This window comes from Sinohyriopsis cumingii, chromosome 15 (assembly GCF_028554795.1).
Source record: "Sinohyriopsis cumingii isolate HCF-2022 chromosome 15, ASM2855479v2, whole genome shotgun sequence".
NCBI classification, from domain to species: domain Eukaryota; kingdom Metazoa; phylum Mollusca; class Bivalvia; order Unionida; family Unionidae; genus Sinohyriopsis; species Sinohyriopsis cumingii.
The window spans coordinates 104,462,742-104,606,920 of NC_142975.1; the positions used below are offsets into that span (position 1 = coordinate 104,462,742).

Below are 144,179 nucleotides of genomic sequence, written 5' to 3' on the forward strand. Positions count from 1 at the left end.
ATATTATTATGTTTTTTATCTTATAGGTGTTGTCTAATGTTGTTAAGCGCTTAGAGCTTCTAAAGATTAGGCGCTATACAAAGTCCTCATTATTATTATTATTATTATTATTATTATTATTTCTCAATGCATTAGACAACTAAGAAAAATCTCTGACTAAAATTGATTACATTCTTCTAACCAGGAAAAAAGAAAGTCAATCATCTACGTGTGCAGAACAACACTTCTTGACCAAGTTGCGAGGGCTGCGATATATACATTGATCCCTATTCTGGGAGACGTTAGCTTTGCCATAATAGGTTGTAATTTAACTTGGCCTTTCCTGTGTATGTTTGGAACACTCGTGTATTGCGGTATTCTCTTTCCAATGAAACTTTACCCAGAACTGTCTACATGTGCATAACTTAGATTCAAAAGTGGCTTTGAGGCCAATGTCTGTGCGAATGTGGTTTGAATCATAGTCTTTGCTGAAGATTTCTTTTGCAAAATACAGGTGTTGTTTCAAATGTTTGACAATGATGCTGGCGTAGAAACCTCAATATACAGAGAATGATAACATCTACTGAAGATTTGTTTTACAAGATCCAGTTGTAACACTGACAGACTTTGTTAGAGGTACCATAGTAGAATCATATAATACAAAAATCATAACAATCATTTTCTTTATTACACAAGTTATATTTATCATACACATTTAAATTTCAATTCTGAAAATTACACTTTATGAAACTTTCTCAAAAAAAACATTTTAAAATTCTCAGGAAAATAAGTCATAGCATTTCCATTTAATACTGTAACCTATTTTAAAAAAGATTTAAATGTAAATTGGTCTAATCATGCTTGAATTTAAAGCAATCAATACATAAAGTATAGATGATCAATGATAGCAGTAAACAGAATAATTTTTTGTCAGAGTGTTCTATTCCTAGCCTCAGTTTAGCATTCTTGAAAAGTTGTAAAAATTCAATCATTATTTTCCATAAAATATTACAATTTTTTTTAACCTCTTATTATGAGTGCACAATTAATATCATTGGTCACTCTGATGATCATTTTGCATGAATATTGACATATATAAGTATTAATTGGTCCAATAATTATACACTAACAAAGATGACTTCAGACCCATTCATTTATTATGTCTTTTGAGTTTATGTAATAAACAAGCTACAATTTTTCAAAAATTAAAACATGGAACTATCTATCTAAAGATGGAACAAATTCACAATCTGTTTCTATTGTTAAGAATCTAATTTATATAAAGGAGATAGTGCCTTTTAAAGAAAAATAAATGAAACTGCGCAAGAGAATTAATAACTTGCTCATGAGAATTAATAACTGTCTCAAAGGAATAAAGCTTCAATGACATCTATATATTCAAATATACTTAGCCACTACAAAAGTTATCAATAAGCAAATAAATTTCAAAGAAATATTACACTACTTGTCAGATATTCCTGATGAACATCACCAAAATGTAAATATCATAAAACACTAGGACACACATATAATGATTGGAATAAAAACGGAGCAAATGAAGCACTTGCGCCCAGGTCATCACTTTTGGGGTGGGTGGGGGTGGACTTAACGCGGTTTATATGGCAAAAGATAGATTGGGGCAATCAGGGTGGGGTGCGCTCTTTTTTAAATTGTTGCAGAGCTTCCAGTTACATATTGACTGAATTGATGAAAGATCCCTAAGATTAATATATATACATATATATATGTACAGTAGTTCCCCTCTTGAACGGCCCCCTGACCAGAGCCACCCGCTCCTTACAGACAGAATCCGTTGGCACCGACAAGTTTGTGTTCAAAAGTACCCCTCACGAAAGGCCACCCGTCTAATGCGACCAGCGGCCAGCATATTAGTGCAAAAATATACAATTTGCCACACACAAGCGGCCGCATTTTATATGAATATGTATCAAGAACCAGTATTTTATTCAGAACGTGTGTTAAGCAATCCGATTTCTGTTTCCTGATGTTAGGTTTTCGTTACTGAAAGAAGTGTTGAATAAAGCACATTTACCACTAAGGTTAATATTATGTCATTTACGCCTCACAAGAAGCCAAATTTATTCCATAAAAACCGAGAAAGACTCAAACTTTAATCCATACAAAAGGGTACGTACATGTAATCCAATTAGCCTTACTGCTGTGTTATCATAAGATGTCCGGTTTAGTCACTCTGATAATTGTTAAGATTACAATTATCGAACAGTAGTAACAGCTGAGAAGTGGCAGTATCGATGTACAATACACAAGTGTGCATATGAACCAATTTTGCCAGGGTTATAGGAATTATGAGAGTAGTAAAGAGATGGTAGATTTGTTTGAAACCAGGGTGGAAAGGGACTTATTGAGAGTCAAGTGATTTTAGTATATTTACCAGACGATCATAAGTTGATAGGGCGATAGTGACAATTTATTGAAAAGTAAATATGGGGTTTTGATGTTACAAAACTGGATGCTGAATAGTTGTAGATTAATAGGAAATGCATATTCAAACTGTATGTTAAACACACATTATGGTGGTTTAATGTTAAATTCCTATTGTTCTTGTAATCACCGATAATGTTTGAGTTATCGATGTCTTTTTAACAATATATCCTCTTTGAACTCTAGATCCCAGAGCAAGACTGTCTGATTTTAATTTTAAAATGGACGCTATAATGAACAGACTCTTTTTGGCACAACATTCCACCCCTGACGCTCAAGTGGCATGTGATACAGGACCCCCCCCCCACCGCACTCAAGTGGCATGTGATACATAACCCCCCACGCTCAAGTGGTCTGCTATACTACTATTAATACACTTTAATTTTATGAAATAGCAGTATCGTACTAGAGAATATTAACCAACTGATTTATTGCACAACCTCATGTGTATTGTCCATTTGTTTCGGTTTTATTATTTAATATACAGTTATTTAATCTACAGTTAATATTGAGCTCTTCCTAGAGTGTAGATATTTCCCTTATGAGTCTGCTTTGCCCGCAAACAATTAGTTCTGATGTTGCTGGATGTAATGTGAATGCAACCAACTATTTATTGTACACTATTCACGTGATGATACACATACCTTCCTAACACATCAATGCAGTACTTTATACATGTGCTATGTACAGTGATGTAATTTCAAACTATAGTGCACATATGTTACATGCTCTTTTGGACAATTTGCAAGCCAGGGTGGAGAAATAAGACACTGTATTATATTTCTATGGAAAAAGAGTACATATCCAACTATGCAAGTAGTTTATTGATTTTTATATCTGAGCACGGTTAACACAATCAGTGTTTAAAATTGTGTACGTTATTGTTTTGTTGTATTTTAGATGCATTTTATCTTATATACTTTAACAAACTGTTTTAGTGTTCAGATTAAAGGTTGACACTTAAAATACTTGCAAACTTTGACCATTTTATTAATTATTCACTGTTTTTATATCAGAACCATATTCTACCTCTCATTGTAATGTAGCTTCTTTCGTTGCATTGACTCATTTGTGTTCGGGTTTGCATTCGTTTTCACATTTTAGACATAGTGGGTAACATACTATATGTGAGCAATTTTGAAATTTGACCTTTCCTTATCGTTAACAATGTTTATCGATCATGCACCTTCTTTCTGGTAATGTTGACAATAATACAATTGTTGCTTCTGTAATCTGGTATTGGCCAATATGCCTAATATAAGTACGTCAAGGCAACTTAAATGAGATGGATGACAGTTGCAAAGATCCCTGTTAGTGAAGGATAGAGTTATCGTGATTGTTAAATCGTGTAACATACATGTAAAATACACATGATACTCTGCTATGGATAGGAAGACATAGGTGAGTGGTTGCATTTTGAAATTGCAACAAATGCAAACAAGATTTATTTAATTCATTGTTACATGTGCTGCAGATTATTGTTACAGAAAATAAATACTTAAAAATAGTACGGATAAACTGTCAAGGAGTTATTTTCAATTCATGTAACACAATGTTATAGTTTTTCGTATTACTGTGTGAACCTTGTGATTGCTATGATTATAAGATAGCAAATATTTACCATTAGAAAGTGGATACGTGGATTAAATATTATACAAGTATGTATTAATGTTGTTGTAGTTAATTCATCACAATTAGACTATGAGTATGACTCCACGTTATTTATTTTAGTGTTCGTTGAAACAGTAGCTTGAGAAGTATTCCTTGATACATCTTTGGTGTCTCATTTTTGTATCCCAGCCCACAACCTAACCGAAACCCTTAATTATAACCCATAACTCTAATCCAAAACCTAACGCTATCAAACATTGTTACTATATCCAAGCCCTAGCAGAAATCAGCACATAATCTGAATTATACAGAGCATTATAAATTGTACAGATATATTTATAAGTAGTGTCTTTTTATCGTTATGGTAATAACCATGCATACTGTATAGCTTGTATGTCACTTGGGAAAATTATAACATATATCCGACTGATGCAGTTATCATTTTTGATTTACTCTTTCCATGTATTTGTATTTTTGTTGTCGTTAAAAAATTATATATTAATTCTCAACATTCACAACTGTCCAAAATATTTTCTTACAAATAAAAAACAACAAAAATGGAAATAAGAAAACTTGCTGGATAGAATACACGTGTCCTTGTTTTCATAGCAATACGGATATTGTTCATATTATGTAGTTATAACATAAGAAAGCTAAATTAATGGCCTTTGGAATATACATCCATCAAGACCGCAGACAGAATATGAGCCCTAGGAAGAATTCTCATGTATACACATGTGAATTACACCCCTCCCCGACTGTTGTGTGCCGGAGTAATTATATTTGTAGTTGCCCTATCCTGTCCGCCGCTGACACCCATGTTTTTTTTTTTTCGTGCACTTAGGCTTTGACTGGATATGGATACTTATCAGCAATTTAATCAACATGTGCTTCTTGTAATATATTTACATAATCCAAATGTCTTAACAATAGAAATATGAAACCATTCGGCTGCATCCTCAAATTAAATTAATCATTTCACACGATCCACGCCTAATGTTTCTTTAAAAAATGTTCGTTATAAAATTACAGCCGTCAATGTGTAACTGATTATAAAGACAAGATAGTGGTACAACACACATGTTTAAATCATAACTGAAGTTAAAGTCAGCAGTGATATATCATGTCTAGGTCATGACTGAAGTTAAAGTCAGCAGTGTCATGTCTAGGTCATGACTGAAGTCAAAGTCAGCAGTATTATGTCTAGGTCATGACTGAAGTTAAAGTCAGCAGTGATATACCATGTCTAGGTCATGACTGAAGTTAAAGTCAGCAGTGTCATGTCTAGGTCATGACTGAAGTTAAAGTCAGCAGTGTCATGTCTAGGTCATGACTGAAGTTAAAGTCAGCAGTATCATGTCTAGGTTATGACTGAAGTTAAAGTCAGCAGTGATAATTCATGTCTAGGTCATAACTGAAGCCAAAGTTAGCAGTGATATATTCATAGCATATTACTGATTAAAATATGTTTTGAATGCATTATATACAATTACTATCAGTGTCCATTTTAGTTCTTAACAGAGATAATCTATTCCTCAGCTCATATCATATATGGTCGTACATAGTTTTATCCATGCTGTCCTGTTGAAGCTCTTCGTAATGGGAAGGTGCGGGGGAGGAGCTGACTCTAGTATTAACATAGGTTTGCATATCTGTGGTCATATCAGCCTCACTGGAACAGAAATAAACTTCAAGATATTTCTTTTACATGTTTACATAGCGCTTGATGAAAGCAACATTTGTTTCTATTTGTTTAGCAGATATATCTAAAACGAATACTTATACGTGATTGTTAGTCACTGTAAAGAAAACTATATTTAAGTCTTTACCAACATTCAGGGACATACACACTACACACAGAGATAATATATATATATATATATATATATATATATATATATATATATATATATATATATATATATATATATATATATATATTGCTGCATTTGAAACAACCCCTCTGAGAAAGAGTTTCGTAATATTTTACTTTCTTTTATCAGGGTAGATCTATTTACAGTGATATAGATAAACGCGCTTGAAAACATGGCATATGTTTCGATGAATTATTCATAACTGAAGTTGACCGTTTAGTTGATAATAAAGACAACATTGCTTGAAATTAAATGCATTATTATTTTGTAGATGGTATAATCACTGACTGCTTTGTGTTAATTTTTTAAAAAAAAACAGTTAATTATATTTACAAGCTAGTCAATAAAACAGATCCAGATAAATTAACATATGATCAGCTAAACAGCAAACAAATAGTAAGACTATTTCTTAGTTCAATGTTCACACTTGATTAGTTTTTATATAGATTTTAATCTAATAAAAGACAGTTGATGAAATATAAATAGAATTAACATAATCAACCATGCATCAAGCTATTCATGTGGTTCAGTTGCATGTAGCATACTGCAAATACAGAGAAAAGTACAGATGTTGAGTACATACGACAAGAAATGAAAATTCCGATTTTACTCAATTAAATGCCCTGTAAGTTAAAACAATTGCCGGTACATGTTCGTAAATGTTGCCTTTGAAAACTGACCATAGCACAGATAAACACTAAGCAGACCCATAAGTTTGGAGAAATGTACACAAGCTAACATTCCGTACCACATAAAACATGTACAGGTCTAAAAAGATATGCAGATAAGTGAACTTGGAATTAAGCATCAAAATTAGTTCTTTCACGTATTCACATATCTTTTATTGTTATTATTCTCTATCATATCCTATCGGTCTTAGTGTTAGGTTGCAGAAAATAAATTAAATAAAGAATGATTTAGTAAAGTGTCAGAAAACAAAAAAGTTCAAGATTTTCAATTCTTTCGATGTCACAAAGGATAGTTTCTGGTTGAATGGGATTAATATTTGCAGGTCTATGTATTTGCAAAATAGCTTTTGATTTATTTGTTCCATTAGTTTGTACTGATCTGAGTGATATATGAAGTCTAAGTCTTGAAACATGATGAGACAGTTCAAGAAATGGTCATTATTCTAATCTAGGAGAGTCGATAAATGCCAAAAACTGTACAAGAAACTGACACCCAAAAGTGTTTTGCATCCTTTGGTAATGAGAATAAACAGTGAAATAATTGCATTAAAATGTGGCAATTGAAACAATCAGACATACAAGGAAGACAGTGATATAATACTATCCCAACTCATGAATGTTTTAAAATTAAAAAATATGGGTAAGAAACTTAAAAGGACATGAATGATTTTATGAGGAAACAAGCCAGGTAACATAGAGATGACAAATACTAATAAAAACAGAACCAAACTATGTATCAAATTATTATCTAACAGTACAAACATTTATTGATTTAAATGATAAAAAGAAAATGAAAAAAGCTGTGACTTTAGCACATCCCTGTGATGAGCTTACTGCAAGAATTGAAAATTTGAAAACAGCTCCAGATAATATCCTGAGATTTAATATAATTATTGTGTAACATTGTAGTACTGACAAAAACATTAAGGATACATCAGTTGAGAAAGGAGTTCACTGATTTAGAACAAAGATTTACAACTGAAACTGATGCAACCAAAATGAAAATAAACATGTAGACTCTTATATTAATTATTTCCATTTGGACATTGACAGCTACATAGATAGAATCGTCAGCATATATATATATATATATATATATATATATATATATATATATATATATATATATATATATATATATATTAATTGATAAATAGATATTCAGTATTTGGTATACTGCTATTAGCTTTATCTCAGTAGATTATATACAGACTAGTTGAGCATATTTATAAATTATCACTATGTTCTCTACTACTATTGACTTTTAGTGCTTGGAGCTATTAATGTAACACCATATAATATCTGAGAATTGGAAGAGTTTCTCTACTTTATGTTGAATATTATATTATGTCAGACAGCCATCTTATTTACTGCTGTGCAAGCAATACTTTCAGCCTTATAGTTACGATTCTGTTATCATGCTATGTTTCTTTGTACCTCTTATTTATTTGCAAGGAATATTAATACAGCCAGTAATATAATTATAGTTGATTGTGTTTATGGAGTATACATTTGTTAAGAATGTGTCACATCGTTACTTCTATCTAATTTATCAAACAAGTACAGAATGTATTGTTAACTATTATATTTGCATGATTGTTGAAACAACGTGGAGCCATGTAAATATTAGTTGTATTTTAGCAAATGAAATATAGCAAACAGGAATGATTTATGTTATGCACGGTCCTTTATGGCACAGCAACACACGGAGCTTATTGAGTGTCGCAGCAACTGGAGTTACGCATAAAGATGATGTAGTTTATTTATATATGGAGGCTGCAGTTACAAAATAAAGCAAGACAATAATTTTCAGAAAATATTTGATAGTCATTCACAACAACAACCAGACATACAATAAATACAATAAATGTTTAACAACATTAATATTATATATTAAAATCTCAACCACTTTCCCACTTCCATAATTCTTATTATATTTTTTCTTAATGTATCGATGTAGACCATATATTTCTTCTTGTAATCGTTGCTGCTTTCTTCCATATTGTGAAGGTAAAGAAAATATTTACATATCTTTTAGTGATGCACACAATAACACTACGGTCCAGATTGCATAGCTTTCCATTGTAACTGGTTGCAAAATTAATATTTACTTGCCAGTAACTATTGCACAATTCTTTATTCTCTTACAGTTCCTTATAGGTTTCTCTGTCTCTACATAATTTCAGGTACATCCATACTTAGTAATATTCAAGTTACCTTTGTTAAATTTTCTTGTTCTACTAGAGCATCACTCATCATTTTACGTCATTCAATGCCCGTCGTTTAGAAGATGGCTTAAGAAACATTAATGATGACTTATATTTTTATGACCGTAACTTCCTGTGTTGTTAGAGTTGTCCTGTCTAATGACCTGTTGAACGTTACTGGTAGGTAAATATTGTTCGACAATAGACTGCATTTGTTGTGCAATTTGTCTATAATATAGATTAAGAGAAGAACAGAATATAATGTGTGTTTTGTACAAGTGTATATTAAGTAATTGGTAGAAGTGATTTATTTGTAAACTTTTTTCCTAAACAATACCAAAAGCCTTCAGCAATAGTATCTACAACAAAAGGTGACAGTTCAAATAGTTTATTCTTAAACCTTGATCCAATGCTCACATATGCAAGTCCATATCCTGAGAAAAGAAAGAAAAACAAGAGTCCATTGAATGTACTGATGTTCTATGGTCTTGGAAGAAATTCCATGAATTCTAGATAAGACATTTTCTTCCCCTTAACTGAAGCCCTGTTTTATATTTTTCCACTATAAAAAGTATTTTAAAATAGTATGGATGGTGGACATATTGAGTGTCATTTTAGCATCCATTTCATTTAGGAACAACAAGGCATCATTAATATGTCTCCTGGTTGAAAACCCACATCAATATAAGTCTACATTTAGGAAGATATTTTGTCTGATTTGCTGGAAGAACAATGTCGATATGAATAACCATCATACAGCAGTTACAACAAGATTTTCAAGATGGTCTCATTGGCAGTCTTAGTATAATTAGAAAAGGAATGTTATCATGTGCAGCCAACTAGATATCATAAGACTTCCATCAGTGAAAACTTGTGCTGGTCATTTGGGAGAAGTAGTGGTACCAATATTGAGAGGATCACTTTGGCATGCATAATGAAGATGCGTCTGAAGAACAAATTAGGACAAATTAGACATCATAAGATGCTGCTTAGTAAAACATAGGATGCTGATAGAACCATATATTTAGAAGTAGCAGTGATAGCAAATATTTTTAAGATGGATGGTCTGGTGGTTATATTGAACATCAAATCAACACTATTTTCTTTTTGGACCAGCTATGCATGATAAGAAGTCTTCAGGCGAAAAATCAGTTTAGGATGATTACTGAGTTAACAAGATTATGAAGATAGCAACTATGAACATCTTTTTCATTTTGGAGTGACTCGAAATTATAAAAAGACTTAGTCAAAATGTCATGTTTTTTTGTATAGTTATCCATTCAGGAAAATTAGTGATAATAAGATTTGCTTGGTGGACAACATATTGGATACATTTTAATTAGAACAAATTAGACTAATGATACGCATTTTAATCAACACTATATGTTTATATGGCCATTAATTCCAGAGGTATGTTTAAAAAACGTTCACGTCAGGATGTCTGAAGTGTGGCAGTTTAAATTGATGTCTAGCAATGGGGCATCATGCCTCAGACATGTAGCATGATGTCCCACCCAGTCACATTATCCCGAGACCAGGCCGACCAGTTCTAAATCTAACCTCCAAATGCTGAGCCCTATTGAGGCAGCTGTTAGCACCCTTTTAATAAGTCTTAGGTTCGAACCCACGACCTCCTTCATCCAGGGAGGATGATCCAGCCACTGGCAATCTGAAGCAGTCCTAACTCAGATGATGAAGCTACAACTTATTTCATGATGGCCAATGAGACGTCCATATTGTATATATGAGCGGCATCATTTTCATTTGAGATCAGGTGGACCATGGGATCAATGTGTGCGTAGAGTGCTGTTGCAATCCACAAAAGAGTTTAGGAGGCATAGAGAATGCATACTTGTGTTAATGGAAGGATGGACGGCGTGAAGACAATGGAGGATGAACATAAGACTACCTCATAAGCTCTTGGGGGCAGGGGGGGCGATTGGTCTCAAGCGCTGGCTTGTATCGATCACTGCCATCTTACCTCTGTCCTTGTTAATTCGAGTCTTGGTTGACTATGTGAGAAGCTGGCAACTTCCCCTATGTTGATGGTTCTTACCAGAGTTTTGCGCTGAGCAATGGCATTAAAATATTAGGTCTTGCAACCAGTGAAGTTAGCAGATATAACTTATGCATTATAAGAACACTGACTCTTAAAGCAATTAGAGCTTTGAATCCATTACAAATGATGTGTAAATAAAGCAACTCTTTATTATACTGCCTAATACTGCTGCTAAGAACATGTTACTAATGATCTTTTTTGTCTTGCAAATCACAACTTCATCAGTGATTAATACTAAATGGTTCTTCCACATCACGGTATTACCTGATTCATTAGCAACACAGTCGATGCGCAACAAAACATACCTTGTTATGCCTGAAAAGCATTGACAATTTTCTAAGGTAGATCAGACAGTATTTCAAATTAAGAGGTTTCAGATCAAAGTGTCTTTGTAGAGACTGATACAGGAAACATGCTGCATTTACTTTTATTCAGCAATATAATGTTCACTTAGATAATTTTCAGATTCACTTTCCACTTAAGAATGTAATTTCAGGGACATTTTTACTACCATTAAAGGTCTTAGCAAAGATAACACAGAGAATACTGTTACAATATCAAAAGCTTAAATTATTCAGATTCTGAAACACTTACCTCGTGGAGCTGTATTTTGGTCTTGCTGCAAGTGAAAATAAAATTTCAAGCAAACATTCTACAATTCATTAAAATGATTAATTTTATCACTAAAATGATCTCTATATATGCTGAATTTTGTTTTGTTTCTTCCATCTGATAATACCGTTAGTATACTTTCTCATGAAATGCCAAATATAAAGTTATGCCCTACTTTAATGTATATAAAGAGTGCAATTGAGAAAAAAACATGATCAACTGATCGTGTCAGGGAAACAATGGTTGCATACATGAACAAAGCAGTTGCATGAAATAACTTTCTAAGACGGCTTGAAAGAGTTCAAAATTATGTAAGCCATATTGAAAGCATGCTATGAAAAAAGTGTGGAAATATGATAGAAGAAGAATAAAGTTCATTAAAGTGAAAATTTAGATTTATGTTTCAAGAAATGTCCACATGAAATGTTTTTGTTAGGGTTAGGGATAATTCCTTCTATCGTGCATTGGTTTCATTTACAGCAGGAAGTTACTTGTAATTAATAATATATATATATATATATATATATATATATATATATATATATATATATATATATATATATATATATATATATATATATATATATATATATATGAATCTAATTTGCTAGTACTGTCAGGTTTAATCAAAATTAACGTATTGTATTAGGATCTCAAAATCTCTTTACATACATCATGTAGCTCGGTTCTTGGGCCAGTGAATCTTGAACACTTATATGTTTGATTTTTAGAATTGTTAGAATCAATAGTTACTGCATTTCTGCTTTCTGATTCAATTGATTTTCCATGATTTTTGAAAGCCAATTTTGGACATACCATAGTGAGTGAACAAAAACAAAATACTAGTCATGCAATTTAGTTGCTGCTTTTGTCACCGATTAATCAGAATATGCATTTTACTGTTTGCATCTCTATTTTCTCAGGGTCTTGCATTAGTTCTCTGACGTTTACGGCTGGTTCAATCAGATATTTAGGATGCGCCTATACTGTTACTTTTTGCCAAAGGGTCGGACATTTCTTCCTTGTCTTTGAATTTCCTCAATCTATCTAAAATTAGTCAGTTATACAGTGCGTACAAAAAATTAGACCAGTGTTTATGCTTTTGTCTTTTCATTTTTTGTATGCTTCATATTATTCAACCTATCATGAAAGTCATCTGTCATGGTTGCAGTGTATCCACTTTTTGATGTTTCACTAAGTCTGGTAATCTTAATCCTCTCATACAGGAGTTTGTTCTCAGTTAAAATAACTGTCACGTGTTATATGACGTCGATGATCATTGACCTGAGACACATATTATTAAATGTATGGATACGCGTATCAACTTATCAGAATGTACAAAAATAATGTACTTGAGTTCTTCAGATCAGGTAATTAGTTATAGTATCAACATTAATCATTTGTACAACGTTTACAAAACTATTGTGTGCTCTTTCAATCTACTCATATGTTTCTTATGGATAAAAGTTGCTGGAAAAAATGTTAACTTTGCCAAACATTGGCTAGATCATTTTCTAAACTAGATTGTATTCCCTCAATGCTCTCAGGACAATTATCTAGACAAGATTTGATGAATCCATTCCTTTTGATTGTTCCAAAATGTTATTGCTTCTGTATGCATAAATCGTGTCGTGTATTAGGTTTTCGAGTCAGAAGTTACTATGGATTCAATGGAACATTAGTTTAAGCTCTCTGGGACTTTAAAAAATGTATGTATCAAGCCTTTATATTTACGTTTGAATTGTATTTTTTTTATATATGTTTCCTTAATCCATTATCATCATGAAAATGTCATAAGATATAGCAAACTTTACTTACCAGTGATTCGTTTCCTGATGATGATGGCAGAAATGGTTCCAATGACTCCAAGAAAAATTCCCCCAAAACCTATTCCGAGGGAAGCACCGATATCAAGTGAAGATGTGGATTCTGTAAAATGATAATAAAATGCACATCTGTAAGTATAGCTCAAATCTGATATGATATGAAGGGAAACTAAAATGTCTCTGTTCTTGAGATTGTTGTTGTTGTAGTTGTTGTTGTTGGGTTTAACGCCATTTTTCAGCACGATAGGCTATATATGGCGGCCAGTATTAATGGTGGAGGAAGAACCCGGAAAACCCCGGAAAGAACCACCGACCCACGAGAAGCTACTGGCAAGCTTTCTCACTCTTGAGATTGTTCTAAGTTACTTATCTTATTATAACATATCTTCGCGACGTTTTTAAAGATAAGCATTATCAGGCTTTGTTTCAAAGGAAGAAAATACCCAATGTCACTCAGTGAGAATTCTGTGTTAACTGTTATTATTATATTTTTGATATTATGAAATTAAGATTATACATATTCTTATATTATTGTGTTATCGATATCATTTTGTACTTTATATAATACACATTTATAACTTTGTCCTTATTTGAACTAAGTCCACTAATTAAAATGTACTTATTATTGCATCTCTGTTGCACTTCTGTTTGCAACAAACAACATAAAGATGGATATAGAACTAAAAAATGCAAACGATGAAATGATCGTTCGTATAAGACATACTGCTATCATACCATAAACCAACAAACAGAGGATGACATATAAAGTCTTCCTGGAACAGAAACGATCCAAGTTTAACCATATATCTGATTTGCATTTCTATTCCTGGTTCTGAACAGACTGACTGTCAGACATTAGCATGCAAAGAAAATAACATTCATCGCAAAATAGGGATTATTTGCAACCTAGTACAATACTCAATTTAAACTAGAATCAGCAATTGAGATATGGAACATTTTGTGACATTTTGGCACAATACGTTCAAAAGTTTGTACTGATGAAAATGCTACACAAAGCACCTTTACATTTCATTGTAAACTCAAAATCAGGAATGACAGGTAATTTCATGCAAGACACAATACGAATTTGCTAAAACAAATATCAGTGTGGATTGTATGCTTCTACTAGTTTGAATTGGACACTGCTGTTGGTAAGTGGTGCCAGATTCGTCTCTTGAACGACTTGTGGGAAACTACTGCGAGAAATATTGCCTCACAGAGTACAATACATTGCTGTGTTCAATGTTCCATTGATTCATTAGTATTTGCAGTTTAACCCATTTATTCGTGATACTTTATTCTAGTCTGGTGGATGTCATCTAGTAAATAGGTATGAATAATTCAAAATCAACTACAAAATATTTTATGTTAACTTCTCTGTTTATAGAAAACTGCAGAAACAAGTTTCACTGTGTTTTTTAATCATTGGTATAAGGAAATAATCCCTAACCAGATCCTATACTACTAATGAAGTGTCAGTTAGGCATTTTGTTTACAAAATAAAATCAATACAGTATTCAATTGGATCTGCAGGCATTAGTCACCAATTAAGGAGTTTTGCAACAATATGGATATTTCGTTGTGTGTATTTGGTATGTATGTAATCGTAAGAGACACATTGTGCATGTGTATGAATGTAATAATATAAATGGTGTAACAAGGAATATTAAAGTAAATTTCATAGAAAGAAGTTCCCATTGAACATTTTAATACTCTTATGTGATAATTGTCTGGGTATCCAAAGTACAATAATCCCTCAACATATGTAGAGAGTAAAGATAAAAAGATCATAATCAAATGCTTAATTGATCGGGAATATGTATATTTTAGGACTAAAATGAGTGACAATTCATGGTAACCCAAGTCACTTTGAAAATCTGGTTTAAATTGATTCTATTCCAAAATCAAGTATCATTCCAAGTTTTGTTTGCGAAACACATTTCGTTGATGTAACACCAACTGCAACTGAATTTCTTACAGTAAAACCAACTGCTCTGTACTCGGACAATTTTAAACCAATCACTGCACAACCTCCGAATTAAGCAATCATGTTATGCATATAGCCATCAACTTAGGACAGACTGACAATTCAGAGAGCTGCACCCATGCATGTCAAGTTCAAATGTCAAGGGAAACATTAACATAATTGGCATCATTGTCAACCGCGAAGAGAATGCTGTTTGTACAATTGCAATGAGAAATGGAATAATTCACGTTTGTGCTTTTGATACATATTATTAACATTATTTAAATAAACAACTATATTATTTAGATCAGATGTCCTAATGTGGTTGACAGAACATTAGTCATTAGGGAATACATTACCACCAATGTGCGTCATGTAAGTTGTGGTCAATCATGATTACATATAAGGATTGGACCAATACTTCAAGTCCCACAGAACTTAGTGTTAATATATAAAAAATAAAATGAATTTCTTCATTAAATTGACACAAAAGCCTTGCATGCCTCCATTTGTTATAGCAAGAGATTTTATCGGTCTTAATACAGTGTTTCCCAGTGTTTTCTTGCAGCTCGTGGTACTAAATATCACATTATATGGTCCATCCATAATAATATAGACTCGCAGTTTGTGTGTATATTCCATTTTTCAGGAGAAATTGAACACAGATATCAAAATAAAAGTAAATATCTTGTCATCTATAGCACATATATTCAAAAAATCAAATTAATAATGGGAAACTTATAATAATCAATTTGCATGTTAATTGGTACATAGCAAAATATTTACTCTATTGTAACCCCTTCCCTTTTCCATAGCAGACTGGTTCTCTGGCTAGAAAATAACTAGTGGTTAGATATCTACACTTGGAGACAAAACATTAAAGTTGCATCTAGGTCTCAATGGTAAGCAGTTACTTTGTTTCATTTAAACAACTATTGAAACATGACTAAATATTCCACAACTTAGCAATATAATGAGTTTTGCAAGCAATCAATTATTCAATACAGACTGAATTATAACTGTCAACTGCAACTGGAACTTTTAACTCAGAGATTGATATAAATGGCGATGGTTTTAATAAATATTCCTTGCCCTAAAATAATCAGAACTCAGAGAGAAATCTAAAATCGGGAGCTATGTTCACTTTACCTTTTCGTTGCCTCGGGGGGGGGGGGGAAGAGAGGGAGAGAGGAATAATTGGGCATGTTCAAATGTATGCTGGTTTACCTTTAAGTGTTCTTGCAGCAAAATTAATGTCAGCAAAATCGCCCTCTCCATTTACATTGAGTGAATATAATCTGAAATAGTAGATTGTGTTGGATTTAAGACCAGTAATAGTTGCAGAAAACCATCCTTCCTTCTTTCCAGCGTTTATTAGAGATGCATTAGTCCATGCAACATTATCCATGCTGATCTGAACCACAAACATTTGATCGAATCCCCTATGATCGCCGGATAGCCACTGAAGTGTAATCTGTTTCTCTTGAACATCTGTGATATGGAAATTTGAAGGCTTTTCTGGTTTTCCTGCAGTACAAACATGTCTTTTTAAAACGTGTTATTTTCTGGTTCACTCAAATATTTTATAGTACAAAATGACTGGCAGAAAACAAATACAAATAAAATGCACTTATTACATTTATATCCATAAATAAAAGACTGACATTACCAGCTTTTCATTAGAGAAAAAAAAACAATTCATATATTTAACTCGTTCTCTGCTTTTTGGTGTCTTTATTAATGCCGTGAGTGAAATTAAAATAGCAAAAGAGACAGGAATACACGAACATGCAGGAAAATTGACTGAACAGAACCTTTTTGAAGCAAGAAACTTTAGTTCAACATCCGCATTAAAAATATGAAGTTTTGCAAACACAACACTTTTATTCCATACCTGAGAGATCTGTCCCAAAGTTGAAATAGTTAAGAATCCCAATGTTTAATGAACCTATTCTTGACAACTGGCAATCAGCGCAGCTACATTGTGTATTGGAATAAACTGAATTACATACTGGTCAAACTTTGTATTGATAATAGTAGTATCCCAAAGGCAGTTAATCTTTCATTAATCTCAATCAAAACCTTGAATATGTTGCAAATTATTTATCTAGGTTAGGAAACAGAGCGAACAATGTATTTTACGTGCATCATCATGAATTGGTTGTAAGAACACTGGGCCACAATGAATATGAAACAATTTGTAAATAATGAATTGATGTTGTTTGTCAGTTAAATTAAAATATGACTGGATCAAAGCAAAATAAGGTCATTACAACTGGTAAAAAATAATCACTTTCTTAATGTTTTTTTATTCAATCTGGAAAATTATCATTTCGATCTTGGCTTTTTAAATTAATACAAAGCATTAAGTCTTCATCTCATTACTATAAATTATAATTTCGAATAATGCATTTCGCAACATCGTCAATCAAATTAGTATTCAGGACAAGAGCAGATACATCCAGATATCCGTTCAATCTGCTTTTTTTGATCCACAGCATGTCCTATCATGATGCTAGGTATACTGAATTAAATAAAGTAAACTAAAGGATTCATATTGCTATAAATATCTTTGCAAGTGTTTGTATTATTTTATGTTCAATGTTTAGTTATATAAATGGCCTCACTATGGGCATATATTCATATCCACTCACATAAAGCACGAGACATTGACTAAATTTGCCTTCTTGTATGATAAAATGCCAGGCCATATTGTTTTGGATAGGATCATTTTAAGACTATTTCTCCTGTAAGAGTTCTATGGCAAGTGTCATGAAATGAAATGAAAAAATGTGTGAGTTATATATTGTCACAAAAATAAGACATGCAAAAAGTGTTCTTTCAGATAATGCAATGTAATAAAAATACGGCATAAGATAAAGCCCAGAGTGAAAGTGAGACCCTCACCTATTCAATATCTGACTAATAGCCGAATGTAGTAGTGCTTGATAAGAAATCATAATTAATAAGATGATTGTGTTAAAATTTGCTTAAACAATCGGTTGAACGATTATATTACTGTTTGTTTGAGCACATATATATTTTATGCATTTCAGCCCATCTTTTGTAACAGACTGACATCAAATGTAAACTAAACTGAACTCCTTTTATGAACTCTCTTTCTCGTTCTCTTTTTCTCTCCATTTGTCTCTACCGCTTTGGTGGCCTAGTGGTTAGAGTGTCCACCTCGGATGCGGGAGGTCATGGGTTTGGTCACCAGCACAGTAATACCAAAGACTTATAAAAATGGTACTAACAGCTGGCTCGCTGGGCGCTCAACATTAAGAGGTCAGTGTTAGGACTGGTTGGCCTGGTGTCAGGATAATGTGACTGGGTGGGACATCATGCTACATGTCTGCGGCGTGATGCCCCAGTGCTAGACATAACTATAAACTGCAAACTGCAGACATCGTATATATATATATATATATATATATATATATGATGGATTGTGTTCTTACTTTGTGAAGTTAGGAGGGTTCTTTTTGATTGTATTATGATTATTAGTATTATTTCCCGTTGTCTATTATTATTTCCCATTGTCTCTTTTTGTGTTGATAGCGCGTACCATTTATTGGCGCCATGTGACCACTATTGTACGGACGTGCAGTGGGACCCTGGGACATACATATATACCTTCTTTAAAATTCAGATACCCTATCTTTTAAATTTCTTATAGAGAATATTAGACAAGTATATAAACCATATGAGGTGGATACACCATATTAAACACGATTTCCTCGACATGACATACATCTAGATAGGTCACTGAAAAGCGCTCAGTTTCATTGTATATGAAGACTATATGAGGCTCTGGCACTGTTAACATATTATTTTGCTTTACACAGTGTGAGTGATCATGTGCCGTCGTTTAATTATGTCTAAAAAGGCACTAGTAGATGGATACATGAAACAGATTAATTTTCTGAGAATGTATTTTACAGAATCAAATCAAACGCTAAGATATTTTACCATAAGGTGAATGGCTGGATCAGATCCTTAAAGAAACATTTACTATAATAGTTGATAAGCCTGTGCAATAGACGTGACAATACAGACCGTTGCTCGATCTGTTGCCAATTTTTGTTAAAGGTGTGGCAGAGGAGGATCCGAAAGTGGAAGTAGTTTTCAATCAGAGGGTCAGTGTTATTTGTACATTGACGAAATCACAAAAATGATTAATAAATGTTGGCAATTATTTAGTTCAGTTAGCCCAAAACCAGGACAATGTTAAATTGCCATTGTCCCTATAAATACAGCCCCACATAACTACTGGCAATTAGTTTGTCAGTTAGCCCAAAACCAGGACAATGTTAAATTCGCATTGTCCCTATGAATACATTCCCACATAACTACAGGAAATTACTTATTTTGGACAGCCTGAAACCAGGATAAACATTGCCCATAATTAGTGTATATATGATACGTTTGTTTTGCAAACAGAAGGACAGGTTGTATATTTCTTAGTCGATCGTGTACATGTTTATATACTGGATCATGTTTCTTACATATTCTGAAAATTCTTTTGTCTCTAATTGAAACACTACAGATTTGCTTAAATACAATACCATAAACAATTGTCCACTTGATTTACATTTATGTTGCCAATGATCTCTGAATATTTGAATGAAAATATTCCATTTCATATTGTAAGCAATATAAAGTCCTCTCATACAATGTTAAATTAATTTAATTATAGCTTTGACACTATTTATTTTTAAGTGTTCTAAAACATGATTAAAATAAATGAGTTACCTGTATTCAAGCTGACTGTATTGTTCTTCTATGCACAGTTATTATGTATATTAGCTAAACAGTAAGTACAATATCAATGCTATAACTCATTCGCTGAGATAGCTATGCCACGATACCTGACAATGTTATAAAAGTTGGGTAGATGGAAATATTGTTCAGGTAATCAGACCAATATTCTGTTGGTGGGCTCTTCACACAAACACAAGCATACACATACACACACAGATATATTGTGCTGGGGAGACAAGCAACGAAATGTCCATTTGGATCTTGGACTGAATCCCAAGAAAAATAATCAAGTCGCGATGATGGAGAGTTGGGGCCATCTTGACAATACAATCACTCTACCGACCACTGGACAGAGTTTTGGTCTACCTTAAGACTCTAATGACTTATCAGGTGGGAAATCCACTGACAATATAGACAATTATCAAAGTCGACATGTTGTGCTCGGCCACGTACTAGAGTGATACGATCTTATGTTCTCAAAAAATTATATTGTCACAATGTCAATGACCCCCAAAATATCTGACAAGGACAAACAAATGTATGAATACAGTTATACTAGCTTTTATCCTTTAAGTTAGGTATTTAAGTAATACGACAACTATCAATTCAATTTTTCAAAATACTCTTTAAGGTGTGCTGGAAGCAGTCATTAATGGTACGTGCGTAGTTTTCAGCCTACTAGGTAGTGTAGTAATGAATGTATAAAAACCTACCCGCATGACAATTGAAAAAGCCTAGATTGGTGTGATCCGACTGGAAATGATCTGCCAATATAAATCTAAAAAATAAATCACCAAGTAGGCATGTGCTTGCTTTGGTATCAATAATTAGTTTGGAACCATATCTTGTCCTTTGCAAACTGTGCAGTTTGGGTGAACTGGTCACTTTTTTTACTAGACAGATTATGACATGCCCGGTTACATTAAATTGTCAGTTCGTCTTCGCGGAACTTCCAATTTTATTTGACCTGTTGCCAATTTTTCCAAATATATATATTTTGTATTATTTTGAATTATTGATAATGCTTGACCGTTCTAGATCTGCTGTTAATGTGTATTAATGTGTATAATCATGTTTTCTTTTTTGATCCATGCAGAGTCTTTCCTAATAATGTGCAAAACTTTGTTGAAAATAGCATATTTGATTCCAGCATTTAGCATTCTGAAAAAAGATCATTAAAGATAAAAACGATATTTATTATTGAATATTCAGCTGATTTCCTGTTTCATCAGTTATTTTTTGTTTATCAGCATTATTGCGGTTGAAATGTCGACATTTGTGCCTGTATAAGTAACACCTATACAAAAATGAATTCCTTTATAGATAGATAGATAGATAGATAGATAGATAGATAGATAGATAGATAGACTGAGACAGAGAGAGAAACAGTCAGACAGAAAAACATAGAGTAATTTGTTAATTAGACATTAACTCGCTGCGATTCATATGTCCAAGTACCAAACTTATATCTATCAATGTTCTATATGCAAACAGCAAATTTGTTCTCATGTAGTGCATTATTTTCTTTTATGCAGATTTTCAAAGTTCTTGCACAAAAACCTCTCATTTGTTTAGGTAGAAAATAGGCACCATTGAGAAGTATTACAAGTACTTTCCAAACTTGTTGTGAGTTTTACAACCTATTCAGGTATTTGTTGTTGTTGTTGTTGTTGTAGGGTTTAACGCCATTTTTCAGCACACGATAGGCTATACATGGCGGCCAGTATTAATGGTGGAGGAAGAACCCGGGAAAACCCCGGAAAGAACCACCGACCCACGAGAAGCTACTGGCAAGCTTTCTCACATATCCACATTAGCCGAATCCGAGACTCGAACCCACGCAGACAGAGGTGAGATGGCAGTGATCCGTAACGAAGAGCGCTTTAGACCACTCGGCCACTCGGGGCCCCCTTCAGGTATTTGTAAGATTCCAAAGAAAGTTTTAATTAAATAATATTAACATGCATATTTCTGTTATATTCATACCTTTTCTAACATACAGTTTGATATTGCGACGGTGAATGAAGATTTTTTTTCTGTTATTTGCAATATACACAGAGATTTAAGAAAACTAGGTCGTGTTGCTTGTGTCTCATTGATAAATATCCAATATATCTCTTTGGTCCATCCACCTAAAAGTTTGAACTGGTTAGTACTGACAAACTGTCATACCAAAGACTTACAAAAATGGTACTAACATCTGCCTCGCTTGGCACTCAGCATTAAGAGGCTAGTGTTAGGACTAGTTGGCCTGGTGTCAGGATAATGTGACTGGGTGGGACATCATGCTACATGTCTGCGGCATGATGCCCCCATTGTTAGACATCAATTTAAACTGCCATATTTCAGACATCATAGCGATATGACTGAACAATTTTTAAACTACGGTTAAACCCAGTCATAGGCATCACTGTAAATTTCCACACTGCAGACAACGTAGCGATATGACAGAAAGATTGTTAAAGCTATGTTAAAAATCCAAATCACACACACACACACACAAATTATACTTGCACTGTTTGCATTAAGACAAATAATGCGATTTTTCTGTTAACTAGTACCTTGCGAATTAATTACTTTTTAATTGCTACATTTTTCTTTTGATCTCACAACGTTTACTTTTGTTGTAGCTGACGCAAGCATAAGGGTGATGGTTGAGGATTGCATGATGATGAGATATAATACTCAAATCACCACGATTCATCAGGAATGTACCGTAATCGTTCATATATTCTGATTCGACTGTCTCATATATATATATATATATATATATATATATATATATATATATATATATATATGTATGTATGTATGTATGTATATATATATATATATATATATATATATATATATATATATATATATATATATATATATATATATATATATCTGTATAACATATAATTACCTGAAGACAACACAATATGTCGGTATGTTTTTCCCATATCATTGCACAGGACAGCAGTATATTCACCATAATCTGCCGTTTCTACTGTTCTGAAGTGGAGAACCACAATTTGTCCAATCAGCAAAACTTCTTTGCCGTAGAATGTGAAAGTGTTGAGAAAAGGGGACAAAAATATCAAAGTATGAGATGTATTTGTAACTTCCACAGTTACTGTATTTGCATCCCTGTAGAATTTAACTGTTGTTGAAGAAGGGTTGCTATAAAAAGGAATCTCAATTCTCGCCGATTTATTAATCATTCCGATAAAGATGCTATTTTTGTTTTCTATAAAAGGGGTTCCTGAAATAAAAAAAATAGCATATTATAAAATTTCTACTCCATTTATTTAATACAATATTTTGTTAGGCTGCTATGTTTTATGACCATGGAACCTGTATGAAACTAATGAGACAATTGTATACAGAAAGTCATTCTAAAATATATCGTGGCATACAAAAGACGAATTTCCCTCTTTAGTACATGCATTTTGTTTTTTTATCATTTTCCATCTCGTTCCTACATCAATTGCTAATCATGTTTTTGCGGGAGATGAACAAGCAATTGAAGAGTATGATATCCGAATGGTAGAGTGCAGGCATCTTGTTTCAGCCAGGAAAGACACGTGATATATATCTAATTTATGCTCTCCTAATTTTCGTTATTTCATATGCCCCAATAGTGCAGCAGATGGGGTATGGTAATTTTCACGGTGTCTCGGTGTAATTGAATGAAAGTGATTTAAATATTGATGAAGGAGGCAAAAACAACAAATTATAGGACTGAATGTTATGTGATGAGCATAAGTAGTTATGGAGGTAGATGAGGATAACCACCAGCCATCAAGGATTTGGGGATTATTTCGAAGTCCATATGATGAATATTAAAGACCGCTGTCCTGATCCATAGAAATTAACATTACGTCAGCATGCGAGTGGTAATTAGCTCTGATATTTTCAATATAGCAATCAAAATATGATGGGAAACTTTTTTCTGGTATATATATATATATATATATATATATATATATATATATATATATATATATATATATATATATATATATATCAGACTTTATAAATGTACAGGAGCAGAAAATTAAGAGATCAGGATCATGAATGCACACACACACACACACATATATATATGTATATTGAAAGTGAGCACGAAGATGACATTTCCATAGTACTACCTAACAACAATATTGTTACAAAGACATGCTGTATGTGCATGGGATATTTAAAAGTATATGGTAGAATAATGACTGAACAAACAAACGATAAGGAAAATAAATTTGATGTAATGGTTATTAATACTCCTAGTTACAATTCAGCACTCAACTTCACCATCCAATACTCACCATTATAACCCATATGGATTAAAGGGGAGTGATATATATGTGATGTTCAGTTACCTACATACCCTCTAATATACCATTCTCAACCATAGCATCACGAATACAGAAAAGGGTTAAGGAATGTTACTAGTCCACTTTCTCTCTCTGACACACTCATGAACCTGAAAGCACTGACCAAGAGATGAACATGGGTATAGCGTACTATCACTGATCCCTATGTGCCATCGGAGCCCACATCTTCATTAGGACCAAAGAATGGAGGGGTGAAATTTTCAATTTTTTTTTTGTGGGGGAGACAAATATAAATGGACAATGCATCAACGAATACACACACATGCACACCACTGACAGCTTATACATGACAAAGAAGAAACAAAATCTCAGATACCTATTAGAATACACCATTGTACAAAGAAAGCAGGATAGGAAAACATATATGCAAACAATAGACACAAACTAGTCGATTGGAAATACTTTATAAGGAGCAGAAAATGAAGAGATCAGGATCATGAATACATTGCTAGTAGTGACCCTATCCTTATAATATTTCACGCACAGTAAAGCGTATGATAATGCAGTTAATCTGCAGGAGCCATCTGAAAGTTTCAGAAGTAAAATTAAATTGACTTTTGGCATTATAACACATTTGGAGAACACTTTTCGAGACAACATGGAAAACATAAAATTCCAAGGTTGTGAAAGCATTAGAATTAGGCATACAGTTGATATAACTTTTAAAATTTAAAACGTTATATTATTACATAGTTATGTTTTGACTATAACAACCTTTGTTCCAACTTTGGCATGTATGGTAAACGGTTTAGCAAGATGCGGCAGAGGAACAAATGTTATTGGTCGTGCATCACCTTTTTGTGATTAAGGAAGCATTGTGGACAAGAACAACAGTACAAATTTACAACTATATGTTAGGCTCGATAAACGTCTTCAACTATTGGAAACGTAATACGATGCATTTTAAAAACAGTTTTGATTTTTTTTTTTTTTCTGTTTTGGTGGATCATGTTGTTTTCATTTCATTGACCTGTTTGGAAATTTGATCAAAGTAACAAGCATTATTAGACTTTCTATTTCCAAATTAAGAAAAGCAGCTTGAGTATCGGCAAACTCGATTGTTTAATTAAAGGAATCAAAATATTTCTTTTCATTGCTGCATTCTCCAACAAAACTATGTGTTATAACGATGCCACTTGATAATATCATGGTATTTTCACCATCATAACATAATGCAATTTTAAAAGCTTGTTCATCAAGCAAAGGAATTTCATATTCAAGCAACAGGTTTGTATCTGAAAGTCATACAACACAATCCCTTTCCTCAATAACGATTCTCATCAAATTTATTATCTGTGCTATTGACTTCTGTAAACCAGTGTATAAGTCTTTAGTTTTCTTTGCTGCAGAAGATATTTTGAAGTAAAATAATTCATCAAATGGACAAAAATCAATAATGATGCTAACAAATATTGTTAGTATGTTAACTGGATTTAACGCTGATTTCAGTAATATCATACCTTGTGTTCATATGATTCACATATACTGATCGTGTTTGATTGCAGTCAAGCTTTCTAATTCATATATATATATATATATATATATATATATATATATATATATATATATATATATATATATATATATATATATATATATATATATATCATTTAAACTATTACAATAATAACTGCAAATTAATACGATCAATGGTAAGGAAAAGTACTCCATTCTAATTTCTTATCTTTATTCCCATTCCTTTCAGACATCATTTTCAAATAAAATTATATATAGGCTCTTTGTTGTTTATCATCATTTCAATTGTTAGCTACAATCATCACAATATTCAGATTCAATATGATTTTAAGAAATGATTCCTTCAAAATGCAATAGGGAACAAAGATAGAAAGATTGCAAACTTCCATACAAATGACTGTCTACATTTCAATTCAGTTTTCTTTAAAGGAAAATAAAGCCTTCTTATGAAAATATAAATTAGATCCTTTTATCCTCTTACTGCCTTGGATTTTACAACGTAAGAGTTAAACATGTAGTGATAAGAAGATATTCAAGACTGCCATTTTGGATATGAGGATAATTAAGTAGAACACGGATACATGCTTGCAAATGCAGATATAGTTTTCGAGCAACTTAGTTGTACATGAACTTGTATGGTTACTTTGAATTTTTGTGCATCATATGTTTGAAAAAATGCTCACGACATTTGTGTGAAGTGTCAAGTTAAAACAGCCCGATGAATCCTTAGTTATTTAATCCCATCTGTGGCCTTCTTGCATTCAGTCTGGCTGTTTCTGCTCCACATATGCTTGGACAGTAAATTCTTTGACAAATCACTGATATTGATGCTCTGTTTCAGCCATATCAAAAGGTGCATTTAACTAGGTTGTTTTAACTCTGTGTGTGGTTCTTGTCCCAATGAAAAGTGACTCTGATAATTAAATTGGGAATTAACAGGTGTTACTTTTTGAAAGATTATAACCCATCACCAAAAGAGTAATTTAACTCCATGAGGAAGATTAAAATTACTCTGAAATTTCTTTCTCACACCATTGCCAGCACAGCATGCCATAACAATCTTCTCCACATGTATGGAATTGTTTATCCATTAATCACTCTCATAGACATATATGTATTCATGCACATTCTTTCAGTTCTTTTATTTTTTATTCTAAATTAGTTTCATAAGCATTACAATTCTGTTGAAATATTGTCGTCAACTCACATCATTATCAAACTCTGACAAAAATAATTGATTTTGCATGTGCAGAATTTTAAATAAATTAAGGTAAAATTATTACACGCAAGGTCACCACATTTACATCCACAGGTCTTGTTCATAAGCGAATATAGGTATATCTAACATCTTGATGGTATTAATTAACATATTTCAAAAAGTATTTTAGTGAAAACCCCTTGTCAATACAACTATTTATGTATGATGGAGTAGTGATAACAAGATTCTCAATAGGTCTATGTGAGGTTGATGTGCCATTTCCCTATGGGCCATTTTAAAGGTCAGGTCCCAACAATCAGAACAAATCACAACCTGTAAGAGTATTTTAGTAAAAGCGTGATGAGAACACCCAGTGATTAAAAACTATTTTTACATTATTTTGGGACCAATTTAGAAGTTTGCTAATCCTTTTTTGTGCATATGTATCAAATCTTAATCAAAGGACAAGGTCAAATAATGACTGATTTACCACTAAATTATGTGTTTGTTATCATTATTACTTATCAACTATAATATGCATACATGATATAATAAAAGTGTGGAATTAACAGTTAATTTTGTTAATACATTAACAGTCTTCAATCAAAAGCTCAAATTTTGCCAGATTTCTACCTTTTTGAAGTCCTCAAAGACTAACAGAGCTTTCGAAAACATGTATGACTTTTCGACGGAAGATACATTTTGTAACCATCTAACATGTATGAAGTGTTTATACGCCAGTTCTTGTTTACTCTCATCACTAACGAGCAGATAAATTAAGGCAAAATGTGTATCTTAGATCATTTGAAATTTGGGTCCCATTGCAAATAGGGTCTCACTTCACTGTAATATATCCACACATTGATACACATATCGATACAAGAGATGGAGAATCGATACAAAATGATACTCATGTATGCAAGTTACTTTAGTCGTGAGCAATCATGAATAATTATTCTTAGTTTACCTTGTTATTCTGTAAAATAAAAATTAATCTGAAACAGTATTTGCAATCACAGGCACTCATTTTTATTAATAAAATTGAAAAAGACCATTGAGAATACTTGCTCGCCATTTACAAATTAACACAAAATTATATGGTTCATAATCAGCCCCCCCCCATGCTAATTATCTTGACACAGCAGCATTTTCAACATATGCTATACATTCCAAATGTGTTCAACATGTATAACAACTTTTACGCAAAATTTCTATGTCAGTACTTTGGATGATTTGAAAGCCACACTATATGTTACTCTGAAGTCTCATTGGAGGTTACTGATCATTCCAGTCTAACTTAAACAATAACCTTCAACTAGAAATTAATGTAGATTATTCCATGTGAGGCAAACTGGAAGCATTGGCAAAGCAAAAGAAGACATTTCACATGAAAGTCATTAACTGATATGTAAAGTACTTTAAAAAGATACACTGTCGGGTGTGTGATTGTGTGACTCATGCAAAATTTTTATGAATTCGTGCAATTGGAGAACAGTGATGCAAGAGAACTCCTGCAAATTAGTTGAAAGTTCTGCCTAAGAAAATGTGCACAGCAAATAATACCATTTTTATCTAACCATTCTTGTTGCAACATCTGGTTTTTGGTAGGCAACTGTTTATACATCTGGGTTCTTCAAGCATTACATGAATGCTAGTTAAACTAAATTTGATTGGCACAACATACCCAGGAATAAGCATTATGGCATAGTTTGAACCTTTCATGATGGAAATTATACAAATGCATGTTTAAAATACATGCCACCTAGAAAACCCAAAATGTTTGATTACTGGCATGGTGCATTACGATTTCGTTTTTCAAAATGATGATGCTGGTAATTTTCAAGTTATCAAGTATACTTGATTACTGGAGCTGGGAAAGTGTTAAATAAATGGAGATACCAGTGAGTGACTTTGAGCCCAAAAGTGGTGTTAAATATGTGTCCGATGTACATGTTGGATGGACAAAAACAGATGGCATGACAGTCAATCTATCTTTCAGCTGTATTTCGAAATTAATTGTAGAAAATGCAGAATACTTAGCCTCATTAAAATAAAAAGAATTTAAAAGTATAATGCAATTTTCAGTTTTTTTAAAAATCAATCAATTTAGCTACGTGGATCATATGCTACAAAAACATGTATCCTTATCAGGGTTAATATAAATTGAATACATATGGGTTTAAAATATGAAATTAAAGAAGTAAAGATATTTATTTCAATACCTCTGTCTGTACAAACAATGACATTGATGGACATTGATGCTCTAATACAGCATTATGGAATCAACAAAGTCAGTTTATCTTTGTGGAAAATCCCATTTTGGAGCAGATGCATGCAAAAGATAATATGTATGAGCTCTGTTAAATTGTATAGCTTTATCTTTAGATATATTTTGAAAAAATAGGAGAGTGTACCAAAAAGCCAAATGGTTGACACACAAGGTAACTCTTATCTCCCTTAAAGAAATGAATTATTAAATGTAGAGAATGATAACAGCACATAATTTAAACTATTATTGTCGTTGTTGTAGGGCAATTTTCAGCACAAGATAGGCTGTACATGATGGCCAGTATAACTGGTCCAGGAAAACCCTGGAAAGAACCACCAACCCCCGAGAAGCTAGTTGCAGGCCTTCTCACTTACCCATGTTAGCCGAGCGTGAGACTTGAACCCACAAAGACAGAGGTGAGATGGAAGTGATCCAGAACGGTGAGCGCTTTGGACCACTACGCCACATGGGGCCCCAATGTAAATTATGAAACAGTTAATGTAACACCAAGAATCCAGATCAACTGCACAAGTGCGACTGCTAAAGCAGTAAACACTCACCAGAAGCAAATTTTCTCGGGTAAATATTTAGGCATGATGTCCATGCAATATGGCTTATTGAAAAAGATGACCATTCATTATATGCATGTCGCAGGCTAGGTGCTAGAGTTGACTGCATCATACTGACAAGTTGACACATTCAGTGGAAGGCTGAATTCACATGAAATGGATGGTGGTTTTCAGCACCAAAAGTATATAAAGCTGCATAATAGTGATGCTTCAAGTTATTGATGCTAAAAAAATGAAGCTTGTGTTTGTAAATTGGATGAATGTTAAAGAGTTGGAAACTACTGCAACTTTATTTTTTTTGTATGGGATACTACTATTCTATACAAGCTATAGAAATCATAGTCATTGTTCAATTTTTATTTAACTCAAGTACATACTGCACAAATTATTCCATAGTTTGCTTTACAGGGCTTTACATAATCTCTTTACATACCTGTAACAGTTAGGTTTTCAGACCCAGTTTGGTTAATATGCCCATTTATCCCAGTGATTCCATTGTTGGCAGTACAGATGTAGGTACCCATGCTCTCCAAGGACAATCTGTCGATAGTCAGTATGCTCCGACTGGCACTGATTACTCCCTGTAACCCAGTCCTGATCACCATGTCTTCCCACATGTGGACCCATGAATTAAATGTGTACTGTGCAGGAAAGCCTTCAGCCTCACAAATCAGCACAGCTGTCTGATTCTGCTGGTTGGACCCAGCAAGTGTTACTTTGACATCAGGAGCATCTGCAAACAAAATGTACAAACCTTGAGTCAATTCTCTGAGATCTGATTTTTGTGTGAGGTTGATGTGATACACATTTCCCTATGGGTTCACTTTTACTGAACATTGATATGTTTTGGACTGCGGATACGCACATAATGAAAACATGGAATCCATGTTGAAGAGAACAGTACCTAATACGATTGATTCACAATTATAGTTTCTGCCAACAGCTGACTATTGATAATGTGAAATCTTTTTATCAACTCTTACAGACACATAGTAATAATAAAATCATCAAGTTGGCCATAGTGACCATATTGGACGTCCAACAATTTTCATTTATGACCAACAAGAGAACAGCAAAAATCCAATTCTGACCATTGGTTCAGCAGCAGGACCATACCAAGGTTATCAAACTTGCCCAGGGCACCATACTTTATGTCATATTTACTCCATTTTCATTTAAGGCTACCTACATCTGCCAGAAAAATCCCCATATTTACAATTTACATAACCATCCATTCAGGAGTTCAGTAGTCTAACAATTTTTAAGATGTCTGCAATGGTGGACAATAAGACATCAGAAGACATTTTTTAGTGAACAATTATGTTGATACGACCATCTCTTCATGGTCATAAAAATATTCACGATGGCTAACATGGTGACATAATCATTGTCATAACCTAAACAATGAACATCAAACAGAATTATTTAACCAATCCACTGAATCATAAAATATGGGTCACAATGTTCTACTTCTACAATGTGGGAGTGTTTAGCATGATTCATACCCTCCCCAAGTTAAATCATTATAAACGGCACAGCATGTACACAACACACAAAATACCTATGTGATTGAATAGGTAAATGCAAAAGTTTAACTCAAGCCAGTCACAACATCCTTTTGTTGTACAGGTGTTATAATTATAGCATCACATATAACAATTATCTTGTTTAACGATTCTAGTATGAACAGTACTTTGCTACTTATATTAGAAAAACAAAATTTAACCAAATTTAACAAAGTATGAAATATGAATTATAGTAACCAACTTTTTGTATCGGAGTGTAGCAGTTATCTTGAAGCATCTTCCCACCAAGTTTCATAGTCCCAGATTTAACAGCATGTACACAGGGTACAAACATCCTGTGTGGTGATAAAAGAAAATGCAAAACCCAAACTGATTAGGATTCTGTTTAGTGGTTGCTAAGTTATCCTGGTTACAAGGTTCTGCTGTTACAGTAGTGGAATTCTAAAAAAATTTAAAAAAAACAGAGCAAAAAAACTGTCAAAATCAAAACTTAAAAGATGCCGCATAGGACATCTACATGTGATAGGGAGCTCAGCTATTAAATGGCATCCAATTATGGTGGTTGCAAGAAGTGTGAAGAAAAGGATATATGGCAAAAAGTTATTAGCACAGAGTGCCTGACAACAAAAGAGAAGCATTAATAATAATAATAATAATAATAATAATAATAATAATTGAATCGTTGTGATTGAGTGAAATTAACTTACACTGCACAATAATGTCCAGCTGCTTTTGACCTGTTAGTGTTCCATACTTGATAGAGCTGGCTGTTGCCTCACATGTGAAGGTCCCTTTGTCCATTCTGCTGATGTTATCAAATCTCAGCATGCTGCCATTCAGTTGATTTTTCCATTTGACAGAATGTGGATTTGGATTGCCTACTGCTTCACACAACACTGATAAAGACTGTGTTTCATTTACAAAGAGATGGTCACTGGCATTGTATTTTACTACTGGGTGATCTGAAATTGGATATGTCCATTAAATAAAAAATAAAATGAACTTTTTCGCAGGAAAAATACACTATACATAACATTGTATGTGATTTTATTCTGCAGTTTTCATGTCAAAAAAGTACATAGTTTTGTTTTACAAGTCTTCAATTTTATACTGAATCACAAGAAGTAAAAGTGTCAATTTTAAATTTTTATTTCCATTTGTCTGTCTCAGGATCTTAAAGCAAAACTACCCCAGATTACCCCCATGACCAGTTCTGACAAGGGACCCTATCTATCATACCTGGTACTATCGACATACTATCAAATGGAAATAGCAGAAGGAAATCAAGGGTCAAACGTGGAACAAAGTTTTGGAAGTTACTTACCTTGTCTCTTTAATAGTATGATAGACAGGGTCATATCTCAGAAAGGGTCATGGGGGTAATCTGATCCAATTTTGTAACTCAGTATGATATTTTTTCTTCAGATTATTGCTTTTTCCGACATCAAGCTCACGTCAAGTACCTGTGACCAATACTGTCTTATTTTGCAATATTTGGAAGTAACGCAAGTCCCTTGAGGAACTGAGTGCCCTGCTGCCTGATTTGTCGTCTTGGGGTTTAATTCAATTTCTCATTGCAAGATAGGCTATATATGGCAGAAGGATTTTCTTTTGTGTTAGTATTTTATTGTTCACCTCAAGCTATTTTTTTTACTAATACATTTGATGTAATAAGTTGTTTTCACATCATAACATCAAAGCAAGTATATTTTGTATTTGAGTGCCAGAATTTGTTTGATAACCTCTAACTGGTTACGTGGCAGGAATAATGACACCGATGAAATAATGGTGGGTTCAGGGGTTGGTGGGGTACACACTGGAACAAATAAATTTGTATTAATCTATATACCCTTCATTTTGGTGGTCTATATCATATAAATTAACAAACTGGTGCCTGTCCAATCATCATCTTCATTATGAATGTATCCATATTGACATCCTCAATCTGTACATTAACAAAACCGTGCTATACAGAAAACACAAGTGTGTTGCATGCCATATGCCTTACAGCTAATATTTCCCTTTGTCTTATAAAAATCATACAACAGTATCCAATTTCATTATCACTGATCAAAATAAGGAATAATTTTACTGAATTGGTACTAAAAATAAAGTACAATGTAAATTTTCCCCACAAATGCAGTACAGCTACATATATTTTAGGAACTCTACAGAACACAGTTGGGGACTTAATCCCTCCAATTTTCACCCCATCATAACGCCATGTTACGGAGCAATAAAATACTAACAAATCACCACCGCACCTCGGTTGGCACCCCAAAGGCATCTCCACTGTGCAGCTGCTGATGGTAATTATTGATTGGCATCTGAACAGCCAATCAATGAAGACCACCTGTGGAAAGACTGGTGCATCATGAGCAATTAACAATCAAATACCATCTCACCAATCAGTGATCTTTATTTTATTTCCATCTTATATACATACGATAGAAACCATTTGAAAAGTCTTGTATATTTTATACATTTAGAAAACTTGATCGCTGACTTAACATGAGGCATACCTTCTTGAGCTTTTCTTGAACAGTATGGATAATTAAATTCTAGATAGAAGCAGCTTCTGCTTAAAAATACAACCAACAAACAAGAAAACACTGAATTCACACTTAAATGCAACCACATGTTTAATCTTTAAGCACTAATGGCCCTGTTATGAGACATGTACACAACTACTAATTAGTTCAATTCCGAATATATGTGTACTGTATGGGACTGGCCATTTAATTTTATGGAGCTAAATTATTACTTCTGACTGTGGTATGTTTTTTTCTCTTCATTCATCTTAAAATTGGAACTTCAGTTTCTTCCACTGACCTTTATGCAGATGATACTACACTGTCTGAGATTGGTAAAACCAAAACAGTACATGAAAATAACCTACAAGATGCTCTCAACAGACTTCAGGTATGGTGCAACAGTATGATCATAAATACAGAAAAAACGAAAGCCCTACTAGTTACAACACAACAAAAATGAACATGCTAGATAGCGACAAACTCCAGGTTCTATTTGATGATGAGAGCCTCAATATGACCTCTCAAGATAGAATTCTTGGTGTCTTCATGGATAACAATCTAACACTTGGTCTATTTACATTAAACATATTTCAAAAAAGGTTAACTCTTATCTTTGGCTACTGAGGAAAATCAAAACATACATTCCTCTTCAGTATAGGGTCATCTTTTTTAAAATTTATGTTAAGCCATATCTGGATTACTGTAAGGTAATTTGGGATAATACCTCTAATTCAAACATAACAACACTTTTAAGACTCCAAAATAGGGCTTGCCATTTAATTCTAGATCAAAGTACAGACAATTTTCAGGATGCAATGAATAATATAAAGATTTTAACAATACATGAAAGAATATATCTTAGAAAGGCAAAATTGATGTATAAAGTATCCAGAAAAGACATTCCTGTGTGTCTAAGCAATATCTTTCACCAAAGAGATGCTGATGGCACTCCAAATTTAAGGTCCATAAGAAGAAAAAATTACATTATACCAAGGCCAAAGAAGGAATTGTTTAACAAAAGTTTTCAATATACTGGTCCACTGGTATGGAACAACATTCCCAGTGACATCAGGCAGGCTCCACGCATTTCATCTTTTCGCAATCAATGTCTTAAATGGATGAAATCTTTAGAAAATTGAACAGTTCTAGTACTAAAAATACCGCCTGTTTTTCTGTAATTTTACATCATTTTCATAGCTGATTATTTCAATGCAGGATTATATTTTATGTTTTATATATATGTTTATGTTTTCATTGATGCCTGTGAATGTGTTCCAGGCTTGATACTTTGAATTTTAAAATTACTTAATTATTCAGTGTCAAGCCAGACTCTTCACATCATTTCAGAAACTGCCCCCAAACCCTTGACCTCATCCAGCCATGAACATGCATGGGGTAACTATCGGAACTTGTTCAATATTGTTTCACATCAGTCACATATGAGTGAGATTTTGTTGTAAATTGTTTGACTATATCGTGTATCGTTCTTTTGACTGCAGAGTGTGATAATACTGAATTTTATACAATACTTAACAAAGCATATTGTGCAAACTGAAACATAAATAAGGAAACGAATAAGTCCCATAACACAGTATTCAGAGATCTTTTGAAAAATTAGATTCATTGCACCAAATGTACTCGAAATATGTCCATTAGCACTTTCTAAGTTTTTGTTTCCTGTTAAGTAGAGGGATCTGCAATATGCAGCATAAAATACTAAACGACTTTGAGATACATGTAGAGACCAAGCTTGGTATTAATGCTACTGTTATTTCTGTAAAGCCATGTTAAAGAAATGTAAATTTGGTACCTATCACTTAATTGATTGAGAGATAGAGAGAGAAAGCAATGAGGAATCAATCCAATGTCTTCCACTGAATTAGTTTTAGCTTCAAGGCAGTATACAAAATACAAAATTCAGCTAAATACTATTGACAAAAATTGATTTGCATTTTATTTGGTCTCAACAGCCAAATGATCCAACAGTCACAAATTGGAAACTGAACTCACATAATTATATGACTTAGATCTATATTGCGATTAGGTTATTGACGTAGCATTTCCATATGACTGATTAGTTGAGTTTGTTTTCTTCATTACAAAAATATTGTTTTTATATTTTCCTTACAAGAACAATCAAATAATAGGGCACATGTGGATACAACCACACAGAATGCCTTAAATTTGTTGAATATTTAAGATTTGACAATTTTCCACATTATTTTTTATTTCAACAATAAACTGAGGTCAGATTGATTAGAAACAATTACCAAACTTCCACTGTTACTGATAGAACCATGACTCTGAGCTGTAAACTACAACCTGCCAAGTCAGATGGCTTCATGTTAGAAACACGCCTTTTCCACACAGAAATTGACATTGTATTCTGATGCTAGTTTTATTAAAATATTTACAACGGTTACCATCTTTTTTTATGTAGAACATCCGCTCTAGCTAATTCTTTATTAGGGAGAGATCACTTAAGTTTTCAAAGGGTTATATCACTTTAAACAATTTGATGAAAGAATTAAAAGGTGCCCCAGTCACAAAGAACTACATTAACTGACCAGTCCCACACAGTATAAAATTTAATGCAGTCAGAATTTAACTAAAGTCTGTAGCTGTGTACATGTATGTTCCGCCTCGTTACTGGGTCATTACTTTTCAAGGACAAATAACATGGTTTGCATAGAAGAGTAAATCCCGAGGGGTTTGGGGAGGTGTTAAAACAGAAGTGGCTGTAATTGGGAATTTAAATGCACATACCTCAGAGGACTACTTTAAAAGTAGGATAATATTGCACTGTTCAAGAGGAGATCAACAAAGTCTAGTCAAGTCCATCGTAAGTTTAGTAAGATTTCTTTGAATAAACTAAAAGAAAAAACTTTTTGCAAAGGTGTTATTCAGCATTTTGTAAATGAAAAAAGTACAGTAGTATTAATACAGTTTTTAAGACATTGCTACTACGTTAATATTATCTAAAATTTGATTTGGTATCATATCTACTATAGTCTTCATTAGAACTAGGAAATATATATAATCATCTGATAATGATGTAGGTAAACTAGCATCTCTCTCTCTCCTGCATGTTTGCAGGGGTCATACACAGTAAGCCAAGCCCATTTGATGGAGACCACGTCCATTCCACAGTGGTAATCCTCATCAGCTTTGTGAGAAAGCGGGAAATGCAGCTCAATCCTCAGCTGGCCACCATGTCAACTCCATCTGGATACATGGAGTGATGGTGGAGGTTTGTATTTTAATCCTCTCTACTCTCTCCCCACCACCACTGCATTGTGTGGGGATCCAAAAATAAAAGTGAGCTGTACTGTACATGCACTATTGCTATGACCACCGATATTGTTAGCATCAGATTTTAGTTCTTAATAATGCACCACTCCCTTGATAACTCGCGTACAACAGGGTCCACAAATATAGACTGCACGATAAGTGAGATGCGAATTACAGAGGGACCTCCAAAACTTGAAAAGAAAAATTGTTTTGACATTGAGAAAACCGTGGGGAAGGAGGTGGTGTTAGGGAACTGCGCTGTGTATTGACTGAATTCTCATTTTACAATCACATCGATAAACAATTTAATAACAATATTTTTCTAATGAAGTTGCTCATGATTCTGTTTAATAACATTTATTTTCAAAAATGTCCAACATATGAAAGATCGTTCAAATTAGTTTCAACAACTACGTGTACGTGAAAAATATCTGTGTATTACATCACTGCCTTTTGTTTTCTTAACGAGTCTGGTTCCTGTACTGGCCTTTAATATTATCCTGCCAATCAGACGTCCACAGAGCAGGGAACTATACTAACTTTTGATACACCATCAAACAAGATTCCTTTACTTCAAAAACATGCAACATTTATTTCATGAGACAATAGTCCACATCAAAACTCAACTTTTGTATTGTTCAATGAGTCCAATATTGATGTCATGATTTCATTGGAAGTAATAATGAAACTTCTTATCATCCTTGAGGATATCTCTAAGTGCCAGTTCAAGAATTCTCTGAAACTTGCTTGCCCACAATGGTCTGTATCTGTGAAATCAAGCTCTTTATTTTAATAATTATTCATTTCGCTTGGCTGCCTTGTTATCTTTGATCATAGTTATGAAAGAGTCGGTTAATTTAAAGTAGTTTATGTTGCATACACAATAACATTTACAAGTGTTTGATTGATCAAATGAAGTGAGTTCACCCGACATACGACCAGGGCCGCTAGATTTTAAGTTTGTAGGATTTTCGTGCCTTTTAACTTTTCTTTTATTCCACCTCCTTTATTTAATTCAAAAGACATAATTAACTTGATAATACAAAGTATGCCAGAATTTAATTCAGTGCAACATTACAACAAATACTTCTGGAAGTCAGTTATCAAAACACGATCAGCACTTAATTAGGTTCTCAGAGAGACGCTCGCTGACATAGCTGCTACGGTAGATTGGTGCATTTTACGTTTAATTACAAGAGGACACATTGCATTTATGGCGATTACACTTAAAAGGAACTAACAGATAGAACTAGAACACAACTTTCAGTTGATAAAAAATTATTTAATTTGTATTTATTTATTTATTAAAGCACTGCCTCTACTCAGCGTGACATTTTCATTGATCAAAATTTCCTTACATATCGTTAAATGTGGTGTACTAGAAATGCCATTACCAATTTTGATCGTGATTTTCTTCAAGTTCCATAAATAGAGGTCAATTTTGGGGGTATTTTCTGGTTTAAAAAATGGGATCCATGCCCGACCCCATGTTATAACCAGGTTTGCAAGTTGTCAGGGCGCGAGTTATTGAGGGAGTGGTGTACGTTGTAGCAACTTATGGCTATTGCTACTGCACAAAATGTTTGGCCTGCTTCTGTGTGTTTTTCATGGTAAATAAATACACAAGTCGGTGTTAATCATAACTTTTAAGATAACTTTCTAAAACAATCAAAGTAACAAATGCTTCATAACAAAAATACTACTTTCAACAGGCTACTATTGACTATTAGACTCACTGTGAACAAATGTATAATCTCTTCTCAGCAGTCAGCTTCATGGAGGCATGTTAGCCACACTGTCTATAATCTATGAATAAAATAAGTTACTCAACAGAGGAAACACCATTAACTTTTTAATAACCTATTTTCTTTACAAAAAGCAATTTTGATATTTTGAGGCTCTTTTATCTATACGAGTTTCATATAAATTATCCTTATTGATCCTCATTCTTTGGTTTACAACAAACACTAACCCTTATTCATTTTAAATTCCATCAAAAAACGAAATCTCAAAATAAATTGGTTGACTACATTATAAAATTCCACAAAATGTAGCTTTCTTGCGTGAAAAGCTAATTTTAATGATGTAATACTTGCTTGTTGCTGACCACTCTGGAGGCCTAAGTGGTTAGAGCATCTACCTTGGATGCATGAGGTCGCAGGTTTGAACCCCAACCAAGACATATGAAAGACTTCTACAAATGGTACTAGCAGATGCCTCACTTGGCATTCAGTATAAAGAGGTTAATGTTAGGAGTGGCTAGTCTGGTGTCAGGAACAAGTTACTGGGTGGGACATGATGCTACATGTCTGCAGCATGATGCCCCAGTGCTAGACATTGCTATAAACTGCCACACTGCAGACATCGTAGCAATAAGACTCAAATTGTTAAAGTTAAGTTCAAAGTTCAAAAACACACACAAACACTTACCTGTTCCTACAGTATAGCTAGTACTTTTCTGTGAGAGGAACCCAACTGAACAACAAAAATTCCATCCTCCCAAAAGACTGAATCTGCCCTTTGTGAGAGCCCCATACATTGACTGATTCAAAGATCTGGGAGATTCTGGTTCACTTAATGGGTGGACAGAATTTCTGCTGTTTGGTAAGGTCTTTTCCTCCTGGACAAGTAATAGATATGTAATAGGAGCAGTAAGATATTACTGATATTAAAATGGTCACATTCACATACAAATTCCCAATTATAGGGGAGTATTTATCAAGGTCTGAGAGCAACATTCACCATAAAACTGGAAAGGTGAGTTTGGGTTATCAAAGGTTACTGTTGATGATAATGCTTAACTCCATAGCTGAAGTGCCAACTACCAAGTAATGTGAAAAATGTATTAAAATATATATTGTTAATGTTACATAACAAAGGGAACTGTGCAAGAAAAACATTTTCTCTCACACTCTGGTGGCCTAGTGGTTAGTGTATGCACCCCAGGTGCAGGATGTCATGGGTTCAAACCCCGGCCAAGTCATACCAAAGACTTCTATAACTTAAATGGTACTAACAGTTGCCTCACACTGCACTCAGCATTAAGAGGTTAGTGTTAGGACTGGACAGCCTGGTCTCAGAATAATGTAACTGGGTGGGACATCATGCTACATGCCTACGACATGATGCCCCAGTGCTAGACATCACTTTAAATTGCCACGCTGCGGACATCATAGCGATATGACTGGAAAATTGTTAAAGCTATGTTAAGAATCTAAATCACATACATACACACTCACACTCACCCTGATAACATCTATTCAAAGTAGTTCACCCTTAGAAAAAATAACTGCCATCTAGTAAGCAAGGTAAGAAATAATGTGGAGGAAACCCCAGGATCCTAGCATATCTGTTCCACTGATTCCTTTGAGTTCTATGAAACCCATAAGCAGGTGTTCACCACCCAACAGTGCACAGAAAGGATTGCTGACCTGTGGCCCATGTATAAGATTAGAACAAGAGCTCTCAGTGTTCAAAAATGGTTGTACAGTGTTCAGGTAGATAGACCATGTTCAATATTAGTGTGCCGGGAAACCCAGACAATACAAAACAAAAGCATGTCAAAGGATCAATATACAAGAGTGTCTGGGTACTCAGAGCACACCCAAAGCAGATGTTAGGAGCAAATCAAGCATATGAACCTCTACTGATTCATCCAGATGACTCTCTTTTGAAGGTACAAGATTATAGAGCAAAAATAGCAAATATTGTAAAAACTGATAATCATGTGTCACACTCCATTACAAAACCAGCTAGAGAAGTAACTAATTTGAAAGCACAGCAGGATGAAACTAAATTAAAATAGAAAAATCTAAATACAGCAGTTGCAACACATGTCAAAATATTACATTCAAAACAATAACTCAGAAACCTCCATGTGTCAAATACAGCAAGAGAAGTAAAGTCAGATTTTTTTTGATAGGATTTCAATTATGAAAGAAATTAGCACAAGAGAATTATATAAAATAGATGTAAAAGCTCACCATCTTGCAAAAGATAATACTATTGTAAAGAAAATATTATAAATAGACGTGTCTCCATATCATACTGTGATTCTTCTAAATGGTGGTAATAATTTGTTGTCATGACCAATCTCTAAAAAGGATATTGAGGATGACTAAATATAGAGTACAAAATAATTGTCTCAGGTATACCTCCAAGAAGGATCTATTGGTGTCTCCAGAAATGATATTCTCAGTATTGTGAAAACTTTCAATTACTTTTTGCTCTGCAATAAAAGATTTTCTTCAAAGACAAGTGTGAAAATTGAAAAAGAACTGAAGAGTAATGTGAGTAAAATCACAAACAGTCCTAAAGGTTATATCACAAGTCCAAAACTATAGTTTTCAAAATGAATTCCATCAGTATTCCTAATGATATTTGATATGGCTAATAGTTTTGATGTATAACAATGATACAGTGTAAAATATCCTTGAATGATTTCACAATAATTCTAAAATAGCAATTTTGTACAAATGCCAAATAGAATTTTATAATTCCAATCAATACATGTGAATTAATTATATAAATTCAAACAAATTATAACTGAACACAAATCATTGCACTAGACTGGTGTCAAGATATGGAATGAATATTTTTTACCATTTCACATTATGTAAGAAAGGAAGACACAAAAACAGAACCAGGATGATGGTTACAAATTTATTTTCCCATCAAATTGATAACAAGATTACTGCTTGAACATTCCTGATTTCTAACATAAAAAGGCCTTGAACTCAACATCAATAAACAGGTTAACCAAGCAATATTGATCTTAAGGTATAAACTAAAAGCACATATATGAATTTTCTATGTAATATGTTGTTTACAGAAAACAAAAAATGATGCAAGCAGTCAGTTAGGCCTCTACCCTCAATTACTGGCCTAGGTCAACCACACAATATTGATAAACATAAAATACTTGATGACTAACTCATGCGAATCAAAACCTGCCCCACTGCAGATACTGTTCCATTTCTTAGTTATCTTTCTGGTATGCTAGGTCACTGACAACACATATCAGTATAAAGTAGACATTCAAAATGTACCATTTAAGTACTTTACTGATCATGTTATAGTTACTTTAATTTACACCAAGTTTCTCTGTTGCTTTGGATCTGTTGGTTCAAGACTGGATCCGTCCACCACCATTATATCAGGCAGTGAATAAACTACATTCAGTTCTGAACTGGAACAAACAATAACCACTAACCTGAACTAAATTTAGCCTATTTTACTGCATGACACAGCAAAGCAGAGGCCTCCAAATTTGATCCAAGTACATGAAATACTAAATAACTGAAACTTCATACAAACATTGCTACTGTATCATGGTTTTCTATTTTAGGTAAACATGATTTTTTTAAATAATGTGACAAATAAGAAAATAAGAGTTTGAATTCTGAATACCCATATGCATATAATGTAAAATGAGTGTTAACTCTATACTTACATTCAACATTCAGCATCACGGGATCTGACAAAACGTCAATGTTTTTGTCAGAGGTGAATCTGTTGACACGTTTACAAGATATGTTCCTCTTGTCATCATTGGGCAATAGTCCTGTAATAACCAGGTTGTTCATTGAATCCATCACACCCCTGTCACTGAACCATGTCACATTTGCACCAGGATTACCATAGTCATTGCTGTAACACTGTAGGGTTCCTGCCATATTTTCTAACCATGGAAAGCCACTGTTTGCTCCTCCATATTCTCTGACCAACGGCTTGTCAGGTTTGTCTAGATTTAAAATGGAAAAAAGAGGTGAGACATTATTGATCTTGAAAAGTAAGCGCTTTTGACCATTCAGCCATTTCAGCCACCTTACACAGATAGGAGAGCTAAACATCAATGTCATGAACTGCTTTAACTTTCAAGAATGTTGTTGTTGTGGGGTTTAATGCCATTTTTCAGCACACAATAGGCTATACATAGCGGCCAGTATTAATGGTGAGCGAAGAACCTAGGAAAACCCGGGAAATAACCACCGACCCACGAGAAGCTACTGGTGAGCTTTCTCACATATCCACATTGCCCTAATCTGAGACTCGAACCCCCACAGACAGAGGTGAGATGGCAGTGATCCATAATGGAGAGCGATTTAGACCACTCGGCCACTCGGGGCCCCCCTTTCATGAATGAAAGGTCCCTCTTGGTAAAGGACTGATAAGCTCTTTAGATTGTTGTGACAATGCACCTGATTAGAGTAGAATCTGAAATATCAGATGAACCCTTTAGAGAGAGGAAATGATGCTTCCAATAGTTTATTCTCATTCCGGAGAATGCCAAACAGAAACATAAAGCTCTAAATTGGCATAAAACCAAACATCATTATCCCCAATAAAGATACAGCTTATAGGGCTCAAACAGGGGATCTGTATAGTGAGTGAAACTACTGACAAAAGCTGTTTTATTGCCAAAGAATACATGGTTGGCATATAAGAGAAACCAACTAACAGCTGCAACTGAATTGTAGGCAGCCTAAATCTATAGACTGAGCACAAAGCTCACCTTTTTGTTTCATGGATGAAAGGGTGAGCAGGAACACCATCATATAGGTAAAGTTCTTGAAAGAAACTTCACACAAACATTTGGAAGCTGGGCTTGTTAAAAACTCAAGACACAAGATAGATTCCATTTAGGCAACAGAGAGTGATACAAACATCTTTTCACCTCAAAATACCTGATTAAGTCAGAAGTATAAGAATCTGAACCGATGGCTATACCTTTTGAAAAGGGAGTGAGTTGGAAAGGAATGTCTTATGATCCTTGATAGTAGAACTGAGTATATTTTCTGTTCAAAAGAGAATAGTAGAAAACCAGCCAGTGAAACGATTGGGCCTGATATAATTAATAAATTCCCAACTGCGCCAATCATCAAAGATTCTCAGTTGGCATAATAGACCTTGGATGAAGAGGTTTCAGCCAGCAATAGTTCGCAACTTTACTTGAAAACTTGCTCTGGCATAGAAATCATTTAAGATGAGCCAACACAGAGGGATGAGATGAATAATGTAGTTTCTTACTTTTCTAAGTACTCGTGGGATCATCCTGCAGGGTGGGAAGGTATAGGTGAATAGAGGATCCCACCTTAGTCTGAAAGCATCTACACAGGCCGTTTTTGTTGTTTACTTTTGTGGTAAATAAGTCCACAAATGGTGTCTCCCAACGTTCAAAATAGAAAACTGCTATGTATTGGCATTGGGACCATTCTATTAGAACTATCTTTCCTTTCTTGACAGTGATGAGGATTCTATGTCTTCCATGTAGCGAAATAATGTTGTATGCCTCCTTGTCTCCTCAGGTACACTACCACTGTGTTGTAACCAGAGACCATTATCATTTGTAGACATCCCCCTGAAGGACTAATAACACTGTCCTCATTTCCAATTTGTTGATGTGCAAAACAGAGACTTCCATAAAACCTGACAGAGTCTGAAGCAGACTTACAATAAACCTAAATTTTTATTTTGACCTTAAAGTACCTTGAAAAACGGAAGCAAAAAAATATTTTAAATTATGAACTGCTCCACCATTCCTACAATTTGTTTTTTGCACCATGGTTTTTCCTCATGCTAACGTAGTGGTTGAGAAAACATGCAAATGTTTTCAAATTAACGGCATCCAGTCATTTTATTCAATCATTCATCTGATAAAACCAAGATGGCATAAATATGTCAGATCATGAATAGTGCTAGCATTGCGTTCGCTTCAATCTTTACATAGTTCAAAGTCTCTCTGCTTCAACCTATGTTCAAATTAAGAATATTTTACCAGAAACATGTTTTAATAATAATAAAACTGATTTCTAACTAAGCTGGCTTTCAAAACAGTAGTATGCTTGACAATTGGCAAAGGACAGTGACAGTAATATTTACTGTTATTAGATTTGGCAAAAGCGCGTTACGTTCTCATTCCAAGAAGCTAGACACCAAACAGTAGAAAACAGTGTAACATTGAATGCTTTTGACTTGCAGGCTATTTTTATTCTAAGTAGGTGTTTGATTACTTAATTATCTTTTAGTACTTTAGTTGCATTGTTTAATGATTAATATGATGCTAACTGGATTTCAATAATTATTTAATCAGTCATTCACTAAAGTGCAACATGTCTGAATATCAATATCATTACTTATGCATGTGAGTAACATGATCCAGTTGTCACTATTAGTCAATATCTGTCTTGTGTTATCTTTTTCATACCAAAGCTTTACTGCCAATATTATGATCCAACCAGTCAGCTCTACCTGTATTGAAAGGTTATTAGTGAACAGCTAATTAAAGACATTTAACATAGCAAGAGGTATAATCACACTGGTTTCGATTCAATTAAACTGATATTACCAAATATACTTACTTATATATTTATTCGACTATAAGTCAACTCCCCACCCCCTTTATTGGGCTACAAAAACACAATTCTCTTTGACCCTCCTCTAAGTCAGGGTTGTAGCTTACAAATTAGGATGAAGCCAGTCCACAGTCTAGAACATACTCTTTACTAGGCGATGTAACAGGGAATGAAGCCCACAGATGCGTAAGATTGAAGGACCAATCACTTCCCAGTATTGGATAACACCATCTATGGATTGAGTGAGATAAAAAGAAAGTGGGGAAACGCAATCCTATCCACTTCCCTAGTTTGATGCCCAATTACCACCTCCCAGTCACTAGTGCGATTCAGCGGTAGTTTGATGAGAGAGAGGTTTCCACTCAATTCCCATTCTCTGTACAGACAGCGCTCCCATAACCAATATTGAAAGATCGGTGACTTATGTCTGGTACGTGTCCAATGATTGTCGACTGCTCATTGGAGACAAGCAACTCGACTGTCTCTAATGACCTTAACTGAAATAAGACACAACACAAATCACCTAATGATCTTGGGAGGTGGAATAACATATAAGCAAAGTAAAGAATAAAATGTCAAGAACGTACCTCCAACTTCAAAAAACACTCTAACTATCGATAAATACACTTTATAATATTGATACATATAATAAATATGTTCAATTTGCACTAACAGATTTAAAATGAACACATTTTTTAAAATAGAAAATCAAATTCACCAACTTTTAAGATGCAATCATCTGGAACAAAGATGAAGTCTAATAGGCATGAATCTTTGAGAAAGTCATTCAAAAAGATTATGAATTCTCATCAAGTGAATGAGTGTAATTTCTGATAGAAAGTTTAGACATGCAACATAACTATGTCTTGAACAGAAATCAATAAAGTATGGAATTTTAACTTGCACAGTGTGCTCCAAAGGAAATCAGAACTAGAGCTGACTTAAATACCCATTGTTGCTGAACACAGACCTAGGGTGAAATGTAGAGTCTAAGGGCAAAAAAAATATATCATCATCACAGAGTGATACTTTTCCCTTGTGACAGTGGTATATTTGTCTTAAGTATTATTTTTCAAGAAAAACACTGGATTTCAGATTGTTAGTGGTGTTGAGAAATGATTAAATTTTGGAATCCTGTGAATGATGAGGCAATTAGATACTAAGGAAAAAAACTAAAAATCAATTGTTTTGTTTTGGAAGATGTTCAGAAATCTTAATCAAAACAAAGACTGATGAGCATTGGACCTTGTTACGAATCTGAATTGTAAGTAATCATAACGGTAAAAACAATAATTACCTGTCAAGACCTTTCAACTTAAAATCAACAACATCAACGTGATGAATATTAGTTCAATGGACAGGAACTAAATATAATGTCTGGTCAAAATTAATTCACATAATTATGTATAAGTTATGTTTATATGATCAATAAAGTACGGAGCTATGACCTTAGACTTTACTACAATTTCAATAATGTATAATTTCCAAATCTTCACAAATGTGTAGACATACTGGTGTTTAGATTTCCACCAATTGCATATGGAAATAATGAAATAAAAAATGTTTCTGTGAAAACTCCATGCTAATGCCATTATTCATCATAGATATGTAGTGATAGCTATATTCTTAAATCATCCATACTGGTATTTGAAGTCAAAAGAACACTATTTTGATTGGAAACAGTTACATATTGTCAAGTGAGAAAGCTTGTAGCTTATCATAGGCTGGTGGTTCTTTCTGGGGTTTTCCCATGTTCTTCCTCCAACATTTATACTGGCTGCCATGTATAGCCTATCCTGTGCTGAAAAATGGCGTTAAACCCTACAACAACAACAACATATTGTCAAAATAATAATTTTGTATAAATCCCATATTAGAAGAACCATAAGATGAGGAAAATGCACCTTTTTGTGCGGAAAAACTAATTTTAACAATGTAATACTTACCTGCCACAGTTGCATAAATGGTACCTTTCCGGCCAGAAAATACCCCAACCATATGCAGGGGGCAAGCTAGACTTGAACTGTAGGAAGCAGTGACTTCTCCTTTTGGATGGAATAGTTAGAAGTGGGAGCTGAACATGGGGAAGTAGGAGCAAAGGAAGAATTGAATTATGTCTTCTATTTCTCGGTATCCATTTAACATTGGTTTTAAGCAATACTTTATTTTTAAATTAAAAAATCATTATTACCGTATTTACTGTATATATATTGGGACATGATAAAAAATTTTATTGATTTCCTTTCCAAGAATTAATGGTGAAACTTCTTTCAGCCAGGTCATATGTATCAAGACTTAAGAAATGAAATAAATTTGTGTTGAATCTGAACCACCCCCAATGCACATCGCAATAAAACGAAAGAAATGCTTAAATTAATAAAATGATAGAAACTGTACTTTTATCATTTATTCCTCTATTTTCATCATGAACATTAAAGAACAAAATATATCCACAAACTCTGTATATATTTAGTATACTCATATTTTGTACGAGTATAAAATTATATTCAGGCCAACTGTATTCATAATTCAAAGTGTATGTTTGGCTGGAGATACATGCAGTGTATTCTGGCCATAGGACTTTAAAAGAGCACATCCTTATTAATTGTAACTAGTAGGAGTAATGCGAGTACAATTATTAATAAACTTTTCTCTCTAAAATGGCATTCAAGATTCCTGATATATGACCGAACTTGAACCTTCTTTTCCACTGAATCAAATGAGCCATGAATATATATGGGTCCATACATAACATGTGAGTGCTTCTATTTTTAGAATGAGGGGCATTCTTAATATAACCACTCACTTCTAGCATTATTACAACAATCCAGTGATAGGATTGCAACTGTATGGTTTTATTTTATTTTCCACATACTTGTAGTAACATCATGAATTGGTTAAACAGTGTTTGCTTCCTTACTTTATGATATTTTTAGAAAACAACCTTGACCTTTCAAAACTCCAGCATTTTTCGAATTCCACAACAGAGCACTGTCCCATATGTTTCTGACCTACAAGATTACATTATTAAGCTAAATCTTCTATCACATAATATTTAGACTTTGTTTTCTATGAACTGTACATTTCCCTTAACCTATTTGTTGAATTATTTATGAAAACAGACAGTCTAATGAAGCAGTATTTTTAAAAATTAAAAACAACAGAATCTAGCAAATTTGTGCACATGTACTCAAAAGATATTGTCCATAGCAACAAAAAGAAAAATGAGGCTATCTAATCACATTTAAGATACCAGTGATAGCAGTATTGACTATTTATTTTTGGGGCAGGAAGAGAGTGCATAGCATTTCACTTAACTTCACTTATAACTGAAGCAAGTGAATGACTCATATTTCACTTATACTTCACTTATGAAAGTATACTTCGTTTATAAGTAAAATATATTTATAAGTGAAGTATACTTCATTTGCAAGTGAGATACCTAATTTGCTTATTCAGTATAAGTGAAATGTCTAAAAACCTAATACTTCTCATATAAGTCACTCATAAATGAGATAAATAAACTGGTAAGTCACATATAAGCCCTGTGTAGGTGAGTAATGTAAGTCACTTGTATGTCACTTATAGGTTTTACCCAAAAGGGAACTTACACCACACAATTACATATGGCTTTTCTATGGACACCACTAACCTACACCACACCAAATACAGACGGCTTTTTCAATGATATCACATATTACTTACACCGCACATTTACTGATGGCTTTTCCATAGGTTCCAGTTACGTACACCAGACTTAAAAATGGCTTTTTCAATGACATCACTGCTTGCTTACACCACACATTTACTGATGACTTTTCCATAGATTCTAGTTACTTACACCACACACTTATAGATGGCGTTTCCATGGACACCACTAACCTACACTACTCTTACAGATGGCTTTTCCAATGATGTTAGTTCTTACTTATACCACACATTTACTGATGGGTTTTCCAGAGATTCAAGTAACTTACACCACAAAACTTACAGATGGCGTTTTCAATGACAACACTGCTTACTTACACCACACATTTACTGATGGCTCTTCTAATGACATCATACTTACACCACACACTGACAGATGGCTTTTCCAATCACAACACTGCTTGCTTACTTACACCACACATTTACTGAAGGCTTTTCGATGGATGTCACTGTCTGCTGACCATCAATAAATCCTTCACATTTAATCTGTTGGTTCCTGGCATTCCTCATCAGTGTCAAGAAGATCTGACTGGTAAGTATGTACAGCCCTGTGGCATATGTGGTGTTAGTGGTGGTAATGTTATCAGTCAGTAGTCTTGAGCCCAGGAACCATATGATAGTTGAAACTGGACGTGATGGACTGCTGATACAGGTTAGCATTTGAGGATATCCTTCGTAGAATACCACCTCTGATGCAGAAATGTTTAAAGTAACTGATGTCACAGCAACTACAAAGAAATCAGAGTTGACATAAAAAACTTGTTCATTTTATACTCAAAATTACAGTTAGCATCATTAAAGAGATTTAAAAACATTACTCTAAAACCTATATAAGAGTAGTCAGCCATATAGAAGAGAACCAGACTGATGGATGTTTCCCCACAGAAAATAAGTACTGCCCATTAAAAATTTTGTATGACTCTGCATTGATAAAAATGTGCATATTGTATACATTATGTCTTTCAACTCTTAATTATGATTATCTCTTAATAATAAACACCAACAAAATTTAGTAAAAGTTCAAATTTGAAATCTAGAAATAAAGGGAGCCAGTCTGTGTGTAGTTGAGACTTATCAAAGTGAAAAAAACTAACTAAATGTGCTAACCCTGGATTCTATAGGAGAATGCTTGATAATAGTAGCATAATTAATATTAAATACAAATAATACACAGTAATTCTGCCTACTATTATCAAGAATCCAGGGTTAGCACTTTCTGTACAGAATCTACTGATTCCAGTTCAAGTCAATATAAGACAATAACACATACAAAGCAAGAACACAACAGAAGAATGAAATTTCTTTGTAGAATCTACATGATATTTGTTGTAATTTTTTACACACATGATACTGTGAAATAAATTACTGTTCTGCTTTTTAAGATGCATTCAGCTAAACTACTCATCAGGACAAATTGGCTACAAAAAATGATTCCAAATGATGACACATATATATGTAAGTAGGTCAACAATGAGATCTTTAAAATATCTGCAATTGTTCAATTCATATATTTTCCCATGAACTAATATTTTCTTGAAGTGGTAGTCTCTTAAAAGCTATAACGTTGCAAAATAGTTCTGTAGACAGATAAAATGTATATAAAGACAATTCTTCAAAAGGTAGGATGATACTACTTAAGGTGAAATAATAGAAATGATAAAGTTAGTACCATAACGAATTATGTTAAAACTGATTACAAAATTGGAAGAATTTTTTTATGTTTTTTACTAAAACATTAACAATGTTATGACATTTTTAGTAAATACGGTGAAGATCATCAGAGTTCCAGTTACAGCTGTTGTATGATGCTCCATTTTACCACATTGTATTAAAGATTGCTTCTCAGGTACAAGACACTGCAGTCAAAATTGGTAAACGGGATAACAGTAGTAATTTCAAGTTGAAGATCTTATCAACAGACAAAAGGCACTCCTGAATTATGGAGTATTTAAAGCTTCTGGTCATATATGGCATACATTCGTTATGTTTCTATTGCTCTGTGGTTACTCCAATGATTGGCAGATAAATGATACCCTCATAAAATTCTTCCCTTTTAATATCATTTTACTGTTGAACATTGAAATTGAAACCATCTCTGATTTTATTTTGTTACAAACTCAAAACGTCCTTGTAAATGATATCAAAAACAGTGTCATGACCTTTTATGTTCAACTTAGTTGTTGTTGTTGTTGTGGGGTTTAACGCCATTTTTCAGCACGATAGGCTATACATGGCGGCCAGTATTAATGGTGGAGGAAGAACCCGGAAAACCCCGGAAAGAACCACCGACCCACGAGAAACTACTGGCAGGCTTTCTCACATGCCCACATTGGCTGAATCTTAGACTCGAACCGCCGCAGACAGAGGTGAGATGGCAGTGATCCGTAACGAAGAGCGCTTTAGACCACTCGGCCACTCAGGGCCCCGTTCAACTTAGTACTATGGATAATAAATCACAACACTTGTAGTCTCAAAGCATATATATATATATATATATATATATATATATATATATATATATATATATATATATATATACATACATATAATCTACTGATTCTTTTCTAGGGACACAAGACATTATAAGACAATTACACAAACAAAGCAAGAAACAACAGAAGTATGAAATTACAATATGGAATGTACATGTTTGTTGTAGATATTTCTACAGATGACACTGAAATAATAAATAAAATGATCAAGGCTGAAAATTACTGTTCTGCTTTTTAAGATACATTCACTTAAAGTGCTTGTAAGGTGGAACTAGCTAGAACAAAGGATTCCATTTGATCATATTTGTAAGTAGGTCAACAATGAGATCTTTACAATATCTGCAATTTATATTTTTTCCCCATATCTAATATTTTCTTGAATTGGCAGCCTCTTAGAAGCTATGTTCTAAAGTAGTATTACAGACAAATAGGAACTCCAAAAGAAATCTACAGTAAAGTCTGACTTGAAAGACCACTGCTATGTGAAACCACCTGCATTGAGAGACCACCTTCTTGATACACAAAATTATTGATTTTATAGTGATACCAGTTATGAGTGACCATCTGTCTTGAGAGAGCATAATTGTTTGGGAAAAGGGGTGGTCTTTCAAGACAGCTTCAACTCTATTAGATTTTGCTGGCTGTGAACACAAACCCTGCTGCTTATCAAGAATGCATGTGGGCATTTGTCCCTGCATAGGTAATAAGGAATTCACAAGTCAACAACATTATATTTTCCTGCCATTAATTCTTTTTTAAAAACTGATAATCTTAAATACTGTTTTCTATAAAACATTCCAGCAGTAAAAATGCATAAGATCTATTTAAAAACATTTCTTCAGCTATTTTTAATACCAACTTAATAGTGTTGTACTAATCAAGTTTTAATTTTACATAGCAGAATAAATAAATAAAAAGGCACCATAATTGCAACTTCACTTCTTGCTTGTAAAATAAACTATTGAGACATTATTATGAAAGCATCACACATCAATAATCTGACACTAAATATTTGAACTATCTATAAAAAATATTTGGGAATTTGATTTGATCGTTTTCCTTCCAATACAGACTGTTTAGACAGAGAAAATAACATTTCTTAACATGTAGACATTTAATCACTGATGAAATGCACAAAAAACTACCACGATGTCTTAGTAAAATGTCATGGAATCGCAAACAATTCACTTGGAACATAGACATAAGACTGACTTGAATAGTCTGATCAATTACTCTTGAACACACATTCTTAAGAGTCGCAAGGTAAAGTACAAGTCATACCAGTCACGTGGACATTCAGTATTGACTATTTTAGTAATGGGTGTCATTCTGTAGAACCTGAATACACATACCTTTAAATGGCAATTATTCATTTCATTTGGATCCTCATACCTTCACACCCCTTTGGAAGGTCATTATATACAAACCCCAATAAACATGCGTGGCAACAATCAATGTTAAAGTATCTGGACATTTTTGGAAGAGGTCAGCCAAAAGGTATGATTAAGTATAAACCAGACTGAATGTCATCTGCTGTGATGTCAGAATAAATGTGTGCAATAAAAAAAATCTGTACAATCAATATCATTTGTTATGATAGACCTGACCAAGCTTCACCAAGCTTAGTGCCTGACTACCATTGTAAAACTCCATAGTGATCAACAATTTTCATCTTGAAGTTTTTCCGGATATTTAAGGTGCAGAACATTCAACAATCAACATTGAACAGACTTTGATGAAACTATACATGTTTCAATTTTACAAAAAAATGAATATTTAATTTAATTTAAGTCAATGTGCCTACATGACCACATTGACATACAAGATGCAAGAGGAAGGCAAACAGAATATGCAAAAATAAAACTACGACTGGGTACATTGCTGGTAACAGGTTTCTACACACAACAATACTGGCTGCAAATTCAAGGTTTCAAAAACTACTATTTAAATAAGACTGGGTCATAAATGATAAAATCCTTAGTGATAGAAAATTAGACACAAAACAGCTGATTAATATTTATCAGCAAGAAATGTTCCCATCGTAAAAATAACCAACCAAAAAACTAGCACATGCTTTATCTATGTGACATTGGTGGATACATGTGTTATTGCCAATCAACTACCTTATAATATCTACAAAACTAAGGCTTCTAAAATTGATGATTTCAACAAGCATTCTCAGGTTTACTAAAAAAGGAATTATGTGTATACAGCAACTGTACTTACCTCTAACATATAATCTTGGTTTCTTGGAATCTACAGTTTGTATAGGATCCGTGTTGTAACCTTGGCAGAATATTGTCTTGTCATGATCGTCATTCCTAGGAGTGAAGGTTAAGCTCTGACTAGTTCCACTGCTCATTTTGTTTGTTCCAATATACCAATCTATGGTGGGGGCAGGTCGACTGGTTCCTGGGATGCATGTCAAGGTCACTTGTTCCCCCAGGGTCACATTTAGGGGAACTGTATCTGGGATAGGCAGACTATTCTGTTGCAATTCTATTTGGGTCACTCTGACTATTAGAGATAAACAGTTCTTCAGTAACACTAATACATGATCTATTGTTTGTCATCTGTTTCTCATTTTTATTCATTATTATTGAGCACAATTGTTGTAACCTTGTATTTTAACAGACTCTGTCATTAGACAAATATTTTGACTTGAGAGAAGAAACAAAATGGCATCCTATGTTATAGAGTTAGGAAAGTTTATGTTCTCAAACAGAAAAATTATCTTAAACCAAGCACTACAAGATTAAAAACTGCTTCTAACATACAAGCTGATAATTGTGCTCAATGTTTGTATTTGTCAAACAAAAAATTAAAGTTACTAAAGTCTTCAGGAAGTCCTCATTTCTTTTTAATTGTGCTAAACTGTGTGGTGACAAAAAGCTATGTAATTCCATCCATTTCAGTCAAAAAAGTATCTCAAGTTATATACCCATAACATTTTCATCCTAAACAATGAAAGAACATCAAATATGTGATGCAGTGAGATGGATGTTGTATCCCAGTTGCTAATACTTCCATTCATAGTAATTCTCAATAAATGTAATTCTATGCAATACAAGAAATGATCACAAAAGATAGTCAAAATCCTTTATAACTCTTTCTGCAAGACACATTCATAGAGTATATATCTTCTTCACTTTCTTCTTTAAGTGCACATGAATCCAGTTTTCATGTAAATTCTTATTTTGCTATTTCAAGTATGAAGATTTTAATCATAAGACTGACCACTGTCTCAGTGTGTTCCTCAATTATATTACAGTATATACAAAAGGTTTCTGGCCATTTCTGGTGCAACATGGCACATATTCACAGTGCTTCTGCTGCTGTGCTTCCAATCACTGTCTGTATTCCACTCCCTAAGAACAGTTATGTAAGATGTCATTCAAAGACACTAATACTGTACTGGCCAAAAAGAAAGCAAATTTGTTTCTTTTGTAGTTACATTCTCTTCACCTGCTTAGTATTTAAATAAAATCAGCTATTTCTGAAAAGTTCAAATATGACAACATGCTCAAGTACTGTACAAATATTCTTGGGCTGGTCTTTTACTTTCAACTTGATATCAGACAGAAAATAAATGTACATGTTTCTGATAATATCAACATGTACCAACATGCTACATTTTGTTAAAATGATCATTATTTTTTTTAATCATGAAGGCATTAAAATAGAATTATTTAAGTATTCTTCACATATACCTACAAAATGAGCTTGATAAATATATTAATTTTTTTTAAATGTTATCATGCTCACAACCAAAGAAAACAAAACGTCTGAGCTAAAACCTTTGACATTAAATTCAACTATCACTGTTTTAACTAGAATTAGCTAATGTCAAAGTCTGGTCAAAATTCACTTGTAGATGTGCTAATGGCTATTGTTCAACAGCTCAGTGAAGTATAAACACTCAACCAAGAACGTCTGACTTGAGTTCAAAACAAGAACGTTTGACTTGAGTTCAAGATCAGTTTGGTCTCATTTTCAAAACTACTTGATAAAAAGTGTGAATATCTTTGAAGTCAGATCTGTACCATTTTTGTTCAGGACCAGGTGAATATTGCGTGAAGTGTTAAATAAAACTCCATGTCAATGCCACAACTCATACAAGAGGAGTAGTAACAGCAAGATTTTCAAGCTGACCATGATGTCTGATGAACATTTTCATTAAGAATCAGCTCGTTACTGATGTTGTACTGAAAACCCTTTGGTAGCCATAAAAGGTTCTTAGGATGGTCATCAAGGCAGGCATTTTGGAGGTTAGATAAGCATCATTTATACAAAAGGACAACTATATATTGCAACAAAAAAGGGGATTTGGGGATTGAGGAAATGTGGCAATTTGATCAGGAGAATTAGTTGTAACAAGATTTTTCACATTTTTGGAGGCCATATGAATGAATGACAAAATAGAAAAATTTATGCAAATACACAATTTGATTTTAAGCAATGACTTATTAACTTGAAAAGAAAGTAACTTCAGAAAAAACTGTTATAATTATAATAAATACTGGTGAAACATGAATTAAAATTGTTACAACCAAGTGCATGATCACGATAAAAATAATTCAACAATTCAACTCATTTTAGGTGAAACTGAAATAAGCTAATGTTCTCATGATTTGCTTGAGCACATCATAAGATGGTTAGTACAAAATGTAGGTGTCCATGGACAATATGACAGTGCAGTCAAGGGGTCAAAGGAAATAATATTATTTCATTCTTGGTCACTATTATTACCCTAAGAACTACTCATTTCCTTTGTCTCTTTAAATTGGTTTGGAAAGAGTGGGAAACTGTGTACCCTGCCCTTGGGATCCTAGGTGTAACACTTAAGTGTAGCTATAAGACAAGTTGAGCTAAAAATCATCTACTAATTATACAGGCAAATAAACAAATATTCTGAATTATGTTAGTTGTGGGGTCTGTTCTACCAAAATTACACCAGTTGCAAGAGCTAAAGAAAAATCACAAAAATGCTGTAAGACACTAATTTTAACTGACCAAATATATATATTGCATTCTATGACTTTTTTACAATTGGTTTTCATTATTTTTGCTAGAATTCAGTAACATCAAATCTGTGATACTCAATGTCACAAAACATGGGTGCTTCCAATGCTTTTATGTTGACAGAGAAGGAAAACATTTTAAAAGCAAAATGAAAATTGTCTAAGTTACATATGGACTGATAATTATTGTCATGAAATTTTTATTAATATATGCCAATCTTACTCATAACAAAACTTATGGGACATCTTGACAATTTTAGGTCTATTTACCCAGTTTACTCAAAATCATACCAGTCTCTAGTGTGGTAACAATTTCAGCAAAAAGGATGCAACATTTTGTTTATGATCAAAATATAATTCTAAGTCCAAGTTTTATCAAAATCTTATAAAAAAATATTGCCTGCAGATTAGCAACAAGGTCAACCAATCAGATACAAGATCACATCATGAATCATGTTACAATGTACTCATCAAAGAACTTGATGCTACAAACCCATCTTCTAAGCCTGATCAAAATCAGATCAGAAATATAGCTTTTACCTGACAACAAGCTCAACCAATCAGAAGGAAGATAACTTCATTAATATGTATGGTTCTTGCTAAATATTTAAGTTATTAGAAATGTTAATAATATAACCACATATGCAAAGATTAATCAAAATAAATACAAAATATGGCCCATAGAGTGTTAGAAAAGCACAGAAAATGAGATGCCAACACATCTCATTAACACCAGTTATGCTCTGATATATGTCACATTTGAATCCTTCCAAAATACTGATGTTATAAACATATAAGTGTCATCAAAATCTGGCCTAAAGAGTTGAAACAAGCGTATGATGGGCAGTGAATGGACACAAGGCCATCCAAAAGCTCACTAGGCCTTATGGCCAAGTAATCTAAATAGTGAAACCATGTAGTAACGTGTTTCATTATAATAAAAAATTTCTACAACAATTTTAATAATTTACAAAGATGTATTCTCAAAGAAAACATATCACTGCAATTTATATTTGAAAGATGTCAGCTTTTAGAAAAGCTGATAATTGTTCATTTAGTTTATTACTGAACCTTCAATAATAAAGCCATTAAATCTTCTTTGTGTCAATGAACCCTGTGATTGTTGCTTAATCCAGGGAAAACAATTTCCAACTGATGTTTTGCTCAGTCATCTGGCATACATAACCAACCACAAAACAATGTGGTTTTCTAAAACATTTCTCATCTGAAATTATAAATCAATTAATTTACCTACCTATATATGGGAAAACAAAAAGCCATCAATGTTTACTCAATAAACCCTCCTACACAAATGGTGAATCAAGTTTATTGCCTGAATTATCTGGGGTAGTTTTGGTCATTGCTAGACACATGTACACCTTTGACCCTCACAGCCTTCTCTTCATTCTTTTAATTTCAAATCATAGATGCAGAGCCACTTCAAATCACCCAACATACACAAGCCACATGTCATTTTGTACTGTTGCTGAAGATTTACTGTCACAGTAACAGAACTATTTAAGACAGAGGCTTTTTGTAGACAAGTGGTCTAAAGCACTCACTGTTACAGATCATGCAGTGACATCTCACTTGTGTTAGCTTGGATTCGAGTCCCAGGCCTGGCCAATGTGGGTACTGAGAAAGCTTGCCAGTAGCTTCCTATGGATTGGTGGTTCTTACTGGGGTTCTCCTATGTTCTTCATCCACCAGTTATACTAGGTGCCATGTATAGCCTAATATGCACTGCTAAATGTCACTAAACCCAACAACAACAACATCTATTTAAGTTACAGGGTTGGAGAGATTTACTAAGAAAATCAACATTTCTAATCTCTCCTTTTGCTCTGCAGCAATAAAGTAAAAGTTATAAGAATCAGTTTCAAGAAATATAGGGTTTACATAATTTAAATGTGTTTCCTTTGTCATTCAGAGAAAGACTCACCTGTTCTTGTAAGATTACTTTTTACCCATTAAATCAGTGTTAAATTATTCAACTCTGAAGAATTTTTCAAGCCTAAAGAATGTTTTATTTTTTAAACTCCTAATGTCTGATGTATGCAAATTGTTGTCATTGATTAATCTGACTATATGCACATCTCAAGCAAATATGAATGTTTTCCAAAAACAATGTTTCATAATATAGTGCAAATGTATTTAGCAAGAAATCATTATCTGGATTAGAAAATGGAATCTATCACAAAAATTAAAGAAATTATGCTTCTTTATGTACATTTTCACTGACATTACTGTATGGCGTATGAATACAATTAGATCAACCAGTGAGTATGGATACTCTATGTACACTTCAGTTGCCAAATCTATTATAAAAGTTATGTACCAATTATTGTTCTCAGCTCAAAAAACAATACATATTAAATAACTTCTATATATTTCTTGTTTATTGTATCAAACTGATATCTAAGTCCCAAGGCTCACCCCTGTTCTTTACCTAAAAGGATACATATGTGATAATTTCTTCCATTAACTGAAGTGAATGGATATTACCCAATGTAATATAGCATAATGACACTTTCTAGACACTAATAGCAGGGTGTCACTGTAACTAGCATTATCCTGAACTAACATTAACTAGAATAACTGTACTTACCTCTAACATATAATCTTGGTTTCTTGGAATCTACAGGTTGTACAGGATCTGTGTTGTAAGCTTGGCAGAATATTGTCTTGTCATGATCGTCATTCCTAGGAGTGAAGGTTAAGTTCTGACTAGTTCCACTACTCATTTTGTTTGTTCCAATATACCAATCTATGGTGGGGGCAGGTCGGCTGGTTCCTGGGATGCATGTCAAGGTCACTTGTTCCCCTGAAGTCACATTTAGAGGAACTGTATCTGGGATAGGCTGATTGTTCTGTTGCAATTCTACCTGCCTCACTTGTACTGTTTAAGGAAACAAAGACATTAATGATGCAACAAACCAACTATCACCTGCACAGCAAACAACCAAATTGCAACATTGTAACCTGATTGTCCTGGATGCTGAAATTCACAACACATCAAAGCCCTCAGTACACAAGTATTTGTAGGCAAAATCATTTTTAATTTCATCCATTTCCACAAAATAAGTATCAGTCATATAGTGTGCTAGCTATCAAACAGAGTTAAAGTCATTTTAATGTGATTAGGTGAATCCACATACATTAAATCTTAGACATGATTAAGACACCTGTTCACTGATTGTAGATGCTTACATAAACTGTTTTCATGTTTGTACCATTCTGATAGCACATTTACATAACTTCATTTGTGTCAAGCACAAGGCTATAAATGAGACTAGGTGACAGAAATGAGTAAATACAGTTAGTTTTGATAAAGAGGCTGAGATATAGTTGATTAATCATGGCAAAGGAAATTCCCATGGACCATAAAATCAGAGAATATTATTAGCTTTCTACAGTCATGGTGTCACAACTGTGCAAGGAATAATGCTATGACAACCCAAGAAACTTGCAAATTTCAAAATTATCACATCAACACTAACGGCAATGGATGCTTACAAGAAGAAACTGTAACAAAATTGATGAGGCTGATGGAGGAAGGCCCAAAACTTATGGATTTTGATCCCAAACTTGCCATGTAGAAAATTTTACATTTCGTTTAAGAGAAAAACTGAATGTAGCATACTTTGCTGCTTAAAGATGTAATGAAAAAATGTACATGGAATACTATTTGTTTTTTCCCACTGTCTTTTGACATTGACTGATCTGAAATATAATTATACTAATTTCTGCATAAAGTTGAAGAATAGCAAGGTAAAGCCATTGTGAATTGTCATAATGGTAACATCACACACATGGTTATGAACTGCCTTGATTTTTCATTTATTTTTTATATTACTATTAATAGTTAACAATGAATGTAGAATGACTTACATTTTGGTGACACAACAATACATTCATAATGTTCTAAATTATTGTGACTACAAGTTTTTAGTGTTGGGACTGCAAATGTTTCCTTGTGTGAGTAAGTGGTGATGGTTTGTGACAAGTGAGAATTCTAATGTTGTTCTATTTCTGATACATGTATATATTTGTTATATGAATAATAAACTTGCTGCTGTGAGTTAGCAAAGAGCATTCAAACAGTTGCTTGGAAAAATTGGGGTAAAAGCAAGTTTCTCTGAATTTATGTATAATGGTATTTATGTGTAACAGATTTACTCCAGATCAGTAGGCTTTGGAAGTTTACTCCGGAGAAGTCCTATGAGAGCAGGACAAAACAATGACTATTTACCCATTTTTGCTTAACCGGAAGCTCTAATATTCTTAAGTAAAGGAAATCAAGTCATGTCTTTTGAGGATTTGAGAATGTTAATGGTTGTTAAACCATGGCAAACTGAGTTTTATCAACAGTATGTCAGCAGAGCCTGTAAAAGAGCACTTGCAAAACTGTCAGACCATATGGTGCTATAACAGAAACCTCAAGGAGAGATAATACTTGCAGCAAAGAGTAATCAGACAACTTGCAGATGTCAATGACCAAATGACACGTGAATTCCAGAAGCAAACTTTTGTCGATGTCTAATGTGCAGTCATCTGTGCAATCCAGTTATCTGCACTATACCTGAAGCCGTCTTATAGATATTTTTTATGCAGATGTTGTTGCCAATACTTTCTTGCCCATGGTGAACTCAACATACTTTCTGATCATGGGCTGAGATAATGTTCCCCAAAGACAATGCAAGGGCATATAACGTTTCTGTGTGCCTTTCTTTCTAGCTATCTCCTCTGCTGACACAAATGAGCAGAAATGCAAGAACTGCAGTCAGCTCAGAGCTACCTACAGTAGTCAGCATGATAAGATACCATTCTGCTTACTCCTGTTTCACCTGATGTGAGCTCATGGTTGGCAACCCCCTCCTCCAAGAAAAGAAATCCTTGTCTGCACACATTAATTACATGAAAAGCATGAAAAGACAATGAAAAATATGTATGGTTAGCTTACTCCTTCCTTTGCCTATAGTACTGAGAGGTATTATATATATATATATATATATATATATATATATATATGTATATATATATATATATATGCAGAAGAAGTAATGATAACAATATTTTCATGATGGCCACTATGACAGCGATATTAAACATTAAATCAAATAGGACCAAGTAGACATCATAAGAAGTAATTTATGATTCATGAAATTCACGATTACCAACATACAAAGTGATCCACAGAGATGGACTCAGTTATCTTGTTCTGGTGTTATTCAGAGGGATAGCCCCCAAAAGCAATACTGATTGCAAAAGAATTACCAATGAAAGCTATTGATGTTGCTCATGATAAAGATATTGGTGCTGTTGGTGATGTTGCTAGTAAAGCATTCTTGGAAATGAAGGGTAGACAAACGATTAATATGCAGACCACCAGCGGTCTGACCACAGCCAATATAATTATCCAGCACCAACGTTATGCCAGTAAATGTTAGTAAAATAATAAATCAAGCTGTAAACAAAATCTAGCAGAGTTGGCTGGCATACCCCTGTCAGAAAAAGAAACAATATAACTGCCAGTCTAATAATAGGAAGTGGTCTACGTGTTAGATGATAATGAATTAATAAAAACAATGTTCAAGCGTGTATCTGATCCCATATACGACATGGATGCACCAGTCCTCGAAGAAGAATCGGTATGTGATTATCAATATTATTTGTAAGATGTACGAAAGCCAAATCAGCGTGGGTTAATTGAGCTGCAAGTTCAGGATACAAGCAGAAATTTCAAGCAGGCACATCAACACTTTCATCGGTGGATTAAATTTGGATTTCCACCACAGTTCGTTCAGAACTTTTATATTCAGGACTTGTGTCTGTAATTCTATAATTATTTTGTGATTTAATTTGCAATACCATAAGTTCTTATTTGTATTTACATTTTTTTATTTAGGAAAATAAATTATCTGTTGAATTGTACAAAGCTTGATGCTTATAACTATTTTCTGTTACTTACTGGAAGAGCATATAGTCATAACACCGATTAAAATCAGATCTCTACTATCAATTGTCAAGATCTGACACTTATGGGTCATGCTCTGGTGACCGTTGAATTAGCCAATGGAAATGCAACTTTCAGAAATTTCCAAATGAGTTAAATCATTGGGCAGATATTGATGCTCTTCAGCCATACTGATCAGTCTCCCAAACACTAAAGTTGAAGACTTCATCTGACTCACTGATACAATTAGCAATTATGTAATATCAAAGGTCAAGAGAAAATAACCCATAATCAGTTGATGTCAGAGCTTCACATATGACAGTGGGGATCTGATTTGAATTTACTAGCCGTGCACTGTACATCAGCCAGAAATGCTATTTACTTCAAAAAGATGCTTTGTGAGTTTACATCGAATATCTGACTACATACCAGAGAGAAGCCATTACAGGTGTATTTGAGGGAAAGGATGTATTTGTGCAAACATGGACCAGCAGCCATATAATGGTAGTCTGATAAGCATCGTTTTCAACTAAAACTTGAGATTAATGTGTGTGCAAAGTTTCATGGCTATTCTTCAAATAGTTAAAAAGAAACAGCATTAACAAACCTGTGCTAATAGATGGAAGGAAACAATATGAATTACAGACAATAGATAATGGACTACATGTTATCCTATAAGAGTTTCTCATCTGTGACTATCAGAGTTTAATTTGATAGCATCCAGGCCTTCCAACTTATATTCTGATGTTAATCAACTATCATATACAGTGTACATAATAAAACAGAAATACCTACGAGATGCAGAGAGACATCAAGACATGGATGCCTCCAGGAATTGAAATGTTCGATGAGCATGATGATAAAAGCTTAGATACCAGGTCTATCAAAATCTGATCCAAAACGTAGCCACTACAGGGTTCACAAGCTTAGCATATCATATGCACAATCACCACATTAACATGCCCTTAAACTTAACTCATAATCGACTTATATGAGACTGTGATAATATAACATTACGTACCATATCTGAAAAAAGTCTAATTAGAACAAATGTTTCTCGCATGTTCACAAGCTCAACCAATCAGATGAAAGATGATCTCAGTAATATATGTGGTTGTCACTCATAACTGAATTCATCCAAGATATTGATTATATAAATTTACACACCAAAGATGATCAGAACGATGCCTCCTGAGCATTCAAAAGCAAGTGTTGTTGGATGAATGACATGTGATGGATGCAGGTCTACACCATAAGCTCACCTGGCATTTAAAAATTAAACACATTCCAGTACTTTTTCATTCAGTGACTTTTATTTTAAATGACCAACTTTCTCTGTCTATCAGACAAGAACCCGCATGAAATCTCCTACTGCACTTGCTGGATACTATGTCTCAAACTGCATACGTTGCTCCAGTTACGGTTTTTCTTTATGCAAACCTGTTCTACAAGCTACCCTGGCTCCATTCTCTATCAGTTCTTGAAAAGTGACAGAAATATTTTGCTCTCTTGCTTGAATAGTCCTATATTTCATTGACAGCAACTCAATCTAGATACACATCTTTCTTCTGATGACATTGCTTTATTTCTACTCTGATATATATCTTTACCAGTAAACTGAATTACCAAGTTGTCAAGAACTACAATGCATTGCAAGGAAAGCAATGCTCTCAAAACCCTTTGAATGGCTTCCACAGCTATGCATATTTTCCTTGAAATGCCTAATCCAGATAAAACTTGATTTCTCACATCCTTTAATTCTCAGAGCTTGTTTAACTATCAACAACAATGGGACTTGCAATTTTCTTTGACTTCCAACATTGCTGAATTCAGTTTAACTATCAACAACAATGGGACTATGCAATTTTCTTTGACTTCCAACATTGCTGAATTGAGATCAAACACAGCTCCAACCAATACAAGGTTACCCGATATTATAATTCTACTGACCTGCAAATCGAACTGTCCCTGAATCTGCAGACTGAATATTCCTGGAAGGATCTGGATACTCAGTTCCACAGTAGAATGTTACATTCTTGTCAGTGTTGTCAGACCATGTTGTATACAGAGAGATCTGAAGTGTACTTGTGTAGACTTTTTCCTGTGACGGACATGAACCAACTGATGTTGTCATGCCAATGCCTACAGGATACACACCACTAACAGCTGGATTGGTGTGGGTCTGTAAAGATGTGATAAGAAAAGATTGTAATACAACAAGAGCTTATTCAAGTAATTTGAAGGAGATAATAAAAATGAGGAGGGCATAATATCCAACTCTTTTTTTTTACAGCTTATTTGAAGGCACTGTTAAATCCAGTTTATTTTGTATTGGAGATTTAGAACCAAAATAAGTACTCTGACTTAGCTTTTTACAGTGCTAGAACGAAAATGGGATGACCATCCTAAAATTATTTCAAAAGGGCTATCTGGTACTTTATAGAAGAGGTGGTGGTCACAATGTACCAGGGTACTGATATTAAAGAATGGTTAGCATGTACAAGATGGGTCTTATATAATATTATCAAACTAAACGAATAAGACTACAAGTTCCATGTATCCATTTCCAGCATGGCAGGAGGTAACCAGTGTCAATATATTGTAATTTAAAACAAGTAGTACATCTGTGTGGAGTAATTTTGTAGTCATTCTAACATTGCATGTCAATGTGATGGTCACATGCAGGTCAATATCTACAATTTGGATCAATGTATTGTACTATGACACTAATTAAATCCTACACTTTCATGACAGCTGAGAATAAAAACTGATCAACCATTATTCTCAAAATAAATCCTGGAGTTTAACAATTCATCTGATGGTGCTTGTCAGCTCAAAGAGATATTAAACGGTTTCTTCCAAGATTTCTCTTTTTTCATATTTACAAAACATTTACTAAAGAATTTAAAATGTCCAATGCTTGTTTTACTTTGTATTAAGTCCAACTGCAGAGAACCCAATTGTTTTCTATAAAATTGGTCAAAATAAGCATGCCCGCTTTGTATGCATAATTTCCATAAATCTTCAGAAACCGAGCATGTGCGACATCAGAGGCAGGAGACTGACAGAAGCACTTTACCCTTGTAAATCAAGACAGAAAGGTTGTAGATCTCTGAGTGGAAAGAGTGATGATAAAACTGTGCATCTGAGATGGACCTAATATTTAAATATAATAATGACAGTCATACATGGACACATGAGACCCGAGTATGTTATTACCTTTTGACACAAAATATTATGGAAATGACCTCGAAAGCACTGTTTGTGGATTATTCACAGGTGTACCAAAGGTGCTCATGGGATTCTCTTTACACATTGCACCATTCACTAAACATGTTGTAATGCATGCTACTGATTGTATCAAAAACATTAAATAATTTGTGATCATAAGCAATTCATTCCATCTGATCTCAATTGCAATGATTAGTTACTCAAGCACCATCGAAAATGGCGACTTCACCATCAACAGAAACAATGGCAGCTGTAGCTGGCAAAATTATCAATTAAACAAATTCAACATTAACTTCGGATTCTGTGATTGTAAATCTGGCAACGGGGAGTGGAGTGCAGTCGAAGACATGAGTGTTGAAGCCACCAAAGCTGTCAGGCAAAGGTATTAGACAAAATCAATAATATTGAACAATGTCTCAATTCAAAGATATATCAGATCCCATATTTGACATGGGGCACCAGTGTTGGTGGATCGAACCAAAATAGATTTTCAATATTATTCATCCAGGGATACCAATATATTAAAAATAGAATTACAAGTGCAGGATACATCTAGGTTTTATCTTCCATTTCAGGCATTCTTGGAAATTGAGGGAAAACTTGTACAAAATAATTCTGATGGCATTGTTTACCCTGCCAATACCACTGTTGGACTTGTCAACAATAGAATTATAGCAATTTTCAACAGTGCATGTTATTCCATCAATGGAAACAAAATCAAATCAAATGTGGACAATGTTGATGTTTCCATAATGATTACTGAACCTGGCCAATACAGTGATGATTAGATGAGAACATCTGGCCCATCTACTAAGAGCACATTTGCTAATGCAGAGTTTGAATAGTATTCAATTAGGGTCCTCATTTCGAAATCATGCACGTAATGCTGATGCCAGTGTTGTAGGCATTAACAGTACTTATAACAATGGATTTGCACAGCATTAGGGACAACTTCATGGAGACTCATTATGATTTTGGCATGCAATTTCCCTCAGTCACATATTTTGCATAGATATTAACAAGATTATTTTAAGGGCCAAACACACAATCACATCAACCCACTAGAACAAAACCAATGATGCAATATGGCATGGTGCAGTTGCCGCTGATCGTAAAGTTGGATTGTAACCATTATCATTGTGGATGCCTGTGCTAACCCTGTGAATCACATTTATAGGAACTTTTTTATGCAGCTGGGAACTGTGTTAATGATGTCATTTCATGCACATACCACAGATGTGCACCCACCAAGTACTATTATGATATAGTTTACATGGCAAATAAGTATTCAACATGGTCTTACTGCTTAAAAACATATGTTCATGGTGTTTTAACTTAGATATTAAGACAACGACCAAAATACTGATGATGTCTGACAACTTAGAAGTGACTGAAGTTTCACTGCTGTTAAGCAGTCATCAGGAAGTCTCTGAATAAATTCAGATTAACTATAAAACCAATAAAAATGCACATGCATATCACAGTCTGTGGTCATATATGAATTGGCATCAAAACAACAATACTGGTCAGCAAATTTCTCAACATCACTTCATGACATTATACTCTATTTATTACATTTCACTGGAACACTGAAGTTGTTTGGGCATTTCAATGCTGACATGTATTTTCATGTATGGTGATGGTTACCAATGTTATGCGATGATTCTTTCTGACAAGGCCTTATTGTTGGAAGTGTAGATGGTCGAATGTGAATCATTGATGTACCTGGTGAAAATTCTAGATAAATGGATGGATGGACGGATGGATGGACAGACAGATAGTGTGCCCATTAAATGTATATGTAGTTCTAGGATGCCCACAGTAAATGTATGGAGATCTTAAACATTTTCATGTTTTGAGATATGATTAAGTTCCTAACCACTGTGTCACATCCTAAGATTTGTGCTGGGCATAACTGGCATTTTCCTAAATGAAAATGGAATCAGACCCACATAATGCACAATTGCCTGAGATTTAAATATTCCCCAAGAAGAGAATTTTTATAATCTTACGACAGTAATACCACTAAAAAAAAGTGTAATTGGTTAGAAGCACATGTGTATACTACAACTGAACCTGATGAGTTAGGACAAGGTCTGCCTGTCATGCAAGTGTCTCATGTCCTTCAGACCAATACACTTTTAACAGAAGAAATATGATGGCCCCTGAATGTTTCCGACATGACAAAATAATTGATGCAGAGCAAAAGCTGCAACATGAAATCTAAAAGAGAACCATGTTGAAAGTGAAATATAAAAAAGCATATTTGGTTAAAGATGCTATTTGTGGGCTTGCCATGGCAACAACAGTTGGTCTTGGTGTAACTGGAAACACAACCATGACAGTCATATGAACTATTGTGAGGGCTATATCATTAGTAACCAGTGTCTCGGGTGGAGCTAGCAAATTATTTTGATATGATTACATTTATACTGACTGCAGCCATACTAATTAGTAGTTTCAACTGGATTAGTAAACTCTTTTCCGTGGCAAATGAGGATAAAATAATTAGTCCGGTAATGTTCAAGAGTGTGTGGGCAGAAATGGAAAATCAACTGTGTAGCGGATTTACAGATAATAAAGCTTTTGAGTAAAACATCTACCATAGTTTCATAGGTGTTAAGGTTGGTTTTGCCTGTGACTGCTCTGCATCTGCAGTGTATCTTGTACCTTGTATGACTCTACCTTGTATGACTCTAACCAAGCAATGGCCACTTCACTTCAATTACTAATGCTACTATTTCTTGGATCGCACATAGTATGTTTGATATTTTATGTGTTCAGACTGTCAGCAAAAGAAAGATGTTGGGGGGGGGGGGTGTCAAAAATCTTACTGCAGACATGTCTACCATATTTTATTCATAATACTGTAGAGAGAGACAGAGACAGAGAGATAGATAGTATGCATGTGTCCATTAAATGTATTTATAGTTCTAGGATGGAGATCTTAAAATTTACATATTATGTGATGTGAAGTGATGTGACTTTGATTTTTAACGTAGCTTTAACAATCTTTCAGTCATATCGCTACGATGTCTGCAGTGAGGCAATTTATTGTGATGTCTAGCACTGGGGCATCATGCCACAGACATGTAGCATGATGTCCCACCCAGTCACATTATCCAGACACCAGGCTGACCAGTCCTAACACTAACCTCTTAATGCTGAACGCCAAGCGAGGCAGATTTAAGTACCATTTTTGAAAGTCTCTGGTATGACTCGGCCAGGGATTGAACCCATGACCTCACGCATCTGAGGCAGACACTCTAACCACTAGGCCACTAGAGCGGTTTACATGTTATGCGACAGGATGAACTTCCTATCCACTGTGTCACAAGCTAGGGTTTGTGCTGAACATATATCTAATTCTGTTTCCCTATGCCCTTTGAACCTATATATAGTTATATTCTGGGGACCTCAACAGTTTCCAAGTGATGAGCCAATATCAAGTTTCTTTCCTTGGGGTCTGTACTAGAAATCTTTCTGATTTATTCAAATGTCTTTCAACCAGTACATGATTAGAATGTGGATCTCCACTGTTTAAAGTTATGACTCAGGGGCAAATCCACAAGCCACGGGACATGACCCATGGTTTGTATTGTATATACCAGTATATTTATTTCTAGCTGTCTCATATATGGGGTTATTAACTGGGGATCTCAGCAGTTCCAAGCTGTCACCCAGTGGTTAACATACCCACAGGATAGACCTCAGGGAGAAGATGACAAAAAACCAACATTCAGATTTCCACTAATTAATGCTTCAAATATTTAGATTTTTAAAGAAAAGAAAATTAACCATCCATCTAAAACAATTGTGTACATCTAAGGACTACCCACAATTATAATCCACTTTTCTAAAAGATGCAGGAGACAAAAGTTATTGTTCCTTTTTCAACTTAAACATGACGACCCCTGATAATAATTATGTAAAGATTTCAAACAATATCAAAACTTAGAGAAATCTCTGATTGGTTGACAAAGTACACCTTTAATGAACTGAGTTTCATGAAATGAAAAACACATAACAAATTTACATAAAGTGTGACCCTCTATAACACGGTGGCTGGGGTCATTAGAACTCAACTGTGTTATAGACCGAACAGTGTTATAAACAACAGTTTCCTTTGGCTGAAGAAAATGATGCATTTACCTAAAACATGGCCAGCGTGGGTGGGTGGGGTGGTAAATAAGCGGGTACAAATATATGCCTTTGATTAAATGAAGATATATTAGTATGAAAAATACTTGCATATTGACAACTTAAATTTGTGTAGTACAGTCCATTATGCGTAAAGTAATTTACATGTGTATAAGAAATCCATGAATTTGAGTATAGATCACGTCATAAAATCCAGGTATGACTCGCATCCCATTAGGAAACACAAATAACGCAAATAAAATATTGCTAGTCCTTGTTTTGATCTATATCCGATTGTCACTAAACAATTCGCTTCAACTGTCGCATATAGCACATCGTTATAGCTGTTTACATGCCACATGTACATGTACTTAAATTGACCTATCATCTTGCCAAGGATACCCAAGGGATGAGGCACTTCATAGGGAAATTAAGACATGTGAACAAATGAAAACAGTAAAACAAACATCTTTGCTAGACACATTATCTTCAATTAACTTGATGGCCAGACATCTATCATTTCAAGAGATTGTAAATTTAATTTCCGTTTTATCCTGCTGTTGTTCGTGACCAGAACATACATATTTTGTTCCTGCAAAATTGAAACTTTCACTGCAAAATAAACGTGTTCCAGTGACTTTGGAAAATGCAACAATTCATCAGATTCCTTTGCTTTAATTTAAGTTTGGTGCTGATTTCCTTTGACGAAAGTTATTTTTTTATAATGAAGATTGTAGTCAGCATTGTTTGATGGACATGCATGTGTAATTGAAGTTATCACTAATTAAATTTAAGTTAATTCTTTACACAAAACTCCTACAATTAACCTAAATTAGTCAGCTCAAATATAATCTTTCCCAACAAAATAAGGGGTGCAACCATGCTTGAAATTTCATAGTCCTTGATATCAAAGACCCAGTTTGTGTGATTTTAATTAAAACTGACATAGTGGATTAGTGGATTATGTCCCATCTTAGTTCTGTGGCAACAATACATGATGAACAGGACGATAATATTGACTGCTTTAACCCACTACATATAGCTATGTATGATTTATGCTGGTTGCTTTATTGTTTTTTGTGATCGAGTGTAGCATTTGTATGTACCTGACTTGTTTCATGTTTTTAAGCTATTTACTCAAGTTTTAATTCAAGGACTAACCTTGTTTGCAAGCTTATAAGTTTCTGGAAGTGAACTTGTTTTACAATTTGGTGGAATATTCCATCAGAAATTTGAGTTTTCCAGAGCAATCGATAGCATCATAGGTCAATGGATATCTGAATTTGGTTTGGTAAACAATTATTCATTCCTGTTTTATAATCAGTCTCTGGAAACCTTTACAGCTGTGTTCAGATGTATTTTGAGAGGAAATATTTATTTAAATAATTCACTGGAATTATAAAGTGCTCACTGGCTTTTTGGACTGGAACACTACTTTGGGATTATTGAGAAGATATTCTGTATTACATCAGTCTCATATATCAGGCTATTTAAGACTATTGGAATACATTTAGAACATTTGGAAATTGTGATAGGACAGTTAGGATTAATTGGAATTTAGTTCACAATACTGGAAATGTCTTTTGAATTTGTTATGAGTCTATGGTCTTAAAATAAGTTACAGAAAAGAGTGAACTGCAACAAGCTTTGTAAAATTCAATAAATAATTTACTTCGGAATCCCTAGAATACAAAATGAAAATGAAAAAGAACTTATAGTATTACAAACAGAATCTCAAAATAATCCTAGAATTACAGACGCAAGTCCTAATAATGTAAAGTGCTGCATAAAATTTAGTACAAATCCAAATTAACTCCAAAGCTGAAGGTGTTGATGTGTCTGTTGTAGCTTGTATAATGCTGATATGTCAACAGTCTTTTGTTGAATCACAGTAATATAATTCCAGGTTTGAATTCACTATAAATTTCAGCAAATGTCTCTGTCCAAGAATTGTATCAAAGAAAATAATCACCTGCATTCAATAAGTTGAAAAAATAAATTCCAGCCCAAAACGAATTATTGGAACAACATATAATACAGCTTGATTTTGCTATATCTTAAAGCACCAAAATTTTCCCTTCTGTGAGAAGATTATAGTCTTCTGCCTGACCTCAGGTCACAATTAACATTTCAAAAACAGAACAAACTATTACCTAATGGAAAATAACCATCTAGAACAATCCTCAAGTTTACAAAATAAAAAATTAGTTATCATAAGAAACCTATTACTAAAATTATCAATAGAGAACCTAGATTATGTCATGTAGACCATGTAAATTCCAATATTCTTGACCTAAACCCAAATAAACATATTTACCAACATTAATAATGATCCTTATCTTAAGCCCTTACACAGATATAATATTTTAGCTATATGTATTAGTTGTTGACAGAATAAAATATTTTTAAAAATTTAAGTAGAAAATGAACTCAGTCTTGGACAAGGTCAAGTCCAACATATAATGTTACATTACAATAGCATGTACTGAAATACAAATTTTTTTAAAAACATAACAATGAAAAACCATGACCTCTGATCAGTGTTTCCCTTTACGCACATTTGTGCGTCAGGGACGCACGCTGGAGAAAATTGACGCACACATATTGTTACCGTGCGTTTTTTTTTACGCAAATGATTTTCATAATATGATCATGATTTATTTAATACCCAATGCATTGGATGATAAATGGCATCGTATATACTTCGCGTATAGGCATTGAATGGTTCCCCGCTTTGTTTGCTCCCTGCTTTGCGCTCCTCTATTCGTATAGCAAAGTGCAACGCAGGGAACATATAAAACAATGAACCAGACTAGCATAGGCAATGTTATGATGGAGTAGCTTCCCCTAATCTCGTGAGCTTTTCGCGATTTCCATCGAGCTCAGCAAGCTGTTCTAGATATTTAACATCAAGCCTCGTTGCACTAGAAAGTGATCGCCAGATTAAAACGTCATGCACTAAAAACATTAGCAAAGAAACTGAAAGAAGCAGAACACAAAAGAGCAACTGTGGATCTAACTTTAATGAAAAATGGAGAAAAGTATTGCCTTGACTGGAATTTTCATTATGATTACCGGTGTGACTTCTGATCGGGTGATTACAAAGACTGTAAAAGTGAATAATCCTTTCATGACAAGATTTTAGAAGTTTTAAAAATAGGCCCTCGTTCGCCATAAGATATCTGGAGAACACATTATAACATAAGACATTATTTCACAACATAGAAATCAGTAAACTTGCAGAGATAAATGCATTATTTGGATTACAAAGTCAGCGGGTCATTGCAGATTTTGTTGGTTTTTAACTTTTACTGCAATAAAAGAAAGATCTTAAAGTTCAAGTGTAACTTATTAGAAAGAAAATGAATCAGTATCCTCCTTGATATTTGGATAAATATGTTCTAGGATGAAGTACAATGAAACTTATGATAGTACACATTTGATGAAGGGCAGTAAGTTAACTCCCATTTGGTTAAAAAGATTTATTTGGCTTTTTGTATTTGCTTATATGTAATGTGTTGGGCTATAATATTGTTGAGGAGACTGTTAAAAGTATGACTTTAAAAGAAAAATGAACTAATAAAATTATTCTTTGAATGGACAATGCATTTGTTTGTTAATTGTGCATGTTGGTGATTTTGTATGTTTAGAGAAAGATAGAGAGAGAGAGAGAGAAAGAGAGTATGTTGTGCAAGTTGCAATATCCTATTTCAAGGTGAAAAAGTACTAGTCGTATGAAAATTTGGCAGTACATTTTTGACCCCACATTTTTTATTTGATACCCAATTTTGACACCTAAGAGTTTTTTGCACCCTCAATTTTACACCCCTGGGGGATACACTGCCTCTGATACACAACCACTCTACTCTTGCACAGATCTGTAAAGAAATGAGATGATTTCATTAAGAAAAGTAACCGTCAGTCAGTCATACCTTGTAGTACCATTTGATGAATGGAGGAGGGTATGTACAGTCTGAAGTCTTGCACTGGAGTGAGAGATTGGACACAATCAGGTCTGTAGGTGACTGCACATCTGTTATATATACCAGCTGGGAAGGCAGGGCTGAAAAATGCACAATGATGATAAGTAACCAGAGGAAAGAAATAAAGAAACACGTTAAAGGAAATACAATATTCCATCACATTCATCAATATACAACAGTAGATGCATGACTGTATGGTATATAAGTCATTATACATGGACTTTTAGGCACAACTTATAGAAAATGGGACAGTGATATATAAAAGCAAATATAAGGCTCATGATTCATCGTGTCTGGGATATATAAAAACATGGGTAAGGCACCTGACCAGGAGTAGGACTGGGTTATATAAAGACATCAGTAAGGCTTATATTAGGACTAGGAATGGGATATATCAAGACACTGGTAAGGCTTATATTACGACTGGGACTGGGATATATTAAGACAAGGCTAAGGCCTATATTAGGACTGGGACTGGGATATATAAAAACATGGGTAAGGTTTATATTAGGACTGTGATATATAAAGACATGGGTACGGCTTATGATTAGGACTGGGACTGGGATATATCAAGACAAGGCTAAGGCTTATATTAGGACTGGGACTGGGTTATATCAAGACATGGGTAAGGCTTATATTAGGACTAGCACTGGGATATATAAAAACATGGGTAAGGTTTATATTAGGGCTGGGATATATAAAGACATGGGTAAGGCTTATGATTAGGACTGGGACTGGGATATATAAAGACAAAGCTAAGGCTTATATTAGGACTAGCACTGGGATATATAAAGACATGGGTAAGGTTTATATTAGGACTGGGATATATAAAGACATGGGTAAGGCTTATGATTAGAACCGGGACTGGGTTATATCAAGACATGGGTAAGGCTTATATTTGGACTGGGATTAGATTATATAAAGACATGGGTAAGGCTTATATTAGGACTTGGATATATAAAGATATGGGAAATACTTATGATTAGGACTGGGCTGGGTTATATCAAGACATGGGTAAGGCTTATATTAGGACTGGGATTAGATTATATAAAAACATGGGTAAGGTTTATATTAGGACTGGGATATATAAAGACAAGGGTAAGGCTTATGATTAGGGCAGGGACTGGGATATATAAAGACAAGGCTAAGGCTTATATTAGGACTAGCACTGGGATATATAAAGACTTGGGTAAGGTTTATATTAGGACTGGGACACATAAAGACATGGGCTAGGTTTATGATTAGGACTGGGACTGGGGTATATCAAGACACAGGTAAGGCTTATATTTGGACTGGGACTGGGTTATATCAAAGACATGGGTAAGGTTTATATTAGGACTGGGACTGGGTTATATCAAGACATGGGTAAGGCTTATGTTAGGACTAGCACTGGGATATATAAAGACATGGGTAATGCTTATGATTAGGACTGGGACTGCGATATATAAAGACATGGGTAAGGTTTATATTAGGACTGGGACTGGGATATATCAAGACATGGGTAAGGTTGATATTAGGTCTGAGACTGGGATATATCAAGACACAGATAAGATTTATATTTGGACTGGAATATCTAAAGACATGGGTAAGGCTTATATTAGGACTGGGACTGGGATATATCAAGACATGAGTATGGCTTATATTAGGACTGGGACTGGGATATATCAAGACATGAGCAAGGCTTATATTAGGACTGAGACTGGGATGTATCAAGACACAGGTAAGGCTTATATTAGGACTGGGACTGGGTTATATAAAGACATGGGTAAGGCTTATGATTAGGAGTAAACCTGGGATATATCAAGACACGGGTAAGGCTTATATTAGGACTGGGGCTGGGATATATAAAGACATGGGTAAGGCTTATGATTAGGAGTAAGACTGGTCTATATAAAGAAATGACTAAGACTTATATTAGGACTGACACTGGGATATATAAAGACATGGGTAATGCTTATGATTCGGAGTGGGACTGGGATATATAAACACATGGGTAAGACTTATAATTAGGAGTAGGACTGGGCATTGTTTACTGTGGCAAACCATTCCTCTTCTTTCAGTTACTACAACCTTAACCTTTGACCTTTTCAACCATAACCAATAGGGTTATCCCTAGTGCAAGCCACACACAAAGTTTGGTAGCCACTGATAAGGAAGATCTCAAGTAATTATATTTTTCTTCTTTCTCAGTTAGCTTGATTTTTGACCTCTTAAGCCAGAAATTGGTAGGCTTCTAGCATAACACAACCAGTTGTGCAAGCTGGAGGGACGGTGCAGAGTTAAAGGTGTAGGGAACACTGTATTCAGAAATAAGTAACAAAGCTTGATGTGACTGGTCCTTTAGGTAAGAAATGTAGTATCTTGCAATTTCAAGCTAAATCATATTTTATACCATCAACAGTTGCCTTGTGGAACAATCTTGTCTAACTATGGTATCAGTAAAATGCCTAGTTGTAGTCATTGAACCCTATATATTATCCATGAGATTACAACACAATGTAGCTCATTAAAAGCTCATCTTTACCATCTTCAACTTGTTGACACCCATTTTTGTTCCTGTTATAGGATTGAAACCACAATACATTTCTTCATATTCTGTCGTAAGTAAAGTCAGCAAAGATCCAAGTTGATGAGAAAATTATTCTCAGTGCCATATCCTGCTGTTAGCTAAGATTTATTGCTTTGGGCAATGCAAATGAAAAATATAGAATTCTACAATATGTATGAAATATATAACCGATACCAATAGCTTACTGATAGTAAATGCTGTCATTGTGCCACTTTTCTCTCTTGCTCTCTCTCTCTCTCCAATCATTTTTCACTATTAGTCACTGTTGTCATGTTGAAATATATTGTAATACTGGTAGTATGTAGGGAGATGGCTAATTAAATTTGTCCAGAAGGAGTGGCAATAACAAGATTTTCAAGATGGCGGTCATACTATGTCAGCACCAACTAGACATCACTAGAGGTCACTTAGTGAAAACCATTTGCTGATATGACCACCCATTCAGATGGAGTAGCAATAACAGGATTAAAAATATGGTTGCTGTGGTGACTGTATTAGATATCAGATCAATACCATTTTCATTTAGAACCAATCAGACATCATAAGAAATCATCTACTGAAAACAAATGTCAAATGACTTCATGTTCAGGAAGTGTGGCAATAACAAGGTTTTCATGATGGCTGCTGTGACAGACATAGTGGCTGTTGGAACGTGACCATTTATATTTAGAACCAATTAGACATCATACGAAATCATCTATTGAAAACCAATGTCAAATGACCTCCTGTTCAGCAGGAGTGGCAATAACAAGGTTTTCATGATATCTGCTGTGACAGCCATAGTGGCTGTTGGAACATGACCATTTTCATTTAGAACCAACTAGACATCATAAGAAATCATCTATTGAAACCAATGTCAATTAACTGACCTCCTGTTCCGAAGGAGTGGCAATAACAAGGTTTTCATGATGGCTGTGACAGCCATAGTGGATTTTGGAACATGACCATTTCCATTTAGAACCAATTAGACATCATAAGAAATTAACTATTGAAAACCAATGTCAATTAACTGACCTCCTGTTCAGGAGGAGTGGCAATAACAAGGTTCTTGTGATGGCTGCTGTGAAGCCATAGTGGCTGTTGGAACATGACCATTTTCATTTAGAACCAACTAGGCCATGTGTGGGATGCATGTTGTTTCATTGCAATCCTCAAAGTAATTTAGGAGGAGTAGTTATAACAAACTTATGCTAATGGATGGACATATAATGGACATTGGATTAAGGACAAATAACCATCTTACAATCTCTTCCGATCTATGACTAACAGAGCTGAAAAAAATTCATAACTCTTCAGAAAATAGTGGCTACATTTAATCCACTAAGAACTGCAAGATAAGCTGGAATATCAAAATTCTGTCATACCATGGATGCAGAGATTTTTCAATAAGTGCATGTTTAGATGATGACTATAATATCAGGGTTACGAAATGTCACATGTCTGATTGCATATATGAATGGTGGCTGCGAAAGCTGAAGTCACTTTTCAAGTACGTATCCAATGTCATGTGTCATTTTAATCAGATTCATTAAAATTGATGCAGGACAAGTAAATGTTCAAGTCAATTGCTCTGCAGGACAAGCAACCATTTGAAAAATGTTCTTGTGCCATTAATATGTATCAAGTACACAAAAACCAATTATAAAAGCTACAAGATTCTTTAGTGCTCTGTATTCAGTGGCAGAGTACAAAAGGCAATTAGTTAACTCTAACAAAAGTTGAAAGAGCAAAGTGATTGTTCAACATAAATCTTCATGTAATGACCACATGATGTATACAATTTCAAGGAAATCAAATGATCTCCATTACCATAAATGTCAACAACAAAAAAGCTGATATCTCACAACATACAGTACTCATGCTAGACGTCAAGATCAGCAAATTATATCTGCACTGTTAAGATGGTTTGTCAATATGGAGAAAAAATTTGTTATGTAACAATAGATAAATTTCAGTGCATTTTATATCCAGTTTGCGGCTTCCTTTCATGGGACCTCTGAATTTCTCCACTCCAAACCAATGGTTGTATATACAAGCTTAAAACTGCCAACAATGTCGTCAATAAAAAAAAATCACCAGTTGGTATATTTTGCTGCTAAGAAGGGAAAAAATCCAAGTCTGCGACATTGGCGAAGCTCTAGGCAATCCCATAATAAACATTTTACACTTTCTTATCGTACTTTTAAGAACAAAAAACTACTTTTTCATGCACGATAAAAATATACATAATTTTTCAGGAGCCACACCACAATCATCTTGAATTATTCAAATGTGATCTCTTCCCGAAAATGATAATAAACTTGTAACATTTTCTTTTGTACTTTTAAGAAAGTTTTTTTTGTGTACGAGAAAAATACATGCATATGAAATTTTGAGTGCCACACCATGACTGTGTTATATCCAAATTTTGTTATAATGGAGCGTGCTATAGCGGGTCACACTGTACCTATATTTGCTTTTGGATATATTCTCTATTTTGAACACATCATGAAAGTCCATTTTCATCTGCTTTCACTCTCTGTCTCTGTTTCTTCTCATCTTCTTTTCTTGCTTTTCTTGATGGGAATGGAATCTTCATTTTCTGAAGACCTCTCCTTATCTTCCTCTTATTTTCTTTTCTTTCTTCTCTTTTTTAAAGGCACCCTGAAGACAAATGTCCTTTCTCATTACAATAACAGGTATCTTGACCTTTTTCTCCCTTTTCTCTGTTGTTCCTTTGCTTTCATGATGTGGACATTCTGAAGCTGAATGCCCTTTCTCCTGAAAGATATAGATGTATCTTGATTTTTATTGTGAGATGGAGTAGTCTTTAATCTTCCCTGAAATATAATTTTGTATAATGCCCCTCAAAGCTTTGACCAGATGGGTAAGCTGTGCTGAGTCTTGCATCTTGACTGTTTGAGAGCTGATTGGATACTCTGACTCTACAACAATAACCCACTAACAATTATACCATTTCAGCGAAAAAGGAGAAGAAAGTAAGAGACAATAGAGTGAAATATTGCCTCACAAACAATATGAAGTACTGGCTCAAATCCATGCGTCAGAGCAATTTTGAAGACAATATGAATGAGTCTGAATCAGCACACTCAATGTCTCCCCCGTGACCAGACAGTCCACCATGAATAAACATCAGTCAGTAACTGCTGAAACATACCACATTCAAGAGACACAAAAACACACATCCAGAAAATTTAGAACCACATCATACACCTACAAAGTGAAATTTAGAGTTTACGTCTGAGGTGCTGCCCCAAAAAGCAGAAGGTTTCATCACTGTTTTGTGGGATTCGTTGTTAGCAACATTGAAACGACAATGCCAAGCCAAAGATGATTATCGTTTGAGACTCTCCATTCAGTATGAGATCACTGAATTGAACATCTGACTATTGGGTCTGTTTACAGACAAGGAGTTTGTATAGTGTCTGACATCACGGTAGGAGAGATTGGTAACAATGTTGCAACTAGGGGGGAGGTGACGTCACAGTACTGAGCAAAGGGCGGGTGTACAGAGATAACACAGACAAGAGACAAACACTTATACAACATTTTTTTTATATAAAACTTTGGAGGCAAGAAAGTAATTTCTTTTCGAGGCATATGAGTGGCCCTGAAAAGGGCCTTTGGGTTCTTCTATTTTCTTGACATCTTTAGCCATCTTCTCAATTTCTCCATCAATCCTTTCATCTTCTTTTTCTCCTTCTCCGGCATCCAGTCTGGATGACCCATAGCTCTGAATTTCTCCTGGACTTTGATAAAATTCTGATTTAGTTTTTCAAAATCCTCTTTTTTCATTTTATTCTGTTGTTCCTTTCTTTCTGTACTCCATTTTTCTTTTATCTTCTTGACTGCTACATCCATGACCTTTCTCAAGAGTTCTTCGGCTCTCTTGAGCTCGTCCACACCCCTTTTGACAAACTGCCAATCTGACCATTGCTCAGAATCTTCCAAATAACACCTGACTCGGATAACATTATCCAGAGCCTGTTTTAACGTTCCCACTTTGACATGGGGGGGGGGGTTAATCAATTCTCTCAACTTCTTCTATTATCCATTCTACCAGGTCTTTCGCTACTTTGAGGCTCTTCACATAGTTCAGGCTGCCTGGAAATCTCCCTTCCTTATTTAACCTTTCCACCATGTGTGTCCCATCCAATATCCAAAAATAGCTATCTCTCAAATCGTTGAATAAAGTTGTCACTGCTGCCATCTTCTTTGCTTATTCCATAGAATTGCGCGAACAACGAACGCTTTGAGTTTTTATCTGTCAAGCATGGACGTGAAGGAAAACATCCCTTACATTCACTTCACATATTATAAACTATCCACACAGTGGTGAGGAGCCAAAACAATATACCCAAAATCTACTATCCACACATGGGAAGGAGACAAAATATAAATATAATATACTACCCACACACGCGAAGAAGCAAAAAAGACATAACCATAATAACCATCCACACACGGGAAGAAGCAAAAACAAATCATAATATACTATCCACACATGCAAAGAAGCAAAAAATACCAAAACCATAATTTACTATCCACATACGCAGGGAAGCAAAACCAACCACAACATCTACTATCCACACATGGGAAGGAGAAAAAAATAACCATAATATACTATTCACACACACGAAGCAGCAAAAAGACATAACCATAATATACTATCCACACACAGGAAGAAGCAAAAACAAACCCCAATATACTATCCACACATGCGAAGAAGCTAAAAAAAGCCAAAAACTAATATACTATCCACACACGCAAAGAAGCAAAACCAACCACAAAATCTACTATCCACACACAGGAAGAAACAAACAAAACATAACCATAATATACTATCCACACATGGGAAGAAGCAAAAACAAACCCTAATATACTATCCACACATGGGAAAAAGCAAAAATAACTAAAATCTACTATCCACACACGGGAAGAAGCAAAAAATAATAACCTAATTATACTATCCACACAGAAGGGAAAGTTAAAAACCCTCACACTCTACTATCTACATAAACGTACCTGAACACTTACAAACCTCAATAATCTACTATCCACTGAAACATACGTGAGTGCTTACAAACCTCAATAATCTACTATCCACATAAGCATATGTGAGTGCTTACAAACCTCAATAATCTACTATCCACACAAACGTACATGAGCTCATACAAAAACACACACACATATAATTACATTACTAAAGGAGTGAGTGTTAATATTCACACTACTCCACATTCACACAAATTGACAAATTGAGTAGTGTCTCTTTTCTAGAGATCTGAGTAGCCCTGTGAAGGGCTGTTTTTCTAGAACTTCAGAAGCACCAGTTTGATGGTGACACCTTTCAGGTCGAGCACCGCAGACACAACGGCGACTCCAATCATTCTCCCAATTTATATTTGTTCTTGGGAGTGCTGAAGGAGGTTGATTCGCTTTGCTATCTCACTCCTCCATTTGAGGGATAGTGAACACTTGTTGCTGTTGTTCCCTGTGTCTTACATGTCTCACTTAAGGATGAATTGGCCTACTTGCCTCCTGTGTACATTGTACTAGTTGTGGCTGTGGCTGTGCTGCAGCTACTGGTTGTGGTGCTGCTATTGCCTGTGGAGGTGACCTCACCATACGCTTCACCTCACAACCTTTTCTCAGCAAGAGGTGAGGCAGGATCCCTCTCTTCTTTTCTTCCTCTTCTTTCACTTTTCTTTCCTCTTCTCCCTCTTCTATTTTTGATTTTTCTGCTATAGTCTCCATAGCCAGCTCATCCAGGAGTCGCCTGGCATATTCCAAATGCATGTGGAGTTCCATAATCTTCGCTATTATGTTACTCATCGTTTTGTTGTTAATGAATGAACAGGGGTAGCCAGACTGCCGAGCCTTCTGTATATATCAGCCAAGCACGAACGTGAAGGAAAACATCCCCTGACACCAAAACTTTCATTGCCCATATTATCATCAAAGACGCGCAGACTTAAAAGAAACATTCACTTTTTTTACTGACAATCACTCCTCTAGATTTTTTGACAAGCGACAGAAAATGAAGGGGCTTATAGTCACACTTCTATTTTTTTCTAACTGACTAACATATCATCGGCAATTGAACGAGTATTCCCTTTCTAGAGTACTGGGTAGCCCTAAAAAGGGATGTTTTTTGTGGACGAGGATCTATGGAATCTTTTATGATCTAAGATTGCGACCTCGTCTGGCAGCAGACTTTCCCACAGGATAGGGTCTGCTTCTTCTGAAAGAGAACTCTTTCGTGTTGACACGGCAGTCAATAAAACCTCTGTCAGGTTCCTGCTGCTGCTGCTGTTCTCTCTGCTGTTTCTAAAGTCTGTACTTCTCTGTCCATTCTTCTTTCTCCCTGTTTATTTCCTCTCTGATGAGCTCTACTATCAGGTCTTCAGTGACTTGTAACATTCTGACATTGTCTATCTCTTCAGACTTTGGTATCAGGCTTTGCCTGACACGATGCAAATTGATGTAAGCTTTGTTCAGCTTGGCTAATCTTGAGCACATCTTCGTAGGATGATGAGTCAACAATGGATAGTCAGACTGGAGACTACCCTGCATTTATAGTTCAAGCGCAGACGCGAACGAAAACATCCCTACACGGTGTAGTGTCTGAATGCTCAAATAGTTTGATTTGAGGGATAGAGAGAAGTCAATGGAAACAAACGACAGACCCAATATTTTCAAAACGCAACATTTTTTATTCAAATAACTCACAACTAACAATTGATTTTTTTTAAAATTAACAATTCAATAAACTAACAAACATTTTTTTCAATTAACTATCTATTTTGGACAAGGTTGACAATGTTGTGAATTAAATTGAAATTTTCTCTGTTGGAAGTCATTGGGCCATTGATGTACACTATGTTTCCTAGCTAAAGACAAAAGACAAGCATAATGGTCACAAAACCATCGATCTACTTTCTCATCGTTTCTAGAAGAATGACGATCAAAATAAGTCACTAAATATTCTAAAGAATATCCCAGACTGCGTTGATGCAGAAAATACACACAATATTGTCCACACACCAAGGAATCTGTGCCTTGTAATTTCACATTATTGAATTGTGTTGTCAGAGCATTTCTTCTCATAAAGTCATCTTCTCATAAAGTCAATGATATCGTCTTCCAAAGGGGGCAATCCATACGAATCGAAATACTCCACACATCCTTTTTGAGGAAAGTAGGCAGCTACCCAGTGGGTTCCTGAGAGATGACTGTCGTCCATGTTGATCACATAAGCTTGATGGTCTTGAGGTTTGTGATGAGGTAGTTCATCGTTAGCACACACGACAGGATTCCAAGAAGCAGTGTACGAACTGTGGTTCAAAAGGTAATAAAGTTCCCAGGTATCCATGCTTGTGTTGTTTTCTTTTTCTTGTGTTTTCTTCACAGGTGATGATAAGTGATCAATTCAATCCTGACTTTCTCTTTGAATTTGTCTGACAAGTATCCGTTTCTTCATTTTGTCTCTGCACTCCGAGCCAACAGGGCTTCGAAGTGATAGATCTTTAGAGTCGTTAATGGAAGACAAAAAAAGTTCACGCAAGTCTTTATACCACTGCTGCAACACGGCTTCTTCTGAGATGTCACTGCAAGGTTCTTCCAGATACTCGTCCAATTTTTATTCTTGACTCAGCATCAGACATTTATCGTGCTGAATTTGACTGGGATGATCATTTTGACATCCATAGCACTCTTCCTTGATCAATTCCGTAATTGTTTCTGCCAAGTGTTTGGCAAAACAGGAGACTAAATGCTGTTCTTGTTCTGGCCATCTGGACTTTATCACTATGTCCTTTTCGTCTTTGTCTTGGGATTCTACTTCCACAGGTTCCTCACATTCCATGTCCAAAGATTCTCCACTATGTAAAGAGGGATAACAGTCTTCCATGGCTTCTAATAGTCTAGAATGACTTCTCTCAAACTGTTGATTTCTAGGGTATTATCGAATTAAGCATACAGGATCACTTTTACCGTGTGGTCTGGAGGTGGCTGTGCAAACTGAAGTTCCACTCGAATTTGGCTGGGTTTTATTGGGTGGAAATGTCCCTCGTCGATGCCTTGATCTGGAGTGAAATTAAAAGCCCACAAAGCATAGCCTCCTATGTAATCCTCGTACGTAATGCCGTGACTGGTACTGGTTCCTAACTGTCTGGTGGCTTCGTACAGGGACAAGTACGGCCTCAAATAATTCTTCTGGGCAAAGTTAGGTTCGAAGGGTCGAGTACACAAGGTCTTGCCATCGCGACTGATTTCGATTTAGACCACGTTGTTATGCTTAAACTCAAAAGGATTGGCAGTGACGGTTCTGTTGAAGACTGCATTGCTCAAGATACCAATGATTAAACGTTTGGGTAATTGACCTTGGAACAGATGATTTTCGATCATGGATTGATGGTGAGCGGGGATGGTGAACATTTTCACTTCCATGCATCGTATTGGAGACCTGGCGGTCGTTCTGTTCAAAGTGTGACAAATGTCGTTTCCCACTTTAGGTAACACTTCCACACGTCGCATGTAGAGTCTGGCTTCTTGGATGATTGTTTTATGTTTTCGTTAGCATTGGGCCATCAAATGGAAAGTGACACTGCTGCGATTCAGTCTCAGGCAGATATCCATGCCATTCAGCAAATACTTTTCATGCAATCACATGTCCAAATGCAAACGATCCATCAGTTCTAAACTACGTCCTTGTATGATTTTAAGTCGTCGAGCATTATATTCTACATTGTGAGGGTCATTATCTTCTGTCAGGAAATGTGTTTGCACCTGCTTCTTTTCCGTACATCAAGAGATTTTCCAGGTACGCTCGGTAAGGGTAAGTATCCATGCTACTGTTGACCAGTTTGTTATTCAAATATAAGTCCACTTTGCTGAACAAGGAATGCATGAAATTGTTGACATTAGCTACTGCCTCACTGTCCCATAGATTGGGACCATCCGTTGATGTGACTTCCACCTTGACTTTAAGGTACAAGTAACTACTGCTCAGATCAATGTCATCTTTTCTTGTAAGATTTTCCAGGAACACTCGGTAAGGGTAAATATCCATGCTGCTGCTGACCAGTTTGTTATTCAAGTACAAATCCAATGAGTTGAACAAGGATTGCAGCAGCAGAGAGGGTGAACAGACCATAGAATTCCGACAAAACAAATAAAACAAACAAATAAATCATCTCGTAGAAAGGTCAAGATTTTACAAATGAACTTTTCCTTGAGATGTTTATTTTTGCAATGACCGATTGTACTAATAAAACCTCAGTTTGAAATAGTAGCTGAAAAAATAAAGTACTCTACGTGTTTATTTATTTCTTGTTTATTTGTTTGACGACCAACGTTGGTAGGTACCCTCTCTGCTGCTCCTCTTTTGCTGATATTAATTAAATTATTATGTTATAATAAAATGGTACATCCAGAATCTCATACTGCACGAACAGCACGAGAACGATTAGAAACAATTAAAAAATTTCTTCCTGTCAGAGACTCATTTAGAAAAAATCTGCAAGCGCAGCAAGAATCAAAAGTTGAGTTTGAAGAAGACACTAAAAAACTGTCACTGCAGCTACTGAACAAGTTACAACTGTCATCAAAGAAGATCTTCTTCCGGTATCAGAAAAAATAGCAAGAAGAACTAAACAGGCAAAGAAGATTTTACGAGACCTTCCAACTGACATAGCCGCAGCTCAGCCTCCACCTGTTGGTGAGGAAATACTTGAGGGTATTGGAGAACTTCGTACTGAAGTCGCCGATGTGAGAAAAAAACTTGCATCTAAATCCAAATCAGGAGGAGAGAGCTTAAAATTAATTGCAAGATTTAACGAAGGAGTTGTTGAGGAAATTAGAAACACTGAAAGAGAGAAATTACCTGAGATGATATCAAAAAAATATCTAATAAATCTAATTTTTTAAAACCCTTTTATGGAAAAACAACTGATGATGATTTCATTAAATGGATATATCGCGTATATTACAATAAAAAACAAGCTAGAGGTCAAGAATTTAAAAGATTTAATGAAGAAGTAAATAGACTTAGAGGGAGACGGGAACAACCAAAACAAGGAGAGTCCTCCCAGTATCAGCTTCCTCAACCTCTGCAACAAATAGAACAACAACAATCTTCTTCGCCACAGCAAAGGTTGATGTCGGAAATTAAAAAGGCTAAAGAGTCACTTAAATCACCCCCCTCGAAGAAAATTTCTTCACGTTTACGTAAAATTTCTCCACCGGATGTAACATTTACACCGACAGGTTCACCACATGGATTTCGAGAAGGTGACTCATCCCCGGACACCACTGAAGTACCTACTCCGGTAATGCAACCACCACCTCAAGATGAACCTAAAACAGGACGTGGTTTATGTCCTGATAATATCATCAATGACGTATCACGGTTAGAAGTTCTCATAGGAGGAAAACGAGCTGGAAATAATTCACCAGAAATAACCAATGAAGCAGCTGATATTTGTCGGCGACTATTTCAAGGTGGTATCATGGATATTGGCGTTTACCGAGAACTTATTGATGAGCTCGTTGATGATTAGTTGTTAGATAAATGGTAAATAAAATAAGATGATTGTGCATGATAATCATCGTAAACCCACACAGGTTAGAGCGGTAAACTCACGATTACCAATCTATAGTGTTATTTACGGAAATGGACTTGGTGATGTCATTCGGGGATTATTCACGAGGATAGCTCCCAAAGTAGCACCTGTTGCAAAACAATTATCGATGAAGGCTATTGATATTGTTCGTGATAAAGCTCCTGGTGCAATTGTCAATGTTGCTGGTAAGGCGTTCTCGGCGATCAAGGAAAGACTAGCACGATTATTGCGACGAAAACAACAACCACCGGTGAAACTGGCAAGTACTGAGGTGATGCACGCAGACGTAAGTAAAATAATAAATCAGGCTGCAAATCAAAAACTAGCGGCGATATCTGAAGAAGCAGAAAAAAATATAACAGCAAATTTAATAGCAGGAAGTGGTCTTCGTCGACGATGATCATCATTTGGAAAAATGGTAACTATAATAAAAATGTTCAGGCGCGAATCAGACCCAGCATTTGATATGGAGGCACCTGTCCTTAAGTACGAGTCGGTACGTGATTATCAATTCTATTCTTATGACGCAAGACTACCAAATCAGCGGGGGAGAATCGAATTACAGGTTCATGATACAAGTAGATATTTCTTGCCCGCCGAGGCGTTTATTGAAGTAGAAGGTAGACTTGTAACGAATGTTGTAGCTAATACGGCATATGCTGCTAATTTGCGTGTTGGTTTTGTCAACAACGGGATCATGGCATTATTTAGTGGCGCCACATACATGATTGATGGAAAAAATATTGAATCAGTTCAGAATGATGTCGACGTTGCTACAACAATAATTGGTCTGGCGAGATATTCTGACGACTTTACAAGATCGGCTGGTCCAACAATGATGTTTGCCAAGGATATTACTGACAACGCTGATCATGTTCAGTATACCAAAGTACTGGTAACACGAGCTACTTCAGTTGATCCACAAACGGCTGATTTTGAGCACGCAGACAGACCAGGTGCTGATTATGATATTATAAAAAGCGTTAATGCGACTTACAACCTGGGATTTGCAGCACGTAGAAATATGTTGCTGGGAAATGATAGAAATTTTTCGTGTGCAATTCCATTATCTCACATCTTTGGATTTTGCAGAAATGTTAGAAAAGTCATCTTTGGAGCTAAACACACAATTGTGCTCGTAAGAAAAGGTGATGATAATGATGCAATCTGGCGAGGTGCTGGTGTTGCTGAGGGTAAAGTAAATATATCAAAACTTTCACTATGGATGCCAGCAATGACTTCATCTATTACTGAGGAACAAAAATTACTATCTTTTATGAATCAAGGCGGTAAATCATTGCTATCATGGTTAACAGTAACCACAGATGCTGCTCAAAGCAATATTAATGGTTTATTTACATGGCATATAGCATCACAACAGGGTGTTTCTGCACCACGACATATTTTTATTGCACTACAAGATAATGCTCGGACGAATAATCAAGAACGTTCACATATGATATTTGACAACTTTGGAGTTAATGAAGTTTCCTTACGGATAAATGGACATCAAGAACCAGCCGAGGATATACAACTAAATTTTGTTCAAAATCATGTAGCGCGCGCATATCATCGTTTAATGTCATTCATGGGACGTGATCAAAATATAGATACCGGGTTGCAAATATCACAACTAGATTTTACAGGTCTATATCCGATTTATTATTTTTCACTAGAACATCTTGATTTATCCAAACAATCTGTTGTTGATATACACTTTCGAGCTCATGTTACTAACCCTCCTCCTGATATACCCGGTCCACCAATTGTTCCCGGCTTCTACAGAGCGATCGCGGTCATACTTAGCGACAAAGCCATGTTACTTGAAGGTGGTAGTGGTCGAATGAGAGTTGTTGATGCACCGGTGGAAAATCTTTAATCGTGTTATTTAGAAAAATATATTTTATATAAAAATGTCGTATAGTCATGTTAATGTTACTCTGACTCATGGTCAGGTAAAAAAGCTTCAATCAAAAACCGCCAACAAATGCGGAACTAAAATATCACTAAAACGAGATCATATTAGTGGTGGTCCAAACAAATTATCGTTGACAAATAATCAGATTAAACATTTCAATAAAGCCCTAGAATCAAAAACTGGAGTTCAATTCCATCTCTCCCCGAGCGCCATCAAAGACATGGTTAAAACAGGTGGTATATTCCCATTTCTCGCGGCCATTCCGGCATTACTAGCTGCAGCTGCTCCAGCCGTAGCAAAAGCGGCCGCGTTAGGTGTTGCTGGAGCGGCGGGTAAAAAAATTTTCGAAAAAGTTACTGGTGGACGATATAACAAAAAAAAGGGACGCGGCTTAAGATTGCCAGGATCTCGTTGGGGGAGAGGCCTAAGGCTTCCAGGATCATTTCGTTAGACGTTCCAGCATCAAATTTTGATTTACTTAATGCCGCTAAAAAATTAAAAATATCTGCCTTTAGAGGTGTTTTTATGCGAGATCAATTACCGAAACAACCAAACAAACTTGAAACAGGTATTATTAATCTTGACAAACGTTCCGGACCTGGTACTCATTGGGTATCATACGCGGTTGATCCGCGTGGAATTGTTTATTTTGATTCGTACGGGTTAGCTCCACCTGTTGAATTTATCAAGTATGTCGCACCACTCCATGCAACAACTAGAGGTTCCAAAGTTTGGTATTCAACGCTACCCACACAAACAATGACAGATCCGCCAATATGCGGCCGTGAAGTAATTAATGTACTCGACGCTATATCAAAATCATCCAGGCCGCCACATAAAGTCGTGCACGATTATACAAGCAACCGATTTGTTGCGCGTAAAGCATTTTAAACAACGGATCTTATTATAATGGTTGACATTTACGGAAGATCTTCTACTAGTAAGAAAATAAAATCCGACGTTGATCTGTCAAAGTATGCAACTAAGGATGACCTCGCTGATATTATGAACCTGGCTGGAGTTGACCCAGATGAAGTTGTTATTTTTCAAGATCGATATGGTAAACTAAAAACCAGCAATATCAAATGGAATGATATAGTCCGGCGAGTACTTGGTGCAGTTACGGATAATATTCCCGTGTTTACTGACGTTGGTAGAATCAGAGATTCAAGTATGTCACTTAAAACCATCAGAGATGAAATTGCAAAAAGTGTTGCTAATCGCGTGAGAAACACCGGTGACACGATGACAGGTGAACTTAGCATGAACGGGAACAAAATAGTAGCTGTAACAGCTCCAAAATCTGACAACGACGTCGCAAACAAACTATACGTCGACGACGTGGATGGAAAACTATCCACGCTGCGGGCCGAATATGACGTTCACGTAACCGGTTTTACAAGGCTTCGAAGAAATTTTCAAAAAACCGATGATGCCATAAATAAGTTCTTTGGAACTCCTTCCGTCATCGATATAAAACTTTCTGATATCAAAAGTAACCTAGACACGATCAAACGAACACAGCTAGACATCGTAGCGGGAATTCCTGAGATTATCAATAAAACCAATCTGATTAAAATTCCAGCTGAAATAACTCCCGGGCATATCACAAACATCGTATGCACGGTATCATCGGGATTTGCAACATGGTCAAAACAAAATAATACCATCAAATATACCGCAACAAGCACTGGCGTGTACAGGCTATCTGTGTTTAGTGCTGCAAAATTTGAAATATTTACAACGTTTCCATGGCGTCATTCCACCGACAGGTTTTCCGGGGTTGTATCTGTTATATTAAATATCGGAGCCGAGGAAATATTTATTCTGGAAGCAGCTGATAGGACATTAACCGCAACATCTTACTGGTGGTGTTTGGAATTTGTAGCTGAAGCACATCAATTGGTTACTGTATAAAAATATATATGGACGGTGCACAATACAGATACAATCAAGCGCGTGAATGGCAGGCGGCGCTAAAAGATCAAGTCGATCAATATACAGTAAAAGTAAAAAAATATCGACGACGATTGGTTATCGTTGATGTGATTGTTTATTCAGTATCCGCTGTTGTTGCTGGAACCGGTGTAATATTATCAGCGTTGACAACGATGGCACCAGTAGCTGTAACTATCTGTATTTCAGCAGCAACAACTATTGCAGGTGTGCTTGGTATCATCACAAAAAAAATATGTACTTGTACGAACGAAAAATTATCCGATTACAAAATAAAATTACATACAGCGACGGTAGCATACTCGAAATTATCCTCGTTGTTATCAGCGAGTCTCAGTGATAGAATTATATCTGATTTCGAATTTTCAATGATAACCAAAATATACGACGAAGGTATCGGTATTAAAGATACAAGTATCAATAATGACAGAATTACTCCAGCAGATCGTGACCAACACAACTCCGCCAAAGATAACGATGATCTCGGTAAGTTCAATTAATCCTGAATTTAGTGTTAATTTTCCTACTGCAATTCCAGTAAAAGAAATAGCACTAGCACAATTACGAGTATATTACAGCTGGCCAAATATCAGATCAAAATCATTTAATGGTACACCAGCAAATAATTCGCTTGTATTTACTAACAAGAACAAACCCGATGGAACACCTGACTGGGTTGTTGTTGGAATACCAACTGGCAGTTATGAGATTGAAGAGATCAGTGAGGAATTTGCGCGTAGAATAAAATCAATAACGGGAAAAGAATCAAAAATATCAATTAATGTTCATGAACCCACCCTGTCCTCGACGGTTGAAATAAACTCGCCTGATTATGCAGTTGATATTTATAAATCTTCAATCAGATCCGTGCTAGGATGGCCTGAAATTCCCAGGGTGTATGAAGGACCACCAGAACCGAAAAAGTCTGATTATGTCACGGATAGGCAATCATATCATGAAATTAATCCATCATACGGGGAAAAACTACGTATTTTTAAAAATAAATTAATGTTTAGCCATTTTATCTTTCACGACGATATTGAGGTATGGATTTTTTTAAGTCGGGAGGGGGAAACAGGACATGTTTTTGGTCTTCATCGAAATGATATTATTAAATATTTTCAGGAAATCAATCAAGAATGTAAAAAACAACTAGATCAACTGAATCAATATTTTAACGAACATATTTTTGACATATCAGCGTCATCGCGTGAAAAAATCATCACGCGTGTGGAAATATTAAATCAGCTTATATCAGATATGGAATATTTTAATAACCGAATAGTTCAAGCGATGGTTAGTTTAGAATCATTTAAAAAATTTGATGCATATAAATGGTTAGAAAAATATAAATTAACAGAAGCCGATGTACCAAATTTTAAATTTCCCGGGTATAGTGTAACCGAGTTAAGAAAATCTGTCAGTGATGTCATTGATGAGTTTTTTCCTAAAATACTCCATGCATGGAGAAAACTAGCACCATATCCAACCGTTCTCAGATATGATAATGATCCACATGGCGGCGGAAGACACATATCCCCGGGAATCGTTAATATAACACCGACGGTCGCGGTCAATCTGGTTTGTGACGTAATCGATGGCAGCTATCAAATAGATCTCGGAAGATCAAATCAAGCTCAACAAGGATACATCCTGTACACGTTCACACCACAAGTTCCCCCTGGAAGTTAATCGTGCAAGAACCAACTAATCCTGTGTATCTGCGGTGTCACAATAATATGTTAACACGAATCAATTTTAAACTCACAGACCACCTTAATCGCTTAATTGACATACGTGAAGAAGAGCTTGTAATAAATCTGTATGTAAAGTCGTAAGACTTCCGTCGTAAGGATTTCTGTCTAAGGACATTTGTCGTAGATCTTCATGTAATGGAGGGTTTTTACACGCGAGGATTTCTTAACAGTTAGAAGAACATTTGTAACAGAGATCAGAATCAAATTCGATCAACTTAAAAAAATAAATAAAAAAATATTTTATTATTACTAGCACAAATTTGTGTTTGGTACAAATTAATCGGCCCAGGCAACTAAAAAAGCTGGTCGATGAAAGTAAAATTAAAATTTCTATCACAAAAAAAATAGGATTTATTAATTTTCCTGATTTTTACTGAAATTGTACAAATTACTTGATTTTGACTACCAACTACCCCCTCAGAAACATAAAAATGCACGAATTACTTGATTTTGACTACCAACTACCCCCTCAGAAACATAAAAATGCACGAATTACTTGATTTTGACTACCAACTACCCCGTCAGAAATAAGAAATTCTAACCTTGTCAAATTGTTCCTAACAAATTTTATTTATTATAAATTAATTTTATTTATTAATAATATTATTTTTACTGAGATTTTTATGTTTTTTTTACTAAAATACAACGAAATTGCTCAATTTTCCTGATTTTGACTACCAACTACCCCGTCAGAAATCAAGTAATTCGTGCATTTTTCTTTGATTTTGACTACCAACTACCCCGTCAGAATCAAGTAATTCGTGCATTTTTCTTGATTTTAGTAAAAAAAAAATAAATCCTCAGTAAAAATAATATTATTAATAAATAAAATTTATAATAAATAAAATTTATAATAAATAAAATTTATAATAAATAAAATTTATTAGGAACAATTTGACAAGGTTAGAACTTTCTTGATTTTGACTACCAATACACGTGGTCAGCGTTGACATGGACCCCAGTTACCAAAACTTTCATTTTCATTATCACCAGTAATGAGGTTACTCTGGATCGTTTCACCAGTAACGAGGTTACTCTGGATCGTTTCACCAGTAACGAGGTTACTCTGGATCGTTTCACCAGTAACGAAGTTACCTTCTGACATTATTTTTCTTAATAGTCTTATGCGAGTACTAATCGTTTTCTTTGCCTCATACTCGTGGGATAATAACGACTTAATTCTTTCTACGGCGGTAGAAAGAGGAACGAACTCCTTCACATGATCATCTTCTACGGTAGCTAGCGACTGAAACATTGCCGATTGAATCCGTTTCATGAGCCTGTATTCAGATGATAGTGTGTGTGTCACCATGGTTTTACGTTCTTGTAAAATCTCAAAGTCAGAAACTATTTTTTCAGGATTAAGTTCATCAGATATATTAATTCCATCTTTTTTCAATTTTTTAATAGCGACAATTACATCATTGATATTTTCATGGTTCATTATATAATATATAAATCTTTAAAATAAAAAAAAATATCCCTAGAACACCTATCGAGTGTATTAGCGAGTTCGTCGGGATGTTTCAGGGACAGCACAACCAAGAACTCGTAGCTTGCCACCGCAATCTACCAAGTTCATTAGGCAAATATTCCCTCTACGAGAGCCCCTAACCCGCCAAACAACGGTCTAGAGGCCCAAGAGGGAGGACAGCACAATCCTCATTAAACTCGTAGCTTGCCACCGCAATCTACCAAGTTTAGAGGATATACATATAACATATAACTAACTAAGGACAGCACAGTCCTCATTAAACTCGTAGCTTGCCACCGCAATCTACCAAGTTTAGAGGATATACACATAACATATAACTAACTAAGGACAGCACAATCCTCATTAAACTCGTAGCTTGCCACCGCAATCTACCAAGTTTAGAGGATATACATATAACTAACTAAGGACAGCACAATCCTCATTAAACTCGTAGCTTGCCACCGCAATCTACCAAGTTTAGAGGATATACATATAACTAACTAAGGACGGCACAAGGACAGCACAATCCTCATTAAACTCGTAGCTTGCCACCGCAATCTACCAAGTTTAGAGGATATACTCATAACATATAACTAACTAAGGACAGCACAAAGGACAGCACAATCCTCATTAAACACGTAGCTTGCCACCGCAATCTACCAAGTTTAGAGGATATACATATAACATATATACAATGAAATGGTTATATACAATGAATGAAGAGCCCCTATCGAGTGTATTAGCGAGCTCAGATTATGAATGAAACGGCACTAACTAAGGACAGTACAAACATGTACGCTCAGCAAAATCCCACCCACAATAATTAATCCAGTGGGTGATACGAAAATATGTATCAACCACAAGTCAATGTTGTGGGTGGGAATTTTGCTGAGCGGGGGGGGGGGGTTTGCGGTTCCCCCCACTATTATAAAAATCGCAATTATGCGTACACCACCGACAAATTGTCAGCCATGGGGATTCGATCCTGGACCGCGAGCGTCACAGTCCAATACCATACTGATTGAGCTATCAAACATTGTTACGAACATATGTTTCGGAAGTTAATATATAGCTAGCTATATAGCTAAGGAACCAATATTTACACTAAACAGCGGTTTCTGAATAATAACAGTTTCTGTATTTATAACAGTTTCTGTATTTATAACAGCGGTTTCTGAATAGTAACAGTTTCTGTATTTATAACAGTTTCTGAATAATAACAGTTTCTGTATTTGTAGCGGTTTCTGAATAATAACAGTTTCTGTATTTATAACAGCGGTTTCTGAATAGCAACAGTTTCTGTATTTATAACAGTTTCTGAATAATATTTTCTGTATTTGTAGCGGTTTTCCTAAGCAGACTGAGAATCAATAAACAACAGTTTCTGTATTTCTGGCGGTTTTCCTAAGCAGACTGAGAATCAATAATAACAGTGGCATGAACACACACCTGCAGGTCGATTACCATGACAACGGTTTCTGTTCCCACACACAGCTTCCTACGGACCAATAACATTATCATGATCTCTCGTAATGTTGTATGATGGGGAAATATTTAAAAAACATAAATAATACTTCTACGAGTAATTAGTTACGATGTAATTAGTTACGATGTAATTAGTTAAACTGACTAATTACGATCATAAAAAAACAAAAATCTACGAAGAAAACTATATATTACAAAGTAATCTCCCCTTATATAATCAAAAATTCAGTAGTGTATGGAGGACCTACTGTGACATAAATTAAAAAAATTAATTCAATGTGGTGATGATAGTTATTGATACTTAAAGATAATTTTCTGTTTATATTTTTTCGAAAAAGCTGTTTTATATATATTTTCTGCCGCTCTTTGTACTGATTGCGAGTGAATATCAAAATATTTCGCCGCTGAATGCATTGAACGAAACATAATTATTTTACCGGTTTCTATGTTTGTAGAAATTACCGCCCTCTTTCCGATTGTCTTACATCTTCCTGTATTTCCACGTGTATTATTCTCGCTGTATGTGACAACACGAAGGTTGGATAAATTATTGTTTTGAGGATTTCCATCAATATGATCAATAACAAGACCGTCATTGATCAAACCCTTGTGACACTCGTATGTAAATCTATGACAGAAATAATGTTTCTTCCCAACTGTAAATCTAAGATAACCAAAATTATTAATATAACCAACTTGTCTCTTCAACTTGCAGTGTCTGATGATACCATTAATATTTGATTCATAGTTTGTTATGACAGGATGTGGGACAAATATATTTTGCTCCATTATAATAATATTATACGTTTAAATCATTGTTTGTCTGAAATCTTGATATATAATCCCTCACGGATTTTATAGCGTTTTCACCGCTATTATTTTTTTTGTCATAATATCTTTTAAGCTCTCTGAACCGTTTCCCGCCGCACTTCCCACATAATTCTGTCTTTCCTCGCACTCCAATACCACACCGTAGACATGGTATTGGTCCTAGACTTCCTCGTCGTATGTTTTGTGAGTGTATCCAACAAAATTCCTTTCTACAGGATTTGTTGCATCGATTTACCGAGCCGATCATCAACCATCTGCATTGGGACATTGTATATATATATATATAATTTTCTTTATTTAAATATTTGATTTAATTATATGAACGAGTTTGAGAGATTATCCCAAACTAGGCCTGTTAAATATAAATTCAACCTTGACAGATTATCTTCTGACTTGCCAGTACGAGATCTGGTTGATCCGAAAAATAAAAGTTTGATCTCGAAAATTCACGACGCCAAGAAAGAATTTTACACGGATGGTGCATCTCATACATGGTCAACGTTCAAGATTATACGCAACACTGGCAAAGTCAGTGTCGACAAAGTCACGGACGCCACAATGAACGACAAGCGAGCGGCAACTATCATTAACTACATAGCTGAATACGAGGGCAATCAAAAATATTTCTTCAGAGTAAAATTTATTGTATTAACAGAAACAGGTAGTTGGATTATCCGTGACAAATATGATCCTGTCCTTGGTAATAATAAAACTATCATATTAAGTAAAAATTCCAGACCGGGTCTACTGACGGGTATTGACAAACCGTATTATGAGCGAGCATATCCTGTAACGGCGGTTATTTATGGAATCTATGAGATAAATAAAAAACCCAACGTTGATAAACTAGCGCCGATGAAATTTTCAAGGTTAAATTGTGTGGCTGAACGAGTAATAGAACACTTTACAAACGCGATGCGTGGAAATGGATTAACTGATTTAAGGCGTGAAAAAATAAACTCATGGGCTGATTCAGTTAAGGATACCGGTGCTACAATAAAAGATGTTGCTGAGTTAGGAAAAATATTAAAATTTCCAATAACCGTAGCGACAATAACGGGAGAAGTACTGTACCAGTCGAAATATAAATCGAAAGGAGCTCCAATAAATATTATCGATCATAACGCGCACGCATGGACTAACGCAGTAACAATATTTCCACGTGATCGAACTGTTAGATTTTACTCCCCAGATATGGGGGCAGATAATTCTGGGGCAGATATGTTTGATTTTATCAACGAAATAAGTAAAACCGATCCTGTATCGGTATGGTTATTTAAAAGTAATGAGGAGGGTGAATTTGATCAGTTTGTCAAACCGAACGGTGAAATATATCGCACAGAATCCCTCCATGACGAGATGAAAAATCTTGCGACGTTTTTACAGTGCAAGCACGCGGAAAATACTGACAAATTACTAACTAATTGTTTTACCGTTCCATCTGTTGCGGCTCATTTCGCCAGAGAACGAAATTCATGGAAACCAACACGATTTGATTTACTCGAGGACGTACGCGCAAGTTGCGTCGAATATGGACATGGCGGATTATGGAATACCAAATACAATTACAATGATGTTATTTCGGTTGATATGGTTGCATGTTATCCAGGAAGTTTTCTGGGATACGGAGATTGTTCTGTGTACTTTGAAAGATTTGGTCACCCAACAAACGAGATGACGCGAGTGGCAATTAATGGACCATTACCTGATTTTGATCTGACTGGATTCGCCTGTATTGAATCATTCGAGTTTAACGAAAATCTTCACAAGATTTGTTATGTTTGGTTTGGCAGACATTTTTGTGAAAAACGTTGGGCACCTATAGTTTTGTTGCGATATATGCTAGATTGTATGATACTGACATCGTTGGTGGTCAGTGAGGCAATTATATCATATCATGCACAGACCAAAGTTTGGTTGCCCATGTCAGATTCTGAAGTTATTAGCGAGTTTAAGGAAAAATATCCTGATATTTCCGAAGATGATATTCCTAATAAACTCAAAACCGCAAAAGATCTCGGTAGAAAAATTATAGGTAAATTTACTCAAGGTGGTGCATATGATTATAAAAGACATCACGCACGATTAATTCTAGATGATGCCGAGTACGATTTTATAATCGCTGATACAACAGCGAAAAATACGTTTGTAAATCGAGAAAGTGTTTATTTATCCGACGGAACAAAATTAGGTACGATCGTTAGTTACATAAATGACGTATCCCCGCAATATACTCATCTAAGATCTTCCATGTTGGCTTATGTTTCTATAAATTTATTATCGATGATTAATAGATTTCCTGAGACCGCAGTCAGAGTCGCAACAGACTCATGTTATATTTCAAGTAAATATTTAGAACCTGTTATGAAATTTACAAGTAATGATGAACGATGGGGTTCGTGGAGAATAAAAAAGGAACTATTACACAATTATGTAGAATCAGCAGATGTTCCAGTGAGAGATTTTTATCGTGAGGGTAATAAAATATCAGAAATGTCGAAGGCACCATCGTTGAGTGATCCAATAACCAGATATAAGACAGTATATCTCAATGGACCTGGTGGATGCGGTAAAACAACTCGAACGATTAATGTTTTTAGAAATTCAGATATAATCGTGCTGACACCCACACATAGACTTGCACGTGAGATGAAACAGCGGCAAGTACAATCGTGTACGTATCATAGTTTCTTTCGGTGGCGCGGAGATACATGGACTCCTGAACGGATGGGAGAAAAATATATACCTAAAATAATTATTTGGGATGAGATATGCACGGTGTCATTGGATACATTAAAAATGTTTCTTGATTGGTTGTTGACGAAAAATACCGCCATAATAATGTGTGGCGATCATGGTCAACCGCCGCCCTTTGTTGGACCATCTCCACATGATTGGTTAAAAAATTTCGTTGATTATTACGAAGAAATAGATGATGATCATAGAGCTCTTGATGCAAATTTGAAGGAGTTTAAAAAATTAATCAGATTACAATCAAACAAAATTCAGTGTGAAATAATACGTGGAGTGATCTCAGAGACATCAATGAACGATTTTTTAAATTTATGGAGACCCACCGATTTGATCGTAGCAAGTAGAAAAATAATCAGAGACGCTTTACAACAACAGTTATTTCAACTACATAAAGAACAATATTCAGAATTACCCGTTCCGTTATGTTATAGACCATCAGATACACGAAAACAGAATATTAATGTTGATATTCCAGGACCCTTGACAGAGTCAAGGAAACAGAATCTCGTATTAAATGATATTGTCGCCGTTGATATCAGTGTGGTCGAAGATGCATTACGCGCTGACAAATCTCCATGGGTGTTGGGATACGCTATGACGATCCACTCGTCTCAGGGATTAACTATTTCTGATACACGAGTCTGGATTGTAGACGATCGCATCGAGTGGTCAAATTTAGTTTATTTGGCGGTATCGAGGGTCAGAAATATATCTCAATTACGTAGAATCATAATTCCTGAAATCGTTGATAAATTTAACATCATCGATGATGATATAATAAGAAAAAAATTAATCGGATACAAACAATCTGACAAAAAAAATAAACGTGACTTTGATCTTGATGTTGAATTTATTATTGAGTTAAAACAGCAGCAGAACAATCATTGCGCAAGTTGTAATTGTATAATGTTATGGCGGTATTCGAGTAATGATTCAAGACAATTTACCGTAGATAGAAAAGATAATAGTCGCGGTCATACACGAGAAAATACCATGTTAACCTGTCTTGAGTGTAATCGACGTCGGGGTGCTGGCACCTTGGGTGCTAGTTAAGTGATCGAAATCACCGGAGTGATCGCGGTGGTAGTTGTGTATCCGCGGGAATTATTTGTAGTTGTTCACGTGTAAATCCACGTTGAGGAGCGGCCGAATCTAATCTGTAGATTGCAGGTCTGGAAACGCCTACATTTCTTCCAGTGGATCTTGTCACGGTAGATATTTTGTGTGTGGTAACACTCCAAATAGGATCAGTTGCTCTCGCTTTACCACCTTCAAGTTCACCAGGCTCATATAAATATCTGACTGTGACATCACCTAATATTTTTTGTTTTCCAGCATCTTTTCGTTGTGTTGGTATATTTTTTTTTGTGACCGCGCTAATGGGTTTCATGTTGGTTGTTCGTGTGATCTCATTATTTAATGCAGCTATCACGCCTGGTAATCTTGCCACCCATTCGCGAGATCTTTTATCCTGAATAAATTCCCTCGCGTATTGATATCCAAATAACCGTTCAGCAAGTGTTCGATTAAATCGCTCAACAATTGCTTGATCACGATGAATTGCAGTATGACCTCGTCGTATTTTGGTATTATGTTGTTTCATCAACGATGATACTGGACCAAGAAATTCCTTACCAGGATCAACCTGTAGTAGCTGTGGCCATCGTAGACCACCTCGTGGTCCACCACCTCGTTGATAAATTCGTTCAAACGCATCGGCTACTTCAGATGATGTTTTCGCTGATAGCGGCTCTGCTTCTTTATATCTACTTGCAACATCAACTACGGTTAGCGCGTATTTGTACGTTTTTCCACGCACAGTATCATGCGGTAAAAACAGAATATCAGCTTGATGAACTTCATTAGGAACACTGACATCGAAATACGAGTACTGAATTTGTTTAGGACGTGGTAGATAAATTTGCCATATTGCCTGCCTGGACAACCACGCGCTAGCAGTAGAATGTTTAACCGCCGCTGCATCAGCGAGTTTACCAATTGCTGCTTTGCCTCTCCAGTATCCTCTCGGTGAATAATAAATTGATTCCATTATTAATTACCAGCCCCAATCGCTAATTTACCTTTCATCGAGGATCTTACTAACCAATTAGCTAATGATTCTCTAATATTTTTATTTTTTATAGAATTTAATGAATGAATTAATTTTACATCTGCAATATGCCTATCTTGTAGATTTTGACTTTTATAAGCTACATCATGAGCATGACAAGCTCGATCAATAGTGTTTATTGGTTCCTCGCCTGGTTTTGGTTGATCTTGATCATCGAGCCTGATATCGAGTCTGGTACCAGGACCGCAATAATTATATCCTGGTAGATGTTTTTCTCCACTATATTTAGCCCATGGAGCCCCTGGAAACTTTGACATCAAATTAGCAATATCACCACCGCGCTTATTAGGTAAAAATGAAAATTTCTTTCTACCGCATATAGAACATTTTCCACCGTACGCTATTTTTTTGTTTTTTGTTGTAACTGTAGCTAAATCAACAGTTGGAGTTTTAACTCTACAGCGTAAACAATATAAATTCATGTTATAATATATATGGATATAATTGATTTCTCAGCAACTCGGCAGCGAGAGCCAGTTAAGCATCATCCTGCGCTACCGAACTCCATCAGAATGATTATCATAGGACCATCTGGATCGGGTAAGACGCAATTATTACTTAATCTGATAATGAGATGGTTGAAATGGGATAAATTATATTTAGTAGCACCATCCGTTGATGATCAGCGATGTTATGATGTACTTAAAGATTTCAATGAAAACGCGCGATTACTGGATGAGGATAATGATGTTATAGAGTTTATAACCGATATTGATGAAGCACCATCCGTAGATTCCATAGACGGATTTATTAATAATTTAGTTGTATACGACGATGTGATGCTAGATAAACAATCAAATCCAGCCAGAATATTTTCCCGAGGTAGACACAAAAATACAGACGTGATCTATGTTACTCAACGATATACACAAATTCCGAAGGTGATCAGAGACAACTGCAACATTTTAGTTGTGTTTAATGGCGTAGACACACACACGTTGCGAAATATTCATCAAACTTGGTGTGGTGGTGACATGGATATAATTAAATTCAAAAATTTCTTCTCACGAGCGCAAGCTACCCCACATGGATTTATAACAATAAATTTACATGATCCAAGAACAAGATATCGTGTGGGTATTGATAAAATATTTGGGTAACAGGGGGAGCAGCAGAGAGGGTACCTACCAACGTTGGTCGTCAAACAAATAAACAAGAAATAAATAAACACGTAGAGTACTTTATTTTTTCAGCTACTATTTCAAACTGAGGTTTTATTAGTACAATCGGTCATTGCAAAAATAAACATCTCAAGGAAAAGTTCATTTGTAAAATCTTGACCTTTCTACGAGATGATTTATTTGTTTGTTTTATTTGTTTTGTCGGAATTCTATGGTCTGTTCACCCTCTCTGCTGCTATTGCATACAATTGTTGACGGGAGCTACTCTGTCATTCTCTCCAGGATTTGAGTTGTCATTCTTTTCACTTGGACTTTCAAGCACAAGTAACTGCTATTCAGATCAATGTAATCTTCGGGCTGTCCTTTGATATCAATGTCGATGGGAGCTGAATCCATCAAAGAGGTAACGGATGAAATTCGACCCATTGGGATTCTTGCATCATCATTATGGTGGGGGGCATGGCAAACATATTCAGTTCTGACTTGGAACAGGCACAAGACTCTTGGTGCATCGTTTTTTGTTTCTAGGATTTAATAATCAAAAACATAAGTCTTGAGCAGTTCTTCTTTTCTTAGTCTTTCTAGCTTTATGAGCATGAAGTCTTCTAAAGGGGTGTTTTCTTCATCGTCTCTTTCTGCCTTGTCCTTGCTGTGGCATCAGGGAAGAGCAGGAATGCTTGACTTGTCAGCACTCAGGGCATTTATAGGCACTGACCCAAAATGTCTTTACCCGTTTGCAGCAAGACATTTTTGCCTGCTCTCAAGAAAGCTTCTTTAGGGTTTTGTTCGTCAATAATGACATTTTTGAGAAATTCTTTTTCTTGTGTCAATGCGGCATCTTTCATGGCATGCAATCCTCGTGACACCATTGATTTTCTTCAGCTAATTTACCTGGTTGCTTATAACACAGTTCAGTCTAAAACACTGTCAGGTTCTATGGCTCCCAACTACCGTGTTATAGTGGGGTCACACTATCTTGATTTTTATTGTGAGGAGTGTTCTGTCATCTTCCTTGAAATATAATTTTGTATAATGCTCCTCAAAGCTTTGACCAGATGGGTAAACTGTGTTGACTCTTCCATCTTCACTGTTTGAGAGCTGATTGAATACTCTGACCCTAAGACAATAACCCACTAACAATTGCACCATTTCAGTGAAAAAGGAGAAGAATGTTAAGAGGCAACAGCGTGAAATATTGCCTCACAAACAATATGAAGTACTGGCTCAAATCCATGCGTCAGAGCAATTTTGAAGACAATACGAATGAGCCTGAATCAGCACCCTCAATGTCTCCCCTGTGACCAGAGAGTCCACCATGAATGAACATCAGTCAGTAGCTGCTGAAATTATCACATTCAATAGACACAAAAACACACATTCAGAAAATTTAGAACCACAACATACACATACAAAGTGAAATTTAGAGTTTACATCTGAGGTACTGCACCAGAAAACAAGGTTTCATCACTGATTTGTGGGACTCGTTGTTAACAACATTGAAACAACAATGCCAAGCCAAAGATGATTATCATTTGAGACTCTCCATTCAGTTTGAGATCACCCATTTGGATTGAGTTTAGCACCTGAGCAGAATGTACACCCTCCAAAGTCATCAACAAAATAACTACAAGTTTCACATCACCAATGGGAAGTTACACTTTATATGACCCACATCTACACTCTGGAAGAGTGCAGACACAGAAAAGTGTTATCACTAGACAACATTCACATTACCAAACAGAGCATCATCCTAATTAACAACTCCCAGGACTAGATGTGTTTAGCCCGAGCCATCGTCATGGGTTGAACATATACCAACATGAACAAAACCAAAGAATCAAAAATAGTCTTAAGTTGGTGAAAGCTCAAAAATTAGCCAGAGCCAAAGAACAAAAAGAACTCCTGTTGCAGTAGGCAGGCATATCAAAGAGGCTGCCTGTGGCGTTCATGAAATGCATAAACTTCAAGATGTCTTGACTCTATGCTACACAATAAAAGTGTACCCACAAGTAGTTTGCAGACATCTGGTGTTTCCAGGGCTCAATTTCCCAGACAGAAAATACATTCAGGCGTATCATCATCAAAAACATTTTGATGCCATTACCAAATTTCTTGGCTACCAACAATACTGTGAGGAACATGACCAAGTATTTAATACTCTGGATCAAAACTTTAATTACAGAGAGTGATGTGGGGATGTTTAGCATCTAAATCTTGCATTACTGAAGGAAAAGAATGAATTCATTGCACAGCTTGCAAGCTAACATGTTGCAGTCCTATGTGTCATGAACAACATCACATGATATAAGGTAAACAATAGAAAAGTGATGCTGTACCCAGTAACAATCTCGATGCAGCATGGCATGGCCATTTCTACTACTGTACTACTACCATGGAAAGTGATGCAGTGCATATACCATCCTACGGATGTGAAAGTGATGCAGTGCATATACCATCCTACGGATGTGAAAGTGATGCAGTGCATATACCATCCCATGGATGTGAAAGTGATGCAGTACATATACCATCCTATGGATGTGAAAGTGATGCAGTGCATATACCATCCTACGGATGTGAAAGTGATGCAGTACATATACCATCCTATGGATGTGAAAGTGATGCAGTGCATATACCATCCTATGGATGTGAAAGTGATGCAGTACATATACCATCCTACGGATGTGAAAGTGATGCAGTGCATATACCATCCTATGGATGTGAAAGTGATGCAGTGCATATGTGCGTGTACTTTGCTGTAATACTACCAAAAGTGATGCAGTTCATTACTGTGTACCTTGCCTTTTTTACTAAACATATAACAAGATCATTCACTGGTTTTCATGGTCAATGTAATCCCTCATGCATCTGTGCAAACTACTCCAAATACCTTCAGGAGTCACAGTACTAATTCAGTTCCCATTGTAAACCTATGGAAACACCATGATATTCAAAATTCAATAACTTTAAATTTCTGAGTGCTCATGATCAAACATATATTTATCGGTATAGATGAAACCTGGATGACAGTTTCTGTTTAGAGAAAAGGATATGAGCCTCAGCATTTTCTTGACATACATAAGTCTGAAACGTGCTTTCAATTCCCCACCAAAGAGTCAGGTGCTGATTTGAGTAATGAGTGTTCCAAACCCAAGACTGTTAAAGGACTGAAATTCCATCAAGAAAACAATGTCTCTATTTTTTTAAGTTACTACTAGGATTAGCTCTCAAAAGATTCCTTTCCCTGCAAACTATCTTTCATTATCAACCAATCCTAGCCACGCAAACCCATACATACTCTATTTTATGTTCACCCATTTACAGGCTGGTTCCCATTTTTCCATACGAGTAGTACCGTGTGTCCTTCAACACCTCAATGAAACTCAACCGTCAAAGAAGAATACATGTTACCTGTGGCTTCACCTGGTTACTGTGACTTTGAATGTTGATTCCAAACATTCAAATGGAAATGGCCTAAAAATATGAATGAACCTACACCCAAACAAATAGCCAATGTTGGATTTGTCTACGTGGAAGAAAAGAGATAAAGCTAAGTGTTTCTGTTGTGGTGTGTCACTTCAAGAATGGAAGCAGAAAGACTTGGCTTACATGGAGAATGCTAGATGGTCTTGCAATTTCCCTACCTTCCTCTGGTCAGACCCAAAAAGTAATAACACCTTAATGAACACTATACATGAGAACATTCACTGTTTGCATTTTGAGCTAAGAATTTGAATTTACAGAGAGTTTGTCAAGATACAAGTGAAATGCAAAGATCAACTGCATCCATTACAACATAGCTGTTTTAACTACTGGTATCTGAGTTCTAAATGAGCTCTGGACACTGATCAAGCATCCAAAGATCAGACTTTGGATGTCATGACATCTACTTACAAGGTGAAAGTGGTACACAGAATTCCAAGGGGTACACCAAACTTGGAGGATTTACCCAAAAAAAACTGTATTGCTTCAAGAAGAGTTTCTTCATGGCATGTACACTTTGATCAAAAATGTTGTACATTGATTTGTTTGTATTCCACTTTGGCTCTTTTGATTTCCATCCAAATGAATCTCTTATTGTGGGCAGCAGGGATGACGGGCAAAAACTGAACATATCTATAAACACTAACTACCTTGTTTGTGTGCGTGTTTTGTAGGTTTGGTGCAATGTACGTATGTATTTGTATCTTCCTAAGAAAGGCTTTTCTTGTATCAAGTTGTGTGTGATAGTGTGTCCTTTTGACGGTTAAGTATATGCATGTTTGTCATTCTCTTTAAGAAACGAAATAAGTTAACTTATCCAATGTGTGTTTGTATGGAATATACCGGTAGTGTCTTTGTATGCAAAAAGTTGAGTTTCTTTTAAGTCCACATAATATTTCTTCTGGATGTTGTGGTCTTGTACGTGATAAGTATTTTATGTAATGAGATGCTTTTCTTCATGTTCGTGCTTCAAGGGTTATAAAGCGATGCATTCGTCAGTTGTACCATTCGTCATTCATCAGTTGATATCATGGTGGATATGGAGCAGCTAGGAGAGCAAATACAGACATAGTGATGTCGTGTTCATTGGGAAGTGGCTTCACTTCAAAGAGCCAAGAACCTCATTAGAGAAGTCACATCAAAGGAAATGAAGATTAAGGATCAAGCACAGAAAGAGAAAAAAAAAACAAGGCATCAAAAAGAAAGAATGGGATTTTGAATGCTTAAATAGTCCCCAAAAAAGTCTTCATGGAAGACCTCGTGGGCAAAGAAGTAAAAGAAACCCTAATGGCCATTTTCATGCCCACTCACATGCCTAGAACAGATAATTATCCTTTGTCCAATGTGTTGTGTGTGTCAGTGTTGGTTTGTATATGACTATTTTTTGCAACTCAAATTTAAACCCTTTACCAATACCCTTCCCATCTGTCCCTAGAACCCCTTTTGTCCCCCACATGTCATTTTTTGTTCATCATATGACCTGTGCATGTTAATTTTCCCTTGTCCCTCAAGTGGCCCATAATAACTACTCGCTCCTTGCAGGAAAAACAATGTCCTTCACTAAATGGAATGAGGTCTCTCTACAACAATACAGCAATAATTGCTGATTATATCACAAAACCCCACCCATTTCAGTGTTAAAGTTAAAAAACCCAAAGTACATGTCAAGTTAATGAATCTTTTTTATTTATATCAAAAAGTACTAAATTACAAAGATGAAACTGATTTAATACAGTAGTCCCCGTCTTGAACAATCCCCCTAACCAGCGGCCACCCGCTCCTTACGGCCAGAATCCACTGGCACCGACAAGTTTGTGTTCAAAAGTACCCTTCACAAAAGGCCACCCGGCTAATGTGACCAGCAGCCAGAATATGAGTGCAATAACAATATTTACCCCTCACAAGCAGCCACATTTTATTTTAATATGTATCCAGAACCATTATTTTATTCATAACGTGTGTTAAGTAATCCGATGTCAGGATTTCGTTACTGAAAGAATTGTTGACTAAAGTACACGTACCACTAAGGTTAATATTATATCATTTATGCCTCAAGAGAAGCCACATTTATTCCATAAAGTCAAGAAAGACTCAAATTTTAATCCATACAAAAGGGTAAATACATGTAATCCAATTAGCCTTACTGCTGTGTTATCATAAGATGTCCAGTTTAGTCACTCTGATAATTGTTAAGATTACAATAATTAACAGTAGAAACAGCTGAGAAGTGGCAGTATCGATGTACAAATACATAAATCAGCAGGAAAATAGGTTGATAGCCTTTATGGCTTCCCTTAGTAAGATGTTGAGCTTGTTCACTTTGATAATTAGTGGCTATTACTACTGACAAAAATTGCCAAGATTACAAATCCTAACAGCCGCAAGGTCAAATCTGTGTGATGTTAATGGTACATATCGAAGCTTTGGCTTCACTCACTTAGTATAAAGAAATGTATAAAAACAATAGGATACCAGACTGCGACTAATGAATCATGTGAGTCTTTGTGACAAGATAACTTCCTTTAAAAACACATAGCAATTTGTTTAGTTGCATAATAGTTTTACCAGTATTGTAGTTGGCAACATGAATAACTTACTGCAAAAAAGATCAGCATGTCATCAAGAAAATGAATAATTCTCAGTTTAGAAGAGAAAGTGAAAGTAATTCAACTGACCAAAAAAAGGGGGGGGGGGGCGAGGATCCTTGCAGAAAACTGATGTCGGAAAGACTCCAATAAACAATATCGTGAAAGATAAGGAAAGAATTCTGCAGAAGTGGGAAGGTGAAATGGATGGAGAAAGGAAGATTGTTTGAACCAAGAGATGTTTGTATCGTCATTTGAATGACAAGGTTTTTGAATGGTTTTGCACTACGCGTGCAAAGAAAATTCCATTCACCGATCGAATGATCCAAGAAAAAGCAACAATTTTGTCAGTTGAAATGGGATATGACAACTTTACTGCAAGTAAGGAATGGCTGCACTGATTTCAAGTCCGACATATTATTAAGTGTTCTGTTCTTAGTGGAGAATCAGCTGATGTTAATAATAATGTTGTCGAAGAATGGAACAAAAGACTAAACGACATATGCAGGGGATATGATAGCAAGGATAATTTTAATTGTGAGACTGGATTGTTTTTTCAGACTGTTACCAACAAAGTGACAGATGATGTGATCTGTAACATAATTATAAAGACAGTTTTTAAACTATATCAATGGTTTATTCATTACATTCTTTTTAAAATGATGAAACAGTTTGTTTAACATTTATTTCACAATATGCATGTGATTTTTTAATAAAAATATTCAATGTTTTAGAATTAAATGAACTAGTGACTTTCTTCATATGTATTTACTATTCGCATTTGTCATCCCCCTCTAGAAAGGCCACCCTCATTGTAAGACCACTTCCCTGCTGCAATAGGGGTGGCCTTGTAAGAGGGGTAGTACTGTATCTTATTCAGTAATGACATCTTAACAAATTATATGCTCCTCTCTCCTAATGGAAAGATGCATGTTTCAGTGTAAATTAACATATTTGACCAAATAAACACACATACACACAACCGTACAAGTGCCCCATTCTATCCTTTTTCCAAACTTTGATAAAAATGACATGTCATGTTTAATCAAACCACAATGTGATTCAAGTTTGAAATACTTCAAAAACATCCAACTAATGCGGCATGTGGCAAATGACATACAAAGATCCTAATTTTGCAATTCAAGATAGCCAAGGAGTACACTGAAAGAGACAGCACAGTGGGAGTATTGCGTAGTGCACCCCTCCATTTTGAGATGCTTAGAGAGATGAGGCAGTGAATAAAACTTACTGTATACAGTGATGTTAAGTGTCCTGATAGTGTCCATTCCATCAGACCCACGATATGAACATTTCCATGTCCCTTCATCTTGATCCCTGTTGATACTTGTGATGTCTAGGTATGCTCCTGACTGATTAGCAGTGTAGATGTATCCAGGTGTACTACCAACACAGAATCTAGATTGTCTGTAGCAAGTAGCTGTACCTTTGACACTCTTTGGTGTATACCATGTAATGGCGTTATCACTGACAACATCTTGTATCAGGCAGGAAAGAGTAAGACTATTCCCTGGTGTTGGCATCACATTGTTACTTTGTAAGGTGACTTGGGCATTCACATCTGAAAATATTTATAATTAGTTTCAAGTTAGGCATTGAAATCTGAAAATAGTTTTAATACAGTTTCTAATTATGCATCGGTTACTATGGTTAGGTGCTTTGGTGAACAATATGTACAAAATGCCATTGTTAGAACTGACCAAAAGTAAATAATTAATACTGGTGTCATGTGATGTGCAGATATTTTACAGAAATAAATTAATGTAATCAATAGGAGTACTATAAAAATGATGTTAAACATTTTTCTAATATGAATTTTTTCATTTTCCCCCCCAACCCTCCGCATCCAGACTCTTAAAAACACTCATGATTTTTAGATATGCTCAAACTTGTTAGCAGTGAAGGTATAGCCAGCTGTACTGACCATACAAAATCATATGGCCCACTGTACCAAATATACCTGGGTCTCTCTCTAGTAAATAACTCGCTTATTTATTTGTAATCAACTCCATCCTGTACAAGACAGGCTCAGATAAAACTATTCCTTACTGTTGGTATTATATTGCTATTTGATACAGTGACAGCAATGATGCCTTTTTCAGACCCTTGTAAGAGGAAAACTAACTGTTATCAAGATTAACATGGTGAATTACAAATGACAAAGATCAACAAGAGTACCATAACCAGTACATTGTACACTCAAGCCAATTTAATATTTACTGAAACAGGCACTAGCAATACCTGGCTGACTTTGGACAACTAAGAAATCAGTTGTATTGGATTTTAGTGTTGGTTACCTTGACCTTCAAGCTGTCTAATGCAGTATATTCATCTTATTTTCTTCCCATAACATAAATCAATATACTTAAAAATCATCCACAGAGTTTGGTACCATTATGTTTTGATAAAGAGAAATTTAGCAGACACTTTTCCCCACTGTTTATATCCCAGTGATCTTCATATCTGAACTGTAACCCATAAGATCAGTAAGTTTCTTTCATGCCTAAAGTGCAAGCCACCCATTGAACTTAAACAAGGTTCACAGTCAACAAATAAACTGACTAAACTGACCCCTTTTTTTCTTAATTGACTCACTGTAACCTTGACCTTTCACATACTGAACCAAAGCTCAATACACGTCTCTCTACTTCCAAGTACAAGTCAGCCACAATGTTTGGTGAAGCTATAACTAAAATTATTGTCTGTTATTCATTTCTATTTGTGTCACTGACACTCTGATGTTTAATTTTGTACTAAAAATCAATAAGGTTTCTTCCTTACACAAAATGCAAACCATCAAAAATTGTGTGTCTCTGTGATACAAGGATTGAAGATATTAATTCAAGTTGCAGTGTCAATAAATGTATCACTTTTGATCACAAAACCAATACATTTTTCCCGATACCTACAGTGTAAGATAATGACAAAGATTGGCCAATCTAAGTTATTGTACCAAAACAATTTTTCTTCCTTCAGTCAGTGACCCTGGCCTTACATCTTTTGATATAAAATCAACAGGTTTCCTTCTTACCTTAAAATCAAGATAATAACAAACTTGTTAAGGGTAAATAATCTCAAATCAAAGTTCCCCAACCAAACAAAAGTGGATGGCCAAACGCACAGATGAAAAATATTTATTTTATGTTTGATCAAAAACAGAAGTCTCACAAACAAATACAGTACTAATGGCAACAAATAATTTCAGGACTTTAAGATGAGACAATTTCTTCCTCTATACTCATGAACATTGAAACCATCTCTGACTTTATTCAGCATATTAGCCCCTGTATTAGATTGTGCTATTTCAATATAAGTAGACATCATTATAAGTCTTTTGATGATGACCTTGAATTTAATTCAGATGTACACTTATCACAAAAATGCTAGGTCTTTTTCATTTCCTGTACATCAGGTGTAAATTGTTAAAAATAGAGCCTATAATGTTTGTTGTTGTTTTTTTTAATTTGATATATTTCTTAAATCATTCATTTCACTTTCATAAGCCGTCATGTCTAGCAAAATTCCTTTTCCCTATTTTAATAATTGGTAAAGATAATGTACTTTGAGTTATATATGTGCTTAGATCACACACAATTTACACAATTATGATATCCAAATAAATTTTCAACTACAGAACATGAAAGCAACATAGAGGTATGCCAACATTCTCTCCACTGTGTATGTTGCAAGGACAAACAACTTTCCCTTACACCTGTCATTCTCCAAGACGTTCATAATATCTGTACAATGGTTGTATAGTTGAAACATTTAAGCCACAAGCATCAAAACAGCCATTTAAAAAAATCTGCATGGTCCCCCCCACACCCAACAGTGGAATATTTTTTAGTAGCAAAGTCCCAAATTATTCTTCCCCCCTCCTTAAAAGTGAGCTATTTCACAAAACTCATTGCAATTTCTGAACATAGCAGTCAATGTTATCATTGTATCCCCTAGGTGTGCAAGAGAGTAAAAAATCTCCTTGGTGTCAAATCTGGTGATCAAACTGAGTAAAAATCAAACATTGGAAACAAAACTGGTTGTCAAATAAATAATGTGGGGTCTCTCAAGCACAAATGAGAGCACAGGTCACAGGCCAAAGGTAAAATGCTTGATTGTTTTTTCTAAAACTGAAATAAGGAAGGAAGCAAATTTACTTTATTTTAATTTTAAAAGCAAACTTGTGCTATCTTATGAACTTTGAATTCTCTTTATTTTGGTGTATGATTGATGGAATAATTTGGGTTATAAAGAACACACCTTGGCCTTGCTTCAAACGGGTACCTGTCAAAACACTGCTGCTGTAGCTCACCTGGTCATTTTCACTTCCTGGACTTCAGGGGTAAATTGCTTAAAAAAATGAAGCTTATAATGTTTTTCTTTTACAATTATTTTTTGGGGTAATTTATTCAGTGGGCTTTCAGAAACTGGTACTGACTAGTCTGGCAAAATTCATTTGGAAAGCATACTTTTGGAAAGAATACATTGTAAGACAGGAGAGGGAAATTTCAGCCACAGTATATGAAAGTAACATTGAGGTATGCCAACAGTCTGACAATGTGCATGTTGCAAATGCAGACAACTTCACCTTACACCTGTCACTCTCTCAGAAGTTCATAATATCTGTAGAGTGATCCCTTAACAGCTACCAATAGTTTTAAACATCAACATTAATGAGATGCTTATCAATGTACTATGTGAATAAAGCACTAGAATGTGAAAAGAGCAATCTGCCAAGTCATGGCAGTCTGCAAGATTAGTCATCCAAAATGGAACAAAGATAAAATCTGATGATTTTTTCACCACACAAATAACCAGACCATCTTGAAATTTGCCATAATATAGTAATATTGATAACACAGAAGAAATATGATCACACTGTGTCAGTGTTCATGAACCAGTTAGCACTGAATCCACTGAACATCAGTCAAAATCAAAATGGGCTTGATCCTAATAAAAAGAAACTTTCAATCAACTAGCATTTCTCACCAAAAACCCTTTTTGTTTAAAAAAAATTGAAACTCACTTGCTATATGATTATATGAAACAATACCAATATACACTTATCACAAAAATGCTTGGTCATTTTCACTTACTGTACATCAGGTGTAAATTGTTAAAAATAGAGCCCATCATGTTTTTTTCTTTCTTCATTTGATATATTTGTTACATCATTCATTTTACTTTCATAAGCTGTCAAATCTAGCCAAATTCCTTTAACCTATTTTAGTAATTGCTAAAGATAATGTACTTTAGACCAATTCAGGCTGATCTTTTTATGATCTGGGAGAAGTCATTTTAGTTAGATGTGTGCTTAGATCATGTACAATTTCCAAAAGCAAAATATCCAAATAAATTTCAACCACAGAACATGAAAGCAGCACAGAGGTATGCCAACATTCTCTCCACTGTGTATGTTGCAAGGAAAAACAACTTTACCTTACACCTGTCATTCTCCAAGACGTTCATAATAGCTGTGCAATGTCCCCATAAAGACCATATAAGTACTAGTATTGTATTATTTAATCTTGGTTGTACAGTTGAAACATTTAAGTCACAAGCATCAAAACAGTCAAAACAGTCCTTTAGAAAAATTGTATGGTTTTTCCACCCACAGTGGAATATTTATTAGTAGCAAAGTCCCAAAATTATCCTTGCCCCCCCCCCCTTTAAAAATGAGCAATAATTCAAAAAGCTCATTGCAATTTCTGAACATAGCACATGTTATCAGTGTATCCCCTAGGTGTGCAAGAGTGAGGGTCAAAAATGTCCTTGGTGTCAAAACTGGGATCAGGCTGAGTAAAAAACAAACACTGGAATAAAAATGGTGGTCAAATAAACAACATGGGGGTCTCTGATTCAGCACAAATGAGGGTAAAGAGAAACACTTGTTATGCTGAAAGACAGAAACATAAAACTTGCCACAATTATTACAAAGATGTCAATTTTATGGTTTGAAGAGGGATGCAACATATCAGGTTCATGGAGGTCACAGGTCAAAGGGTAAAATGTTTGAATGTTTTTCTAACACTGGAATATGGAACGAAGTGAATTTACTTTTATGTTATATTTCTTTCACTTAATTCAACAGTTTTAAACTGAAGTTAACTTCACTCCTGTGTTCAGAACCTTTATGTTTACCATTGGAGTGGAATTAGTACTGTGAGTCCTATATGCAACCTATACCATAATAGGACTTATTGTTTCCATGGTTACCACATGCATCCAGGGTATCAATTTGGTGGTTTTTACATATGACAATCATAATGGAGTCTTTTATCATGGTTTTGCATGTGATTTTGGAGAAAAATTCTATACAAAAGACAGATGGGGATGGTTTTATATACTGGAGAGTGGAAGTAGATAGCTCAGGCCATAGGGAAAAGAGCATAGTATGGCCTGATGGCAGAATTTCATATGATGGTACCCATAGATTGGCCTATATGGTTAAATACCATTTAACACATGCAACAATTCCCCAAAAGGGGGTGGGGGGGAGAGATTTTATATGTAAGCCACTTATGTCACAATCACTTATGTATCAGTACTGATCATTTAACTTTAGAGACACACTCAGCAGATGAAAGCAGAGAACATTGTAAAAATAAGGACTGTGCACAAAACTGCACATGCTGCATTGCCTCAACCTGTAAATTGAATTATTATATGTCAAGTCACACTGAATATCAATTATACCAGTCTTATTTCTTATCCTAGAATTAAACTCCTTGACACCTATTCTATGTTCAGCATGTTTCTCATATTGGTACATTACATTTTTGGGCAAACAGTATTGGAACTTTTCTGCATCCCTTTTGTTGAGGGAGCAGGGAGGGATATTTTCACTTAAATTAATAGTTTTCAACCCTTCATTCCCAATATAAGTCTGCAAAAGTCCTATCTGTATTGCATTCTTTACACAGGCAGTTTTTCTTCCCCAACCTCTCTTCATACAGTTGAAACATTCTTGATGTATAACTGCATGGTGAACATACTGCTCTCTCCCACCAAACCACATCTCTTTTTTCTTCATGTACCTTAAGTCCCATGATAGAAAACCTTTATACTCAGGGTGTTGCAACTTGTGGTCTCAGAACACATTATTCCAAATCTCAGCATTTGATTACTGTGTGCACTAAGCTATATGTGCTTTGTTCACCAAATATGTTGTTGTGAATAAATGAAAACAAGCTTCATGTCAGAAATATGGTTTCATATTTGAAACAAAAGCTATTTATAAAACCTACATTGCTCTGTTCTTACCATCAAGTAATAATAATGAATCATTTAGCTGTAAATTAGAGCTTGCTATTTGGTTTGCCAAATCAAGGTGTATTACCTCCCCTTTGACTGTAACTGAGTGATTGCAATGTTTGCTTTGTTTCTCTTTTGTTCAATAATGTATGCATTTTTTCGGCTTTATATTAAAAAGTAAGTAATTTAACACTGCTTATAGTGGAAAGTAGCCACAGTAATGATTTTGAGATTTTTTCTTAACTTTTTATGAGCTTTGAGTAAATGTAGGTATATATTTATGTATTAGACAACTTCAATATGCAATTCAATTCTATTACTTAAATTTAACAAGTGGTGTATTCAGTGACAAGTTTTATCAGTGTCTGCATATTGCATAGAGACATGAACTTGTCTTGGCATAGCAAAGTTTTTCACACATTTCTCCACCTCCAGCATACTTAATAGCTTGAGTCATAACAGTTTGTGCATACACTTTCTGTCTCCAACATCAATGTCAGCATTATAGGAATTTTGGATAGCTTTTTCAAATTTGTCTCTTGATGTCCTTATGTAACATACCTCATGTTGATGTGTTATTTGGGTTGATACACATTCCCCCCGTTGTTGTGGGGAACATTACCAGGCTTGAAGAAATTACTCTGTCTATTCTTTGCTTATTCACCCTTCCCCATAGTTTTATACTAAAATGTAGCACTATGTTATTTAATTATTCAGTATAATAAAGCTTATGGAACTCTTCCTTGGCTTTTATACCTTTTTATTAACATTTGGGGGTCATGAATCACATGTGATGATAGTTTAAATAAGTTTGGAATGTCAGCATCTCTTGATGCTTCATGGGTGTGTGCACTGCATCTTATTTCTGTGAGAGTCAGCAAGAAAAGAAATGCAATTTTGAAATTTAAAACATTTAAAACTTGTCTTATAGCCAGTGAAAGATGAAAATACAATGTGTCATGTAATCTGATACCCTGTGATGTCAGCATGCTTGTGTTTCTTTTGTGTAGCATGCATGCCATAGAAAGATAACATGAAGATACAAAGGCAGAAAACAATTATTTTAATAACAAGAATAAGCCATTAATAAGTACAATACAACACAGCAACATGTAATGCAGATGCAATTTGACTATAGATATTGGTATCACATAAAATGCTATTGCACTAGTATCCATGCACAAGCATGGCCAATTCTTTCTTACAATTATGCTCTAATTTCAAGGAGTCAAATACAACTTTTTCTAAAAAATTTAAATCTGGTTATAGGACACATGGTACTAATTATACAGAAGAACTGTGAACCAGTCTAGAAATGGGTGAAGAAATAATAGAGTATTTACGGGTTTGGTGGTCCATAATTGGTTAATAATGAAAATTAAAATTTTAGGAAAAATATCTTTTGAGAGCTTATCCTATACGTAACGTAAAAAAAATATTGACAAATTTCTACTGATGCAATTTTAGCATTTTTACAGGCTTGACTCAGGAGTACTCGATACTGAAAGAAGCACCTGATTCATTTGGTGCAGAATCCATAACACGTGTTTCATGCACATGTATGCAAACAAAGTGCCGCGGGTCATATGGTGTTCTCCACACATAAGCTTGCACCAAGGTTAGATGTGCATGAAGAATTATAGGTGTCATTATCAGCACCCATAAATTTCAAGTTATTGAATTTTGAATATGATAGTGTTTCCATATGTTTACCATTGGAATGGAATTAGTACCGTGAGTCCTAAAGGTCTTATGTATGCAAGATTAGTCATCCAAAATGAAACAAAGATAAAATTTGATGATTTAATCAATAAAAAAGTAGCCAGACCATCTTGAAATTCGCAATAAGATAGTAATACTGATTACACAGAAGAAATACCGTCGCACTGTGGCAGTGTTCGTGAACCAGTTAGCATTTAATCTGCTGAACATTAGTCAAAATCTTGAGTGTAAAATTCCACACAATCTCATGACTTCATAATTAATACCCACAAGTGAGAAAAATACTCTACAGTATTCAAAGTAAATAATTGTTATGACTGTTTGTGTGATAAATTAATGTACATTTCCAAAGAACAATGATATTTTTCTAGTAACAACAGTACTTTTTCCATAATTAATCCATGAATTTGTGTGTTTTTTTTAAAATGACATTTTTCATTAAAACAGAGAAAATGATTTCACAGTAATTATAGTTAGGATATAATAGTAAAGCATTTCAAGTGATCAAAGTAGAAGTTCACACAAAAAGACCATTGAATATGACCATTAAAGTCATGTTGAACTGTAGTTTTTAATATAGATGCATACGCAACATACTTATGTGCAACATACTTATAAGAAAACTTACCAGTGCATCATTAGGTAAATTTATACTTATACTTATATATACTTATATGCAATCTACTTATATTTTCCTTGGGTTTCCATAGCTGAAGTTGGTTTTGTTGCTGTGTGTGATGCTTTAATGTTTTATTATCTTAATTATTAGTGGGGAGGCTTAATCCTAATAGAGAAACTTTCAATCAACTAACATTTCTCACCAAAAAACCATTTTTTAAAAATACAAATTGAAACTCACCTGCTATATGATTATATGAAACAAGACCAATATACAGCATATAAATGTATGAGAACATCAGGACAGTGGCAAGTGGCTGGAATATGGTCTGTAATCAATCCTGAAAGAAGATAATGAACAGATAGGTCAGTAATGAATTTCAAACAGAAAGACCAAAATAAATTCCATGAAAATCTTCATTTTTGTATTCACATAAAAGCTCTAAAACTTCATTATATGTATAATACATTTTTAAAGATAGATTACAGGTTCATATATTCCCAAAACATTTTAAGATACATACAAATTGGTATTATCTATATGTACTGTACTTAATAAAACAGAACAATCAATTTGAATCTAACAAGCAGATCTATAAAGCTATTGTCTTGCTGGAATTATTTCCTAGAAATCAAAAAATAACTAGAAATCTGGTGTTTGTAAAACACGTATGTGATCTAAAGTTTTGTCACACAAACACCCTAAATTAGTTACCCTGGGAAGTAAGTACAGGCCTAGAAGCCAATTTTACTTCTACAAGTATTTTTTAATTAGTTTCATACCCACTCTAGATGGTAACAGATAGGGAATCTCAACAGTTTCAAAGTAACAACATAGGAGTTAAAGAAAGTCAATTACATACCTAGAATAAATCTTTTCATGTCAAATGAGCATATCATAATTACAGGGGATGGAATTTAGTTAGTTTCTTGGGTCATGTCAAATAAGCATATCATAATTAAAACAAAACAACACAGGCTGCTACAGGCAATTCAACATCATCAGCATTGGACTTCATTTGAATTTCTACTAAAGTTTATTTAGAACTTTAAATTATTAGGACTTGTGTTGGTAATTTTAGGATTATTTTGGGAAATCATCAGCAATACCATAAGTTCAGTTTTTCATGTTCACTTTTGTAAACAGGGAAAATAAATGGTTTGTTGAATTTTACAAAGCTTGTTGCTTTTAGCTCTTTTTTGTTACATATTTTAAGAGCATAACAATAATACAGAATCAGGGTATATAAAAATAAACAACTGTCTTAGTGATTTTCAATGGATTAGATGAAGTCCTATGGGTTAGATCTTTGTAGATTAGTTGATTATGATAACTGTTAACTGTTAGTGCCAGAAGCTCGTTAAAACTCTTACCAATATTGTAAATCCCTACACATGAAGCCACCTTAAACTGAATGTTTTACAATAAGGCCCTGCCACTCCACCACTATAAAATGACCTAACTCAGGTGGTAATGTGCCTTTCGAACCTTTTTTAGCCTTAAGTGTCATATGTTGACAGTCTGGACACAACTGTGGCTAAACAACCAAAACTGTGACCAAATAACTCTCACAATGAATAGAAAGTCAAAACATTATACATAAGACAGCCATATCCTAATGGTTACATCAAGTTTACTCACCTAGGCAAAGTGTGATATGAATATTTACTTGCCTATGCATGTCTTACCAACTAAACCAAGAGCGTTGCAGGAAGATAAAAGTCTAATGATGGCATACAATGACTAAACTTTCTCGTTAAGAAGCATTTTAATGATTTTGTTGTTGCCCTTGGAACACTGAATCAGGCCTTGTTGCTTTTAATGATGAGTTTTCTCAAGCTCTCGTGGTCATAGGAAATGAATGAATGGATTTCCAAGCACATTCATGATAATAGATTTTCAAAGTTCCAACCTTGCTAATACGGGTTTACCTATCCACTCTTACTAAACAGCAATACATGTATGGAATTAATTTGGCATGATATGAGTAATCTCAAATTCATAAGTAAACAAATGATTACAAGTTCCTAATTTACCCAAACAACATAAGGATAATTCACAGATCATTACAGTTTGATTAACCTCTGTAGTTTTATGCTGTTTTATAATGTGCATGTCTGAATGGGATTTGGATTTTTAACGTAGCTTTAAAAATATTTCAGTCATATTGATATGATGTCTGCAGTGTGATAGTTGATAGTGCTGCCTAGCACTGGAACATCATGTTGCAGATATGCAGCATCATGTCCCACCAAGTCACATTATCCTCACACCAGGCTGACCAGTCCTAGCACTAACCTCGTTATGCTGAGCGCCAAGCTATGGAGCTGCTCATATAATTTTTTATAATTTTGTTATGACTCAGCCAGGGTTCAAACCTGTGACCTCCCACATCTGAGGCGGATGCTCTAGCCACTAGGCCACTAGAGTGATCTGGCTGTTTAATAGCAGCAGAGAGGGTGAACAGACCACTTGCTTTAAAGTTCATTTATGAACATAAAACCTCATATGAAGAAAATGACAAAATAAGGTCAATAACGTCAAACCGAAGCCTTTTACCAAAACCTAGTTTCTCTAATTGGGTTACTTCATTTTTGCCATTTGTGTTTTTAAAAATTTTGTTTACCCACCATGACACTTCTTTGTGGTTGCACCCACTCTGATGCTATAAATGTGTGAGTAATTAAATCATTATTATATCAATAATGGAATCTTACACTTGTAGATTAGCTCGAGAAAGTTTGGAAGCAATTAGAAGATATCTTCCTGTTCATATCATGCTCTCAAACAAAAACTGCAGGAACAATAAGAAGCACAAGTTGAATATGCAGAAGATAAAGAAAAATTATTTAAACCCGTTACAAAGGTTACTGAAAGAGTTACAGACGCCACTGAATGTCTTCTTCTGGCATTAAAACAAACTGCTGAGCAAACTGAAAAAATTAGCAAGAAGAACTAAATAGACGAAAATAATTTTAAGAGATATTCCTGGTGAAATAGTTGCTGCTCAACCTCTTGGCAAGGAACAAGAGATACTTGAAGGTATTGGTGAAATAAAAAAAATGATCTTGAACCAAAACTAAAACCTAAAGTAAGAATAGAACATATTGCATTGATTAAAAAATTTAAAAAGTAGGATAATTTACCTAATGCTGCAATGGTAGGATTTCTTCAAAAAATTATGCTTTTAAACCCTGAGTATGCTGGTGTAAATGTTGATAAAAAAAAAAATTAATGTGGATACTGCATACATTACAACAAATGACAGGTTAGAGATGATGACATAACATATCATCGATATATTGCAGAGATAAATAGATTGTATGCAGAGTCACGAAAATAAAATCCTCCTCAACCTCCTAAACCTGAACCTAAATTAATAAAAAAACAAAAACAACCTAAACCTTAAGTTTCTCTTATAGATAAATTGATGATTAAAGGTTTTAATGCTATCAAGAATGCAAAAGAACAAGTTTATGATACTGCTGCAAAATATGATAAAATGGGAAAATATGTAAGAACCAGGTATGTTGGATCTTGGGGGTTAAAGTAGACCAGCAAGTTGTTCTGCACCTTTTATTTTTTGTTTGACTGGCCAATCAAACAAAAAAAAAAAAAAAAAGGTGGAGAACAACTTGCTGGTCTAACTACCATGTAGAATGTATTCAACTGTATATTATTCGAGCGCTCTTTGTCGAGCGTGTTGGTGTTTGTGTGCGTTATTATACCCATTACATTACTTGCAAAACATATATGGTGCTGACATTTTCGGTAAGAGAGAGAGAGAGACAGACAGACCAATATTCTGCATATAATTATTTTAATATTTTTCATAGCAAGAGTATTTTTAAGCATTGTTGGGGCATGATATGTTTGATATATTTTTTCAACTGATATATCGGGTATAATAGAGCCCCCACCCCAACCTGAGTTCGCTACAGAGAGCTCGAGTAATATGCGTTTTAATACATATTACATGATAGTGGGCAGGAATATATCAGTTTTGGTCGATATACATGATTGTTGGTATAAATTCAAATGAGGGCCATGAAATACATCAGCAACCCCCCCCCCAGTTTTTAAAGCAGGTGATTACTAATTATTTTAACCACATTCTTCATCTGTCACATATTTTATATTCATTCTAAAGTGGCTGCTTTATCTAGAGGAAAACGAGCGGTAAGTGTTATATAAAACAAAAACTTAATAACAAATTGATCAATTTTGCGTCATTTGACTGCGAGAATAGTAATAAATAGAGGATAATTTATTTTTGCTGCGTAAGGCCTAATATCCGGTATGTTTCTTAGTGTGGTACAAAAAAAAAAAAAAAAAACGTGATATTTTAACGAGTGGCGCGCTGAAGAGCGTGCTAAAATATGTTTTGTTTTTTAGTATCAATCACAAATTGAAATATATCCGGTTTAAACGTTGGAAATGAAAGTTTTCTTTTTATTATATACTTTTTCTTTTTTTCATCTCACCTTAACTAAACACTTTCCGCAAATAACCATAATAAAAGGGAGAAGAAAAAAAATTAACCTATACCACACTGAATGTCGACCGTGTCTTTTTATTTACACAGCATCATGCGCAGAAAAAATAACAAGATGAACCAACATTTCAGACAGCAGATGAATTGAGCTTGACTTGCCACATTGAACTTCATTTAACACAATCAAACAAATGCAACAATGACAAGTGGAACTACGAAAAATCGAGAATGTTAGATTTGCGGAGGATTTTTATTCCGAATCATTGTCTGCTAATCAATTTCCGTTGCTGTGTTGGCGACTGCCCACCAAGCACGCCGTCCAAATGTGAAGTTTTGTCGTGCTGAATGACATATCAGTGTGGAAGAATGTATTGTATATCCTATAAAGAAGCTGCTTAAATTATAGCATTTGAAATTTTCTTCATTTCGTAGGCGCCCAAGAAATTAATTCTGGTTTGGAAGAAAAGATGACAGTAAAACTGCAGGAGACGTAGCTGTACAGTACCGTTGGTGGTGATTGAGACACCATAACAAAGGTAAATGCGTTCGCATTTTGTTTGGTAACATGTTGGAGATTGTCTTTTACTGATCTTCACTGAGCTTGAAGTAACTTTTACATTCTTAATATTTTTATTTACACTTATTTGCATAATATGTATTGCTGGGATATCATAGCATAGGAGTCGGAAGTTTTATAAATAAAACACGATATAACGGGCGCGTCTTAACGACACAGAGCACATCAAATTGAACCCAATGAAGTCAAATAAAAGTATATTTAGTAGTTTGGTACGTCATTTTTATAATCAAAATGATTATAGGGTTTGATGATTTAGATTTATATTCATGATTTTATACATTATATTGTGTTGAATATATTTATAGGATTTGGAATGTTTAGTTCTCAGGTTTTGTTTATATTTTGTTTGCCTTTAATAATACTCTGTAGTTCATTTTTAAGGTGTAGTTTACTTGTACACAAGTAAGCGCAATGTAATTTATCAATTTATTTTAACTATTTGTGAGAGTTAAAATACTAATCTAAATTAACTATTGTCATCTTGAAAGGTACAGGCTAGTATCTTGATAAATATGTGAATGTTCATCCAATAAAGAAATTCCAAACTGGTATTTTGAAAATAAAAGTATGGAATTTGTCAAAGATAATTTTTGCAGCATATGTCTTCACTCCCAACTTAAACATGCTTGTCATGCTTTTACACCCATGGTCTAAATCCAGTTATAAGTGGGACCCCGAGTGGTCTAAAGTGCTCTCCGTTACGGGTCACTGCCATCTCACCTCTGTCTGTGTGGGTTCGAGTCTCTAATTAGGACAATATGGGTATGCGAGAAAGCTTGCCAGTAGCTTCTCTTGGGTTGGTGGCTCTTCCTGGGGTTTTCCTGGGTTCTTCCTCCACCATTAATACTGTGATTTTTAATTTTTTTTACTTCTACCACAATCAGATCTATCTATCTATCTATCGTTCATTTGTTTGATTGACAATGTTTCTCGAAAAGACTTCGATCTTTTGTATTAAAAAAACAAACAAACTGTCTTATTTGGATCAAACAATAAAACTAGAATGTATCCAATTCAACACACAAATTAGTGACGTAGTACACAATGTGTGAAGTGGTACACGTGCTAGGCAAATGGAAACCATGTGGAATAATGTTTTTGATGACCTCGATATAATTTAACCTGAAAATAATGGTGTTCAATGAGGAAAAAATAAATAAAGTATGAAGAGATATTTATTCACAGTTAATCTCAGCACGATTATCAACTGAGTATTCAACACTACAACCTGCCACCCCCACCCTCTTTGCCTTTATGTCGATCCCATTATTAGTTTTGGCTTTTTTTATATAGGTCCCTCGATAACTCACGCCTCACTTATAGTGCGGTCGATGTTTTTGGACCCCAATGTGCGCGAGTTATCGAGGGAGAGGTGTAATAATAATAATAATAATAATTTCTGACCATTTTTAAAAACAACATATGACATCAATGGCAGTATGGAGGACCCTGCTTTACATTATTATTCAGATAATAACAAATCATAAGTTTAATGTGTACAGCATTATATGGTGTGTATTTTAACCCTTTACCTCATATAGTGTATGGCTTTTTAGCCCTCCGATACACATGAAGCAAGCTTACCTAGTGCAGTGCGCTAAAATAGAACACCTGTTACCTATTCGACTCCATACACATAGGCCTGCTTGCTAGCTGTTAAGCAGTGTAGTGTATGTTACGTTTAACAGCAATTTTAACCATTTTACATTTTTGGTACATATCTATTATGTGTGGATAAATTTAAAAGTAAAGCCCGATTGTTATAGCTGTGTAATTATTTTTAATGGAAGAATTTTGTTTGTACTTTCAAATCTTTAGAGAACTCATTCACAGTCAAGTCAGTGAAGCTGCGTGACCAACCGTAGCTGCCATTTCTTATACTCGAAATTTACAAGTTCTTCATCTGAGTCTACATCACTAATTCATCTGAATTTTATATTTTATAAAAACTAATTGCTACCTACATCAATATCAGTGCCTTTACCTAAGTTATTGAAGCTTTCATAGTTGTGATTCTTATCATGAAAAGTACTGAACAAAATCCATTATCTCCATTTTGGAGAGTGGAAAATATGACCCAGTTACTTTAAATAGCAGATTTCAACCAGAGCATAAGTAGTGACCACGTGATCTGACGTAATGGTCATTCACAGCAATGAATGGGGTATCTAATGGTTTTTTTCCACTAAGTGGCTCTACGAAAACCAATTAAAAATGTTTACAGCAGGCGTCAAAAGGCGCTTACATGCAAATGGAGTAAAGGCATCAAAAGGCGCTTATATGTGAATAGATCAGAGGCGTCAAAAGGCGCTTCCATTTAAATGGAGTTGAGGCATCCAGAAATTACAAACTCAGTTACCAATTTGCATAGAAATTGCATGATAATTATAGCCTCTAGATAATACAGGAACATTCCAAGCCAGACAGGTGCAATGTGTATCATTAATATAGTCTATATTTGAAGTTTGGCCAAAATCACCAAAAAAAATGGCTTCAGGAGTGGCAACAAGATCAACCAATCACATTATTAATATGTATGCATCTGATTCACTTTTGATATTTTCCAAGAGTTTAATGACACAAACCTATAGAGCCATTCTGATCAAAATCAGATTGTTACCAGAGCAATGATAAGATCTACCAATCAAAGCAATGTATTTAATTAATATAGATATGTATATCTGAAAGTTGATCAAAAGCAAATACTCTTCTCATTGTATATGCATCTTTTAGTCAGCACTGTATAGTGATGTGCAGACATGTTAAAAACCATACATATAAATATATACTGTGATGGGGCATACAACATGTTAAAATATCAAAAGGACCATTCTGTGATACCAAAGTTGAGGGCATTACAACAGGTCATTACTTTACTGTCTGAAAAGAATGTTTTGAAACCTTAACTAAAATTTCTTGAGTGATAAGATTTTCAAATTAGGCACTGTGGCAGCCATTTGTGATGCAATATTGGCACCATTTCCATTTAGTACACAATATACAGCATTAATAGACCTTTGGTGGAAACCACATTCTGATATAACCTTTCAATAAGGAATTAATTTAAAGATTTTCAGTATGCTCAGATTGACACCATTTTCACTCATGGCCAACTAAACAAAATAATTAGTCTTCTGGTGAAAACAATAAGATCTGACTTTCCATGGGTGTGTGGCAATAACTAATCTTCAAGATAGTTGCCAATTTCATTTAGTACCAACTAGATATCACAAAATTTTTAATATGGTGTCTGCGGTGGGCATACTAGAAATAATTTCATAAAGGTTGCTGGGGTGACCATATTTGATGTCAAATTGGCACCATTTCATTTGGGGCCAACTTTACCTCATAGTTAAAAAAACCATGCTGATATGACCATCCAACAAGGAGCAAGCAATAACAAGACTGTCAAGATGGCCATTGTGGCAGCCATATTGGATGTCATAGAGTAATCATTTTCATTAAGGACCAGTTAGAAATTGTTTTCTGATGAAAATGAAATGCCATGTTTATATCACTTTCTGTTCAAGTGGAAATTAATAAGATTTTTAATTTAAAAGCTCATGTCAAGACAACTTTCCTTCAGGTAAGTTAGCAACAAGATTTTCAAAATGGCTGCCAATGGCCACATTGGACATTAGATAATGCACATTTTGAACCAACTGAACAACATAAAATGTCTTATCAATACATTTCTATATTGATATCATCCAATCCTAAGCAGTGATATAATTTCAAGATAGCTGTTGTGACAGCCGTACTTGTTCTTTAACCAGCACTGTTTTTAATTACTATGAACTTGACCTTGGGATGTAAGTGTGTGTACAGTTTTATGGCAATCACCAAAGTAGATTACAAGCAGTGGTGTCAAACTTGTGCTAACAGACAGACTGAAGCAAGATGAGGGATGAAAAACAAGTGATCCCACAAGCCCCACTGGTCTTTGACATATAGAGCTTAAACCCTGATGTATTTTCACAGTGTAACTATTTTTAGAATCTGCTTAATCTTGATATATATCATTTCTACCTTTAGAATTCATGTTTCAATGGGTGAAGGTCATAGACTCCTAGTTGCCTTGGAGTGACAGCATTATTATAAGCATAGCCAATAAATCAGCAATAACCTCTAATAGAAGCTACACCTGATGCCTCACATTAAAAGTATGCAGTCCACTCATCTATGAGGCTGACCATTTAATTTTATGGGGTTGGTAGGTAGAGGGAAGGGATTGTTTTGAGAGATTTCCAGCCCTCGGTATTTATTCCCACTTTCAACAGCACTGGTCAGAAAGGATCTTCCATACAGACTACATGTAAATACTGTAGCATGGAAAAATTGATGTCATCATTAAAGATTATAAAATTATTTAAAATGCATTGGTAAATTTGAAAAACAAAATTTGATTTTGTAATGGTGCATTACAAACAGATGTGCATCCAGTTGTCATGTTTTCCATTTCAAACAAACAGTACCCAATAAATAAACTTAAACCAACTCTTAACAATTGAAAGTCACTAAGGTCATGCAAACATCAGTTTAAACTAAGGCTATAGCACTTGTCAAGATACATGTTCTCTCCAAGTTTCATGATGACCGTGAGTAGTAAAGGGGGCCTCTATAGCCTCAATGGAAATTAGCATTACAAGACCCCCCTGGGCCACTATAGCCTCAATGGAAATTTAACATGGAGACAAACCCTGGGCCACTATAGCCTCAAGGGAAATTTAACATTAAGAAAAGTCTTGGGCCACTCTAGCCTCAAGGGGATTGAACATGGGGGAAAAAAGCATGGGCAACTCGAGCGACAAGGGAAATTGAACATGGGGAATTGTAACAGGGTCCAGACCTGATGGGTCTATGGAAAGGGAACAGGAGGAGAGGGACATAACACACACACACACACACACACACAATGTACGCGCGAAGACATACACGCACACACACACACACACACATATAAAATAATAATTCGGGGTTAGGCAATTGAAAGTCAATCTCTTTTCGAGAAATAGGAGTGGCCCTGAAAAGGGCCTTTGGATTTATGTTAATATGCCCTTAACATAAAGGGCATCTGTGGCATCTTCTTGTCCTCAAGCTGCGTCTTACAGCAGGGCCATACATCAGAGTCCTCTTGAGGCAACCTTGTCTCTCTATGTAGACTCTTCGTATCCACAGACTGCTGGTGGTCCTGTGGACAACGGTCCACTTGGATCGGACATACATGAGCATGTCCGTCCTGAACATCATTGAAGACACGAGGGTGGAAGATTCAACGTCAGTCCACATCTTGCGGCTACGAGAATAGGTGAGTGAGTGATTGCACTGAACTGCGCTTATTTATAGGGAGAGGAAGGATTGAAACGGATTGAGTTCGTTGACCAATCCAAACACGCGTGACGAAATTCAGTCAGTCCGCATCCAATCGGAAGAGAGCAGTCTGTGACGTCACGTGGCCTATATACATTCGCTAGCGCCTGTGCGCTGTCAATCTATGCGACAGTGATTCAACATGACAGAAACTCAGAAAAAGATCCATGGGGGTGCACCGACGGTGGATACTACCCAAGGGAACCTGGACTTACTTTCAGAAGCCGTAAACTGGGATTTTGTGGATTTTCTGACCTCGCAAGAATTTGTTCCAGAACCTTCGTTACCATCTTTACCGCACGTGGAGAATTTTCGACAGAGACAGAAAGAAGAATTGGAGAAATTTATACAGAGACAAAAGGAAGCAGAACAAGCTTTTCTGCTACAGCAACAGCAGCAAGAAGAAGAGGTAAGAAGAAAAAAACAGCAAGAAGAAGAAGAAGCAGCAAAGAAACAAGAGGGTGAAAGTCAAACGGTCACGGTACTGTTGGACATTTTAGCGGAGTTAAGAAGTCTGAAACAAATGTATCAGACTTCTTTATCACGACCGAAGAGAATACGACCTTCCCGAGCTAAACACGCCAACCCTGAGACTAAGCCTACCTTACCACCCTTAGTGATTTCAACCCAATCATCATCATCAAAAGTAGGCCTCGGACGTGGCAAAGGCTTAAGACAGTTAAAGTTGATTGCTTAAACTCACCCCTACACCAAGAAAATAATGGCCCTTTTCAGGGCCACCCACTTCTCTCAAAAAGAGATACCATTTCAATTGCCAATAACTCAAAATAACAACCCATTTTACCCCTATAGTACGTGTCTGTGTATGAGTGCGTGAGTGTAGGTTCTTATTTTAAAATCATAACCCAAAGTCACTTACCTTTTATCATTAATGTATTCTGTTATCCATAGTTACAATTCAGTTCACAACATAAACACTCTTAAAAAAGTTCATTCACTTCTTTTGTGTCATTATTTACTCTCTCTGTTTTTTAGATTTCTTCACAGGCTTTTCCTCTTCTTCCTCCTCACTTTCTTCCCTTCTTCTTTTCTTCTCCTGTTTCTTTTTCTTCACCTGTCTGCTTTCTTCCTCTTCTTCTTCCTCTTCTTTCTCTGAAGAATCCCTCTCTTCTTCTGACTCCTCTTGTTTCTTTTTGGGGCAATCTGGAGACCAATGTCCTTTTTCTTTACAATAATAACAGGTATCTTGACTTTTGTCTCTTTTAACCCCTGTTTTTCTTTTTTGACGGTCTGGACACTCTGAAGACCAATGCCTTTTCTTTTGACAGATATAGCAAGTATCTTCACTTTTATCTCGAAAGGAAGGAGAGTAGTCCGAAGGCTGGTCTGAAGAGAATTTTCTAATGACCCTTCGCAACGCTCTGATGAAACGTTCCATCTGGCTAGTCTCTTCCATCGTTGTGATCAGGTAGAGAGTGAAATGAATAGTGAAAGGACAAGACACGTACACTTTTATATACGCTAGTCTGCCAGGACTATAAAGTAGCTCATGGTGTTTAAACTTGAGTCATTTGACTTTTTGCTTTCAAGATGAAACGATCTAATTCATTTGAGAAGAAAGAAGAAGAAGAAAGTAAGAGGCAGAAACGTGATCTATCGCCTCGTACCAGAGCTGAAGTCTTGGCACAAATTCATGCCAGTGATTTTGAAGACAACATGAGTGAACCAGAATCCAAGCCCTCTCAACCAAGTTCACCGCCCTTAGTTAACCCTGACAAATACTATTCCATTCGAGAGACAGAAAAGCGCACCTCTAGAAAATTTAGAACCACGGCTTACACCTACACGGTGAAGTTTAAAGATTTCAAGTCCGAAGTACCCTTAGAGAAAGCAGAAGGGTTCATCACCGAGATGTGGGATTCTTTACTCACCGCACTCAAGCGACAATGTCAACCCAAAGAAGACGATCGCTTGACACTATCCATACAACACGATGGTTTGAAATCCCCTGTTTGGATCGAGTTTAGCAGACCCACAGAACTGACCCCTTCCAAAGTCATGGACAAGATACAACAGGTGCAACAATCCAATGACCAGTTTGACATCACCGATGGAAAAGCCACACTGAAAATGGCTCACGTCTCTCTTCCTCAAGGGACTGGACGCAAAAAGATGTTATTGGTGAACGATCTTCGCAGCATTAAGCGTAGCCTCGTCCAAATTTACAACCCTCATGACCAGATGTGTTTAGCCCGGGCTATCGTGGTGGGGCGAACCTATGCCAACAAGAACGACACGGCAGAATGGAAAAGAGCCTGGAAAACTATTCGACAATCGGACCGAGCCAAACAACAAAACGAAGCAGAACTCCTGTTACAACAAGCGGGCCTGTCCAAAGACACACCCTGTGGCATTCCTGAAATGCAAACATTGCAAGATGTCCTAGCTCCACGCTACACCTTGAAAGTGCACCCTCAAGAAGTGCGCAGACCTCTGTTGTTTCAAGGCCAAGATTTTAAGGATGGAAAATACATTCACCTTTATCATCACGATGACCATTTCGATACCATTACCAATATCACTGGATTCCTGGGATACAGATATTACTGTGAGAAATGTGACCTTGGTTATAATAATCGAGAGCAACACAAACATTGCGGATGGAAATGCTCAGGATGTTTGGCCTCTCCACCCTGTCTGAGCGAAGGACCAGTGCCTTGTTCAAGACGCAAGGTTCACAGCAGAAATGTGCTTGTCAACTGCTGAGATTGTGCCCTACGTGTGGACAAGGCATACGTACCAATAATGCCAAGGCACACGTATGTTCAGGAAAGAAAAAATGTCACATTTGTCACCACATCGTGGACTTGGAACATCAATGCTACATGCAAAAATACCAACCAGAGAAAGAGGATGGTCACAAAAATGAAAAAGGCAATTTCATCTTTTTCGATTTCGAATGCATGCAAGAGACCGGCATTCACATTCCTAATTTCTGTGTGGCTCATCGAGCGTGCGACAAGTGCATTCAAGAACCTATTTTCAGTCATTGCCCTCACTGCAGCAAGATTCCTGGAGGGCGTGAAACAATCTTTCGGGGACCGAACACGCTAGCCGATTTTGCCCAATGGGTCTTAGACCCCATCAACAAGACGTGGAGCCAAGAGGACATCGAACGTTACGGAGATTGTCATCGACATGCCACGGTGATGGCTCACAATTTCTCCGGATACGATGGACAGTTTCTTTTGAGGTATTATACGGAACAAGGCACCGAACGACCTAAAGTGACTTTGAACGGAGCCAAAATCATTTCCATGCAAGTGGAACAAGTACAGTTTAAAGATTCCATGAGTTACTTGGCCATGCCTTTGAGTCGAATGCCCAAAACGTTTGGAATGACAGAAATGGCTAAAGGGTATTTTCCACACTTTTTCAATACGGAAGCCAATCAACACGCCGTTCTACCCCATTTGCCTGAGGCTAAAGATTACGACCCCGACAACATGCGTACCGAACAACGAGAAGCTTTCTACGCTTGGTACCAGGCTCACGCCTCGGACCCTTTCGACTTTCAGGAAGAAATGCTAAAGTATTGTCGTTCCGACGTGGACATTTTACGGCGTTGCTGTGGAAAATTTCGAGAACTGTTCATGGAACACGGAGGGGTCGGTCCTTTGAAAGAAGCTTGCACCATTGCCAAAGCATGTTCCTTAGTGTACAGACAAAGATTCATGCCTGAAAACACCCTGGCCGTCATCAGTCCTCAAACGACCAACTATGTCAAACGTCAATACTCGGTCAAAGCCCTACGTTGGTTACATTACTTGTGCGACAAGGAAGAGAAATGGATTCAGCATGCCCGCAACAGAGGGGGTGAAAAGACCATTGGAACGCATTCGGTAGATGGCTGGGACTTAGAAAACCCCAAGATCGTGTACGAGTTTAACGGCTGCTTATTTCACGGATGTCCCGTCTGTTACCCTGACCGTAAAACTAAAAATCAGTTTCTACAACGAACCATGGAAGACTTGTACCAGGCCACTTGTCAGCGACGCCTAAAGTTAGAACAGGAAGGATACCAAGTGGTGGAAATGTGGGAACACGAGTACGATCACCGTTTGAAAACCGATCCTGAGTTTAAATGTCTCGTGGAAAGTTACAAGCTGGTGGACCCCCTGAACCCGAGAGATAGTTTGTACGGAGGAAGGACCAATGCCACCTGTTTAATGTACCAAGCCGACGAAGAGAAAGGAGAAGAAATGAAATACTTGGACATGTGTTCGCTGTATCCCTACGTGTGCAAATATTGTCGCTTTCCTGCAGGGCACCCACAATTGTTCACGGAACACATCGACCTGAAAAACATTCGACAATACGAAGGCTTGATCAAGTGCAAAGTTTTGCCTCCCACGGACTTGTACCATCCCGTCTTACCTCACCATTGTCAAGGCAAACTGATGTTTCCTTTGTGCCGAACTTGTGCCGAAACGTGCAACCAAGACCAGCCTTGTCAGCACACCCAGGAAGAACGGGCCTTGACGGGGACCTGGGTCAGCGTAGAATTGTTCAAAGCTCTGGACATGGGATACCAACTGTTAGAAGTGTACGAAATTTGTCACTTTCCCAAGACACAACAATACCACAAGGGTGACCCCACGCAGAAAGGGATTTTCGCAGACTACGTGGATGCTTTTTTGAAACTGAAACAAGAAGCCAGTGGCTATCCGTCCTGGTGTCACACTCCCAAAGACCAAAAGACATTCAAAGTGAAATACTATGCACAAGAAGGCATCTCTTTAGACCACATCGAGAAAAACGAAGGCAGGCGATCGTTTGCCAAAGTGATGTTAAATTGTTTGTGGGGCAAAATGGCACAACGTCCGTGTTTACCCAAGACGGAGTATTTGACTGAACCTTCCCGCTACTTTCAGATGATTCACGACAAAACCAAATACATGAAACACGTGGACGTCATTCACGAGGATTTGATCTTGGTCAATTACGAAGAAGATCTGGACTTTGTACAAGACGACCCTTTTGGAAATGTCATCATTGCGGCTTACGTGACAGCTCATGCTCGCTTAAAACTGTACGAAGCTTTAGAACTATTTGGGGAACGCGTCCTGTACTTTGACACGGACAGTTGCATTTACATCCATCACCCGAGTCAACAGCACCCTGACATCGAAGGAGACCTTTTAGGAGCCTGGACAGACGAGCATCCCGATGACAAGATTCTAAGTTTCGCCAGTGGTGGTCCTAAAAATTACAGTTACGAATATCGAGACAAACAAGGAGAAGTGCACACGAAGTGCAAAGTGAAAGGATTGACTCTGAATTATCATACCAGTCGAGTGGTGAACTTTGGGGTATTGAAAGAAGCCTTGCAGTCTGGAGAGGACGAACACTTTAAAGTGACCACCTATCAACCCAACAAGATTGTACGTTTACCGACTCACCACATCGTCAGTCGACCCTTGCAAAAAGTCTATCAAATCGTGTACCAGAAGCGAGTGTGACTTCCCAATCATTTCACCTTACCGTATGGACACGTCGGTATTGGTCTGTATATAAAACGGAACCCTAGGCAAGATCGATAGTTCATTGTGACTACCAGGACCAAGTGAACAAGATGAATACTTTCAGAGAAACACAGAACAAGTTTAGAAAGGCACAATTCAAGTGTGGGGTTTCTGAAGTGGAATGCGCTTGTGAGCCTTGCAACTTTTCAACCTGTGTTAGTGACAGTACCAGAAGAACCCGTCACCCAGGACAGGACTGTCGTGGACATTCCTGAAAGGTCATTCTGGGAGGACACTTGTGTGACCGTACCTCATGTAGAGACTGTAAGAACATTACACACTGTCCCTAGGACATCTTGCTTACCCAGAACATGTTGCACAGAGACTTGTTTATATTCCACTTTGATCGTTTTGATGTGTTTTTTATTCCTGTACATCACTATTTGGCTTTTATGTATTTTTGTCTTTCGTGTTGTCCATATTTGAAACATTCAATAAACGTGTCCTGAAAAAAGTATATAAACTCTCGTCTTGTTTTTTTCGTCTCACAAGTGACATTATTAACACTATGGCTACTTCTGCTGTCTCTGCTCCCTCTTCCTCCACTGTCAAAGTCATCGACGAACACTTAGATTGTACCAGTTGGGAGGCTTTGTATCTTCGTCATCCCTTTAACATGCTCATTGCTGGACCTAGTGGTTCAGGCAAAACCGAATTTGTCAAACGTTTGATCGAACATAAACATCATTTGATCGATCGACCACCTCAGCGCATCGTGTGGTGTTACAAAGAGTGGCAATCGGCGTACAGCCTCTTGCGAGAAAGTCAAGGCGATTCCATCGTGTTTGTGGAAGGCATTCCTAAAGAAGACGATGGCATCGTCTCTGACTCCCGTCAAACCCATTTGGTCATTTTTGACGACATGTTAGGAGAAGACGAAGAAGAAATTAAACTGTGGTTCACGCGCAAAGGGCATCACCGTAATGCCAGTGTCGTTTACATCACTCAAAATTTGTTTCAACAAAGTAAAGCCCATCGCACCATCAGTCTCAATGCCCATTACATGGTCTTGTTTAAAAGCCCTTGAGATAAATCGCAAGTGCAAGTCTTAGCCAAACAGTTAGGAACGCCTTGGCTGACTCAGGCGTACGACGATGCCACTCAAACTCCACACGCCTATTTACTCGTCGATTTGAAACCTACGACCCCCGAGGATTTGCGATTTCGTACCCACTTGTTTCACCACTGGTGCCAAGATGGAGGGCCTGTCCTGTACACGTCTCCGTCCTCGACTTAACTTCATTCCACAAAAAATCTATAAAAACCTCAGACCCTTTTCGTCTGTCTCACACACAGTGTGAACATGATGTCCCTTCAGTCGCATCTTCCCGTCAAATTGATTTGTGCCTTGTACGGGATCAGTCGAGAAAAAAATCCACAAATACGAGTTCGTGTCTTAGAAGCTAGTCTCAAAGAAGTCTTACGATGGTTCACGGTGACGGCACGTCAATTATTCCAAGGGATCATTCAGATTCCTCATCAAACCAAACGCTTTTTCGATCGAAACAAAGTCGCTTTAACCCAACTGGCCGATCCCCGCGTTGACACTCAAACCAAAAACCAAATCATTTTGAAACCTGGAGGGAGCGATACTCTAGGAGGGGTCATCATTCGCTCTCTCTTAAGATGGGATCCTAATGCTCCCAAAGTTTTCCCCAAGACAAAAAAAGCAGTCAAACGAAGCTCCAAGAAGAAAAAGAAAAAGACCAGGTCCCCAAAAAGACCCGTGTCTGCAAGAACTTCTCCAGTGGCGGGACCCTCCTCTTACCAGACACCACCCCGGAAAAAGAAAAGAAGCCCTCAGAAAAAGAAACAGAGAAAAAGTCCCCAGAAAAAGAAAAGCCCACAGAAGAAAACTAGTCGCAAGAGAGGTACTTCGGCCAGGACGCAACCTTACATTCGCAAACCACGACCTGCCATGGCAGTGACTGCGTCTCCAGTAGCCTCAGGTTCCATCACTGGAGTCGAAGATGTGTGTGTGGTGCCAGACCAGGAAGGTGCCAGCATTAGATAGGTGCATCTGAAGTTCTAAAACAAACAGCCCTTTTCAGGGCTACACAATACTCTAGAAAAGAAATAACCATCGATTTGCCAATGTGTGTAGGTAGAGTAGTGTGTATATAAACACTGACTCTTTGTGTGTGTGTGTGTGTATGTGTGTGTGTGTGTTTGTTTGTAAGCGCTCAAGTACGTTTGCGGGGATAGTAAATTTGGGTTTAATTTTATTGCTTTGCGCGCGCGTGTGTGTGTGTGTGTGTGTGGATAGTAGATTTGGGGTTAGTTTATTGCTGATTTAACTTATGTGGATAGTATATTATATGAAATGAGAAAAGTAGGGGGATGTTTTCCTTCACGGCCGTGCGTTTTAAGTGATGATCTAGGTAATATCACTTTTAAGTCTTAGGGGGATGTTTTATATCACGTCCGCGCTTTCAGTATAAGAACCCACAGAGTTTGATGTTCGAACCATTCTACGGAATAATAAAAACGAAGATGGTGGTTGCAAGTCAGTTGTTTAACAACTTGGTACATATATGCTATTGGATAATGGATGGTATCTATGTAGTGGAGAGACTAGAAAAAGAATGGAAGATAGCAGAGTACCTGTACTACGCTAAATGCCTAAACGTAGCAAAAGAAGTGATAGCAGGAATGATAGAAGAGGAGGAAAAGAGATTGAGAGGTATGATAAATCCCACCTATGTCAGAGTGGGAAGCCTAAAGGAAGCACTTGACAATGCAAGCAAAGTCAGGTGCTTTCTTGGAAATATGTCACATGGGACAGAGTGCTCTTTTGTGGAGAGAGGTCTGGACAGACTGAAGAAAGGAGAGGAGTTGATGAGAAAAGTGATGGAGGTAGAGGTCAAGAAGATTAAAGAGAGATGGAATAAAGAAAGAAAAGATCAGGAAAACAAAAAGAAAGAGGCAGAGTTTGAGCGGCTAAACAACAATTGGATCAAAGTCCAGGAAAAGTTCAGAGCCATGGGTCATCCTGACTGGATAACAGAGGAGGAGAAGAAGAAGAAGAAGAAGAAAGGAATAATGGCAAAAGTGAGATCTTGGTGGAAGAAGTGGAGGAAATAGAAGAAGAAGAAGAAACACAAAGGCCCTTTTCAGGGCCACTCCTATTTCTCGAAAAGAGAATGACTTTCAATTGCCTACCCCCGAATTATTATTTTATATATGTGTGTGTGTGTGTGTATGTGTGTGTGTGTGTGTGTGTGTTATGTCCCTCTCCCCCTGTTCCCTTTCCATAGACCCATCAGGTCTGGACCCTGTTACAATTCCCCATGTTCAATTTCCCTTGTCACTAGAGTTGCCCATGCTTTTTTCCCCATGTTCAATCCCCTTGAGGCTAGAGTGGCCCAAGACTTTTCTCCATGTTAAATTTCCCTTGAGGCTATAGTGGCCCAGGGTTTTTCTCCATGTTAAATTTCCATTGAGGCTATAGTGGCCCAGGGGGGTCTTGTAATGCTAATTTCCATTGAGGCTATAGTGGCCCCCTTTACTACTACCGTGAGGACAGTATGCTAGAAGCTAAAAATTAACTTTAATGAAGTCAGTTCAAGATTAAAATGTAGGTCACAAAGCACTTCATTTTTCCTTTGGATCAAAATGATGTTTCCAAGAAAGCTGAACTTGTCACTGAGTTTTACTTTCACTTACTGTGTCCTCAACTAAAGAGGAAAACCCCATGTTAGTTTCTTGACAAATCAGTGGATTATAATTAGAAGCAGAGCCATAGCACAATAGTCAAACAATGTTTAATAAGTGCTGGAAATCAAGTCATGGTGATGTTTACATGTACTAAACAAGTTTGATGTCAGTATGAGAGATGAGAAATAAATCGTGAATGCACATATCATTTCCTCAGCTGCCTTCAGACCTTGATGCCACCAATGCATCTTTATTATCCAAGAATTTTTGATAAACTTTGCATGTCATCAATAGGGATAGAATTCGATCGACATAACTGGTTTGTGAAAAAGAAATGCTGATTCTTACAATAGCATCTAACTCATCAATTTTTAAAGGAATGGAGCTCTGTAAGCGCAGATAATAGTGTGACAAATGTTGGTTCAAAGTGTTCCTTCTTTTTCATGACCTATTTAATGTTAGATGCAGAAACTCACAAAAGAATTGTTATTCTGCTAAAATAACATAAAAACACAATTCTGATACAAATATTCACAACCCAACTCCTCTGCCCTCAACTCCCAATGCATGATAGATATTTTCAACTTCCATCTTTTCAGTTAATATTGATTGCTGTAGGTTCATTTTGATTGCTGTTCATCTAAACTTATTTTTCTCAAATTTTACATCATCAAACCTACCAGAAAATCCGAAGAAGCACTTAGGCAAAAATGTTTGATACTCTTGGTGTATTTTGTTGCACTCATTTAATTCATTCTTTATACCAAGATGTAACTTTCCAGTTAAATTGAGATGATCACATTTACCTTGAAAATTTTATTATTCCTTTAAATATTAAAACAACACTTGACTGAAGCTCCACAGAAGACCCAAGATTTGTTACATATATAGTGATCGGACAAATAATCTCATGGGGCCACTAAGCTGTGGGTATGGTAGACAAAATTGGATTTAGGTTTTTATTCTTTTCTAAAACTTCTTACTGCTCTTTTCATAAATAATTATCAAATTCAGCTCTTAAAACTAATATTTTCAACCAAACTTAAACAAAACATTATAAATTATGCAGTTAGAAATAATCTGTATAACATTATTGTGACAGTATTTAACATGGCTGCAAGTAAAATGGTTTTACCAGTTGACAGTTAGCATGTTGCATATTCATTAGGCTACAGGAATGCTTCAGCTCAACACGACCTCAGAGCTCATCCTAAACAAACGTACATAAACGTTAATCATTATAATTTTAAATCATAAACTTGAAAAACGTACAAGAATCAGGTAACCAACAGAACAGAAACCTGCAAACGACACTTGAGTGTTGTGAAAGTAAATATCACATTTAACAAGCCTAAGAAAAGAACTGTAGATACTGTATCATAAATAGTCTTATGGTGAAAACTAAAATGTACATATAACTACCCTATCAGAGACAGTAGTGATGGTAAGATTTATAAGATTTGGATGTCAAGTCAATTGGATATAGAACATGTACCACTGGTTACTGATGCCACAGGCATCTTTTTAATTACTCCTGGGGGAAGGAATTGGAGCCACCTTCCCCAAACTTTACTGTACTCATGGAGTATTTATTAATTGGGCCATCAGATCGAGGTACTGTTGAGTGCCTGTCGATCTGAGTGTAGGGTCAGAATGAGTGGGATTGGACCAACACACAGTTTTCAGTTGCTGTGATATGATATGTGTCTAGGGGGAATGGTCCCATCCTATGGTTGCATTCCTGCTTGTTAGGCGTGCATTGCACGTATGATATTGGTGTCTGTTCGTGGCAAAGTAGTTCAGGCTGCAGTTCGGGAGGTGGCCAATGGCACAGGTGGGTAGTGCTTTAGACATCCGGGTATCCATTGTCTAAATTCCGTCTTAATTTTGAATAAAAAAACCTCTGTGCTGTTTTTGTAGAGTTGGTTAGAGTAGGGTTATTAGAGTATAGGTTGACAGCTATGGTTGTGAGAGTTGCCACTTGATGTGGCGGCCCTGCTAGTACTGGGTTTTTGGTCCACTTTTTGCTGACAAGAGTGCAGTGGTTACTGTTAATTGGTTGTTTTGTGGCCCTGGTTCCCAATTCTATTTAGTTTGCAGCCTTGTGCTGCCGGGCCTGATAGTCTTTGGGCTTTTAGACTACCTTATTTAATTAGACTTGGGTCATATCTTGTGATAAGGACGGCCCTGATGGTTTGGGTTTTTTCACCACCTTATACGTATTAATTTGGGGTGTTGATAGTATAACGTACTTTAATGGTGCTGTAACCTTGGTGGTGGTGTTAGTTGTTTGGAGTAGTTACGTTTGTTATTATTTGGATGTTGTTATAGAGTGTTATGATAGGAGGAGAGAGAGATGGATTGTTTGGCTGGTCCCTATCTTTAAGATACTTTCATTGTCTCCTTAGTCTGTTTATCCCTTTTTAATTATTCTTGTTCCTTAACCCTTTACCTCATAGAGCAAAGTTACCCAGTGCAGCGCGCTATAAATAGAACACCTTTTACCTATTTGAATCCATACACATAGGCCTGCCTGTTAACTGTTAAGCAGTGTAGTGTATGTTACATTTAACAGCAATTTTAACCATTTACATTTTTTGTACACATCTATTATGTGTGGAAACATTTAAGAGTAAAGTCTGATTGTTATAGCTATGTCATTATTCTTCACGGAAGAATTTTTTATGTGCTTTAAAATCTTGAGAGAACTAGCTCGTTCACCATCAAGTCAGTGAGACCACATGACCAACCGTACCTGCCATTTCTCATACTTGAAATTTACAAGTTTTTTTCCTGCATCTGCATCACTTAAGGTGGCGCTATACAGTTTCGCATTTTGCATAGGGTTAGGATTTTAAAGAAAAAGAATTTCCCCGGCTCTCCTCACTGGTTTTACTGGCTATTTAAAAAAGACCTTGTATATCTTAGGTATAATGCAAAGAACCTTTAATTCCCTTTATTTTGGTGTATGATTGATAGGTGTACTATGGGTTATAGAGTATACAGCTTGGCCTTACTTCAAATGTGCACCTTTCAAAAAAGTGCTAGCTCTACTTGGTCATTTTCACTTCCTGAACTTCAGAGGTCAATTGTATAAAAAAGAGCCGATAACTTTTTTTACATTTTATATATTTGGTAATTCATTCATTGCACTTTCAGAAGCTGGTATTGTCTAGTCTGGCAAAATTCATTTTCCCTATTTTAATAGCTGCTATGTATAGTGCACTTTAGACTAATTCAGACTGATTTTTTAACACAAGGGAGCAGTCATTTTAGTTAGCAGTGTACTTAAATCATGTAAAATTTCCAAAAGTACAATATCCAGAAGAAATATCATCCACATTGCATTAATGTAGCATAGAGATATGCCAACATTCTCTCCACTGTGCATGTTTTAAATGCAAACTACTTCACCTTACATACGTCACTCTCTCAAAAGTACATATTATCTGGTGAGCGCCACCATAAAGAAGATATAGGTATTATTTTTGTATGATTTAATTATGTTTATATGGCTGAAACATTTAAGTCGCAAGCATCAAAACAATCCTTCTGAATAATTCTCCTGCATTTCCCCCCACAGAACAGTATTTATGAGTGTCAGAGTCTCTAACAAGTCCAGCCTCCCCCCCCATGATAAAAGTGAGCTATTTTAAGAATGCACATTACATTTTGTAAACATAGCAACCAATGTTATGCTTAATGACAGGAACATGAAACTAGCCAGAATTATTTCAGAGAGATCAACAAAGAATTTTACAATTAGAAAAGGGAGATAACTCATCAGGTTCATAAAGGTCAAAGGTCAAAGTGTAAAATATTTGCCTATTGTTTAATATGGAAGAAGCGAATTCACTTTCTCTTCATTTATTTTTTTATTTCATTGCAAATAAATGAAAAGAAACATTTTCACCATATATTTCTGTCACTTATTGCAACAGTTTTGCATTTAAGTTGACTCTATTCCTATATTCTAAGACTTCTAATTTCCCATAATTAAGGTCACTACTCACACAAACATACCTCATGGCAAATTATGTAAGCAAGAGAAAAATGATTATAATGAGCTTATTTTCATGCTTAACATCAATATGAATGTACCATTTTATTCAGAACATCATACATAATTATATGAAAATAAAAAAAATAATTGCAAACATTTTTATATTTTCTTTAAGGTGGCGCTATACAGTTTTGCATTTTGCATAGGGTTAGGATTTTAAAGAAAAAGAATTTCCCCGGCTCTCCTCACTGGTTTTACTGGCTATTTAAAAAAGACCTTGTATATCTTAGGTATAATGCAAAGAACCTTTAATTCCCTTTATTTTGGTGTATGATTGATGGGTGTACTATGGATTATAGAGTATACAGCTTGGCCTTATTTCAGATGTGCACCTTTCAAAAAAGTGCTAGCTCTACTTGGTCATTTTCACTTCCTGAACTTCAGAGGTCAATTGTATAAAAAAGAGCCGATAACTTTTTTTACATTTTATATATTTGGTAATTCATTCATTGCACTTTCAGAAGCTGGTATTGTCTAGTCTGGCAAAATTCATTTTCCCTATTTTAATAGCTGCTATGTATAGTGCACTTTAGACTAATTCAGACTGATTTTTTAACACAAGGGAGCAGTCATTTTAGTTAGCAGTGTACTTAAATCATGTAAAATTTCCAAAAGTACAATATCCAGAAGAAATATCATCCACATTACATTAATGTAGCATAGAGATATGCCAACATTCTCTCCACTGTGCATGTTTTAAATGCAAACTACTTCACCTTACATACGTCACTCTCTCAAAAGTACATATTATCTGGTGAGCGCCACCTAAGTCATCCGAATTTGATAATGCTGCCTACATCAATATCAGAGCCTTTACCTAGGTTATTGAATCTTTCATAGTTGTGATTCTAATCGTGAAAACTTCGTAATTACTTAATGAAATTTGCGACCTCCATTTTGAAGAGTGGAGATTACGAACCAGTTACTTTAAATAGCAGATATCAACTAGAGCATAAAAGTGACCATGTGATCTGACGTAATTGTCATTCGCAGAAATGAATGTAGTATTTAATAGGGGGTTTTCCCCAAAGGTGGTGCTACAAAAACCGGCTTGAAATGGCTGAAGTATACAGCGGACGTCAAAAGGTGTTTCCATGTGAATGGAGTAGAGACGTCAAAAGGTGCTTCCATGCAAATGGAGTAGAGGTGTTCAAAGGCGCTTGCATGAGGTAAAGGGTTAATATGTTGATTATGATACTTATTTAAAGCTTTTGAGTGTCCCTAATTTGTATATTTATAAGATTTGTTTTGATTGTATATGTAATCTGAAATAATTTTTTAAATTTTTTAATATTTTTTAAAATATATATATTTTTTTGTTAGATTTATTTAATTTGTAAAAAAAATTATATATTTTTTTTTAATTTTTTATTTTTTTTTTACTTTTTAAGATATTAATATGTTGTATTATGCCCTATTTGTGGTTAATTAGTCAGATTTTATCCCAGATAGTCATCCTTGTCGATTAATCGATCCTTCTAAGAGGAGTCAAGGACATGCAATCTGGTTGGTCACTATTGAGTTTTCCTAATTGTAATCTTATTATTTTTGTTTTAGTTTTAATATACTTATTTTACTATTTATTTGTAAGTTCATGATTAGCTAAATGGGTTTTGACTTTTCATGTTTTCATTGTCCCTATTTGAGGTTAATTGGTCAGCTTTATTATTGAGCCAGGTTTTTTATTCCTTGTCAATTAATCAAACCTTCTAAGAGGTGTCAAGGACATCCAATCTGGTTGGTCCCTATTGAGTTTACCCTATTTTTCCCTATTTTACCTTTAACTGATATGTTAATTGTTAGCTATTATATTTTTTTATCTAAACCTGTTTTTCATAAGTAGGAACTAGGATATTATATTTTTATAGGTATTGTTAAGGTTAGGGTTGGCTTTGTTTAGGATTTCTGGGTATGTGTCTGGGGATCCTATTTTTTTGGTTCAATTTTGAATAACTCTCTATCTCTTTTATACTAACGACATACGTTGAAAATGTGTGGTAG

The 144,179-nt window shown here is 35.5% G+C and overlaps 1 protein-coding gene and 1 long non-coding RNA gene across 2 annotated transcripts in view; one reads left to right on the forward strand and one right to left on the reverse strand.

The window, feature by feature from the left end:
- Positions 1-5,598: 5,598 nt before the first annotated feature.
- On the reverse strand, positions 5,599-118,809 carry LOC149782413 (nephrin-like). The gene is made up of 16 exons (XM_089935134.1): positions 118,708-118,809; positions 110,107-110,436; positions 74,121-74,251; positions 64,768-64,999; positions 59,470-59,760; positions 54,067-54,357; positions 49,762-50,076; positions 42,746-43,029; positions 39,717-39,906; positions 32,169-32,423; positions 30,369-30,668; positions 22,959-23,297; positions 16,514-16,813; positions 13,313-13,423; positions 9,161-9,257; positions 5,599-5,725 (listed from the first exon to the last, which is right to left on the reverse strand). Exons 1-16 carry the CDS (start codon positions 118,763-118,765, stop codon positions 5,599-5,601), a joined length of 3,651 nt encoding a protein of 1,216 aa, XP_089791260.1. The 5' UTR covers positions 118,766-118,809.
- A 4,272-nt stretch (positions 118,810-123,081) lies between these two features.
- The window catches only part of LOC149782414 (uncharacterized), a 22,698-nt gene continuing 1,600 nt past the window's right edge, over positions 123,082-144,179 (forward strand). The window contains exon 1 of the long non-coding RNA XR_016414590.1: positions 123,082-123,498. This is a non-coding gene — a long non-coding RNA (uncharacterized LOC149782414). The remainder of the gene's footprint in view (positions 123,499-144,179) is intronic.

Bases quoted from the DNA above. Each gene is read 5' to 3' on its own strand.
- LOC149782413 (XM_089935134.1), bottom strand. From the start codon at position 118,765: ATGTTCTCATACATTTATATGCTGTATATTGGTCTTGTTTCATATAAT. The intron at 30,669-32,168 runs GTAAGTTAATTT...TTTTGTTTGCAG, and splicing joins GCTGGACATTATTGTGCAGT to ATGCTCCTGATGTCAAAGTA. The intron at 9,258-13,312 runs GTAAGTAAAGTT...TTCTTTTCTCAG, and splicing joins CATCAGGAAACGAATCACTG to GATATGGACTTGCATATGTG.